This window comes from Notolabrus celidotus, chromosome 9 (genome assembly GCF_009762535.1).
Source record: "Notolabrus celidotus isolate fNotCel1 chromosome 9, fNotCel1.pri, whole genome shotgun sequence".
Lineage (NCBI taxonomy): Eukaryota > Metazoa > Chordata > Actinopteri > Labriformes > Labridae > Notolabrus > Notolabrus celidotus.
In genome coordinates this window covers 31,045,372-31,186,267 of record NC_048280.1, presented here as the reverse complement: position 1 = coordinate 31,186,267, position 140,896 = coordinate 31,045,372, and the positions used below count along the sequence as shown (strand labels likewise).

General features: G+C 40.8%; 11 protein-coding genes, 1 long non-coding RNA gene and 1 other non-coding gene across 20 annotated transcripts; 5 read left to right on the top strand and 8 right to left on the bottom strand.

Moving 5' to 3' along the window:
- Positions 1-250: 250 nt before the first annotated feature.
- On the bottom strand, positions 251-4,339 carry zbtb26 (zinc finger and BTB domain containing 26). Of its 3 annotated transcripts, none has more exons than XM_034691154.1 (2): positions 4,231-4,339; positions 251-2,348 (listed from the first exon to the last, which is right to left on the bottom strand). In XM_034691154.1, exon 2 carries the CDS (start codon positions 2,340-2,342, stop codon positions 1,035-1,037), a length of 1,308 nt encoding a protein of 435 aa, XP_034547045.1. In that variant the 5' UTR covers positions 2,343-2,348; positions 4,231-4,339; the 3' UTR covers positions 251-1,034. The 3 variants fall into 3 exon arrangements, with proteins under 3 accessions (XP_034547045.1, XP_034547046.1, XP_034547044.1); XM_034691155.1 differs by lacking the exon at positions 4,231-4,339 and adding an exon at positions 4,112-4,224; XM_034691153.1 differs by lacking the exon at positions 4,231-4,339 and adding an exon at positions 4,074-4,176.
- Positions 4,340-5,648: 1,309 nt separating this feature from the next.
- Positions 5,649-16,285, bottom strand: susd1 (sushi domain containing 1). Of its 3 annotated transcripts, none has more exons than XM_034693068.1 (19): positions 16,158-16,285; positions 15,904-16,041; positions 14,804-14,959; positions 14,396-14,548; positions 13,813-13,992; positions 11,830-12,009; positions 11,500-11,676; positions 10,013-10,192; positions 9,751-9,930; positions 9,367-9,546; positions 8,763-8,942; positions 8,188-8,352; positions 7,922-8,016; positions 7,528-7,714; positions 6,904-6,997; positions 6,548-6,803; positions 6,422-6,461; positions 6,171-6,264; positions 5,649-5,961 (listed from the first exon to the last, which is right to left on the bottom strand). In XM_034693068.1, the coding sequence occupies exons 1-19, from the start codon at positions 16,210-16,212 to the stop codon at positions 5,943-5,945; spliced, it is 2,709 nt and encodes a 902-aa protein (XP_034548959.1). In that variant the 5' UTR covers positions 16,213-16,285; the 3' UTR covers positions 5,649-5,942. The 3 variants fall into 3 exon arrangements, with proteins under 3 accessions (XP_034548959.1, XP_034548960.1, XP_034548961.1); XM_034693069.1 differs by having other exon boundaries at positions 11,500-11,581; positions 11,830-11,951; XM_034693070.1 differs by lacking the exon at positions 8,763-8,942.
- Positions 16,286-20,225: 3,940 nt separating this feature from the next.
- si:ch211-12e13.12 (paralemmin-2) lies at positions 20,226-25,817 on the bottom strand. Its single transcript, XM_034692408.1, has 2 exons — positions 25,721-25,817; positions 20,226-21,449 (listed from the first exon to the last, which is right to left on the bottom strand). Exons 1-2 carry the CDS (start codon positions 25,777-25,779, stop codon positions 20,753-20,755), a joined length of 756 nt encoding a protein of 251 aa, XP_034548299.1. The 5' UTR covers positions 25,780-25,817; the 3' UTR covers positions 20,226-20,752.
- Positions 25,818-27,897: 2,080 nt separating this feature from the next.
- Positions 27,898-31,020, bottom strand: si:ch211-12e13.1. The gene is made up of 5 exons (XM_034692993.1): positions 30,637-31,020; positions 30,388-30,551; positions 29,652-29,882; positions 29,251-29,457; positions 27,898-29,121 (listed from the first exon to the last, which is right to left on the bottom strand). The coding sequence occupies exons 1-5, from the start codon at positions 30,879-30,881 to the stop codon at positions 28,925-28,927; spliced, it is 1,044 nt and encodes a 347-aa protein (XP_034548884.1). The 5' UTR covers positions 30,882-31,020; the 3' UTR covers positions 27,898-28,924.
- Positions 31,021-32,088: 1,068 nt separating this feature from the next.
- Positions 32,089-33,577, bottom strand: ier3ip1 (immediate early response 3 interacting protein 1). Its single transcript, XM_034691963.1, has 3 exons — positions 33,402-33,577; positions 32,975-33,076; positions 32,089-32,463 (listed from the first exon to the last, which is right to left on the bottom strand). Exons 1-3 carry the CDS (start codon positions 33,490-33,492, stop codon positions 32,408-32,410), a joined length of 249 nt encoding a protein of 82 aa, XP_034547854.1. The 5' UTR covers positions 33,493-33,577; the 3' UTR covers positions 32,089-32,407.
- A 1,627-nt stretch (positions 33,578-35,204) lies between these two features.
- Positions 35,205-51,957, bottom strand: LOC117818595 (mothers against decapentaplegic homolog 2). Its single transcript, XM_034691545.1, has 11 exons — positions 51,758-51,957; positions 48,471-48,886; positions 46,994-47,083; positions 46,567-46,760; positions 43,887-44,021; positions 43,644-43,718; positions 42,022-42,075; positions 41,154-41,366; positions 40,890-41,027; positions 39,676-39,820; positions 35,205-37,425 (listed from the first exon to the last, which is right to left on the bottom strand). The coding sequence occupies exons 2-11, from the start codon at positions 48,704-48,706 to the stop codon at positions 37,302-37,304; spliced, it is 1,404 nt and encodes a 467-aa protein (XP_034547436.1). The 5' UTR covers positions 48,707-48,886; positions 51,758-51,957; the 3' UTR covers positions 35,205-37,301.
- A 1,309-nt stretch (positions 51,958-53,266) lies between these two features.
- Positions 53,267-63,560, top strand: LOC117818594 (low-density lipoprotein receptor-related protein 2-like). Of its 3 annotated transcripts, XR_004632377.1 has the most exons (22): positions 53,567-53,699; positions 53,928-54,074; positions 54,747-54,962; positions 55,059-55,280; positions 55,575-55,790; positions 55,904-56,133; positions 56,431-56,560; positions 57,270-57,460; positions 57,693-57,879; positions 58,248-58,460; positions 58,596-58,779; positions 58,861-59,062; positions 59,309-59,473; positions 60,047-60,247; positions 60,576-61,122; positions 61,263-61,382; positions 61,663-61,770; positions 61,886-62,119; positions 62,220-62,589; positions 62,673-62,728; positions 63,285-63,393; positions 63,486-63,560. XR_004632377.1 is itself a non-coding variant. In XM_034691543.1 (21 exons), exons 1-21 carry the CDS (start codon positions 53,594-53,596, stop codon positions 63,507-63,509), a joined length of 4,122 nt encoding a protein of 1,373 aa, XP_034547434.1. In that variant the 5' UTR covers positions 53,267-53,593; the 3' UTR covers positions 63,510-63,560. The 3 variants fall into 3 exon arrangements, 2 of the variants coding, with proteins under 2 accessions (XP_034547434.1, XP_034547433.1); XM_034691543.1 differs by lacking the exon at positions 62,673-62,728 and having other exon boundaries at positions 53,267-53,699; XM_034691542.1 differs by lacking the exon at positions 62,673-62,728 and having other exon boundaries at positions 53,568-53,699; positions 63,282-63,393.
- Positions 63,561-67,863: 4,303 nt separating this feature from the next.
- LOC117819169 (mucin-2-like) lies at positions 67,864-69,793 on the top strand. The gene is made up of 3 exons (XM_034692411.1): positions 67,864-67,976; positions 68,702-68,784; positions 68,870-69,793. The coding sequence occupies exons 2-3, from the start codon at positions 68,722-68,724 to the stop codon at positions 69,512-69,514; spliced, it is 708 nt and encodes a 235-aa protein (XP_034548302.1). The 5' UTR covers positions 67,864-67,976; positions 68,702-68,721; the 3' UTR covers positions 69,515-69,793.
- A 52-nt stretch (positions 69,794-69,845) lies between these two features.
- Positions 69,846-78,780, bottom strand: rchy1 (ring finger and CHY zinc finger domain containing 1). Its single transcript, XM_034692410.1, has 9 exons — positions 78,645-78,780; positions 78,161-78,280; positions 77,918-78,033; positions 77,245-77,323; positions 77,076-77,120; positions 76,918-76,976; positions 76,505-76,534; positions 71,020-71,140; positions 69,846-70,787 (listed from the first exon to the last, which is right to left on the bottom strand). The coding sequence occupies exons 1-9, from the start codon at positions 78,693-78,695 to the stop codon at positions 70,566-70,568; spliced, it is 843 nt and encodes a 280-aa protein (XP_034548301.1). The 5' UTR covers positions 78,696-78,780; the 3' UTR covers positions 69,846-70,565.
- A 364-nt stretch (positions 78,781-79,144) lies between these two features.
- On the top strand, positions 79,145-79,215 carry trnag-ccc. Its single transcript has one exon. It is a non-coding gene; the product is annotated as a tRNA-Gly (tRNA).
- A 1,172-nt stretch (positions 79,216-80,387) lies between these two features.
- Positions 80,388-90,868, top strand: LOC117819167 (nucleolysin TIA-1-like). The gene is given in 13 exon segments (XM_034692409.1): positions 80,388-80,670; positions 81,378-81,474; positions 83,503-83,601; positions 84,321-84,375; positions 84,634-84,721; positions 85,023-85,098; positions 85,298-85,406; positions 85,498-85,593; positions 86,340-86,371; positions 86,373-86,425; positions 87,311-87,449; positions 87,825-87,976; positions 89,505-90,868. Coding segments are annotated over 13 exon segments (1,164 nt in total). The 5' UTR covers positions 80,388-80,641; the 3' UTR covers positions 89,644-90,868.
- A 15,013-nt stretch (positions 90,869-105,881) lies between these two features.
- Positions 105,882-132,944, top strand: LOC117819308. The gene is made up of 2 exons (XR_004632530.1): positions 105,882-105,946; positions 132,621-132,944. It is a non-coding gene; the product is annotated as an uncharacterized LOC117819308 (long non-coding RNA).
- A 3,196-nt stretch (positions 132,945-136,140) lies between these two features.
- LOC117819244 (homeodomain-interacting protein kinase 1-like) lies at positions 136,141-138,539 on the bottom strand. Of its 2 annotated transcripts, XM_034692513.1 has the most exons (8): positions 138,267-138,539; positions 137,912-138,103; positions 137,582-137,763; positions 137,341-137,464; positions 137,107-137,226; positions 136,903-136,986; positions 136,641-136,813; positions 136,141-136,540 (listed from the first exon to the last, which is right to left on the bottom strand). In XM_034692513.1, the coding sequence occupies exons 1-8, from the start codon at positions 138,480-138,482 to the stop codon at positions 136,147-136,149; spliced, it is 1,485 nt and encodes a 494-aa protein (XP_034548404.1). In that variant the 5' UTR covers positions 138,483-138,539; the 3' UTR covers positions 136,141-136,146. The 2 variants fall into 2 exon arrangements, with proteins under 2 accessions (XP_034548404.1, XP_034548405.1); XM_034692514.1 differs by lacking the exons at positions 136,903-136,986; positions 137,107-137,226.
- Positions 138,540-140,896: the final 2,357 nt, after the last annotated feature.

The following is a 140,896-nucleotide window of genomic DNA, read 5'->3' as shown; positions in this document are numbered from 1 at the left end:
CATGGAATCCTGCATCATCTGCTACATTTGTGGATTTGTGACACAGAAGGAACATCAAAATAAAGTTGTTTTAGTTTTTACAACATACAACGGCTCACAAGTGGATGATTGCTCTGGATGTAACAGGGAGGCACATGTAAGCCAGGACTTCCAGCTAGCAACGCAGTTTCATCACCTACAGTAAATGCACATTTATTATTCCATGATGATTGAAGTCTGATGTGCATGAAAAAAGAGACGATAAGAAGAGTTAAAAAGCTCTTTGATTTAAGAGTCAAGTGTTTAATTAGTAACACACACTGAAATCCATGAACACATGACAGATAGTCACTTTGGTCCAGAAGTACCTCAGATATAAGGTGTGTTTAAAAAAAGAGAAACAGCTCAGTTTACATGGACACTTTGGCATCCCAGCTTTCACCGGTTTAGCTTGCCTTCAATAAAATATTCTCCACCCCACCCTCTTTCAAGTTTCTCTTATGAAGTTCATGACGTCATATTCACACATGGAGGAAAAAAGGCTACAGTTGATTGTATACATAACATACAAATGAATATCATATATGTATATATTTATATATATATCCAATACATTATGTTGCAATGGGTTTTTTTTTTACTCAGACAACGCAGACACAAAGACATGTCGATTCAATATAAAACTATTGATATACAGTCATTATGTTTCAGTGCTGAATATTCAAGTACAGTATGAAGGCTTCTAGAATGTATTGTAGCACAAGAATGAAGATAGTCCACAGTAATGAAGCTACAGTGAAATGTAGATCAGAAAAACTTTTTCATGTTCACCACATAGACCCAGCAGGATGAGGCAGCGACACCGGCCATTGTGTTCACTCACTCGCTCATCTTAGACGATGATCGGCTTATTATACAAAAGGTAACAGTCTCTATGCTCCAGCTTCACTTTCAAGAGGACTTATGGGAGTCATGTCTGATCTGAAAAGAAGTTTGCATCACAGCCGTTTAAATAACAAAAGGCCTCGAACATAGCTACAGAGAGGTCCACGTGTTTATATTCGGCCAAAATCAAAGTCAACCCCTCCGTCATGCAGGTTGCCTTCGTTGGCGTTGTCAAAGCTGTTCTTACCGTGGATCTGTTTGAGGTGTTTACGGAGAACTGGTTTGTGAGCGAAAACCATGTCACAGTAGTTGCAGCGGTGTGGTTTGTCCCCACTGTGCAGGTTTAGGTGATCCAGTAAGGAGCACTTTTGGGTGAAGGTTTTACCACAGATTTTACACTGGAAGGGCTTGATGCCAGCGTGGACGCGCATGTGTCTGTGCAGGTTCCCTTTCTGCGTGAAGGTCTTTCCACACAGGAGGCACATGAACAGCTTGTGCATCTTGAGGTGGTTGGCGTAGTTCTCCAGCTGGCGAAACACACGGGAACACTTTGGGCACTGGTGGTACCACTGGAGAGGTTTGTCATAGTTTCTCTGGTGCCCGATGTGTTTATCTGAAGGAGGGGAAGAAGGAGGGGGGCTGAGCGGGTATCCAGACACACCAGGTGGAACTGTCATCTCACTGCCTCGACTATCCACAGTGGAGTTGATGAGGGAGTGCTGGGGCTCAGGAGAGTGGAGGGCAGCAGGTGGGCTGGTGGGAAAGTGACCAGTGATGGAGTTCTCTGCTGTGTCAGACACAGACTCGACTTTTACGATAGTGATGTCGCTCTCTGTGACACTCTGCCTCGGACGACTGCTTAATATCTGAGGAGGTGAATCAGGCTGTATGATTACATCATCATCATCGTCATCATCATCATCGTCATCAATATTGTTGTCATCCTCCACCTGCTCTACCTCTTCATCCTCCTGATGGACAGTTCGCACCTCAGAGGGTTCTTGCTCTCTCTGGGTCTGTGAGGATAGACCTTCCTCACTTTTATCACTCCTCAGGTCCACATCCACCTCTAATGGGCGTGAAGGCAGAGGTTTGATAAACTTGCTGAGAGCTTGAGTGCATTGCTCCACGATGTGGCCCATTTGGAGGAAGCTGGCAACAGTCAGGTAATGCACCAGCTCCAGCTCAGGGAACTCCAGCTGGCCCGAGTAGCAGGACAGCAGCAGCTGCCGACCAACTTCTGCCTCCTGGATCATAGAGATCTGAACCTCCCTGGAGTCCTGCTGCAGGATGAACTGGTCCCTCAGGAAAGAGGAGCCGGCAGCAAACACCACCTTGTGACCAGGCACCTCCAGCTGGTTGATACGCACAGTGACATCGCAGAAGCGTCTCTGATGTCGCAAGAGGTTCATTTTCTGCAACATCGAGTCCCCAAATGTGGTGAAGCGGAACTGTAGGATCACCTGGTTCTGGGCCATGGTGGACTGAGGACACACAAAACAGAGTACCTAATGAGGATAATGTATCAAATGTCATGTTCATAAACAAACTTGAATAGTTTGTATCTACTCTCTAAGCAACACAGAGAGACTAATGGACCCTTTTATTACCAGCAGGCTAGACTACAGTAATGCTCTCCTTTCTGCTCTTCCAAAGAACACAATAAACAAACTGCATTTACTACAAAATGTAGCAGCACAAGTTTTAACGAAGACCAGAAGGAGAGCACACATTACGCTTGTTTTAAAATCTTTACATTGGCTGCCTGTTTCTTTTCATATTGATTTTAAAATATTTTACTAGTTTTTAAGGCACCGCTGCATGGCCTCGCACCAGACTACATATCAGAGATGCTCTTAGTGTACAAACGCTGAGTAACTGCATCAAACAAATCAATGACAAAATGTTCAAACCAAGCCAGAAACCTTGGTGTAATCATAGACTCAGACCTTAATTTCAGCAGCCGCATTAAGACCATCACAAAGTCTGCCTACTATCACCTTAAGAATATATCAAGGATTAAAGGAATTATGTCTCAGCAGGATGCAGAAAAACTGGTCCATGCATTTATCTTTAGCAGACTAGGCTACTGTAACGGTGTCTTTACAGGACTCCCTAAAAAGTCCATCAGATGTCTGCAGCTCATACAGAATGCTGCTGCTCAAGTCCTAACAAGGACCAAAAAAGTAGACCACATCACTCCAGTTCTTAGATCCCTACACTGGCTTCCTGTCTGTCGGAGAATATAATTTAAAATCCTGCACTGAGGTCATCAGGTACTGGTCTGCTTTCAGTCCCGGGAGTCAGAACGAAACATGGTGAAGCAGCGTTTAGTCATTATGCACCACATATCTGGAACACACTCCCTGAAAGCTGTAGGTTCACTCAAAACCAAGACTTTTTTATTTGCCACTGACTTCCTATTTTAGCTTATTTTAACTCATTTTAAATGCAAATTTTGATTTTATTATTAATATATTTCTAATTTTCCTTTTCTTTTCTGTGTTTTATTGTATTTGTCATTTTAATTGTGTTCTTTTATGATTGTCTGAATGTTTCCAATGCTTTTAATGTTTTAATGTAAAGCACATTGAGTTGCCCTCGTGTATGAAATGTGCTATACAAATAAAGCTGCCTTGATTGATTGATTGATTGATTAATTGATACTATGTAGTGTTGTAATAACACAGGCAGTGTTCTCCTGCATTAATACTTGATTATGTCTGCTGCTGCTTTTCCTCATTTTAATAATATAATCTAATAATTGAGGGCTAATTTATTTAAGCACCTGATAATGAGTCAATAGAGATCTTCATCATTATCTTCATTATGATGATTAAACTGCCACATGAACACGGGCGAGCCTTTAACCTGGACGGTGTTCACAGCTAGCATGCTAACTGGGAGTCACAGCTGCTGTAACCGAGAACAGATGAGCCTCTGCCGGGTAGGGAAAGCTGAAAGTCGAGTGACATTAAGTGGTAAAATGTGTGCAAAGACTCCACTAGTAATAATAATAAAGTTGGTGTATAAAAATGTAAAACTGATGTTCACTGTAGAGAAAGTAGCTTCGGTTCACAGCCTGTGTTATTGTTAGCTTAGCAGTCAGCACCCATGCATTAGCTTTCATTAGAGGACGATAGAAACCCTTTGTTGTAATCTTCGACTTACAGGAAGACAACAGAGTCAAACTATCCTGAAACACTCACTATGCTCAACATTAGAGGGAAATATGTAAACAACAAACCGCGTCACGTCTCCCACTGGCCTACTCTTCAACACTGAGCTGATAACTGTCTGTCTCATAGCATGTAGCTCTAGCTAGATAACTGTTTCATTCTTTGCACAGTAAAACGAGTTGTGCACCTTTTAACACTTGGAAAGAAATCCCTCAAAGGTGGGTTTTCATCGGTACTGGTCTGTAGTGTGTTTGTCCGGGTATTATGGTGGAGCTGCTCCGGATGTACAATCTTATTAAAGGGCCAGTCCAAAAAATATATATATACAGTATATACCTCCCCATCAAGCAGCAACTTCCGGTCCAATGCGGAAGTGCTAACAACTGCAGTTCACCGAGGATCCGCTTGAGGCTTGCTCATAGGGCTGGCTACAGAAACACCGGAAACCACATACACACCAATTCAAACAAGCCGATCTTTACAGCTGGAACAAACATGTTTACAGCAAGCGGCAACCTCCGGTCTCAAATGATGAAGCCCATGCGGACGTGTTATAAACATAGACTGTAAATAAAAATGGCCAGCGTTGCTCCGCCTCTTCCCGTTGTACGGTTCTGAAGCCAAAAAATCCCTCTCCTGGGCGCAGCCATTGTGCAGCCAGAGCCTGGGAAGCCGCTGTAACAAGCTCTGCCCTACATCATAACGTCACAAGACGCTGTGTGTCCTTTGAAGTTTCCCTCTACGGCGGCTGGGAATCAAAGGAAACCCGGAAGTAAAACCCCGTTTTTTAACTCTAAGAACTAACGAAAAAGAAACTTTTCAGAAAAAAGATGCCTTGAACACAAAACAGTCAGATACTAACTACATACAACCACAGCATACGGATGGGAGAAACATTTGTACCACGTGTATTTATTTTTTAAAGTTTGACTGCTCCCCCATTCAAATGAATGGGGGAGACGGATTTTTTGACCTATACTGCAGCCAGCCACCAGGGGGCAGTCACACTGCTGAAAGCCTCACCACCAGGGCCGTATCTGGCACGCTTCGTTATAAACTGCAATACATCGAGAATCCGCTTGAGGCTGGCTGCAGAAACAACAGAAACCACATAGACATGAATGGGAAAAAGACGATCTTTGTTGCATTAATAAACATGTTTACAGCCTGGTTCAAAAAATGGCTTGGCCCTACGTAGCTAATTTCTCTAATGGCACACACTGTACAAGGGGTTGAATTTTTTTCTAACGTGACGGTTCAGAAGATATTAAGATTTCAAGTTTTTGCCCAAATAAGGATATAACTGACGTGACTCCCGGTCAGGAACACATAGCTGTTGGCTAGGAGGCTCACACTACATCACACTCTGCCTGGTTGAGTTTCCGCATTTCCAATATGGCTGCCGCCGTCGATTGGCTTCAAAACAGCGCTCAGGAACAGATGGGTGACGTTACGGATACTACGTCCATATTTTATACAGTCTATGCTACCCATCTCTTCAAATTCTAACAAGAGAGAATCAGTGCAACTTTATAAAATGTAAAGAAAATTCTTGATTTTAACACGATCAGGCCTGTAGACATCAAAAATGTCCCCAAGTGAAAATAGGCCTCATTACTTTATTTTAAGTGTTTACAAATCATAAAGGTTTTTGAACTGTAACCTAATACACTACAGTCATTTCAGAAATGACTGCAGTTTTTACATCCAATTACAATTCAGTACACATTCGAACATTTCTAAGAAGTGTTTATTTTAAGTGTTTCTTACAAAATGTACAAATATGCAGTAAAGCAAATTTAATTTTCAATAAATTTGAATAATAATAACAAACAAAAGACAAACAAAAGACAAACAAACAAACAAAAGAAAAGGTCATCAGCAGTCGTCCAATGAGTGTTATTTCTTCTTTAAAAACCTGTAAAAGAAGTACAGTAATCAGCATTACCAAGTTCTTTGCAGTGTTCACCTGACCATCAAGCCTACTTCTTTGTCTATAAACAGTAGGATGAATGTAGTGAGTGAAAATGTAATTAAAGAAAATATAACAGTGATGGATCAATGTTGTTTCACACATTATCTAACAACACTCACAGGATAATACATGTTCTATTTAGTATTCCATACCAGATTAAACTGTATCCTCCCAAAATGATCAAGGCAATGGTGCCTACTGTTGCAGCAGCAGACAGAGCAGAAACCTGCACAGCATAGGATGTACCTGGAACATTAAAATGTTGTGTAAGTAAATGCAGACCTTTCTTTATCACATTTCGCATTTCATGGTTAATTGCTCTCCCCTTCTTGCATTATTTCAAAGTGTATAAAATACAATTGTCAATATTTTAGTAATCTGAGTATTTTTCTAAGTACATTACCTCCTACTTTAGCCCACATGACACAGGTACTTTTTAAAGCCTGAGAGAGAAAACATTCAAGTTCTTAAACACTTACATTAAGTCCAGTGCATTTTTTAATTACACACGTATAATAGCTCAACCCACCTTTTTCCACTGACTGACAGCGCGCAAGATGATATAATAATTTCTGCCGTTCTCCAGTGGTGCATTGAAGAAGCCGCCGTACTGGAGTCCATCCCCTACAGTAAAGGTCATCTCTGTCCCAACATGTCTGACATCAATCTGGGCAGTGATGTACTCTGTCGAGGGCTTGTTTTTCTTTAAGGAGTGTAAGCTCGCAGGAGAGGAGCAGTCAAACAGCATACTCCCCTCTACATGAAGCACAAACACCTGGTACAAACTGTTGAAACAGGACAAGAGAAATCATTCACTTGCATGGACATGTCTTTTTTTTTAAGATACATTATGATCACATTGTTTCTTGCTCTCTTGATTGCTACCTTATAGGGTCAAGTGTGTTGTGTGACCTTTGTAGCCTCAAAGTTGGCATAGGAGTCTGAAACTCTTGGAAGCAGACAATAGGTGCTGGAGGCTCTGTCAATTGTGATTATAGTGAGTATGCAATGAAGATAAAAAATGTGTATTATCATAACAGATTAACATATTTACAGACACTGGTACGCAGTAAAAATTAAAATCTTGGATAGTGTATTTCTCTCCTTTTGAAAAAATATCTTATTTCGCGGAATATCAGCCACATTTTTGTTACAAGTCCAGATAGAAAACTTATTTCAACATATGACAAACAAAAAATAAGAACTGAATTGCTTCTGCCAGTGCAGTAATACATTTATTTATTAAGTTTCTTTAAATTCTAAATTATTCTTAAAATCTTCTTACTGTGCTGGAAACATTTTTATACTTATTGAAAGTAATTCAGATAATTCAATTTAGCTTGTAGTATTCAACTCAAACATGGACTTTTCACGTAAATGTGTCCAATATCAAGTGTAATGGGATATTTTTCACTAGCAATGAGATAAAATACAGTTGCTAAGACGTGAATTTTTAAAGTGTATTGACAGTTGACAATGTATGTAGACAGACACTGGGTTGAGTGATACCTGGCAAACTGGTGCTAGTGGTGAGGGTGGCTGTGAATCCAGCAGAGACTGCACTGATTGAGATGCTGTAGTTAGTGAACGGGAGCAGGTTCAGACAGAGTTCCAGCTGGTCAGACTTGGATCTCATAAACTGCTTTCTTTGATCATGAAAGGACCTCTGGTAGTCTCTGGATCCAACATATGTCACCTGGGACGATAACATCAAATATGGGATTGATCAGGGTCTCAAAAGAGAAAGATTACATTTAGAAAAAGAGCATTATTGTATTTGCATGGACACACTTGCATTTCACCTGAGAATACAAATCTACTTTTATGCCAGCAAATAAAAAAGAATGGTAAAAGCTGCGATGTCTCACAGAATGATTAAACTTGGGATGAAATCATGTGTTACCTTGTAAACTTCTGTGTCCTCATCATACTTCTCTGCTTTCCAGTGCAGACACTTTTCATTGATGACGATTAGGTGATTGACAGGTGGCTTTATTTCTTTATGTGATATGGGAATAAAGAGACAGTCACGTCACTTAAATCACTACAAAACATGTCCATTACGCAAAACAAGCAACATACCTTTCAAAATACATTTGATTCTGTGGGGCATTGAATTATTGTACATGTTCCTAGGTGGGATAAGTTAACTCCTATGTTCTTACTCACCTATACATTTCAATGAAGCCATCTCCCAAACCCCAGAGCTTCCACACACTGAGACGTTGCTGCCCCTCCAGCTGTGATATCCATCCACACAGCGGTGGATCACAACACTCCTGTTATGCCACTCCACCTCTGAGTTCTCAAGGAGGGGCATCGGGCCACATTTAGCTACACAAGAAAAGAAAAGAAAACAGCACTCATTGTTATCCTACTAACTGAATGTTGAGCTTTATCAGCACTGATTATACACAGTTTATTTCATACATATCTATGACCGCAGTGCCTTCCATCTGTACAGTCTCAAAATTATAAATCACGTCAGTTTTTATCAAGATTCAACCCACAAAGGATGGACCCACATATATACACATACAGCATATTTAATGTTAAAGTAACAAAACCTGATTATTCTCTTCAATGTATTCAACCCTGCATAGGAACAAACAGTCCATGCACACACATATGTGAGGATCTATGCTCGAACAGAAAGTCAAACTACAAAATCACTCATTGTCACTTTAATAATGACTTCCACAGTTTAATAGTCAATCATGAATGTAGAGATGTTATAGTAATACCTTTGCACTCTACAGATACCTTCCCCCAATCTCCTGATAGTAAACATGTTGAAATATTATTTCCACTGTCCTGATAAAATCCATCCATGCACTCATACAGCACCACACTGCCCGGTCTACTGATGCCATTCCACAGGAGGTTAGTATGGGGGAGGTTTAGTGGGGGACCACAGCTTACATCTGCACACAGACATTAATTAGCACAGCAAAATAAGCACAGTACAATCCTCAATGAGAGCATGACAAAAAATGAACATGAGTAGCCCAGAGTTAAGTGATGAGATACAATCATTTTTGCTTTCTTGCCTGGAGAAGTAAATCGTAATGGCCAGCAGCTCAGAAGCTAAGCATCAAGACTTGAAATGTGAAACAGCAGAGGAAACTAATGTACTAATCCATGTCCAGTTACAGAACATGGAGTCCTACTGTACTTCAATAAGTCACCAGGCAATGTCCATGACCAACACAGTATTAGAAAAATAAATGAAAAAGTCTATCATCTATCTATCTGCAAAAAGTGTAAAAAAAAAAACGTGCATTTGTGTTTCCCAAATTGCCCCAAGTTCAGAGATTTGAACAGTATATCAGTAATTAATCAATGCACCTTCACACCACATATCAATATCCTCCCACAGTCCATCCACTCCACATACTGAGGAGTTCCTCTGGCCCCTGGTGTGATATCCTTCCTCACATTGGTAAAGAACCACACTGCTGAGATGTGATGTGCCATCCCAGAGCATTTTTGTGTGAGGTTTAAAAGCAGGCTTTTGACAACTGATTTCTATAACAGAAAGACAACATGTCATTGTCAGTCAAAATCATTGAACCAGTACCTACATATAATTCACCCAACTTGAAAACAATTATTAGGGGAGATCTACAAATTTCAATCACAGCATTCAAATGTCAACATTCAAGAGGACTTCATTGTTGATTTTATTTTAAGAAGGTAAGCACTCTTATTGAGACCAATGTAAAAACTCACCTTGACAGAGCAGAGAGGCTTCTTTCCATTCTCCATCAGCAGTGCAAACGGACACATTTCCTTCTCCCACATTGTGATATCCAGAGTTACACTGATAAACAGCCTGCGAGCCCACAGTGGAGGTATTATCCCACAGCATGACTGAATGAGGAATGAGTGTGGGTACACCACAGTCAATTTCTATAAAGATGGAGACTGCATTAATATATTGGGATGCAACAGTTGTGAAAAGTCTTGAGCAGTTGTTGTTTTGAGTCATTACCTGTGCATGAGATATCTGGCACTGTCCAGTGACCTTCAATAGTGCAGAACGATATATTGTTCCCTTGACTGTGATAAAATCCTGTTTTACAGAAGTAAGCCACTGTGCTGCCAGGGGTAGAGGTGCCATTCCACACATGCCCAGTGTGAGGCAGTGTAGGAGGAACCCCACACAATATCTCTGTTTCAGGAAATGATACACACAAGTGTTTACACAGAACAGAGAAAAAAACATAAAACATGTTGACAGCATGAATTACTCAGGATTTCTCAGCATTTAAACAAGACTGGCACTTCTGCACAGCCGACTACAGCTACACAGGGGATTTATTTTGTGTTGATCTCAGCTCAATATGGGAAAGCACAGGTTAAGGCTGTTTTCAAAACTGCTGGCTACTTACTACCTACAAGTGTAGTATGCAGTATGTACTACATACTGCGTCTGAAGGTAGTATGTAGTATGACTGTTCTGTTGGGTCTGTTTTCTAGGATGCTGGGTCAGGCGTTGCCGGATGTCCGGTTTCAGAAAGCAGAAGTAGACAACAGCCAAGCTAATAGTGAAATCTCTTTTTTAGCATCCACTTATAATTAAAAAAATTAAGAAGTGGTTTATATGGAAATTAGTCATTTTCACAACACCTAAAAGCTGAGTGCCCCCCTTCAAAAAAGAAGAAGCGAGACGTTAAAAAAGAAGGACAAATAAAAAGGCGCAACGTTAGCTCTGTGCATTGTGGGAAACAAACTGCACACTACAAACTGAATTTTGGCCAAATCAGTATGTACTATTATTATAGTTGGTGGTTTTGAAAACTAATCAGCCAGTAGCGTGAAAAGGCCTGTGTGGATGTAGAGTGGTGATGTTTTTGTGGACCATTTAAATTAGACCTAATAAATATATTTTATTTTTAAGAGGAAAACATGTTTCAATTGTCACAATGGGGAACAACGTAGTGCAGAATATTTATAAAATGAATGAACAAAACAACAAAAATACAAACGCTATAACAAAAACTTACTTAAATGTCCAAAATCCCAAACTGTTCACAAGAAAACATGATAACCACCGGTATAACAACACACAGGGAAACACTGGAAAAGATGTACAGAGAGACATTCACAACAAACTGACACAGAAGGGAAAAAACAGACTAAATACTGACAGGGCCAATCAGACGCAGGTGAGACAATGAGACACAGGTGGAACTTATCAAGGTGCAATCAAACTGGAGGGAAACACAAGTGCAGGACGTACAACTAAACCAGACACACAGGGAGTAAAAGCTACAAAATAAAACAGGAAACACGTTTAACTAGAATCACACACTCAAGGATCACAAAGAAACATAGAACCAATACAGAACATAAAAACAGGTAAATGCAGGGTAAATCTACAAATTAAAACTGGAAACCAAAGACAGAATACAACAAAGTAAATACAACACAAAACAAAAGCTCCTCATGACTTCAATCATTTGATGCTTCTGTTACCTTGGCATGACAAAGCTGGTTGTGTCCACTGACCATTGTCCATACAGATGGATATATATACTCCTTTGGTCTGAAAGCCCTCCTTACAAAAATATAGCACAATGTTGCCAGGGGTTGAATTACTGTTCCACACATAGTTAGTGGATTCAATTATAGGAGGGTTTCCACACATGGTCTCTATAAGGAATAATATGTTACAAACATGTAAAGCAGAAACCAGGAATACACTTAATTTACTTCAGAGTTAAACGTGCAATAAGACAAAGTTACTGAATATCTCAGTTTGTTCTTTCTACATGCTTCAAGTGTTTGTTAAAGCAGGGACTGTACCTCGACAGAGCAAAGACGGTCTCTCCCACACTCCATCAGCTGTACACATCGATACATTGCTCTCTCCAACATTGTGATATCCAGAGTAACATTCATAAAGCACCTCAGTGCCCATCCTTGTACTGTTATTCCAAAGCATGTGAGAGTTAGGCAGGGCAGGCGGAGGGCCACAGTCAACATCTGAGAGCCAAAGCAATGACATGTACGGTGCATGAAACAGTATTAACTGGAAAAGCTCAAAAAACTCTCTCCTGGCAGTAAGTTTCATCATCTCTGTGCTCCTAGACTTGGTTTTAAAATCACTCATTTCCAGCACTGTGGAGGATTTATGTTATCAAGGCTCAAAGAACAAGTCTGTTATTTTTTGCGTCTGTCCTAAAACAACAGCATAGCTTTGAATTGTAAGGCTGCCTTTCTACCTGAGATTAAATACATATGTCTTATTCTCCTATTATCCTCAAATATTACTAACACATTTTTACCATGCGGTCAATCTGACCCAAGGGATATTTGCCTCCAGAAAATGATTTACGTAAAATTGTTGACAAACTTTTTGTGTTAAACACTTTTCATTTGTTGCATAAATAAATAACCCCTTGATAATGATACCTATCAGTGAGCTGACATGTCCTCTAGTGCCACCGTCAGGCCAAACTTAAATTAGAATTAATGTATCTTAAAAAGTTTTCATACAAATCTTCCCCAATTTACTGACAACATTAATGACCACAAGAGTATGAACCCTTCTTGGTTTTGGTGATGATATGACCTTTCCTGTAGAGCCACCATAAGGTCAAACTTTCAGTTAGGTCACCCACACAGATTGAGAGGTTTTACACAGCTAACACAGCTTGGGATCAAATTGACCCCAGAGGAACACAAATGTGTGCAATGTGTTCAGCACATTGAAAAAATATAGTCATGATAATTTTATGCTTCATAAGTTGTCCCCACCAAGTTAGGAAAAGTCATGAAATATGAAGCTAAACAAAAGAAGTCAACTATTATTTTTTGAATGGGGTCAAATTGACCCCAGGGATAATAGGAGGGTTACTCAGCTAAAGTTACTAATTATATTAAGGTGTCATTTATAAGCAGTTAAATGTTTAGCAAGACTCCCTGAGGATTGATACTGAGGCACAGCAACACTTTAGTAAACTGCTAATGTCCGTATGCTAACATGCTAACAATGACAGTGCTGTAATCTTGTGAGATTTGAGTGTAAGCATGCCATCAGTCACTGACCAGCACTCATCACTGAATACAGCTAGGGCTAAATGTCATTTGTTTTTCAGGTATTAGGACATTAATCCAAGTCGACCGAGAAGACACATTTGAATCTGAGTAGCCAGATAAACCTGAGGCAAATTGAATGTCTGTATTAAAGTTACTTGGGGTCTTTATAGGGCTGCTTTGGCTCAGGAGGGACACTGGTTGTGTCACAATGGGAAGGTTGGGGGTTTGATCCCCAGCTCCACATGCCGGCAAGTCCTTGGGCGAGACACTGCTCCCCGGTAGCGTAGCTAGCAACGTGTGAGTGCTTGTTAATGGGATTAGTTAACACTGATCAGCACTTTACATAGCATCCCCAGACATCAGTGTATGAATGTGCTGTGAATGGGTGAGTGTGACATGTAGTAGATTTACCATTTACCACTCTGTCTGTCTTGTAGTCTTTGAGATTTTTGGACACTGACCGATGTTGACATCCATAATGCATGTTAGAATCATAGCTTAAAATAAATATTGTTAACATTTATTATCACGATCTAATGCAGATAGATTTAAAATATGACCTATGACCTCTGTGTACTTTCAATTCAGCACATAAAGCCTCATCTGGACTGTGAATAGCAAAGAAATTGTAGTCCAGAGTCATAAAGTTCAGACTGACAACCTAGGAAAGAGCTTAAAAAGACACTGAGAGCTGTGTAAGGAGGCTGGTATATGTTTGTTTGTTTGTTTGTTTGTTTGATTTGTTACCTTCACAGACTGCAGTTGGTCCTATCCACCGTCCATCAGCTCCACACACAGAGCTGTTGTCTCCACTCCTCCACACAAAGCCTTCAGCACATTCAAACATGGCCATACTGCCGTATGTGGTCTGTGTGAGTGGCAGCAGCACCATGTCCTTCACTGACCCAGGTCGGCCACAGTCTACCACTGAGCGGGACAAAAACAAACTAAGAAACTAAACCTTTTCATTCACTCACCATCTGCAGAGATGAAACACTCGTGATCTGTCAACATTGAACCAGCCAGGTCCAAACGTCCACTACAGATATAAAGAGTTAAAATGGGGAACTTTTGTTTGACAGTATAACTCCAGATGCATCTTGGGAGGTCATTACTGCTGAAATAACACACATGAAACATCCAGTAGGAGGGTTCTCTGCAGGGTTTAAAAAGCCTAAAGAGTCAAAACGACTGCTTGTTGGTGCTCTGGATCACAACTTGAAATCTACTACACACTGATCAGTATGTTTGTAATGTCTTTATATCAATGCTGACTTAGTGAACATAATATGCCAACAATTGGGTTTAAATCTTAAATATTTAATTTTACCTTTGCAGAAAGCTTTGTTAATGCGAGGGTTGAAGGTCTTGGGTCCATTGTGGACTTGGTATCCCAGCTGGCAGCTGCATTCAAAACTTCCCACTAGATTTCTGCATACACCTCCGTCTCCACACAGGCCTGTGATGCTGCACTCGTCAATGTCTACACATAAAAAGGGAAACAGCACAAAACCTTTCATGGGTTCATCTTTCGTTTTAGCCTGTCCAGACTCTCTCCTTCTGAACTGTTTTATTGAGTCCAATGAAGCTTAGGCCTATTAGGTCTTTGTAGCAAAGTATTAAGCTTGTGACATAAGATCTTTACGTGTGCACTTGTGATAACATGTTATTAAATGAACTGCACTTTAAAACAAATTAAATAGCAAGTACATTAACAGCCTCTCCAGCTTGAACTCACCCTGGCAGCTGGTTCCATCATTGGGGATAAAGACGTCCAGGTTGTTAGAGGGGCTGTAGCCTGACAGGCAGGTACAGTAGTAGCTGCCGTATGTGTTGTGGCAGGTGGTGTGCGGCCCACAGATCTTACTAGCTCCAATCTGACACTCATCTTTGTCTGGAAGACAAATATTTACTAACCTTCAATAAAAAAGAAAGGCAGTTTAAGTCCTCAATGTTACTTACCCCCTCTTTGCTTTGGCAGCTACAAGTCATAGTGACCTATGAATGAGACGGTCTCACTCTGACTTTAATGATGCTCTGACTTCTCACTTAGTAAACTGAGATTACAAATTTTGAGGAGGGATGATAACTGTTTAATCCCATGGCTTCCTCTTGACTTTTGGGTTTAGTGCTAAAGAAGTTCATATATGTTAGCGTGTCAGCATTTAAAGCCTGCTGACATTGTCACTTTGGATATGTTTAAATGCAGACATTAGCTTTAAGCTACATGGTCAAACTATTGTGCCTAAGAACAGCCTAATAGAGCTGCTAGTATTTGTTATGGTTAAATTATATTGATACATATTTATATGAAGAGTTCATTTGCAAAAACAGACTCCGTTTTTATATATTTTCAAAAAAATATTTATTTTTAATATTTACATTTTTTGAGAAAGCTTTAATTAGTAATGTCAGTTTTACTTACTCAAAGCCACCCAACTTCAGTTGATTAATAATACCTAAAGCTAGTAATACAAAAAATATGCTTTGTGAAACAATTTAAAATAAATTAAAACTCAGTTATCTGTTTTTGCAAATGAACGCTTCATATATTTTATATATTATAAATGTGTAGAGTTTCTGTTACCAGTGGGTTATTCACACATAGTGAATGCAGAAATAAGCAATGAGACCAAACCAGAGGAATAATGTGAAAACCAAACCACTGAGGTGAAAGACACCAAAGAGTCACCACAGAGAAACTTTCCACATCACACACAGTGATTTGATCAGCTGTTGATGTGAAAGTATGCAGTAAGCGGTTCAACTCGGTCTGCAGTTCCTCATGAACCAATTCCTGAATTGAAAAAGATTAAGGTTTAGATTTTAAAGTCCTACCTTGACAGAAAGTTCTTCCATTTCCAACAAACCCGTACTTGCAGTTGCAAACTTTACCAGAGCCGTCTGACTTGTCGTCACATGTTGCGTTAACATGGCAGCTTGCACATACATCAAGAGTCTGGCCCTCTGCTAGCACTGATAATGACATAAAGAGAAATACATTTGTTAATATCTGCCCACTGACTTCATCATACATAAAGGCTGGAAACCCTTCTATAAAAGGTGCATGCTGTGATAATCATTTCTCTCACCTGCAGCGGCACAGAGGAGAAAAACCACGACCATTGTTCTGTTGGTCTCAACCATCCTCTCTGCAGTCTTCCTGTTGTTTCTTTCACTTCACCAAAAACTTAACTTCCCCTTTATCCATCTTCTTTTTTTTCATTTCTGTCTTCTGTCTTATTGGTTGTGATGACTCTGAGCAGTTTGATAACCTTTGAGAGGATGCAGTGAGAGGGTGAGCTGAGGTCACTCCGAGACCCTTTTCTCAATGGTCTTTTTGAGGCTGGTGGTTTTGTGGCTTCATCTGTCATCATCTGACATATTTACAGTTACATTCACAACTGTTGAAGATACACTCTGTGCTTACTCTGAGGAACTGCATACTCATGCTGCGGTCTAGATAACAGCTATATTTGGCATAACGAACCTGCTGGATGTCCTCTTACATCACTGTAACAGTTTGTACCAGGTGTTTCTTCAAGAGGATATAAACTGCATCACCTCAGAGTGTAAAATAAAACAGACAGGTGAGGTTCTTCAACATGCTTTCCTGAGGTGTTCATCAGGAACAATATTAAGGAATACTCCTACTACATTGTGTGTAGTGGGTTCTGAGGGGGTGTCTGTTGGCCTGCTGTGGGAGTGAGAGATAAGTCTGCTGGGCTGCTATCTTTCTCCCCAGCACAGCCCATAATGGAGTATGTCTGTCATTTCTACCTCATACAAGGGTCTGCTGGTCTGGGCTGATTAACCCTGGTGTTTCCCTCAGGGCAGACAGTGTGTAAAAACTGACCAAACAATGTTTCTTAGATAAAAGATAGAATATGGTGCACTCAAAAATAGATTGTAGCAACATATTGGATCAAAAGTCAGCCAAGCTGTGTCACCTCCATCATCTGTGGGGCCCTTCACTAATTGCTGTGGTATTTTTGTGCAGCACATCCCAGTGATTCATGATCGAAAATGTAGTGTAATTAGTATTATTATTATTTTTTTATTTAACCTTTATTTAACCAGTTCGGTCCCATTGAGATCAAAAATCTCTTTTTCAAGGGAGAACTGGCCAAGACAGTCAGCAGCAAAAAAAAAACAAATTTACAGACACACAGAGAACCAAAGTACAATCCACAAGTACGGCATTTGTCACTAAAGAATAATTTTCTAGGATGCAGTTGTGTAGCAAGATACGCTAAAAACAACAGCCTAAAGAATCTGCTTCAAGGTCTTTCATTGTAGATTTAAAAACATGTAATGACACCAAATATTGATCCTGTCATTTGGAATTGTTGCCAATTACTCTGATGACCAGAGAGCCAGAGAGAGCCAGTGTTTCAGTCAAAAACACTCATGCCAAGGCATGAACCATTTAAAGAAACTGTGATATTGTGACACTTGAGCTCTCAAACACTTCAACATGGATTGCATTAGGATCAGTGATTCTTTGTGAGGGACAATTTCCAAATCTGAGAACAAACTCTACCAGGATGTAATGACCTAGTTGCACGCCTGCATGAATTTGATCAGATGTTGCTTTCACACATCTGTGATTAAGCCAATTATTGTCCATAATTTAAAGGCGAATGTAATTTAATTCATGCAGCATAGGACAGTCCAGAACTCCTCCTGAACCAGTGTGACACTTCAGTTACTTTACAGTCAGTCAGTGTGCCATCTAACAAACAGAATAATCTGGTGACAAAAGGTGCAGACCATCCTTAATTGGCTGCTGTGTGCTCTAAATGTGAAGTATGGTGAAGTATTTTGTTACTCACCCATTCAAACTGTGTGTATCCTTCAGGTCTCACATACACTACCAGTCAAAAGTTTGGACACACCTTCTGATACAACAGTAGTCAAATAGGACTATCCATTGTGTACTAACCCTACCTCTGAACAACACAACTGATGGTCTCAAACACATTAAGAAGGCAAGTCATTCTACAAATGAACTCTTGACAAGGCTCATGTTAATTAGAAACCATTCCAGGAGACCACTTCATGAAGCGGACTGAGAGAATACCAAGAGTGTGCAAAGCTGTCATGAAGGAAAAAGGGGGCTACTTTACAGAATCTAAAATATAAAACATATTCTGCTTTTTTTGACACGTTTTTGTTAATTAAATAATTCCTTATGTGTTCTTTCATAGTTTTGATGCTTTCAGTATTTATCTACAGTGTCTCAAATAATTAAAACAAACAAAAAACATTTGATGAGTATGTGTGTCCAAACTTTTGACTGGTGCTGTATGTTGTCCTTTGCATTTTCTTCTTAAAATACAAATCATTTATGTATTTTAAATAATTCTTCAGTTTTGTTTTGTTTCCACATTGCAACAATAATTTTCAGCTTACTGCATCTAGCTGTAAAACAATAGGATGGGTGGAAATCATTGACAGGATGTGGTATTATTTCACCACCATTCTCAAGTGTCCCCATATGTGTCCACATATATAATGCAAAACGGGCACTTATTTACCAACCTGCCAGTACAGCTGAATCACATCCGCCTCAAGAGCTACGCCCTATGATGAACAGAATGGAAAGTAAATGGAAAATAAATACAAAGTAACACGTGCAGGAAAGTGTTTATGTGTTTCAGTCAAGTTTCAGTAAAGTTGCAGGACTTCTTTAATGTGTGTGAGCTTACCGGAATGAATGAATAGATAAATAGAGAACAATAATCTGTCATTTTTTATTACTGTTCACTGATGTGTGCTGCTTATTGACCTGTTACAAAAACAATTTTACATGAGAGAGAGTGCTGTTATACTGAATATCAGCACTGCTGTGGTCTGCTTTCTATGACTGAATCACAGGTGTTCCTATATTCAGTACAGCAGCACTTCCTCTTTTTTGGTGCTTCTCACAGCAATAGCTATTTTATTTTATTTATAAAGCACATTTCATTACAGGTAAGCTCAATGTGTTTTACATTGAGGATAAAAACATAGACAAATATAGATACACCCAACATACACACAGCAAACAACAATCAACCAAAAAGCATATTTAAATCCACAAAGTGTAACTATTCTTACGCTCTGTAAAATAAGTAGGTTTTGAGTTTAGTTTTGAAAGTACAGATCTTTTTGATGGATCTTAGGTCAGCGGGCACTTTGTTCCAGAGAGAAGGACCACAGTAACTAAAGGCAACTTCACCAGATTTTGATCTGACTCTGGGAATGGTTAAAAGTCTTCCACCTGATGACCTAATGGACTGGGTCGGGTTATAGACTGTGAGCAAGTCAGAATTATACTGAGGAGCTGAACCATTGATTGCTTTATGGACTAATAATGTGATTTTGAAAGTGATTTTGTATTGAACGGGAAGCCAATGGAGTGTTTTGAGAACCAGGGTGATATGTTAGAACTATCTTGTGCATGTCAATGTCATGAGTCCATTTAGTTCAGTTTTTCCATGTTTTTCATGCCTTGGTTTATCCTGTGTTTATTCTGTATTAGTGATCCTTTGTGTCCCTTGTGTGTTTTGTGATCCATGTCTCTTTTTGTACGTTCATGTTTTTCTTAGTCTTGTCTTGTGTTCTCTGTTTTGTAGTTCTGATCTCTGTGTTTCCAGTTTAGTTATGTGTTTCCCTCCTTTTTGATTCCCCTCATTTGTTCCACCTGTGTTCCACACGTGTTGATTACTCTGAGTATTTAGTTCCTCTGTTACCCCTGTCCCTTGTTGGATCATTGTTCGTCTTCCTTGTGTTCCCTTATCTTAGTGTTTCTAGTGTTTCCTTTTGGATTTAGTTTTTGGACATTTAAGTGAGTTTTGTTTGTACCTTTTGTTGATTAAAACCTTTTTATTTTAAAATCTGCACTTGGGTCATCCTTAACTCTTCCCCCCAATTGTGATAGTCACGACTCTGGCTGCTGCGTTCTGGATGAGCTGGAGCCGTCCTACGGATTGTTTGGATAGTCCTGCATACATCATGTGCAGGACTCAGTGCAGCCTTAAACAAGATTGCTGGGTCTCCTTATCACAGTTGAAATTTCTATGGTAATGCAATAGTTGTGTGTTTTTTCATTGTTTGTAGTTAACCTCACTCAGCCAAACAAATACTGAACATTGAAAAATAACTACACATTTAAGTTGTTTATGACGATATCTTTATTTGTTGTTAGCACCTGATCTGTTGAGACCTTTTGTGGAATATCACAAACTCCATCATTCAGATCATTTGTTAGGCAACATGCATTTTATTAGTATCAAAATGTTATTACTCACTGCATACATGTTACAGTTGCACTTTAGAAGGATTATGAGCTTAAGATGTTAATCAATATTAAGCATTAACCTCTCATCATACATACATTTCACAATTCTGTTAATTAGATGTCTCCCACAAATGCATTGATGACTGTTAGTTCAGACAAACAGAAATAACATCGTGCTGGTTTTGTGTTTTATTGCTAGATAATGGTTCTTGAAAACAAAAGTTGAATCAGACAAAACCTGACATGACAGTTATAGGGCACCATACCTGTAAACGTGCAGCAGAAACACATACTGTATATATTGACACAGTATGAAGGAGTATTTTGTCTGGGTGATCAGAACATCTTAAACATCATTGACACACAATCTGCTGCAGGTACCATCCTTCACATCCTGCTTAGTCATGAAACAATGCAGGGACAGCAGCGTTTCTTTTCTGGTTCAGTCTCCACTTCCACGGGGGGTGGTGCTTCAGGAGCCAAGGATTCCTCCTTGTACTCAGACACTGAGCCACTGGAGGTAGACAACAACCTCCCACACACCAGTTCAGCTGCTTTCCCGCCCATGATTGACAAGTCTGTCACAGTTTTTTCTCTCAGTGACATGTCTCCATCATCATCATCATCTATCAGCACAAACTCCTTGAGGTAAATCATCCCCATCCCGTGGAGGCTGTGGTTCTCTGTTGATTCATCCATCGTGTGGGCGTCCACAAAGGTCAGAGTTGAAGTCTCTGTCAGGGTCTCATGTGGGTCTGTGGAGTTGTCCTCCTGCCCTGAATAGGCCTGGCTGCTTGAATCCATCCTCCACAGAGAGTTTCTGTGAAACACTTCGTCCTTCATGCCGTACCTCTGGTCCTGACTGTGAGAGATGATGTCTGGTACACACGACATCTTGCCTTGATCATCTCGGCTACTGACCTTGTCCTTCCTGGAGTGAGAACCGTTCCCTGTAGCATGACCATTCTCAGGATGTATCTTGAAAGCCACCTTCTGGTACTCATTGTAGACTTGAACACTGCTGCTCCCTGCTGGTGGGGAGAGGGGGATGCTGGCAGTGTCTCTTCTTCCTTGCTTCTTCATGTATTTTTCCTTTTTGCTGCAGGGAGATGAAAAAAAAAAAAAAAAGTTAAATTTTCACTTTTCCTCAGTTTTATTACCTGGAACTGTAACCTAAATCAGATGGATTCATTTATAATAGGGTTGAATGACATGATGATTCATATGTTAATAATGACAGACGACTGTAATATGTGTTCTAGACGTGATTTATCTCAAGTATTTTCTCACCATAAGTAGCTATATTAAATACCTCTAATTAATCTACATGATGTAAGATATATCTGATGAAGTACATTCAATCTTTTTTTTTTTATTACCCAATATGTTGATTTTGACCAGACACCATGATCACATTATTTTGATTTGCTAGTTGGAGAATTAGCACAAGGAACAGCCAATTTTACAACCCTATATCTGAAAAAGTTGGGACAGTTTTGATGGTTTGCACATAATTCAAACCCTATATTTAATAGAAAAAATGAGCAAAGACAACATATTGAAAGAAAAACTGAAAAATTACATCTTTGTATGAAAAATATATGCACATTTTAATTTGATGCCAGCCACATGTTTGTAAAATGTTGGGACAGAGACAACAAAACACTGAAAAAGTAGTGTATCAGTGTGTATCTTGCAATAGACACATAGCAATGACAATGTGTGTGTCTCTTGCATTCCAGAGAAGCTGAGTCTGTCAGACGTAAAGATGGGAAGAGGTTAATCAATCTGTGAGATAATACATGTGATGATAGTTCAGTTATGCCAGAATCATGTTTCTGAGTGTAGAATTTCAAAGAGTTTGGGGATTTCATTATCTACAGTAGATTCAAGGAAACTGTACAAAGGGAACATTGCCAGAAAAGCAACAGTGGTTTGCTTTGATCGTCGGGCCCTCGGACAGCGCTGCATTACTGCACTGTGTGAGTGTCTCCACCTGCATGCTCCTGCCAGAGCACTCAGGTCAACGCACCAGATGTTTTCAGATGTGCCAAGATCCAGGTTCAAAACCAGAGGTGACAGAGCTCTTGTGGTGGCTGCTCCCATGCTTTGGAACAGTCTACCTCAAAATATCAGGACTGCACAGACCATTGAGTTTTACATCTTTGCTTTAAACAAACCTCTTTGCGTTGGCTTTTAATACTTGTTGAGCGAGACATCCCAACATTTTATTTTGCTTTTATTTATTGTGGCTTTTTTGTTATCGATTGCATTTGAACATCTATTTTTCTTAACAAATATTTGTTTTATTGATATTGTGTTTTTAAGTTGTACAGCACTTTGGTCAGCGGCGGTAGTTTTAAAATGTGCTATATAAATAAAGTTTGACTTGACTTGACAAGACAAACACGACTCTGTAGTGGAAATCCCTTTATGGGTTCAAAATTGCCTCCAACAAATCGTCTGTGAACACTTTATTATTGCATCCACAAATGCAAGTTAAAACTGTGAAGCAGGTAAACATGCAAAGAAGAAACCAAATTCATAGATACCAGTTTGATCCTTTTATGGAAATCATGGACGCCACTTCCTCTGCTCCAAACAGAAGAGGGACCACCAAGATTGTTATGCATAACTGTGATGGAGATGCATAGGTGGCCATGGCACAGATAGCACCTCAGAAGGTGACATTAATGCTAAACATTATATGGAGGTTTTATTTTGTTACAATGTTACAATTTAATTCAGCAGACGCTTTTGTCCAAGCCAACGTACATCTGAGAGTAAGTCCAACACAAGCAAAGATCTAGACAGACGGGAAACAACAACACGAGTTAGTGCCACAAACTGCAAAGTCTGATACAGGTGAGCCATGCAGTTTTAGGGGTGATGCACAGGGTGTAGAGAAGCTTTTTTTCTATTGTTTGTATCATCATCACCACAGCAAATAAACAATATATCAGCATCACCATGAAACCTCAATATCATCATCATGAAGGCCATTGTCATCAACATTATCTCTAGTATCAAACTACCAAATGCCGAGTTGTTCCCAAAGAGCTGGGTCTAAAAGTCTCTCAGAAGAAGAGGGGGACTATGTGGATCAAAGGTGGTGTGACTCACACCACTTGGGACTACAGCGGAGATGAGTCCCGCTCAGGTGCGTAGGTGTTCCCGAAAGTGATGGATGTTCTCAAAGGTAGAAAGAGACTCTGCAAATCAATTATGGACCAACAAATGCTGCCATCAAGAGAAAACTTTTTTCAGGGAAGACCTTACATATTCCATCAAGACAATGCCAAACCACATTCTGAGTATATTACAACAGCAGGGCTATGTAGTTGAAGAGTCCAGGTGTTAAACTGGCCTGCCTGCAGTCCTGACTTGTCAGCCATTGAAAACATTCTAATCATCATGAAAAAAAACGTACAACTAAGGAAACCCCAAACTATCTAGTGGGTGAAAGCCTATATAATCTCCTCGGCTCCTTAACATTTACAGAATGTGTTAAAAGAAGATGCAACACAACGGTAAACATTTCCCTGTCCTAACTTTTTTTTAAATGTGTTGCTGGCATCAAATTACAATGGGCAAATTTTTTTCATTACATAATGCATTTTTCAGTTTCAACATTTGATATGTTGCCTTTGCATTATTTTCAATCTAATAGAGGTTATACATGATGTACTAATCATTAAGTTATGTAATGTTTCATCAATATCTTTCAGAATTGGAGTTAGATAGTCACAAACCAAAATCCGGAAAGAAAGAAAAATTTATTTATATTTGAACTTGTGATGCATCTGGATGGAAATATAAGGGATTATCAAGTCTTACATGCACGTGTCTGTGTCTGATTTCATGACAATCCCTTTAATAGTTGTTAAAATAACTGAGTCTGTCCAACAAGGTGATCACACCAACTCACAGCCAGCATCTCCATTTATAAGGATGAGATGTGCCATATCAGAGAAAGTGACAAACTGAGGCCTGTCATTCCCAGCACTTACTGTACTTCAGTAAAATGTCAGGCCTCCATTACAGCCCTTATTATTTCTCTAACGTATAGCACATAATTACATGCAAAACTCTCTTCATTGGATGAGTCGCCTCAATCATCCAGGGTACAATTGTGCAGCTGCAGTATTAATATTATTCACATCTTTCACAATATAGTAACTGGGGCAGGTAGTAGTACGTGCTGTGTAGTTGTTGTTTGAACAACAGTAAAGAAGAACAAGCTGTCATTTAGCGTTGGCCTCTTTGAATAAATAAATGAAGCTGGTACTTTTAAAAGAAGCAAAAAATAACTTAAACTCCCCGAGGAGCAGCTCTTTGAGGAAGGAGACGGATGAACTCCTCTAAAGTGCTCTAACCAGGGACAGAGCGTGTGTGTGTGTGTTTCATCTCTTTCAAAGACTCATACACACTCCCCCTCCCCACAGAGACAACATTTGAGATAAAGTGATGAATGCATGACTTCAAAACAGGATTAGTCAGAGTTTCCGGTGTTGTAAAGGTACACAGTGTGGAAATCTGCCCCTGTAGAAATACTCAGGCAGAGCTACGATGGAGAAAAGCTTTAAATTGTTACATAGAGACAAACTCCTTATTTACTATGATGTTAAATAGAGAAGAAAGACTTCCCCTTCACACCTATTCCCTGCTAAATTCAATTCTGTTCACACAGAAGCTTTCCTGACTGACCCTCTTACACTTGACTGGCTCATATGCATGACAGAATCGGGACTCTATAAATGAATGATAACAGCAATGTACATGTTAACACAAGCTTCAGTGTGCTGCACTCCAGCTTGTGAAGGTGACTGAGCAACAATGGATGAGAAATAGGTTGGAGTAAAATACACTCATCGCAATATGGCTGTAGTTTCACCTTGCTGGTGGCTGTTGTTGTCACAGTGGGAACTTTGGGAAGGTTGAAACAGCTTCAATTTGGCAGAAGAATTTTAAAATGGCATAACAAGGATGAATCACGCAATAATTCACATTTAGATTCTTATATATTTTTGATCTTTGTATCCCTAAAATGATATGTGTCATCATGCAGGTTATCTATTGTCTTGAATGATCACCAAGCCTTTGTCTTAATGTAAAAATTTGCATAGATCACAAGTCAAAGCATTGATCTAACCTTGACAGAATTATCTAGAGTCGACTTTAAGAAGCCTTGAAAAACATTAGTTCAGTGTGACTGCAGCACTCTACAGTAGTTACACAACATGCTCATCAAGGTCCTACACAATAAAGCCATCACACAAGTAAACAAAACAATGAAACTCACAGGAGCATGTAAACAGAGAATCATGTAAATCCACTAAGAATCAAACACTTCAGAAAAAAAGGATTTACCTTAAACCTTCCACGGCTGAACTCTTCCCAGAGTTGCTGTAATGAAAATCACATGGCATGGGTGGGATGACCCAGCGTGTGTCCCTCTGATCCGTAGTACAGCTGGTGAGACTGAGTTCTCCTCCCTCTGAACGTCTATAAACAGAGACTCTGCTCACACACCCTCCCCCCCTCTTAGAAACTACAACCACTCACAGTGTGCAGGGAGGCAGTCTCAGGATGCCTCACTGATTGCTGATTTTGTTATTTGGGTTTTTGCTGAATATGTTGTTTTTTTCCCCCAAGTAGACTGACCTTCACAGTCATACAGCTGCAGGCTCTCACACCTGGAAACAGTCAGGTAGTACTACGCAGAAACTATGGCATTCAGGGTTGGGAACTCTTTTCTGTTTGAAGGGGAGGGAAAAGCAGAATAACAAAAAGGTAACACAACATGAAATACATACTTTCAAACTGAATCGGTGAAAAGTATAAAACATTTGCTTCTCTAAACAAGAGTTTGACATTTTGGGTAATATGCTTACACTTTCTGCAGAGTTGGATGAAAATGATGATATCAGCCTCTTATTTGTGTTTGAATATGAAGCTTTAACAGACAATGGTTTAAGCTTAGCATGAAGATGAGAAACAGCTGACTTTGCTTCATTTAGAAAATGTGACAAAGCCTTTCAACCAGCATATTTAAGCTTCTATTTATTTCTGATACAATTACTCTGACTATTAAACTCAAAAACTGAATCAAAATGAGACACAGGCCTGCCTGTGAGGCTCTATTATTGTAGCAAACATGACATGTTCATTTATGAGGTTCAGAGGTGCTAGTAGGTTGGTTCTACACATTCATTTGACCAAAGTTGTGCAGCCCTCCCTCAGTTTTCATGCAGTCAAATTCATCTCCTGATCTAACTCTTGTTGAAAAGCAAATTAATGTTCCCCCAAGATTTCACATGATTTCCTGTGTCCGATTAAATATTGTTTTCTGTCATTTTAAAATAAAGAGAGTGAACTGGAGTTGTGATGTTGCCTAAATCTGACCTTCAATCCTTCTCTGATGGAAGTCTATTGTTCCTTTTCAGATCATCTTCGTAAACCAAATGTAACCTCCAGTCCTTCCTCCTCTTGTAAAGGAGAACTCATGCCAGGATTGTCTTCATGAAATGTTGCAGCGATGCATGAAAAGCCACTTCTCTCAGTCCCATGCACAGAATGTGTTTCTCTAAATAATGCAGGAGGACAGACCTCCACATACATGAAAGCTGCAAACAGGAGTATCAGAGGAATCAAATATTGAAAAGTCTTCATTCCCTGTGGGGGCGATGACTGCATTAGCCCAGTATTGTCAACCAGCAGACATGTCATCTTACAAACTGCTTGTGTTCTCTGGATCTATGAAACCTAAAGCAAAAAGCTCCACGACTGCTGATTTAACAATACTGAAATGTATTAAATTCCCCCCGGCACTTTAATGTTCCTTCAGAGGTTCAGATCAACATTAGACAAGAACAATGACGTCAGTAATGTCTGATGTGATATATTCAACTTGTACACCTGAATGTAATGCAGACACGATTTAAAGAACAGTGTCACTTTTGGGGAGAAGAGATGAATATAACTGTCCCCTTCACTTCACCTAGGACAGTCTATTTGGTAATAAGCTCAGTCAAGCACAGAGACTCAAAGACAAGGGGGGCAGCCCTATTGTTCAGAAACACATGGACCAGCACATCACAGCTCCCTTCATTCACAGAATATACTTGTTTCTTTTCAACACATATAAATATACAAAAGATAAGTTGTGATTGTGAGGATGATGTTTGGTGGTTAGGTTTTCTTCTTTACTTCACTCTGCGACTAGTGCTTGAGCTAAGCTCATTTCTTCCTGGCTATGCCTTACTCTTTAAGTGAAGACATGACTCAAGCTCGATCCAACTCTAACTAAGAAAGCGCAGCAGTGAGTTTTGCAAAATGTGAAAGACAAGTAGATAATATCCAAAAATTCACACAGTACAAGTTCAGTGACATGCAGAACCTTTGAGCTCTCACTTCTCACATCAAGGTTGCAAGTGTCTCTTCAAGCCTCTGTGAGAAGTTCTTAACTGATTGTGAAACAAACTGAAATTGATACTGATGCTTCTTTATGAGCTACAAAAGCGAACAACATCATCGGCAACAAGATCAACAATTTCTATACTTCAGTTTATTATGCCTGAAACTGCTGCATGACAGCACACTGCAGAAACAGTCTTTCTTCACATTATCAACAGCTTGTTGTTAAATGAAAGCAGGGTGACATTTATATCAGACATACTGCTGTGCATGTAAAGGACAAGATCAACAATGTTTCAAACAAGACTCCTCAAAGCCACTTTAACATTTAGTCATAATTTACAACGTACAAAGTAGCTCATCAGAAATGAATGCAAAATGGATACAGTGGCATTTAACTCGTCATACAAACCTGGAAGTGTCATATTTTCATTTCACAATGTAATTTTTTTTATTGTAGTCACAGACATTTGGTATTGTCAGAGGTCATTGCATTTTCAAAGTTATATTTTCAAATACGACATAATTATTATTACATTCAAATAATCTGAAGACACTTTTTACATCAACAAAAAAAGAAACAATGCATTTTTTAAATACAGGATTTAATTTAAATTTGCAGTGTATTCAACTATTTTGAAGAGTGTATGTAGATTTTTTTTAAGCTGGTTATGAAACAGATTGAAATTAATACTACCCCCTCTACAAAAACAACTAGATCCAAGACTGATCATTTCTATAGAGCTACAGTATTTTCAATGGCTGAACCTGCTGCTGGGGGAATACCAGAGGAGTGATTTTCAGCACGCTGCAGAAAGAGCCGTTTTTTTGATATTTTTCACAACATGGATGAACACTGAGTGGTGTGCTTGACTGTTCAAAGAAGCAGCTGGAGGTTTTTACTTCAATAGCACTTCTGAGACATGTGTTTGTACAAGACCAGCCAGGAGAGAAGAGGTATCGTTTTATCCCAGGGGGAGCTAAACTTCACTCAAAACAAAAGTATGAAAAAATAAATTAAGAAAAGAAATACCCTCATAGCCTGGAAAACATATGTTGTTATTATCATGTGTTTTTTTTGTTGCAAAAACAGTGTAAAACAGAAACAACACATCAGTAGCTTATTGTTTTGATATAAATTTCAACGCTCTTTGTTAATCATGACCGAGAAATCGATCCTATCATGTGAGATGTGCTTCTTCCACTCTGTTGCATGTGAAAGCTGAGGCCTCGGGCAGAAGACTGACTCCGGTCATCGGTCGTCTCCCAGAACCTGAGCGTCACTCTGCCTGGTACCGACAGAGGATCCTTAAACTGGGCCGTGATGCTGACAGGCGCTGTGATGATCTCCACCCCTGTTGACACCAAAGAATAACAAGAAGGTCAGTGTTGTTGAGAACAATTATGTAGTAAAAAAAATCTGTAGGTGACATTTAACAATGATTAACTACAAATCAGTTTGGTTTTCCCATGAAACATATTACCTTTGTGCTTTTCTATTTCAGCCAGACAAACCGACAGCATCCAGAGATGTGAGGAAGTCTGACTTCTACAGAAGAGCCGGGCTGGTGCAATGAGGAGCCGATAGGGGGAGAAGTCAGAGCAGAACCATATACACTGCAGGCCAGCAGACCTGGGAACTCGTAGCTCTACCTGCTTTACATTTTCTAGAACAGGCTCATCAGGTCGGCCTGTGTGAACAAGAAAAAAACAGAATATGTACCTATATATGGTTTAACAATTCATCAAGCCTACTTTCTAAGCTTAGAGTGCAGAAGCAATCAATCAAATGCTGCTGTAGCGGGAATAATAGATTCACTCGTGCTCCCTTTGGTAAAGAGGCTAAAGAAAATAAACAAGCACATATTATCATAACACCACTCACTTGTAAGTTCATTTCTGCTCTCTTTGTGGAGCTTCTTTTCCGACAGCAGCGTCAGGACACTCTCCCACACTGGACGCCCGGTACGAGAAGTTGCACACAGACAGATGTCCACCTCCACGCCTGCTTCAAGCTGCCGGTACTCCAGGACTCGAACCTGCAGCATGAACGGACCCTTCTTCAGTTCATCGACTGGCTCGAGGGTTTTCAGACTCTGGTGGACACGAACCAGTCCTGCACAAGAATCACAACCATGTCATATCCCATACATTCTATGGACTTATCACAGAGTTTAAAGTTTTTATGGCAACATTGAGTTGTTTGGACACAGATACTGAAATTGAAGGGAACAAATGTTGATAAGTGGTGGTGGCATAAACACATTTTTGAGATGTACTAAAAATAACACCTTTCATATGTGGATTATAAATTATTATTTACCCAAACTAATAAATATAACTACATATTGCTATTCTACACTCAACTTATCTTTAATGCAGGCACTGTCTGCTCACTTATGATCCTCTGGGTGATCTGCAGACAGTGCAAATGATCCTTATCAGTAGTGTCCTCTCTCTGCCACATGAGCTCTGTGCTGACACCTTTTCTGAATAACTGCAAACCTAGTTTTCTACATCATGTGGTCTGCATGACAAATTCACCTGCATAACTGTGCAAAAACAGCTGATTCTAATGCATTATGAGACAGACAGGTCCCTGAAGTTTCTTGAAGTCGTACCTGCAGGACTGAGTCTGAACTTCCCATCAGTGATCGCCATAAGCAGCAGCCTGCCACACAGGAACTCTGGGAAGCACAGGGGGACGTCTCTGAACTCTGTGTCTGGATAATCCCAACCATAACCTGCAGCACTGCAGAACCTTCTCAACAGAGGAGTCTCCCACCTTAGAGAGACAAACACTGATCATAGCTGTAACTCTGTGTGAAACTGAGTCCTGACTCCTTCTTTGGGAGTGGAGAGAAACTTACCTGCAGTTTATGATCGTGTACACAACCTCACAGCTGTCCGTGATGAGCGACTTCAGGTGTCCTGTCCTCCACAGGGTGAAAGTTTTGATCAGGTATTTTAGGTAGAGATAAACTGGACTTGGAAGCCTCCTGCTTTCGAGTACATTTCGTCTCAGCACGGCATGTGATGAGTAAATGTGAACATAAAATAAATACAAAGAGCATGCAGAAAGCGAAGCAACAATGCAACTGCATGCACTCCCCATTGTTGCTTCAAATAATAATTAAAACGGCACTTTTGATAAAGATACGAACACTTCTGAAGTGTGTGAAGTAATACAAACAACTCCTGGTTGTGACGTATGTTAAGTACGGAAAGCAAGCTGGGACAAACTTAACATGTTCGACTATCTCAGGAATGAAAACGCGAACACACTTCAAGTGTCATAGTACTGTACAGAAGAGGATTAGGGCCACTGGGAAAAAAATATGAAATCATTTGAGTGCAATATTTTTTATTACTCTGAGATTAAAGTCAGTAATCTCAAACTTCTGATTTTTTTGTCAAAATTATGAATTTAGTAATAATAATAATAATAATTCATAGGATTTATATAGCGATTTTCTTAGTACTCAAAGTCGCTTTACCTAAAATACAAGTAAAAAAATACCAGGTAAATAAAACAGAACAAGGACAGAGGTAGGCAGGGGTAGAGGTCAAGTGTTGTATGCTTTTTTGAACAGGTAGGTCTTGAATTGGTTTTTGAAAGATTGAAATGAGTCAGAGTTGCAGATGTGTGGAGGGAGAGAGTTCCAGAGAGCCAGGGCAGCGATGGCAAAGGCTCTGTCCCCCAAGGTGCGGTGCTTGGTCTTGGTGATAGGGGACAGGAGATTGGCATCTGATGATCTGAGGCGGCGAGATGGGGGGTATATCTGAGGGGGTCGGTCAGGTATGAGGGGGCAAGGTTATTAAGGGATGAGCAGGATATTGAAGTGGACTCAGTGCTGTGTGGTGAGCCAATGGAGGTGCTGAAGGATGGGTGTGATGTGATGTGGGCTCTGGTGCGGGAGTGGGTGAGTAACCAGGCAGATGAATTCTGGACATATTGGGAGTTTTTTGAGATCAGTGGAGAACGCCGTAAAGAATGCTGTTGCATTAGTCAAGTTGGGAGGTTATGAAGGCGAGGAGAAGAGGGAAGATCTGAGCCGTGCAATGTTGCAGAGGTGAAAAAGGGATGTTTTGGTGACGTATCTGATGTGTTGTTTGAAGGAAAGGGTGGGGTTGAGGATGATGCCAAGGTTACGGACTAAGGATCTCAGAATAACAAAAAAATATGTATAATATACTTTTTTTTTAGTGGCCCTAATCCTCTTCCGTAGTCCAAGTCAGTCTCAGTGTTCAGCCTATAAACATTATTTTACAGTCTGTTCACTTTTAACAATCATACATTTTATCAGAAAGATGTCCAAACATTAGTTTGCTTTGTGATATTTTATTAAACATGAATGGAGTTTCAAACAACAAACCCTTTAACATACTTTTAAAACAAGTGGTGAAGAAAACCGATCTAACTGGCTGCATTTCCTTAATTTGAATTATTGTCTTTATAAAACAAGCCGTGACAAAGATGTTATGGAGTGATGTGAATCATCAGTTGAAAGCATTCATAGTCCAGCAGGCAGTACACGTCTCTGTGTCAAAGAAATAAAATGTTCCTCCTGAGGGATTCCTGAGATGATGGTACTCTCTTCTGACAGCAGACCGGTTTGTCCCATCTTCAGGCTCGTCCCGTCATCCGAAGAGAAGCAGCAGCACAATGCAGACCGTATTCACTGCTATCAACGGCACTGCAGAGAGAAACACAGAGTGGATTATACATCAGACAAGGAGTCTCCTTTCTTTCTTTCTTTCTTTCTTTGTTAGAATAAAATAATATTGGATCAAATACAAAGAGAAACAATAAAAAGTTGGTTAAGAAGTTACAATTATTCATGTTTATAATTTAAACTTTAGAGTGTGCAAAGCTGTCATGAAGGAAAAAGGGGGCTACTTTACAGAATCTAAAATATAAAACATATTCTGGTTTGTTTAACACTTTTTTGTTCATTCAATAATTCCATATATGTTCTTTCATAGTTTTGATGTCTTTGGTATTAATCTACAGTGTTTCAATTAATTAAAATAAATACAAACCCTTGAATGAGAAGGTGTGTCCAAACTTTTGACTGGTGGTGTATGTCTTTTTTTAGATCACCATTTATGTTACCATCAGTTTCGTTGTCACTTACGTTTCCACAACAATAAGGGGACCTTGAACACACCTCATACTGACTGTGAGTCTGTGTGTACTTGACGTACCTCTCATCACTGTCCTCACAGACCGGATTAGGTTCATCATCTGGACTTTGATACCTGGTTCATCCCCGAAACCTCCCACGCTTTGGTCCACTCCCCAGCCGACTGAAACCCACAGAGACATGGATCACGTTAGAAAACAGCTCAGTGTGAATTCAATACTTTGACTACAGACTGATTTATAAAATACATGTCTTGCACAGTATTTTACAGACTTACCTGCATTTCCATTAACAGCTTTAAGATACATGTGATGTTTAATAGTTATACATTATGTGTCAATTATGTTAAAAGCTGCTGAAGGTCTTAAGGTGTGACAAATACTTCTGTAAGTGTAAACAGTGTTGTTGCTAGCTAGCTAGTTAGTTAGCATTAGCCAAACTGTTTCAGATTTACACGCACACACAATATCTGAACTATGAACACTTACTTTTGCTCAGAAACCTTTCTTCGTGTAGAACTGCGACCGCATTTACGCACAGAATAGCAGCTTGAATGAGGGAATACAAAGTAAAAGACATTTTGTCTCTGGAAGCTGGCTGTTTAGGAGCTGTCTACGTATCCTACGGTGGCCGGGGAAGGACAAAACTGTTTAAAGCGTGGAGAGATCATGAGACGTTGCGCCTTTCTGAGGACTATTTACAACTAATTTATTGGAACCTTATATTACTAGTATTATGGAAGAGGATTAGGGCCCCTGACAAAAAAATAAAATAAATAAGCTCTTATCCTTACCCTTTTAATAACTATTTTAACTATTTGTATTCTTAATTAATTTTGATGCTTTAACTTATTTTAATAACACATATTTTATTGTTGCTGTGCATTGGTCTCTATTTTAGTCTCTATTTTATTCTATTTTTATTTTTATTTTTATCAGTACTATTTTTATTATCATTATTATTATTTTCCCTTAATATGTCTTGCCATCGTTTTACTTCTGCTTCTTCTTGTTTTTCAATCGCTGTAAAGCACTTTGGGTTGCATTTGATTTGTATGAAATGTGCTATATAATAAAGTTTGATTGACTGATTAAATATTTTTTTTATTAGTATTGTTCTGAGAAAAAAATCAGAGTTTTAAGATTAAAGTCAGAATTCCGAGATCAAAGGCCCCTCCGCTTCGCATTGGTGTCTTGTCTAACCCTTTTGGGTTTCCTTTTCCCATTTCAACCTGCTTACCATACATTATCCCTTACATAATGGCAAATATTGATATTGTATTGATATTGAAAGTGTTCATTTCTAATATATAAAAAATATCCCACAATAAAGAAAGTACTGACAAAAAAAACAACTGTTCCATCACTGATATAAATTATATTTACATATCTGAAAAGGAGTGTGACGAAGTAACACTTATTAAATCCAAAGCCTTCTCTAAGAGGAATTAATTATTAAGGATCAAGTTAGCGTCCCTTTTACATACCATCATATATAATAATCATGTCTTTATGAATATTCTTAATTCATAAACATATATTTTTTAACTTGTCTTTATATAACAATACTACATAATTTAAATGTGTCAAAAATATATAAATGTATTCATTATATGACATTACTTAATGTAATGTATTGTATTAGGTATTCCAGGTTTTGCATGTGTAACCTGATAAAGCAAAATATACCTATCAGATATATATCTTGGATTCAAAAGGAAAATTGAATTTGTTGATTACAGTAAAGTAGAATTATGAAGTGTAATGCATGTATGCAGAGTGTCTTCTTTGTATTTGGGCACAGTTTGGTTAAATGTATTTTGGTCCTTTACCCCTCTGCTGTACTGATACTGACATTCCTACCTTCTACTAACACATGTACTTCTCAACAAACATATCGCTGCTGTCAGGCTGAAAACTCTTACCTCCAGAACAACAGCTTTTCAGGAAATAAAGAAAAAGTGATTTTTAAATAACAAAACACTGAGAGGGATTCAGTCACAAGCTTTTTTTTTTTGTGTTGCCCGATGAGAGGCACCAAGGGATACCAAAATATACATTTTTGAGAAGAAAATAAGTGGAGATACAAGGTTTCTGTCTGACAGCAGCGATATATACTTTACAATATCATGCAAAGTCTAATAAGATAAACCCAGTAAAAATGTGTAGAAGCATTTTGCACATGCTCAGCTGTTTAATACAACAAACAGTTTACTTTAGACCCTGTCATCAGTTACATTTGAAATCACACATAACCCAAATGTCAACAAAACACACGCACAACAGACTGCATCATGAGAATAAAAATCTTTATTAGTGTTTTATGAAGTCTGCATAATATGCCACACGCCTGAGAAGCTTATGGTCAGAAAAAAAGAACTGCTCTATCAATACCGCCCTCTACTGGTAAAACAACTGCGACATCTACTGTACTGACTGCTTTGCAAAAAGATTACTGTTAAATACACACATACTGTACTACTGTTATGTATATGTACGTCTGGTCCACGTCAGTTTTTGTAATGTATTTTTTCACATTCATATGTTGTAGGCCAAAGATAAAAACAATGTAACACTGGACCCTAACGCATGGTTCAGTTCCCCAGATCCAAACTCCACTAGGTGCACTTTAAGTACAATCGCTAGTGCCAGAAGGTAAACACATTTACATCAAGAGAAGAGGAGTGAGGGAAACATGTTCAACTCGCAACAGCCACATAATGACAAAAATGGCAGAGTTTCAGCTAATATGTCTTTGTACATACTGTATTTTATAGACAGAACAAGTACAATACACACATTAACACAGAATGTCCTCGTGTGCAGGCACATTCACTCTTATTTTCTCACGGAAGGAAATGGTTCTGTCTCCCATGTTTCTGTAACATTTTCAAATCCAAATATATCTGGTAGACTTTAACCCGCTTGACTAAGCACCAAAAGGCTACAAGAGGTCACGTGTGTTGTTTGAGAAGTGAGATGAATAAATGGCCATCACAAAGTTTTACATGCTTCTGGAATCATTTCAACCATTACAAGGTGGATTCTGAGTCTCGGGGCAAACCTGTTGAGAACTTGAAATGCAGCAGATTTCTTTGGGAAAACAAGGATAGAAACAGGCTACACATCATGTGGGGCAGTGATTTTTTTTTTAACCAAGACTAAGAGCTGCAATTAGAAATGTATTTGAACAGAATATTTTGGGTAAAACGAAGGAATGATCCACGCCCTCCAATGTCATTTTTAGAAACAGCTGTGGTCTTGAAAATATTACTGTAATAAAAAGTGAACGACAGAAAATCTTAAGTATATTTATATATAAAAATACATGAGAATACAAAAAAGTAGCAAAACAATGGGGATATAGGCTAAAAACAGAATGATTTCATTGATACCTTCAATTTCTCCTGGTGAGCCGTTCAATGCTCCACCTCGGAGAGCCTCGGGGCTCCCAGTGTCGTGTCACAAAGAGAAAAAAGCTTTCGAAAACAGCTGATATTCTCTGGTCCCTGCCCAGCGCTCCTACAAAGCCTGCTCAACAACTCATCAGTTTCCTAACCAGGCTGTTCTGTGGGGATGTGGATCAACTTAACCATGGACACAGAGAGAGCCATATAATGACAAAGAAATAAACTACAGCCACAATCAGGCTTATAGTTGTTTGGGGATTTTGAGTTATAATTTTTACCAACATTCCTATTTGTCCGTTAATAGGTGTGTCTTATAAAGACATACCAAGTGTAACAAAAGTCAATTCCATTAAATTTCATAAACACTGGCGTTTCCTTCAGAGGAGAACAGCCAACAAGGCCATCAATTCTTCACCAAGCCACTCTGACAAAAGATGGGTCAAAGTTTCCCAGACTAAAGTAAACTTGGGTTCAGAACAATGGTTGGGGAAGGCTGGAACAAAATCAATTTAGCTCATGTTACTCATACCAGTAATCTTCAGTACTGAGAAATTATTCACAGACATTTTTGGTATTTCCCCTACTTCCTGGACTAAAAACCAATATACATTTTATTTGTACCACAAATAGATCTAATATTAAGGATTTTGGGGAAAGCAATTTAACAAGGTGCAAGACATAGATGGGTATAAAAGTGCCAAATTCTTTACTGAAGTCTGTGTGTGTGTCTGTGTGTGTTTGTCTGTGTGTGTGTGTAAGTGTGTGTGTGTGTGTGTGTGTGACAGTGAGGGTGCATTTGTTTGTGTGTCTGTGTGTGAAAAGTTAAAACAGGGATGTGGAACTGGGCCACAAATACTATGAAGAACGTTACAGAAAAGTCATTCTGTGGGGTTTCCGTTTTTTTCATGAAAGGACTCACAAGTTTAGAATTTAATGACATGTAATGGGGCTGCGTTTTTGGGGGCATGTCCTCAGCTGTTTAGGACATACTGGAGCAGCGAGCAGACGGGGAACCCATCTGAGTCAGAACCTTGTCCAGCCACTGCAGGGGTCCGTTCAAATGCAGCTCGATCCAGCAAGGAGTGCTTGTGACAGTCTGCCGCCTGGGAGAGAGAGACACGTTTAAATGTCTGATCTGTGCTGAAATTTCCTTCTCACTTCTAACATCATGTGACTTGTGACGCTTCAGGCTGTGATCCCAAACTCCAAAACCAAAACAGAAGACATTCCTGGGTTGGGCTTAACCATTTCAGTCCCATGTGAATTAGTGTGGTGTAATATCTCCTTAAGTTGTTTGGTATTATCCTGGCAATGGCAAATTTACTTTTAAAGTGACCAAAACAAACTGGACTCATGTGACTTTAAGTTTTGTTTGAAATATCTTTGAAGCATCTAATATAAGACACACCCTTTCTTTATGAGGAAAACAATCATTATACTTAAACAGTATATCCCATTTCCCTGCATAAATAATTGTTAAATAAATAAACCAGCTCAGGAATGACGGTTACTGAGTGACATAGCTGAGAGGAAGCAGCAGTTGAATCCATGATATTAAATGTTATTTTCATTTGTTTCACATAGTTGTGCTCTAAAGCATAAACCACACTGCAAGCTGTAGAAGCCGCAGCCATGCTTTATCCTGCCTCTCTGCTCTGTGTGCGCGTGTGTTTGCTAAGCTCTGTCCTCAGTGACAGAGAGAGCACAGAAGAGACAGTGAGAGACTCACATGGGACTTTGTTGCCAAGCTTTTTGAGCCCAGGCTCGAGCTGTATTTAAATTATGGCGCAATTCTGAAAGTAGTCTGTGCTCTCATGCTTGCTGAATGGCGTGCACGTGTAAAGGAGAGGTCTGTATGGATCAGGGATCAGCTTGGTTCTGTTGAACGTCTTTAAGGTTAATTTAACTCTCCATTTCCATTATTGAAACATAGTCAGTAAGGATATTATTTTAAACATTGAACATTTTCAAATTTAGACTGACATCTGTCTTGTTTTTAAAGTTTTAAATGGGCTCGTCCCTCCATCATTGATTGAACTTATCAAAAAAACAAACACAATATTTTAAATACTAGAGCACAAATAAGAGGAGACTGTGATGTACTGAGATGTAAAGCTTTGTCCTCACCTTCCATCCTGTTTTTATAATGTCACAAAAGTCTACATTTTGTATGTAAAATTTGTCAGTTTGTGTAGTGTCCTGTTAACTGTCTTGTGACATCCTGTAATTTTAAATCTTGTTATGTCTTCTGTAAGTACCTGCCTTAGGACTATGAATTAAATTGAGCTATTCTGCTAATTCCAGCATATTTACATTGAGGCATACTGTTGAAATGTTGATTAATGTGCATTGTCATAATCAAATAAACTCAAATCAAATAAACTCCAATTAAATTAAACTATAGATGCTGCTTCTGCTGAGTAAGCAGAAACTGACTTCAGTCCAACCTTCATTAGGGGTGTGACGATTTGTCAATGAAGTCAACATTAATCAATGGCAAAATGATCTGTCCACGTATTTAATAGTGATGAGTCATTGGCGATGTCACTGTGCTTGGACATAAGCTCTTATCCCAGAGTTCAATTGATAAGGAGTGAGACTCGCATCCTTACACTCTCTGCTGAGTGTAGCACATGCAACACGGTGACCTGGAAGTGACAGGAATACAACACATGTCCACATGGCGGCAGCTGATGCCACACTGCGCGTCCTAAACTTGAAAAAGTCAGAGAGCAATTGACTCATCACTGGGAAGAAAAGAGCTGTCTGCAAGATCAAGATGCTTTTAAGGGAAGCACGTCACTAATGTGTGAGCGTTTGAGAAGAGAAGAGAGGGTGACATCCATCTTAAGGGTTGAAAAGTTACAGCACCACTACTACTACTTTCTACCACTTCATCTTTTTGTCTACTTCTCATCCCTTCTTGTTCCTCCTCTCCTACCAACAGAGGAGTAAACATTTACCACACTATACATTTCTACTGAATCATTTGTCTTACATGAGTTCAGTTTTTTAATGGTGTGTTTAGAGTTTAAAAGAGCTTTGTTAAATTAAAAACTGATCGCTAATTAATTAAGAACCATTAGGTTATTTTGCAAGTTGATCTCAGATTAGATGAAGACACCTTTCATTAATTGATGACTAGCTGTTTATGGAAACAGTCATTAGTTGCAGACCTAATCTTAAGTCTGACTTCACTTTGTGACAAAGTGGTAAAGTTGAGTTTTTCCAGGCGTCTTCAAAAAATAATTTGGAAAATCTTCCCGTATGGTCTGACAGATTAATGCGGTTTCCTTGTTGAACAATGCGTTGCATTCAAACTTATCAGAGTGTAGAATCAGAGCAAAGTTTACCTGTACTCGGCCCCCCAGCCTTTGACAAAGCTCATGCGGATGGTGCACATCCTGGTGAGCTGGTAGACAGCTTCAAAGCCCTGGTTGACGGACTGAGCCAGCAGGGCTGCAAATTCCTGGTTGTTGAAGATTTTTAAATTACATCCTAGAGGAGAAGAAGACAAGAGAGGAAACAAAGCGGAGAGTGAGAGCTGGTTTATATGTCGCCTTAGAGGCCTGTCATTGGATGTCTTTGATGATTATTGGCCTGTTTTGTGTGTTCAGTATAATTGGAAGTAGATGAACTTCAGTGTTGGTCACAGAGTAAGCATGGTATCTAAGGACGAACAGCTTAACCTCTTATGGCTAAATTCCACCAGATCCGTCTCCGGTCCATCTCCGGTCCGTCACGACACCAGATCTGATAGGTTTCTATTCTAGTCAATGTGTTAACTTCCACTGGATCCGCTCTGTTGCTTTCCGGCTGCGGCTCTGATCGGGCAGGTCGGAACGCAACGGATCAGAGACGCAAGACTTCTATTTTTGCCGGTTCACAATGCATCAATCAGCACAGCGCAGATGGAGCGAGACAGGAAGTTGGACACCAAAACAAAATTAAAACATCCGGTTAATTTTGAGAATAAAACAATCTGTGTTATCGTTAGATCGTTTTTAACTTCACTATGACAGCAAAATGTCATTTTGAGAAGAGCCAGGCCTGGAGTAAAGAGGTCAGAGGTTTTCAGAGGACCGTAAAGACAACATGGATGGGGAGAGGAGGAGGAGAATCCTTGATTCAATGACTCCAGCTGTCTGGCGGTTCTGCTCCGTGCTGCGTTCTGATAACGTAACCAGTGTGTGTTGACGGAGGAGAGAGCACGGAGCTGGACCACAGCAGATCAGAGACGGACCGGACACGGATCTGGTGGAAGTCCCTTGTTACTGTTCACTACAGCCGATCAGTAATTCAACACAACATGTTACTTTAAAAAAAAAAAATCATTCATAATGATCAGAATGTGAAGATTTGTGCAATTGATTTAGTAATTCATATGAACTTATATGAATCCAAGCTGACTACAGCAGCCACCCAACATGAATTAACAAACTTCAGACCATTCAGACACACAGGGTGTTGTGTGTTGAGTGTGTAAGTTCTTCTTCACTATCCTCAGTGGATTTTTGACAGCAAGTTCAGCACACTTCCACTGATTGAAACACAAGTGGGTTCTCACCTGGAGGAATTTTACACACTGTTGCGGGATGCCAGCCATACCGCTGGTTGCAGTTTGGACTTTGGACAAAGATGGCGCTATCACTCAGGCACTCTGCAAATACTTCCCCTCCAATGTAATAGAGTCTAACTCCTCTTCCTGTAAACACAGAACCAAGAATGAAGTCAAATAGGCACATAGTTAAAGAAGACATATTTATTTAAGACTGGGGCAGTAACAGCTTTTCGAAAGAGAATAAACTGTGGGGGGAAATAAGTTTCTTACCTATGTGCCTCCGGGTCATCTCCACAGTGGCATTCCTGTTGACATTAGACAGCAGACCGAGGCAGAAACGCTCAGAGTTTGATGGATCCGTAAACCCATCCACAGTCAGCGAGGGCTGGGAGGCGTGGAACGTCTCACCAACACGCTGGTTCAGCTCGTAGTAGGCTATAGAGCACCAGAAGGCTGGCTCCGAATAAGTCACTGGCTGCAGGTCTAAAGCAGAGGTCAAGTCATTAAAACACGTACCAATAGTCCCCTCTTTGATGAACGCTGCTGATACGCTGGTATCCACAAGATTTATTCAAATCTCAACAAACGTTGAAAAGCGAGAAACACAGGTCAAGAAGTACAAAGGATGTATTTAGCTAAGTGAATGGCGTGACCATAGGCTGTACATGGTACAGAGTAAAGACCGTCACAAACATTGAATAGATGTCAGTCAGGATGTCTGTTAATCCCTGTAAAGTCGTAACATTAGCTTTGGTTGCAAACCAAGAGAGTTGAACTCAAACTACTGTGGTAACTATCTACAGAGAGCATGCTTGGCTGGGTATATCCTCAAGGTGCCCCGTATGCAGCAACATATCAGACTAAATAATGAAAACGCTTCAGATTTAAAATTTGAAATCTGTGTGGCCACAATGTTTTCAAGCAGATTGAGGAAATGAGAGTCACTCTTAACAATCTGGAAAGATCAAAAAATGAGACTTTACTTGTTTTAATCAGAAGGGCCCAAAATCAGCTTGATTATCTTGTATTGTGTGACCTGCTTTAGTGTATTATTACAGAGGGCCAATATGTGGTCTTATTCATAAACACTGTGCTTGTTTGTGCTACATTGTCTTGAAGGGAAAGATTCCCATCTTACCCATGCTGTGGTTGACAGGAGACAGAGTGCTGGGGGAAAGCTCTGCTGGAGAACCTGCCAAAGAAAACATCAAGTCATCGATATGGATGGTCTGTCAGAGGAACAACATGGGGAACAGGTGGATCAGATCAAAGACCTGGGATCTAACTAGACCAAACTAACTACTGTCTGGGCATCCCAAATCTGCTATGTCTGTGGATGGTTCAGATTAATAAGTGTGAAATGTGATTTACTTGATATCAAAGGAAGTGAACAGGATGATGTGTAAAACTTTAAGTAGTTTGTTGGACTTGATGAAGATGAACACAGAGCTTAAGGGCTCCAGTGTTACTAGAGGAAAGTAGAGTAAAGTATGCACTAGGGCTGCAGTGTGGTGGTCTAATCATGATTATTTTCATCAATATTAAGGTTGCTACTATAAATCACTACTTTTTTTTTCAACAATATGGACATCTATCTTACAGTTTATTGTGTACTTAACAAAATATTTATATCCAGGTCCTCATCCAATGTCAGGCTGGACTGGAACAGAAACTCTGTTCTTGTATTTTTGGTCCACGCCGACCTCTAACCTTACTAAAGAACAGTCTCTTTGGTTTCATGTTTAAAACAGGGAGAGTTAGGTCTGTAACTTTATATTTCTATATAATAATGACACTGAACTGTAGGTACAGTTTATCCATACATTCGCTAGCTCACATATTAATGCTGTAGCTTCATTCTCTGTGCTCACTGTGTTCCCTGCTTTATCAACACTCATCTGATCTCTCAGCTTACTTTGATGAAGATGTTATTCTGTACTTTCAGTTTCTGATCTCCAAGATATACTACATCCTCAACGATAACAAGATGCATCAACACGCGGCTCATATATTGCCAAAATGGACTCACTAGTAAATGAGAGTTGTGTTGTTCATCATAAAACAAAATGCTATGGTATACTGCCCACAAAAGTGACACAGTCCGGTGAAGAGGAAAGAGTAATTTAAATATGATTATGTAATTCTAGAGATATTTTCAATATATGACTGCATTGAGTTTTCTATATGTATGCATTTAAATGTCAACAATCACTGTCATGTGTCTTTTTAGGAAGGCTAAAACATGATTGAGATGAAAATGTATTAATTGTGCAGCCCGAGTGCGTACGATCGGATCATAACCTCTTATACTTCTTAGAGAAGTTTCAAGAGAAGCTCAAAACAACTCTACATGCATGTGCAAACAAATGCATGTTAACATCAGATAAGCTTCAACCTACATTTAAAAGAACTCTGTTTTTTAGTCAATGTTAGATCCAAGATTGGCTTCCCATGTAGGGTGGATCAGGTCAGGACTGATTCATGGGCAAGATAAAATCTCTATGAACACCAGGGAAAAACGGGAGTCTTCAAAAATGATCAATTCAAAACTCTGCTCATTGAAACGTACACATCAGATGTTTGAATTCAAACTTGGGAGATTTTATAATCTGTAAATATTTCCTACAATGTCGTAGCTGACTGCTATCGCATACTCATCTTAAACAGATGTGTTCCAGAGAAACACTTTTGGCCCTGACTTGGCTGGGAAGGTGAGGATGAATCACAAGGAAAGGAGGAAGGATTACTAGTCTAGGGTACCTGTTTCCATACTTTGATTCATCTGTTGATCGCTGGCCTCCCCATCCTCGCTGATGTAGCCAGGTGGAGGCGTTTCTAATAAAATGAAGCAAGGAGGAAAAACGTGAGATGTGACAAACTTCAAATCAAACAAAAATAAAGTTTCTCAGCCTTTAATTCTTTCAAATGTAAAGAAAAAGGAGAAGAATACTGTTTAACCCTTATCTAAAATAGTCCAATCACACAATGCAGTGATAAACTTACCTGGTATATAGTTATTAGGGGGTTCAATTCCTGCTGGAAAGTTTGTGTTCTCAGGTATGGAATGAGTGTAGTCATCCAGAGGTGGCAGCTCTGGCAAGATGTCTGAGTGTCTTGGCACGAGAACAGGAGGCAGCACTACAGGGCCGGGTAAAAGTGTCCACAAAGATGACTTAGAGATGAACCAGGTATATACGTTCCAGTTAAACACAATTCATTGCTTTCAGATAGTGCTTCAAAGATGAACGAATGAGAAGAGGAGAGTTTCTTTGTGTGACAAAATCTTTGTAACAAAACAAAGATGAAGCATCAGAATGTACAGATAAACTCATACTGAAACCTTGAACTGATTCTAGCTTGTGAGGGAAGAGTGAAGACACTTTAACTGCAGATTAACATTTAACTTAAGGTCATAATGCTAAGATAACCTGTCAGTGTTCAGGTTAAATGTCACAAGTAACACTTACTGGCAAGATAAGAGAAATAATCAAATAAAAGTGACATAATAGCTGATTCTTATCTTTTGGTTGAGCTTTACTCATTTGAACAGATTTAAACAATCATGCAGCAAGAGCAGAAATCAGGATTTAAACACCTGAGCTCTCTGTTCACTACTCCATACTGACTACTCCAATCAGACAGACTCCTTCAATAATCTGTCAGAGACAAGTTTGAACCTTCATTGTGATCTTGTATGTATCAGGGATGTGATTGGCACCAGAAAAAAAGCAGGGGAATAAATATGTAGAGTTAATTCATGTCAAATAGGACTTAAATTTTGTTTTGTGAACTTGAATTAAGAATGTAAAGACTGGAGTAAGATGATAGAGATAGAGAGGGGGAAAGAGAGGGGGGGAAGAAAAGTGGAAAGAGAAGGGAAAGGGTGGGAGAGAGAGAGAGAGGGAGAGGGGGGGGGGGTGAGGGAGCGGGAGAGAAGTAGAGGATGGGAGAGAAAGAAAAAAAAAAGAGGAAAAGAAGGAGGGAGAGAGAAAGGGAGGTAGACATACAAAGAAGGAGAGGTAGAGAGAGGAAGGGGGAGAGAAAAAATAAGGAGTGAGGCAGAGGGAGAAAGCGAGAGGTTGGGAGAGAGAGAAAAGAGAATGAGAAGAAGGGTGGAGGGAGAGAGAGGGTGAGACATAAAGAAAGAGGGAGAGGTAGAAAGAGAGGAAGGGGAGAGAAAAATGAGAAGAGGGAAAAATAAGAAAAGAGTGGGAGAGAGAGAGAGAGAGAGAGAGGGAGAGAGAGAGAGAGAGAGAGAGAGAGAGAGAGAGAGAGAGAGAGAGAGAGAGAGAGAGAGAGAGAGAGAGAGAGAGAGAGAGAGTGGTGGGGGGTGAGGGAGCGGGAGAGAGGAAGAGAGATAGAGAGGGTGGGAGAGAAGTAGAGGATGGGAGAGAAAGACAAAAAAGAGAAAAAGAAGGAGGGAGAGAGAAAGGGAGGTAGACATACAAAGAAGGAGAGGTAGAGAGAGGAAGGGGGAGAGAAAAAAATAAGGAGTGAGGGAGAGAGAGAAAGCGAGAGGTTGGGAGAGAGAGAGAATGAAGGAGGCAGAGGTAGAGAGAGAGAGGGAATGGGGTAGAGAAAGAATAGGACGGAGAGGTAGAGAGAGTATACTGCAGCTGTCGGCTCAGAGTTGCTCAGAGTAAAGTGACTGTTTTGCAGATTTTCTGAATGTTGATTTAAACGAGAGTTCTGGATCTCTGTGACGCCAAAGCTCGTTACCAAACCAGAGACACGTGAAAACAAGGAGTCAATCAAAACTATCAAATATTATCAGAGCCGAGTCCAAGTCTGAGTTGAGTCTTCATTATCAATATCATTAAGGAGGGTTGCTGTTTCACTCCAAACTATGACTGTGCGGGAACTATTAAATGTGCAGAACACACATCTCTTATATTTAATACAGATGCTGACGTTTCCTGTCAGGGATTCTCGAGAGTTAAATGATCAATGCGGTTACAGCGCTGTGTGTCCTTACATTACTGTTAGCTTGCTAACACAGAAACATAATAAACAATCCCAAGTAACTTTAGCATCTGACTTACTTTCCTGGGTCTCTCCTGGACCCAGAAAGTTAGAGTTTGTCTTGATATTAAACTCAATGGTTCTTTCACATATCCATGCATAGCATATTGCTCTGCTCTTGCTGCAATTACTGTAAAACCTTTATAAGTGATATGCACCATTCATAGAATCTCTTTATCCTGACAGGTTCTGTTGCTGAGGACTGGCACGTGAATGTCCTCCTCTCTATCTTCAAAGTTAATGCTGTCAATGCTCGAGTCTGAGGACACACGTGAGTCATCCGTGCTCTAGTCCAAGTCGAGTCTGAGTCCTGGTTTACATGACACGGGCCAGCGCACAGCAACAGCTACCATGGCTCATCTCTTAATTTAAAAACGACAGGCAGAGCTCGTCACAAAACTGATCAACTTATACCCCCTTCTTATAAATTTGTTTTTTAGGATTCACCTCTACAGGACCAAAAAATCAGGAAAAAAATCACATCCCTGAAAATACATTATCACATTTATACAAATCTTTACTATTAAGTTTTCTTTTAGGCTAATAAGTCTGTGTGACACTAGAGCTCTGAATTCCCCCACAGGCAGCACAAGTATCTCTCCATCCATCTACTTAAATATAAAGACATGTATGGTTGAGATGAAAAAGAAAGTCCTCTCACCTGGGGTCTCCACCCGCTGGTAGTGGTAGGGGTTGATGCAGACCTCATCCTTCTTGAGGTGGAAGGCATACTCACAGGCCTCGATGGCACGCAGCTCGTGGTGGCTGTGAAGGTCCGGCCATCGCCACAAGCGGCAGTAGATAACGTGTGGAAGCCCCTTCCTGTGGGATACCTGCAGGCGGCCATCCAGTGATCTGATTGAACAGCAGACAGGAGACGGCGGTGAGATGGATAAAAGATACACGGGGGGGAAAGGGGGTGACACACAATATGGCCAGGCGGGGTGGGGTTGGAGGAATGGAGATGAAAGGATTGACAAGAACCAGACACAAAGATGTTCTCAAAGTCTGTCACCTCAAACACTGCAATGACAACTCTCCCACATCAAAGCTGTATGCAACACCAGACAATAGTTGAGGATAGTCACCTGGTTTGGTCAGGGTAGTTGTATAGGCCTGATGTATCCCACTGTTCTATCGTATTTGGTGTACTCAGTCCCCATATTTCAGAGCAATTGCTGTGCACAGAGAAAACAACAAAACAAAAACAAAAAACAAATGATAAACATGGGACATGGCTCATTCAGAAATATCAGTATGAGTAATGTGAACATTCAAAGGCCTCTTTTATTGGAATCTTATGAGAAAAATAAAGACATTCAAGTTTCTTTGGAGAGGTGGGGATGAAAGATGGGAATTTCAAATAAGAGAAGCCTTTTTTGACAGAAGTAAGGAAAACAATACAATGTGGAGTCAGCTAAACACAATGAGTGAGACAAAGAGCATTCTTCAACAGTGTGGCATTGTATCAAACACCCAAAATAACTCAGAACTTATCTGGAGACATTCAAACAAACACTGAATACACACAATGGCACAAGAGAGGGGGAGATGGAGGAGGCAACCGAGGGTGGGGGGGTAATTTTGAAACATTCTCAAAACATTCACAAGAAAATGGCCTGAAAGTTAGACATTAAAGTCTTGGAATGAGGACAAATGAGAGAAGTTGCTTCTGAATAACAGGACAATACATTTCTACATTTGAAATGCTACATCAACAAAAGCCTTGTAATCTAAATGTGGGATCACAGCTAACATCGAATTTGTCTGGTGCAACTTTTTGGGTTCTTGTGAGGGCGGGAAACCGACTTTCATCCACCAGCCTTGGCAGCTTGTAGATTCTAAAAACTCAGCAGCAGTTTGTTCTCCTGAGAGGTACATGTTTAGAGAAGAAACAAGCCAAACAATTGGAATGCAGGAAATTAAAGGTCCCTAATTACAATCAAAACACACGTATGGCTGGTGGGCAATGTCCCACTTAGGCATTATTTAAGTTCTTAACCCTCTCGTGTTGATATCCTCCACTAGTCCAGTCACCTTTAAGACTTTATTTCATTCACAAAGAGCCGGCCACATGATCTCTATAAACTTAACAGTGCAGCTTTGAACAATTCTCAGGCGATAACAACCACTCTGCTATCTATAGACATACAAACATCTGACATGGTACTTGGCGGCACATGATGTTCCCACTGAACGTGAGTCTGGGCCATCAAGGCTGGCTGGCTGATAATGAGAACATGTTTTCTCACCCTTTTTGTGACTCTCATCAGTAGACAAATACAATCTGTTTGACTGTAAATACTGTTGTAAACAAACAGAGTTGATTCCCATCAGCTTAGCTTCAATCAGCTTTCTTTCTATTTAGCAACTCTAATAAAATTCCTACGCAAACCCCTTTATGTTGTCACGTTTTCACACTTACTAAAATATCATTGTAAAGTTTAAAATCAGCATCTGAAGTTATATTACCCTGGTGGGTCAACAAAGCACACCTGTGTAAACCTATGCAGCAGCTTTCTCCTCACCCTACTTTGAACAGTGGTCTAGTGCCGGGCAGCATACCTGGGGATGGTGACACACTTGGTGTTGCAGTTCTGCGTGGTGATAGCTTTCTCCAGCTCATCTAGCTGGCCTGTCTTCTTCAGCTTCTTTACTAAGCTCTTCACAGCCTTCTCGTACCATTTCTCCTCCTGCCCGTTCTGCTCTCCACCTCCTGCTCCTCCGGGGCCGCTGGTTGACTTCTTCCAGCCCAACAACCTCTTCACCACTGGAGGGGTGAACGGCAAGATGGAGGACATCTTGGGATGGACAAGCCGGTAGTCTCCAGCAGACTCAATACAAGTTCTCTCTCACACACACAGAAAAGAGGGGACCTAGAGCTACAGTGTGGGCCCTTGCTCTGCTGGGGCCCCTCTGGTGACCAAAAAGTCACAGGTGGAAGCCAGTGTTAGCAGGATATACTCAAACGAGGTGGATACCTTGAGGAAAAGTCACACACAAAGTACAGCATTACAAACAAAATACACAGCAGAAAACAATAACAACCCTAAACAAACAACAAAGGGTAGATCTCATGTCACTGAATGGAAACTCGTATTGAGCACTAAATGATAAGGTTGTTGTTTTTAAAGAAGAGTTGCAAACATTACATAACAGCTTGTTTTGTTTAGTTCAACAGTTGGGGAGAAAGAGCAGTGATGATGTATAGAGCCATCACACTGTGGAATAATTTACCAGTTACTATAATTGAAGCCCACAGTGAAGCCAGTTTAAGACTTTTAAAAGGAAAACATTAATAACATCCATGAATTTTAATGAATTTTAGTGAACATCCTGTTTTTTATTTTATTTTCTAGCTGCTGTATTCCCTGTTTGTAGCATTTTCAGTTCTTCTAGTTTGATTTTGTGGATTACACTGTAATGTTCTTCTCATTTGTATTTGTGTTTAATTTATTTTTACTGTATACGGGTGCTAATTTCATTTAGCCTACTGTGAACAATAAACATTATTTCTACAGCTTCAAGTCCTGCGCATTGTGTTTTTAGTTTTGTGTAGTGTGTAATGACTGCTCAGTATTGGGTTTATTTTTGATTGACTTGGGGTATGATCTGACAACATTGTTTGGTTTTGCAGGAAGAGTCAGAGGTTTGGTGAATGTAGTTTGAAAATTGGGTTTTGTGCTTAAAGTGTTGAGATAAGCGTGGTGGATGTCAAGAAATTTGTTTTAGCAATTGAGAAATACTGCAATAGGGAGCCTAATTTCCTACAAATTAAGTGGTAACAGACAAGATACAACAACATACCAACAGACAAACACACAACAGAAGATCCCAATATTGTGGTTACATACATAGATTAGTGGGTGCATTGATATGATCACTACATTTTTATTTTATGTTTGTAGCATTTCTAGCTGCTGTATTTCCTGTTTGTAGTATATTCAGTTGTTCTATCTTATGTTTGTAGTATATTCAGTTGTTCTATCTTATGTTTGTAGTATATTCAGTTGTTCTATCTTATGTTTGTAGTATATTCAGTTGTTGTATCTTACATTTGAAGTATATTCAGTTGTTGTACTCTCTGTTTGCAGCATTTTTCTGTTCTTGTGTTTCATGTATAATTTGTATGTTATGTTTGTTTTATGTGGACCCCAGGAAGAGTATCTGCAGCGTTATTGGCAGCTAATTGGGATCTAAATAAAAGAATAAAGGAATAAAGCATTGATGATGTCCACTTGGGGAAAAGTCCCACACAAAGTACATCATTGCAAACAAAATACACAGCAGAAACAATAACAACAAAAGGGTAGATCTCATGTCACTGAATGGAAACTGGTATATAGCATTAAATGATAAGGTTGTTGTTGTTAAAGAAGAGTTGCAAACATTACATAACAGCTTGTTTTGTTTAGTTCAACATTTGGGGAGAAAGAGCAGTGATGATGTATAGAGCCATCACACTGTGGAATAATTTCGCAGTTACTATAATTAAAGCCCCCAGTGAACAGTTTTAAAAGACTTTTAAAGGAAAACCTTAATAATAACCCTAACATTAATGAATGTTAATGAACATTCTGGTTTTTTTCTTATGCTTGTAGCATTTCTAGCTGCTGTTTTTCTTGTTTGTAGCATTTTTAGTTTTTCTATCTAATGTTTGTAGCAGTTTTAGTTTTCATTTGTTGTATCTTACATGTATAGTATATTCAGTTGTTGAATTCTCTGTTTGTAGCATTTTTCTGTTCTTGTGTTCCTTGATTGTTGCATTTTCAGTTTTGTATTTCATGCATATTTTGTATGTTATGTTTGTTTTAAGTGGACCCCAGGAGGACTAGCTGTTGCGTTAGTGGCAGCTTATGGGGATCTGAATAAAAGGAATACAGCAGTGATGATGTCCCCTTGGGGGAAAGTCACACACAAAGTACACCATTACAAACGAAATGTACAACAGAAAACAATAACAAACAACAACGGGTAGATCTCATGTCACTGAATGGAAACTCGTATTGGGCATTAAATGATATGGTTGTTGTTGTTTTTAAAGAAGAGTTGCAAACATTTCACAACAGCTTGTTTTGTAAAGTTCAACATTTTAAGAGAACAAGCAGTGATGATGAACACTTGACGTTAGCATGTCACAAACTCGACATCACAGATAGCTAGCTGGAAAAAACCCACCTAATTACTTCCCATAAAGTATCCTATGGTCTTACTTACACACTAAATCCACTACGACCTCTTCAGAAACAGAGGAAACATTAGAAACAAACTGGTCGCTTGTGACATGGCCCCCGGTGCTAATACACACTGGCTTGTGAAGGCCGGCTGCTAGCTACCTGGTCGGGGGGCCTGCTTGGTTTAGATCACAACAATAAGCACACTAGATTCATCTTACTGGGAGTCAAACAGCTAAATGCATAGAATTGCTTAAAACGAATGGTAAACGTGTATATGAAGGGGAACTGTGCAGGTTTGAGGTGGTTGTTGGAGGTCTGCATCACGCTCAGTAAGCTAACATTAGCGCACTAAGCTAGCTGCCAGCTTGTTATCAGAAATCCTTTTGTTGTGATCCATGAAAATACCCCCGATGCGCAACAGTCCAGCCACGTTATTCTGCTCCCTACAGTCGGCCTGTCAAGTAAACTCAGGGTATAAGTAATCCTATAAAACACGAAACTACAACACTACGTTTTAAAGCTTCATGGTGTGGAGAGTTTGTGACTTTAACTCAAATGTAGACACCGAGTTAGCATCTTCTCGAACTCTTCTGGACTGCTCCCGCTGGCTAACGGACCCACAGCTCCCACACAAAACAACACGCTGCAAAGTCGACAAAACAGACCAATAGTTACCCCAGTTTTAAATCCCAGAGCTCTGCTTGTGAAGGAAATGAGTGCACAACCCTCCAAACACCTTGTTGGCATTAAAATGCCTGAGCTGTTTGCACCGGAGCTGATTTTGACAAGGCTCGGAGGCTGGTCCCAAGTTGCTACCAGAGCTGCTGGAGCTAGTCAGGTTCGGTAGACCGGAACAACAAAACAAACTTGATGGCTATGTCAGAGCTCTTAATCCCTCCTACTCAAGAGATGATTGGAGGATTGTAAGAAGGCATATTCTGAAGACTGGTTCATGCATTTGACTGGATTTATTATTAAAGTAATTGCATGAATTTATATCTGTCATTCAGAGATTAGGCGTCGGAGTAGTTCTTACGCAACATTTTAAAAACACTTAAACTCACTTGTTACCTTTTATAAACAAATAGTGGAAAAGTGGAGAACAAGAGAGAGAAAGAGAAGGGAGAGGGTGGGAGAGGGAAAGGGAGAGAGAAAAAGAAGGAAGGAGAGATTTTTGAGATTTTATAAAAAATACTTTATTCACATTTTTATATAGGCCAATTTACATCAGTAAAATCTCAATGAGATGACTCAAAGTCAAGGGTTTAAAAACACGTGAAAAGTGCAAATCCCTGTCTGTGCAAATAACATTGTTGTAGCACCAGCGCTGTTCAAATGTGTCCAGATCACCCATCATTTTATAACATTTGAACTCCAGCCCAGTGGCGGAGCCACAGAGTTTTGACTTGGGTGGCCAAACTGGGACACTGACTGTTGAAGGGTTGGCCAGGCGTGGAAAACATTAGGGGCTTACCCCAAACCTAGGAGGGTTACTTCCAATAATCACATCTACTTTAACTTATTTTATAAAATAATTTAACAAATGTTACATTTTTGTAGATTTCTATCGTTAACATTAAAAATGTAACTTGACAGAGTGTCAACATTTAAATCTGCTGAACTCTTTAAGGACTCAAAATGAAGATGATTGTCCAAAGTCAAAGCATCAACAAAAACAAAATTCAAATCCACAGGAACTACTGTCTCTGCAGCTTGCTGAAATGCAATAGCTGATTTGAATATAAGTAATGCCTCTGACATGGCAAATAGCCAATCATATTTAAATATTTCAGGGTGGCCAATTTGTTTTCAGAGGCCACCCCTGGCCACCCCCTGACTCCGACACTGCTCCAGCCACAGTCTGGCCCTGATGTTGCAGAGCCACACTGCTGTGGCCTCCTGACCTGCCCTGCCTTCCACTCTGTTTCTCACATCAATGGCCAGTTTGGCTTCACCTAAGATACAGTTTAACAGTAAGATGATAGACAGAGAAAGAGAGAAAAATGGGGGGGAGAAAAGGAAGGAGAGGTAGCGAGAGAGAAGGGGAGAGGGTGTGAGTGAGAGAGAGAGAGAGAGAGAGAGAGAGAGAGAGAGAGAGAGAGAAAGAGAGAGAGACAGAAGAAGGAGGGAGAGAGAGAGAGAAAGAAGGAGGGAGAAAGAGAAGAAACAAAGGGGTAGACAGATAAAAGGAAGGAGAGGTAGAGAGAGACAAAAAGAAGGTGAGAGAGGGAGAGAGAGAGAGATGGAAAGGGAGAGGGTGGTAGAGAGAGGGCGAGAAGGGGAGAGGATGGGAGAGAAAGAGAAAGAAAAGAGAGAGAGCAAAAGAAGGAGGGAGAGAGAAAGGGAGATAGACATACAAAGAATGAGAGGTAGAGAGAGGAACCCCACTTGTTACCTTTAATAAATAAATACCGAGTTTTTAGTTTTTATTGTGGTTCTATGGGGGCTGAAGCTCCTCCCTGCTTCAGGTGCTCAATCAGGTTGTATCGCTCTCACCTGGTATCATTATAAATGCACGCGCACGTGGCGTCATTTCGTCCCTTTTATTTTTCTCTGACGATGGGTGGACTCTTGTTTCTTTGTGCTGTCCTATTGCACACCTTTATATCATCGCAAGGTGAGCCAGGTGTACGGAGATGTATGTTACAGCTTTGATCATGCAATGCCTTAGAATTAAAGTTGTATTATATTTGTCATTTTAATTGTGTTCTTTTATGATTGTCTGAATGTTTCTAATGCTTTTAATGTTTTAATGTAAAGCACATTGAGTTGCCCTCGTGTTTGAAATGCGCTATACAAATAAAGTTGCCTTGCCTTGCCTAATGTTTCTCAACTAATGTTTTAGCTGGAAGTGGACCTTTGAAGTGTAGCCGGGGGTCTAAACTGTGTAAGGATGGCTCAGCCTGTGTCATCTTCAACCATGTGTGTGATGGAGAGCCTGACTGCACGGATGGCTCTGATGAAGAGGACTGTGATTTAGGATGCAATGAAGGTAATGCATTGTTATCAAATGTCATATGCTATTACTTTCAAAGAGGTTTAGGACAGACCACTGAGTTATCCCACAGCAAATCCATCTGACTTGAAGTGCAAAACAGAAGGGTTGGATACAGAGGAATTAGATTAAACAAGACTGGAACTGACTTAAAGTTTCAATTTTAAATGGCATGATAAATAAAGTGGGTTTTACGTAATGACTGAAATAATCTGAAGACATTTTGTTGAATTAATCTGACTGAATCTAAATCTGTTTGTGTACTGTGGGATAAAATAACACCCCAAACCATCATGGTACTTTCAAAACTGGAAATGAAATGACTGATTTGAAATCATTTTAAAGCTTAAATTATAGAAACTGAACATTTTATCAACACATTTTTCACGGGACATCTAAACACCCAATTTTCATTAAGGAAACACTCAAGTTGGAAACTATTTACAAACATTAATGAAGGTAGCATATATTGCAGACCTGCAGTATTGGACTGCTTAGTTAAAACCACATAGACCTAATAATAAATAGCAACTAAGTGAATACAATATTCCATAAAGTCAGTTTCACATTTTCAATATTGTATTTGGTGTCCTGTTAACTTTCCAATCACTGAAATGACATGAGAAAGGACTTTTATAGAATGAAAAACACTACCCTGCTTCTGTTCAGACCAGTTCCAGTGTGCCCATGGGAAGAAGTGCATAGACAAGGATCAGGTGTGTGATGGTATATCTCAGTGTCAGGACCGTTCAGATGAACTCCAGTGTACGAAGCAAACTGAGGGCTGTGTTCACCACTGTGACAACGACAACCGCTGCTTACCTGCAAACTTCCTCTGTGACGGAGAGAGGGATTGCTTAGACGGCACAGATGAAGCAAACTGTGGTAGGTTGACATCAATGAGAATAAAGGTCTCTTACTGGAGTTGATGAGTTTAATATTTTGATCTTGAATCCTAATGTTTTCTGGTGTCTGCATTAGAGGACCAAGATGAAGATGGTCGTGATGAAGAGGAGAAAGCGACCAGTTCAACCTTGGGGCCTTCTACAACTGATGGCTCATTGACCCTGATCAAGTGTTCTCTGGGTTCTAAACCCTGCAATGACAACTTCGAGTGTGTTCTCTACAAGCATGTTTGTGATGGTGAGGCAGACTGTAAAGATGGCTCTGATGAGGGAGAATGCTCGTCTACATGTGAAACAGGTAATCTGGTGGTTGGTTTGTGCTCTTTTGATCTCTCTCAGATTCATGGGTTAAGAATCTGACTTTTCTGCCCTCTAGTGGATAGCATTCACACTAATATAGATGTTAATTAATTTTCTTCCATGTGAATGAAAAGTACACTGTTGCTTCAGTGAGTTTGGAAAAAAGTCTGCAATGTGAAGATCTATTCAGGCTATGTCCACTGGATTATCAGTGGTGGACTGTGTAATCCACTAATGCTGGAAAACACTCAAATCAAGGTAACTCCATGTGTGCCATGTGTGCTCTCTGCAGACCAGTTCCTGTGTGCCCATGGAAAGAAGTGCATAGAGCTGAGCCAGGTGTGTGATGGTATTCCTCAGTGTCAGGACCGCTCTGATGAGCTGGAATGTGCCAAGCACATGGACGGCTGTGCCCACCAGTGTGATAACAAGAGCCGCTGCATTCCTAACAGCTTCCTCTGTGACGGAGAGAGAGACTGCTGGGATGGCAGTGACGAGGCAAACTGTGGTATGTTTTTGTTTTTGTGGAGCCAGGAAATGAGCATCAGCTCACAGTCATTATTCAGCTCTGCATGTACATGATGCCTGATGCCTTTGTGATATTTGCCCCCCCCTTCCAAGCTGATGAGGGCTGCAGTGCCACGGAGTACAAGTGTACAAGTGGCCAGTGTGTGTCCGCCACAATGCTTTGTGATGGTCATCCTGACTGCCGGGACCGTTCCGATGAGGAGAGCTGCCCCAACGCCCCAAGCTGCACAACCAAACACCGCTGCCCCCAGAGCAAGGAGTGTCTGGTGCATGAGTGGATCTGTGACGGAGATCCTGACTGCAAAGATGGCACAGATGAGAAGGTGGATTTTGAAAAGGGACCATTCAGTTATACAATTTTTGTAACGTGCTCAAGGCCTTTTATGAGATGGGTAAATTATAAGAGTGGTGTCTGGAAAATGAAGTTTAAAACAACTCCTGCCAATCCACATTTTGTCGTGTAAAACTGTAGTTTGGGCTAATCTTGAAGAACCTTTCTTCTACCTCTCTGAAAAATTAGCAAAATCTTTTAATGAAGCAGAAGATTTGCTGTTGCCTTAATTCAAGAGTGTAACCTGTTAACTGATTTTATATTCAGAGTAATCCTTTTCCTCCTTTAGGATTGTCCTGTGGTTCCCCTGAGCTGTGAAGAGTTCCAGTGGTCTTGCAAATCCAAAACCAAGTGTGTCCCTACATCCTGGAGGTGTGATGGCACGAAGGACTGTGAGGATGGCAGCGATGAGGCCGACTGTGAGTAGTCATAACAAATGGAGGGAAAGTGAGCTGTTTGTTTGAATATGACAAGGAATTTAAATATATGATTTGAAGTCAGGTCAGGGTTTCATCATAGCAAAGCTTATTATTGCATCAGCCAGATATGTTCATACATCTCTTGCTGAAGTCTCCATCATACAGATATTTTTAGCACCTCCTACATCTCTTGTTGACCTCCATGCATAAAACCTCACTTCATTCTGAAGTATTAAGTATATGGAATTGCACCATTTGATTACTGAAAACAAGTTTATTCGTTACATTTCCAAAATCAATTAACTTTATCTATATAGTGCCAAATCACAGCAAATGCAATTTCAAAAACTGTATTATTCTAAAAGAACTGACATGAAGATAAGATCCAATCCCAACCTGTTAAGATCAAGCCTTGATCTTAGAACGTCCTCTCTTTGGTTCTGCTCAAGGTTTCTGCCCAGACTGTTCATCAGCCATCACTTCGTGATCTCTCAAAATGCCTTGACTCTCAAACATTTTTTTTTTTCATGGGGACAGGAGTAGTTTTTTTATCTCAACGATTTCAGGGTAAAACCAAACTGTAACCATTACTGCTGATTGTGTAAACATGTAAGCATTTAGTGAAAGGATGTTCCTCATTACAGTGTAAGGTTCAATGCCTATAAGGTCTGTTTTGAGACTAACTGTTTGTGTATGTTTTGGATACCAGGTGGGGTTTTGACATGCCCCCATCACCAGTTCCAGTGTGGCAGCCAGGAGTGCCTGGATCCGGTCCTGGTGTGCAACGGTATCACCAACTGTGCCGACGGCTCTGATGAGGGAGGCACCTGTCAGACAAACTGTGCAGAGGCGGATATCAGCCGCTGCTCCCAGAGCTGTTACAGTACACCACAGGGACCGGTAAGAACCCTCCAGCTTTGACTTGATTAGTTAACTTACCACAACCAAAGTCTGTTCAGGATAAAGCTGTTAAAAATAAAGAGTAACACACAGTAAAACATGGACTGTGAATGTAGCAGTTTAATGTAAAGATTTTAAAAGACAAAATTTGTCTGATCCTGTATACGTGTCCATCGAGCATATGTCGTCATGAAACCGCTCTGCTTACAAACACTTGGCTCTTGCTGTTTAGCGTTGTCGCTGTTCTGAAGGATTCAGGCTCCTTGGAGACGAGCAGACCTGTGCTGATATTGATGAGTGTGAAGGCCGGAGCCCCAGGGTGTGCAGTCACATGTGCATCAATACTCAAGGCTCCTATCAATGCAGCTGTCACCCAGGATACATAATGGAGGCAGGTGGACAGCACTGCAAGATTGCTGGTAAAGTCATTTTATGGAGGCATTTCAACATGTTGGGATATCCAATTTTTATCTGACTCTTTTTGCCAAGTGTTGGATGAAAAAATCTACTCCACTTACATATCTGTCTGTTTAAATATGAAGCCCAAATGGTCTGGTTCCTTTAAATGATACTGCATGGTTGAACAAATGTCCTCTATCTGCCTTTTAACACATATGACATTTCACCACTACTAAGAACATTGGTAAATTTGATGTAAAATTGAGTGACAGTTTTGTGCTCTGGATTAAACAACTTTGCCTTGTAAAAACACATCATAAGACCATCTTGATTTGAGTTATGAGTGTTGCAGGACACACTGTAATCATACAGTTTCTGTCCTCTTCAGGTGAACCCTTTCTATTGGCGTCTGTCCAAACAGACATTTTCTTGTTTGGTCTGCGTAGCGGCAGCTTAGATGTGCTGTCGTCCTCTGCAAAAAAAGCAATCCTCTCCCTGGACTACGACTGGAGGGAGCAGAGAGTCTTCTGGGTCGGTCTGGACTCTGAGAACATTAGGTGGTCCTCGTTGGACCAGAAGACCACAGGAACTCTGATTAAAGGTTTGTGAAGCATAAATGCAGTTGAAGTGTTAATGGTAAATGCCATCTAACTTGTCATCAAAAAGGCAGAGAACAGGTATCCACTTCATCCAGAAAGACACGGCACAATACACAAGATGCTGTTTCTCTTGACAGGGGTACGAGCTGACTCTGTAGCTGTAGACTGGCTTGGAAGGAATTTGTACTGGATCGATGGCGTGAACAGTCAGATTGTTGCCATCAAACTGGCCAAAACTACTGTGAGTGCACTGGACCACAGCATCCTCCTAGACGAGGACCTGGAGCAGCCTCGCTCTCTGGCTCTGCTGCCGCAAAAAGGGTGGGCATGTCCTTTGTTTAATTGCCAGACTATCCAAGAATTTTCACGAGAACCTGTTCTCACAGTTAATTTTCTTACTAGGCTGATGTTCTGGACAGAGATCGGTAATGTAGTGAAGATAGAGCGTGCAGGGATGGATGGGTCGGACAGGAAGGCAGTGGTGAACTCCAGTCTGGGCTGGCCTGGTGGAGTGGCTGTGGACACTATCTCTGAAAGAGTCTACTGGACGGATGAAAGGTTGCGGTTGATTGGATCTGCAACTCTGGACGGAGACGATGTTCAGGTACAAAGATTTGGAGGGGGTATATTGGCATGCTTATTTGACCCTTTTAAAGTGCAGACTTTCTTTCCTGCACACCTTTTCAGCGCAACACCATCTCTAACCAAAACTCATCCTGCCTAACTATTAATATACCAAAAGTGCTACCTCATGGGTTGTTTAATGCAAAAAAAAAAAAGACTGATACTACAAAAGTACAAAACAAAGTTGCATGCCTACATGACCATCGTGCTTTGTCTAAACTTTCAGATTCTACAGATGAAGGAGACCACCAACCCATTCTCCCTGGCAGTGTTCAATGACATGCTCTACTGGACTGATGCCAAGAAGCGAGTAGTGCAGGCTGCTCACAAAATCTCTGGCAAAAAATATCAAATTCTCCTGAAGAGGCCGAGACAACCTTTCGCTGTGAAGGTGAATACAATGCTCAGAATGAGGTTACGTTAGAGCACAGTTGGAATGGGGCTTTTTAATTTTATTAAAAGACACTAACTAAATTTGGTTCACTACAGTTGGGTTAAGTGGTCATAGCATGAGGTAAAGGCCCACGCACAGCAATGACATGAAACGTTGAAAGCTTTCCACTTAAAGTTATCAACCTATTTTGGGAAATGGTGAAAATCCTGGAGTCACTGATTGGAGAAAATATGAAGGACTGGTATTGGATATATTACATCTTGCATTTGGTGCATTTATAATCGCAATTCCAATAAAGTTGGGATGCTGTGTAAAACGCTGATCAAACAGGGGCTGTGATTATCGAATAATTTGAATCCCAAATTCGATTAAAAACAATGCAAAGACTACATGTCAGCTGTTGAAACTTAAAATGAGCATGCATTTTCAATATTTTGTCTGTCTGAACTTTTAAAACTGTCACAATGTGCCCAAACTTTTGGGGAATTTGGGTTGTATTTATTTTTTTATTGTGATAAAAGCATTAAAACAGAAGCCTTAATAAACATTTGTTTCCTGTTTGGATTCCAGGTAGTCCACCCATTGCTTCAGATGTACACTGAGAGCCCCTGTGAGAAGGTTCGGTGTTCCCACATGTGTGTGTTGAGCCCGGGACCCAAGGCTGTGTGCAAGTGTCCCTCTGGCCTTGTTCTGGCGAAGGATGGTTTGAACTGTGCCAAGCAGGTTGACTCATCATTCCTGCTGCTGCTGTCTCAATCCACTGTCACCCAGGTGTTGTATAGTCCCCCCCTGTTTTTTATGAAGTGTTTTGAAGAAATGGCATTTTTTCTTGCAACATCACACACACATGCATGGAGGATAAGCCAGTTGCTCATTTTACTCTAAAGATGGCAAACTAGAGGAAACTGCTAGCTTCCTCCATTGGGAAAGAAAAGACTGCTTAGTAACATAATACTATTAAAGCCCATTATCTAAAACCTGACTATTTATGCATTTATATCATCTGTACATAAACCAAAGTGTAACATGCACACACACCTTTCTTATTGCATAACTTTTTAATCATAAATGATCGTTAAATCCTTGTTTATCTTTGTAGATCTACTTGCAGTCCCGACACACGGCAGCAGAGCTGAAGGGCTGGCCTGAGCATGTTGCGCTGCAGGTTCCCAGCATCAATGAGGCAGTGATCATGGACTACAGCCTACGTGATCACACCCTGTTCTTGACAGATGATGGTACAACTTCCCTGAGCTCCTTCAAGCTGAAGGAAACAGAATTGTCCCCTAAGGGTCAGCTTCTAAAACTCATGAGCGACACCATCACTGCCATGGCTCTTGACTGGGTCACGCTCAACGTCTTCTGGAGCAGCAACAAACAGCCCCGCCTGCAGGTCACCTCCACCACAGCAGCACACACTGCTGTTCTCATAAAGGACGGTGTAGGCAGAGTGGAGGCCATTGCCCTCCATCCTCTCAGTGGAAGAGTGTGTTTCATCAACCTGGGTCTGCAGGAAACAGGAACTCTGGCAACTATAGAGTGTGCCAGCATGGACGGTGCTAAGCGTGCTGTGAAGAAGGATGCTGTCCAGTCCACATCTCTGGCCTTCTCCAGTAATGGGGACACAATTTATTGGGCTGACACAGGCAAGAGTTATCATTAATTTAAAGTGTAGTTATTGCAAGTTTTGTTTCATCATGTATTGCTCAAAATGGAATAAGCTGTTGAATGAAGCTGCAGTAGTTGGTGGTGTAGTAAAAAGGTAACAGCTTGGATTCTTTCCCAGGTTCAGGGACCATCTGCTCTGTCCAGCTTGATGGATCTGGATACAAAGAGTTCAAGACTGGTGCAGGCCTGGCTGCTGTGGCCCTGAGTGATGAAACTGTGCTTTGGATGACAGTCAGTGGTAATGATTCATTATGTTCCAAATACAATGAAACCTTATGCCATATTGTGTCCATCAATTCCTTGAGATGGTATAGATAAACATCACTACTTACCATGATATTGTATCTGTTCTGGATATTTTTTCTGAACCTGACTTTTTGGGACCATTTTCATGCCTAAATCAATCTGTCTCTACCGATGGTAACACAACCACCTCCAACTGTATATGTTGCTGAAAACAGAGCAGTGTCCTTTGCTGATATAATAACATTAGTCTGTGTGTTCGCCCCTTCTTTCAGATAAGACCAGGCTGTGGTACCAAGACGAGCAGCAGCAAAACAAATTGTGGTTTGAGGTCGGCACAGAGGTGGTCGGTTTAAAGGCGTTTAGCAAGTCTAGTCAGACTGGTATGTGAGAAAACCACACATCATAACAGATTTTAAAGGGTTCTGATGTGAGTGAACAGAGGTGTTCTGTCAAGTATTACCAGCTAACTGACACTTTACCTAACTGTTTTCACAGGTTCAAACCAATGCACAGAAAACAATGGCGACTGCCAGCACTTATGCCTCGCCACCCCAGGAGGTCGGACGTGCAGATGTGCCCATGACCACGTCCTTGTGAATGTCACTCACTGCATCCCAGAGCAGCACTGCCCGGCAGGCAGCAAGCCCTGTCTGGATCAACTCGCATGCAAGCCTGTTGAGAAATTCTGTAACGGGCATGTTGATTGCGATGACCACTCAGACGAGAACTGTGAGTCTTGACATCGTCTTAAAAATCAACTAACATCCAAATCTGAAACAAAAAAAAGAACGGCATTGGTTTTAAGCTTGAATCATCATCTTTCTTTTAGGTGTGGGTTCAAAGCAGAGATCAGGAGCCAAAGCTCTGGCTCCCACCTTGCTCCACAACTCCTCGCCTCCTCCTAATCTTGCTGAAGACTCAGGCCTGGGCACCACCCTGAATGGAAGCGGCCAGCTGAGGAAACTGGATGCCCAGCAGTGCAGCCAGAGACGCTGCAGTGGCAACGGTCGCTGCGTTGAGAACTCAGGAAACACAGACTGTGTGTGTTCACTGGGCTACAGTGGTGATTCCTGTCAGGACCACCTCCTCAACATCATGCAGGGTCCCATTGTGTACGGGGCTGCAGGGCTCTGTGCAGGACTAGTGGTCATTGTTGTGATGGCTGTGGTCGTCAAAAGGAGGAAGAGTGCCAACACAAGGTTTGTTTGGATAACCGAGGTTCTGTAACAAAGGTTTTTATTTGTAACCTAGATGAAGTTCACACTTAACATTTCCTTTTTAGTCTTGACGTTTTTTTCAGATTACTTGAGACGCTTCATGAGAACAGTGGCAATACAAGCAAGTACAGAGTATTTGGTGTAATGTTTACCAGGTTTGATGTTTGACCAAATGTAGATGTTGCTGAAGCTGAAGTACTAGTTTAAAATTTCTCAAAACTTACCCACTCATTCCAACGGGACCAGGCATGTCTGAATCAAATATCATGGCAATGCATCCAGCAGGTGATGCAGCACATATGCTGAAACGGTAATTTCAACCATATGGTGCCATTTAAGGAAAAGATGACTGCTTGAGTCAGTCAGTGTAATCTTTTGGGGACTATGACTATCTGTGTCATAGCAATCCAACTTATAGTTTGGATGCGTTAGCAGCGGCTGACACGTTACCATTGCACGAGCTAACTACCTAAAAAAACTGAGGCAAAGATTTGTTGATGGCATCGAATGCACTTCATCAAAGCTACATAATAAACTACCAAAACCATGTTAGTTTTAGGAAGGTAGTTGTAAACATGGAGTTTGTCATAGCATTTGATGTAAGTGCAGAGTCAAATATATTAGTTGACGATGCAAAGAGTAGTTGTATTATCGTTGATTATTTTTTTGTCCAGCAGGAGAGCTAGCCCGGCTGCAGGGAAGGAGACGGGTATGACTGATCTGGAGAACAAAACGGAGTCCACTCCCACAACACAAAGTGCTGCATCAGACAAAGAAAAAACAGAGGTGGACCTCCCAAAACCTTCACAAACAGGTTCCCAGTTTATCTGTCTGTGCTTGTGGTAGAGACGGTCTAACATTTCTGTCTTTCTCTGTAGGAAGCTGTGTCTACTGTGGACTGAGGCTGATTCATGGGCAAGACATGTTTTAAATAAAGTACATTTTCCACAGTTTCCTGTGAAGTTATTTTGGCATTGTTTGCTGTCAGTTAAACCACCAGTGATTTAATTGTTGGTACAAACTGTGACAGCCTTCTCTGTTATGTAAATGACAAACAGTTATCAGAAAAGTAGCTTCATACTGAGAGATGGTGAGTAGTGCCAGGTTGGATACCATAAGGTGGCGCTCTCTTTGTGTACATCCTGAAGTAACAAAAGGATACTCTGAGCAAGCTTAGAGAGGAACTGATTGCGACAGGTGCTTAGTTTCCTAATCCAAAACAAATTTAAGTCTCTCCATGTCAAGGAGTCGCGCTTCTTAACATCTACTGCTTCGTTTGCCAACAGTGAGGACCTCTTGTATTTACTGTATGGTGACACACAGCACTGAAAAGCCTTAAATCGTTGTTTTGGAAAGGTGGAATGAAAAGTAAGATGTTTGTTTAAGAACAAGTAATCAATGTATCAAAATAGTCAAAGATTCATTTCTTCAAATTGAAATTGATGAACTTGATGTAAAAGCCAAAATATTTAATATTATACTGTCATCACACATAGCTATGCCTGTGTTCTTTTAGTTGGCAACCACTTTACACAAAAATAAAACCTCTGAATCATGCGGTTCATTTCCATGAAATTATGCTCCAACACTCGTGTCCAAGACAAATGTACTTTTTGTTGTACTGTCCGTCATATCATGATCTTAGACGTCAACTTTTTAACACAATTTTAGAAAATTGTCCTGATTTGTTTTCCATGTCTGATGAAGATAGAGTTCAGTACCTGTTTACACACTGTTTCAGTTTGCTCTGTTTGTGTGAAATGCTGTTCAGCAGCATAGGGCCACACTTAGTTTGATTTAGTTGTGGTCACTGTCAAATGTCTGAAGTGTAACTCTGCTTTTTAATTACTTTAGGTCATTGGTTGACGTGCAGTATTGTAACTGCTCTCCTTTTTCCCCTTATGTTGTTGCTCCTATTTTGTTTTGTTTTGTGTTTGTGGTGTCTTGTAAGTCCATACAGGCTGACACGATTAATGTAAAACTAAAAAAAACTAAACATGTCAGTGAATAGATATGAGCTGATGATTTATGTCAGCCCAACTGTTTAGCTTTAAATATACCCTCTATCAGACCAATCTCTTAAAACTAAATGTCCCCATGAGTGGCACAAAGCTCAGTACAATGACAAACTAAACCAAGTCGATGAGCATTGTGTACATACAACTTATTGTAAACATAACCTCACAGTGCTGTTTTTAAACCTTAGACTCCAGTTGCGGAATTCTTTTTACAGCATGTGCTAATGTGCTACGGTCTTGGTTATAATGGTGGAATGCAGCCAAGTTTAGCTAAATGAAAATAACCTTTTAACTCTGCTTTATGTCATCTTCTCTGAATTTCAGGAAAAATACTCTGCACATCAATATATTTATTTTACAGCTGATTTCTTTTTGGATGAACATTTTTCATTCATAATTCATTTGATTTATTACGCATTTAACATTCTGAAACAAATCTGACATGGTAGTCCACCCATTGCTTCAGATGTACACTGAGAGCCCCTGTGAGAAGGTTCGGTGTTCCCACGTGTGTGTTGAGCCCGGGACCCAAGGCTGTGTGCAAGTGTCCCTCTGGCCTTGTTCTGGCGAAGGATGGTTTGAACTGTGCCAAGCAGGTTGACTCATCATTCCTGCTGATGCTGTCTCAATCCACTGTCACCCAGGTGTTGTAGTGCTACATGACGTATTAGTATGACAACAAGAGTAATGATCCCAAGAGTAACATTCACAGTGGATCAAACAAACAAAAGGAAGTAAGGGATAATGTATGGTTAGCAGGTAGCTATGGGAAATAGAATTCCGGCAGGGTAAAACAAAACCTCTTCGCGTCAGGGATTTATCCTGCTTATTACCCAGCTACTAACTTAAGATACAAACACGTTGTTACAAACATTGATTAAAAGATAACTTTATTGCTTTAAAATGATTTATGTATACAGTTTTTAAAAAATAGTCCCAATGATTCCACGTCAGTTAGCGTTCCATGGAGCTCTGTGGTTCACACACCTTTGATAATAAACGAGGCAGGTCTAATCGCCCCACATACAGAGGCTTTAGTCCTCATGGCAGAGATTGCTTGTTTGACTCCCGGCCACGACCATTCCCTGCATGTCTTCACCCTTGTTCTCTACTCCCCACGTTTCCTGTCTCTCTTCAGCTGTCCTATCTAATAAAAGTAAAAAAAAAAGTAAATAAAAAGTAAAAAAATAAATAAATAAACAAGGCAACTTTGAGCCCTGCTGCTACCATCATCACCGCTCATGGTTTAAGTTTCTTCTTAGAGATCAGTAACTTAATGTTTCTCTCACCGGCTCTGCTCGTTGCTAATATTGTTGGACACGATTCAATAGAAAAGTAATTACGTTGTTTAGCTTGCCGAATTAGCATTCTAACCGAAACTAACCTTGTAGCCACATTGTTCACCAATTGAGCAGCAACCTCCAGTCTAAAAAAATGAGTCCACTGCAGAAGTGCTAAAAACTGCAGTTCATTGAGGATCTGCTTGAGGCTTACTTCAGAAGTACCAGAAACCACATACACACCAATTCAAAGAAGCCGATCTTTACAGCAGAAATAAACATGTTTACAGCCTGGTACAAAAGACGAGTGTAGTCTGGATAGCTCATTCCTCGATCGGCACACATTATACGGGGGGGTGAATTTTTTTCTAATGCGGCAATTTCGAAGATATTGAGATTACGAGTCTTCCAATGAGAGGCACAGCTGACTTGATTGTCAGGTGGGAACACTGTAGCTGTTGGCTAGGAGGCTCAAAGCCCGCCACTTTACGTCACAATCCCTCGACAGCAGCAATATGGCTCCCGCCGACGATTGGCCTCAAAACAGTGCTTCAGAAACAGATGGGTGAATTCACAGATACTACGTCCATATTTTATACAGTCTATGGGCCCTAATCCTCTTCTGTAGTCCAAGTCAGTCTCCATGTGTTCAGCGTATAAACATTGTTGTACAGTCTGTTCACTTTTAACAATCTATATTTTATCAGAAAGATGTCCAAACATTAGTTTGCTTTGTGATATTTTATTAAACATAAATGGAGTTTCAAACAACAAACCCTTTAACATACTTTTAAAACAAGTGGTGAAGAAAAACGTTCTTACTGGCTGCATTTCCTTAATTTGAATTATTGTGACAAAGATGTTATGGAGTGATGTGAATCATCAGTTGAAAGCATTCATAGTCCAGCTGGCAGTACACGTTTATGTGCCAGATAAATAAAATGTTCCTACAGAAGGGTTCCTGAGGTGATGGTACTCTCTTCTGACAGTCCCCTGATGTCACCAATATGATACTAATGGAAACTTACGGTTTTACCTCAACTTACGGTCTATAGTGTCAATAAGCAGAAGAAAAATGTGCTGGAACTCTTTTCCGCAGATTGATTTGATATGACGTGTGATGAGTTTGTCTCTGGTGTTGGTCATGTTAGTGAAAGTTAATAACCGTTGTCAATGGGGTTTTGACCAATCACAATCAAGCATCTTACACAACTGGAAGATCAGTAAAAAAGTTATGTAATAAGTTATGGTAAAAGCTGCTGCCTTAATGTCTGGTTAAAACAAATCATGCATGTTGTGAAGTCCTTAGTTGGAGAGGGTTGTAATGACAACACATTTGAAGTTGAATTTTCAAAAACTTTAAACTTTTTCAGAGTTTGCTATCCTGCTAATTGTAAAAATGAAAGATACAGGAGTCAAGTAGTTGGTGTGAATTCTGGGAGGGTTAATATGTTTTCATTGAAGTCAAAATCTGTCTCTCCAACAGATCATCTGACAGACGACATGGCTTATTGATAGCTGGATAGAAAAGCTTTTGAAATGCAATCATGTCACGTTCAAAATATTAGAAATCAACAAACAAAAGAAACATTTTCTCGGGGTTCTGTATCTTTTGTTACATGTCAGTGAAAAAAGTTTGATGAATCATTACTAAGAATTCAAAAGAGTGTACTCAAAGTGTAAACCAGAGCGTTCCTATTGTTTGCACCCAAACCACAAAACACATGTTTACTCTACTTATGAATAGGCACTTTGGGTGAACATATTCTATCATTATCTCTTAAGTTATTTCAGCACTCTCTAATTTCAGTGTGTCTGGGGTGCTCAGTGATTTAGTTTGGATTGTTCAAGAGTCATGGCTTAAGTGAAAAATGACATGAGATCATGAACCAGATGATGAATTGCTGTTCATTGTACTCACACCTATCGACTGCTGTATAAAAAGATGTCCTGAGCAAGACTACGAGGAACAGGAGGATTCATTGTGTTGCTTTTGTCACAGTTGAGGCATCTGAGAGTGTTGGTTGGCAGCTTCTCCTTCTGTGTCGGGATAAAATCAAGATCAGTCAAAGTAAGTCATTCTACAGTATCCCAAAACTACAGCTTAAATACTCTGCTTTTTTAACTTGGATACTTTGTGCAGGTCATTTTCATGGAAGTCATTGTAAGTGATGTCCTCACTTTTTTAATAGATACTATTAGATTTTGGAGTATGAGAAAAAGTAGATTGGACTTGCTTATTATCAGATCTTAAATAGCTACACCAGATTTTTCATTAAATGTTGAAGTCCTGGATTTGAAATGTTCCAAAGAAAACTAAAAGGTAGTAAGCCTTCAGCAATAACGTACTTTGTGTATGAAATAAGAAATAGTCTTATGTGTGAATTTTAAAACTAGTTTACTGATGTGTAAGTAACTTAATTGTGACAGCTGCTTGAGTCAGAGCTGATTTTAACTATCTTAAAAAAAATGTCTGGATTAAAATTGTAATACCAGATTAGTTGGAATAACTTAATCTGATGATAAAATGTCAACTAATTAGTCTCTATGTCTTGAAAATGGAATGAAACCATCGCAAAATGTGATGCAGATTAGACGTTCGTTTGAATTTTCATATGGCAAATGTACAATGTTTACTGTTTCAGATAAAAATTGTTTATAAAAAAGGAAACATTGTTCTTTCACAGGTTGCTTTTTAAATAATCAGCTGAGTTCATATGTATTTTTGTGTCTCTAATACTTCCAAAAGTCAATTTATCAACAGCAAGATGTTCATTGCAGTTTATTTGTTTCCAGAAATCAAAAGAAACAAAGCAATGGCTTTCCTGAGGATCACACTTTGTGCTGCCTTCATGTTGACTGTCGTGTTGTCTAAACCTGTGAGTAGCCCTACTCTGCTTTTACCAACACGTCTATGAATGTGTGGGTATAAAATGTTAACAATATTCCTTCTCATGAGAACAGGTCAGTGAAGCAGAGGATTCATCCAATGAGTCATCTGAGACAAATTCATCAGAGGAGGCAACCATCCATGTGCAGCAGCGAGGGGGGGCCCTCCAGTCAGCATCTGAAGAGCAAACTGCAGCCATTTCCATAGAGGAGACCGAGTCTCCGGGTACTGTAGACATGCTCCCCGCTATAGACGCAAGCCCTTCTCCAGCCGAGCTCAATGCTTCAGCCCTGCCAGACCTCATGGACCCACAAACCTCCACTGACACAGGCACTCCACAGCCCATGCAGGATGAGGTCTCACAGACCACTGCAGGCACACTCATATTCCAGAACATGCCCAGCACTGACCCTGTACTGGACTCTACCATCGTTGACACGCATGTTCAAAAAGATTCAGAGGTCTCCCTCAACACAGGGCTTACAGAAACTCATGGTACAAACCAGCCGCAAGTCACCACCACCACCACATATCAAGGACTCACCCCGGATGCCACAGCCTTCTTTTCTCCACACATCAACCCGTCTCCTCAACCGTTCTCCACGTCCCCACCAGTGTCAGTCCCCATCAAGGGGACCGGTGTGACTGCTGTGCCTGTTTGCTTCACCGTGCAGTTTGCCACTTCTGAGCCCGAGCCAGTGAGAGGAGACAACATGTGAGACCGACGACTAAACAGTTTGGTCTGTATTGTTGGTGTAAATCATACTCTCATGTTGTTTTGTTACATCACCATATCAAAGTGAAATATCCTGACTACACTTGTGTTTTATTTTCACTTCTCCTTTATAATGTTTATTTTGTTGGTCAAATTGTGCATGTGTGATGACTGCTATATGACACAGTGGAAACATTTGTACTCTTGTAAAACTGTAACTGTCTTGCTCTGTGATGACTCAAACGTGAACAATGAGCAGCTGGAAATAAAAATGTGATTTGAACAGTGGTTTTATTTCTTACTCAATCATGGCTTAAAAAGACAGAGGATTCACGTTTTTTTGACAAATTATTGTTTTTATTGGGAGATGTATTACTGTCATTGAAAAGGAACCCAGACTTTAAACCTGCGAGTAACAAAAACACGAAAATGCAGATGGTGATGGGAGCCAGGGTCTTGTGTCCCAGCTGTACTAGAACAACCATACCAAAAGAAAAGTATACAGAGTGAAGTTTCTATTTGTATCAAACACATTTTCAAACCTAGTTGAGGAGAGTGCAGGTACAGTACCGTATATTTGACTCTTGTTTAAAGAATGTCTTCCAGAGAGAACTTTGACGGTTATGAGATGTATGGTGCCAGCCCGCAAACTGATCCTGAACGACCTCCTTCACTAGAGCGGAGAACCCTGTCATTTCTTGTCATGGTGCCATACAGTTGTTAGACTGCCACCCCCCCAGCCAGACTCTCTTGAGTAGCTAGGTGGACTAAGACTTTGAGTACTCTTGTTGTTGTAAATGTGTAAACATGTGTTAGTCCTGTAGAACACTAGGAACAGTTCTGAATTGTTCTTCATCTCCCCGGCTGAACACTGAAATAAGTTCCAGCTCTGAAGAGGATGAGCAGCTACCGAAAATAAATGACATTTTTTGTAATATGTACAACTGAGGAAATCAAGCACAGTCTATTCTCAAACTCAATGCAACCTATTATGTGTAAGCTCCCCAGACGAATGCTTCACGTAAAAATATCATGCATTGTGATTGGCTGTAAATCTAATGTGGCGTGGTCGGCTGCGGTTGATCTTGCTGATCTGGCTCTGTGTCTGTTTCTGCTTCTGCCTCGTTCTCAGCATCTTGCTGTTCTGGCTGCTCTTGTTGAGGCTGCTGGATAAGTCCTCCATCCTGGGCTGTGTTATACGAGCCGCAGCCACCACACTTCATCCCCAGCACGTGGAAAGGCACCGTGCAGTGGGCTTGGCAGTCATTACATATTATCTATAGCGAGGGAAAACAGAATTCATGGATTACATTTAAAGATTTCACATCGTTGTCTCACAATAGTCACCAATATGCTTATGTATTATATTATAAAAGAACTGTTTACACTGGATTGAAATACAAAAATCTTGCATGCTTTGTCAAAGAAGCAAGGTTGTGATGAAACAGAAATTCAATCCACTCTTTATCTGAACTAATACATTTGTGTTTTGTTTTATTGACTTCTTACTTTGACAGTAGCACCCTGGTATTCAGTGGGCATCGGGGACTGGGAAATCTCTTTATCTATCTGATCCCAGTGATCCTCCATGTTCCATGCAGAGTGCATACACAGCGGGCAGCGATATGCGCTAAAACAAATGAGGAACAATTACATTCAGTGAAAAGCCACATTCAGAACAATTGCATAAGTACCACTTTGGACTGAATCACTCTGATGTCTCATTTTACACATGCTCAGTCATTACCATTGATATGAATATGTTCATGTTCAGTCATATATTTGTAAAAACTGTATTAAACCCCTCCATGGATGAACCTCTGACAAGTTTCAGACTATTTCAGAACAAACAGGTCCTGACATTTTCCAGTCCTGCCTTTCACGTGTCATAGACTGTATAAAATATGGACATAGTATCCATGACGTCACCCATCTGTTCCTGAGCGCTGTTTTGAAGCTAGTTGGCGGCGGCAGCCATATTGGAAATGCGGAACTCAACCAGGCATAGTGTGGCTTAAAGAGGCGGAGTTTGAGCCTCCTAGCCAAAAGCTATGTGTTCCCGTCAGTGAGTCAAGTCAGTCATGTCCTTATTTGGGCAGAAACTCGTAATCTTAATATCTTCTGAACCGTCGTGTTAGAAAAAAATTCACCCCCCGTACAGTGTGTGACGATAGAGGGATTAGCTTAGTAGGGCCAAGCCGTTTTTTGAACCAGGCTGTAAACATGTTTATTGATGCTGCAAAGATCGCCTTTTTCCAATTCATGTCTATGTGGTTTCCGGTGTTTCTGCAGCCAGCCTCAAGCGGATTCTCCATGTATTGCAGTTTATAACACTTCTGAATTGGCTTCATAGTTTAAACCCGAGGTTGCTGCTTGGTCCCACACAGCAGGTAATGTCAGATCTATTCTCGAAACTAATAATAAATACCAACAGGAGGGGAATACAAAGTCAGAAGAAGAGAACATGATGCTCACAACTGAAGTGAGCATTGCATAATAGGTCAGCGGTGTCTCAGTGGTAAAGTCGGTCGTTTCTCAATCAGAAGCTGGGCGGCTCTGAAGTCACATGCCGAAGTGTCCATGAGCAAGATACTGAACCCTAAATTGTTCCCAGTGAGCGGTGGTCAGAGGTATGTGAGTGTGTATGAATGCGATTATCTAACCAGGGTTCCCACTCTTTTCCAGAGATCATTTTTCAGGACATTTCCAGGACATTTTCAGTGATGATCAAGCTGGTATGACAGTCTAAATTTAGTTCCTAAATAGTCTAATATGTTCCTCTCAGTGGAAGTCTACATTGAAAGTCTATGGCTATCGATGAAATCATCTCTTACATACTTAAAAATGATGGCAAATTGATAATAGAATAATGCAACCACAGATGTACAGCACTTCACTTTATTAGTGCAACCAAGTAACAATGATGGGCAACTCTCATCTCAGCTTTCTCTTTTCTCAAAAAATATAAAATGAGCTAAGAAAAAAACAAAAGAGCCATCAAAGGAATCAGGAAGCTGCCTTTCTGAAATAATTAAATAATAATAATGATCAGAGGATCAGTGCTTTAATGACCTAAATAGAACTGAATGACAAAAATGGCCACAAATGTTTCTCAACTCAGCTCAGACTCAAAATATACCTGCTTAGTCATGATATTCATCCTGCTAAGTGTTCGATATAAAACAAAGCAAATGTCACGATTTTTTATTTGAGTTACCGTAAACTCTGAAAAAATCGCACCGGTGTAAAGACGCACTCTGTATTTGAAAATCTCTCAGATATTTAAAAAAATGTAAACTTTCTTCCTGCATGGCGATATCTGTTATGATCAGCGATGTCTACAACGTGGAGTTTCTGTTCAGCTGTGTCGCTCTTTTTGTTCCGTTTGTTTTCACTATCGGGAGTTCGTACTCCTACTAGCTAAAGCAGGGGTTCTCAAAGTTCTCAAAGTTCCCTTACAGGTGAGAAAAATGTCCAAGGACCCCCTCATAATTGTAACACAGATGCTCAGCCCCAGCTCTGCTCACAGCAGAACTTTGTTTTGATTGGTCAGCATGGCGGCCATGCGGCCGATCACGTGAGGATATAGGGTACAGGTGATGGAGGGGAGGCTGTGTATCGTGGATACATCTGTTCCTTCAGAGAGAGTCTTCTTGAAGGCCACGGCAAATTCTCTGGTCCGGTTCTGGTACGGTTCTGGTATGGTTCTGGTTCGGTTCTGGTTCAGTCCTGGTACGGATTTGGTTCGGTTCTGCTACGGTTCTGGTATGGATCTGGTTCGGGTCTGGTTCGGGTCTGGTTGGGTTTGGTTCTGGTTCTGTTTGCATGATTTTGGTGCTGGTTCTGTTTGCATTAGTTTGGATCCGGTTCTGTTTGCTTGAGTTCGGTTCTGGTTCGGTTCTGGTCCGGTTCTGGTTCGGTTCTGGTAAGGTTCTGGTTCTGGTATGGTTCTGGTATGGTTCTGGTTCGGTTCTGGTATGGTTCTGTTTCGGTTCTGGTTCAGTTCTGGTACGGTTCTGGTTCGGTTCTGCTACGGGTCTGGTGTGGTTCTGGTTCGGGTCTGGTTGGGTTTGGTTCTGGTTCTGTTTGCTTGAGTTTGGTTCTGGTTCTGTTTGCATGAGTTTGGATCCAGTTCTGTTTGCTTGAGTTCGTTTCCAGTTTGATTCTGGTCCGGCTCTGGTTCGGTTCTAGTATGGTTCTGGTACGGTTCTGGTATGGTTCTGGTATGGTTCTGGTTCGGTTTTGGTTCGGTTCTGGTTGAGTTCTGGTACGGTTCTGGTTCGGTTCTGCTACGGGTCTGGTTGGGTTTGCTTGGGTTTGGTTCTGGTTCTGTTTGCATGAGTTTGGTTCTGGTTCTGTTTGTTTAAGTTTAGTTCTGGTTCTAACCCTAACCCTAATCCTAACCCTAATCCTAACCATAACCCTAATCCTAACCTTAATCCTAATCACAACCGTTACCCTAACCCTAACCTATACCCTAATCATAACCCTAATCCTGTCCCTAAACCTAATCCTAACCCTAACCGTAATCACAACCATAGACCTAACCCTAACCCTAATCTTAACCCTAACCCTAATCCTAATCCTAACCTTAATCACAACCCCAACCCTAATCACAACCCTAACCCTAATCACAACCCTAACCCTAATCACAACCCTAACCCTAATCACAACCCTAACCCTAACCACAACCCTAACCCTAATCACAACCCTAACCCTAATCACAACCCTAACCCTAACCCTAATCACAACCCTAACCCTAACCACAACCCTAACCCTAATCACAACCCTAACCCTAACCCTAACCCTAACCACAACCCTAACCCTAATCACAACCCTAACCCTAATCACAACCCTAACCCTAACCCCAACCCTAACCCTAACCCTAATCACAACCCTAACCTTAACCCTAATCACAACCCTAACCCTAATCACAACCCTAACCCTAATCACAACCCTAACCCTAACCCTAATCACAACCCTAACCTTAACCCTAACCACAACCCTAACCCTAATCACAACCCTAACCCTAACCCTAACCACAACCCTAACCCTAATCACAACCCTAACCCTAACCCCAACCCTAACCCTAACCCTAATCACAACCCTAACCCTAACCCTAATCACAACCCTAACCTTAACCCTAATCACAACCCTAACCCTAATCACAACCCTAACCTTAACCCTAATCACAACCCTAACCTTAACCCTAATCACAACCCTAACCTCAACCCTAATCACAACCCTAACCTTAACCCTAATCACAACCCTAACCTCAACCCTAATCACAACCCTAACCTTAACCCTAATCACAACCCTAACCTTAACCCTAATCACAACCCTAACCTTAACCCTAATCACAACCCTAACCCTAACCCTAATCTTAACCCTAACCCTAGGATCAGGGTAAGAATTGTTTTGTAACAGAATAAATGCACAAAATTGGTCAATTATAAGGCTTCTCATAAGAACACAGTATGTAAAAGGGTTTTCAACACAAACCATTATTTTTGCAAAGTTAAGGTAAAATATACGGCTACAAAAGATCCTAAATTAAGAGCTGTTCGTGAGTCGAAAGAGCCGGCTCTCTGAAAAGAACTTCCCATCACTAAAGCACATGCTTACTACCATTTGCACTCTTAGTTGCCCTTGGAACTATTTGTATTGTAAAACGTATAACTGTAAATACTTCAGACCTGTACCATAGTGATAAACTGATAACACTTCAATTTGAATCAAGTAAATACCACTTGTATACTTTAAAACAGAGGGTCATTTCATTCCTTGTGGACTCAACATGACAGCATTTATACTTTTTAAGTAATTGATCTTAAACGCTTTCAGAAAATTTAAAGTGGCAAGACTCACATATCCCTTCAAGTCACCAAATGGTATCATAACAATGGTGTATATGCTGTTTTTAATGACACAGCACAATTTTATAATTTATTAGAAATGTATTCAAATTATTTCACGGACCCCCACGCTATGGTTCACGGACCCCAAGGGGTCCCAGGACCCCACTTTGAGAACAACTGAGCTAGAGTACGGTAACTGAGCTCTCAGCCTGCAGAGAAAGTTGTGAGGCACAGACCCCCAAGCTCTCTGCCCGACTCCACTGGTCACACTATAACTTAAATATAAGACTCTTTGAATCAAAAGAGCACTCTACAAGGTTAATGTACCATAAAACATAAACAATATACCCCCGTTTTCTGTGAATGCATGATTATGAAGTGAAGGAGAAAAGATGTGATAAAAGTTACGCAGTGTCGCTGTCTTTTCCAGCGCAGCGTGCACTCAACTTTCAATGAATGGGGATGTGTTTTTTTAATAGGGTCAGGTCGCACGCAGCCATGTTGGAATCATTTTCCAGGACTACATGTGATTTTCCAGGACATTTGACTTTTTCTCCCATTTTCCAGGTGTTTTCCAGTACTGGAAAACTGGTCAACTGTTTTCCCGGTTTTCCAGGTTTTCCAGGACGCGTGGGAACCCTGCTAACACCGATGGTCCCTTACTATAGCTGCCCCTGCTGTCAGTGAGTGAATGTGGTGTAAATGGGTGAATGTGACGAGTAGCCTAAAAGTGCTTTGAGTGGTCAGAAAGACAAGAAAATAGATATATAAGTACAAGTCCATTTACCATAATATAAAGTAGCAAGACTCAACTCAAAATGTCGCCATCTCTCCCACTTACATTTATGAATCGACTCCCCTGACTTTACTCTGGGTGTGTATGCGACACAGATGGTTCAGTCAGCTTAAACCAGGGTTAACAGATACAGCCATTTGTGGTCACACATGCAACCCACATGGACCATGTCAGGGAACATTCTGTGATAGGGGTTTGAGAAAACTTGGTTTCTCTTGTACATGGCAAGATATCTATCTCAAGGAGAATAACATATCAGAGGAACCTCAGTTTGTGCAATGCCCTACCGCTTTTTACAAAAATCTCAATATTTAACAATAAAATAATTTATCAGACATACCCTGTTCTGACCATGTCATCGAAGCAGGTCCTGTAGGGAACATAGACATTTACATTGTTAGTCTAATGTCATAATGAAGCTTGCATTATGATTACTTAAAATGCTATGGTGGCAAACCATAAAAAACATTCAAATATATTTCAATTTGATCTGAAGTCTTCATCATAATAGAAACACTGCTTTAATTATCTTTCTCTTTTAAAAAGAGATATAGGTATTTCTATACTACATGCATAACAACTTTGATTACATCACAACAATAATATGTGCTGAAAATCAATACATGAAACCATCTGGTCAATAGCCTAGATTCGTGTTTTGTTTTCCTGTTGTGCAAATCAAATGTAGGATACATTCAAACAGTAAAATGTGCATTAATCAATCTGGAGTATTTTGAGAATAATGAGTCCTACTTGTGTAAAAGATGGCCACATGGAAGAACATGAGCCATAATTCTGGATGTATGAATATCCTGCAAGCAGAAAAAAAAGTCATACATAAAGTCATATAGGGAAGGAACGAGTAATAAATGACAGGTAATCTTGTGATAATGTAATAAATATGTTATTACCTCCATACACACGGGACAATTCTGCCTTGAAACATTTTCAACACACTGAAACATTTAAGAAGAGATGTCAGCAGTGAGGATGCGGTTTACTAATGAACCATATAACATATACCATATAACATGTATATGTATATATATATATATATATATATATATAGGCGATAATCACCTTGTGATTTCCCCGCAGATTCTGAGCTAAACAAAGATTGCACTTCTCACAGTGGAAATACTTCTCTCTGGGCCCAATCCTGCGGGACGAGAAAACAACACAGTGTCACTGATAGACCAATAGAAACAGTCATCATGCTGGCACTTAATGTAACTTCAAAACTACTGAAGCAAAATCCATAGTTTCATCAGCGGATTTTCAGTGTGTGTATGCTGTGCATTAACAGGATATGTATTTTACTTATCCTTATATTGCAACATTAATAACTATAAGATGAATACGGTGGCCCTGAAGTGCTAATCACAATGGCAAATCAGAAAAGACAACAGCAAATCAGAAAAGACAACAGCAAATCAGAAAAGACAACGGCAAATCAGAGACACTACAGACAATCAGAAAACACTACGACATTAACCAGACCGGAAGAAGTAGGTACCCTCGGGGGGCATGACTCGTCAGTGATTGGACTGAGGGAACCTACTTCTTCCAGTTTGGTTAATGCTGTAGTGTTTTCTGAATTGCCGTTGTGATTTGCACTTCTGGGCCACCGTAGATGAAGCACCAAGAAATGCATCTAACTTTTCTGTTATCCCTTATGAAGGCTATGATAAGAAAGCATTTTTAAATAATGGTGTAATAAATGATGGAAGGGATCAATAATACTGTTGCTCACCGACATATCCCACAAGGCTGGCAGTGGTACTGTTTCTTATCCTTGTCGAATAAGTGGCAAATGTCGCAGTAATACTCCCCAAACTGCACATTACACTGTTGACAGGTTTGCTGTGCCTAAACGAGAGATAATCACAACAGATACAGAATAAACACGGAAGTGAACAGAGTGACATTTAGGATATTTGGCGACAGCTCACAGTGTAGCTGAGCTTCATCAGCTGCAGGGGTTTCCTTCTCTTACCTGCTGTAATGTGTGACACTCAGAACACTGCACCTCTTTGACTTTGAACCGATCCATCTGGTGCGTCTCCTCTGCGTCATGGCACAGCCGACACACATACAGTTTACCACAACAAGGCGCCTGCAGAGCACAGAGCCAAGAGACAGAGACATGAGACAGGGACATGATCAGTCAATCATTATCACAAGTTAATCTTAAACCTCAACCAATAAGTAAGTGTGGCTGCTTCAAATCCTTAAAGTTTAGGAAGAGTCAAAGTAAGGTGTGCTCATGACATACAGCTAACACAACAAGGCATAAAAGGTGGAATATTATCTCAAAGAATATGATGTTTAAACGCTGAGCTGGCTGGGAGTCATTCTAGTGAAGCTAATATTGAACTACTCGCTACAGCAAGGTGGAGGTAAATCACATTAAAGGGGACATGGCTCATTTTTACTTGCACTGTGAATACATATCATACATTTAAACAAAGTTAACTCACTTTCAATAAGCAGCTGCGTACATAATGTTCACAGCCAGAAGGGGAAGCCATGATTCCTCCGAGTTTCGGTTCTTCTTCGGTGGCAACGGCGAGGCCTGACTTTTTTTTCTTCTTCGTCGTTTTTCATCATGAACAAGCAGCAACACTGCCACCCTCCGGCCATAAGGAGTACTGCTGCGGCCTGCTGGAGGATGTGGGAGGTGATTACCGTGGAAGGTAATTGCTGTTACAAGGGAGAGCAATGTGACATTGCAGAATACAAGTGGCCCAATGTTAGACTATTCTACTCATCTCTCTTTATTGATCTGAAGCAGTTTTCACGAAACCTACATAACAAATAATTTAAAAACACATCTGTCACTGTTTAATGTAAGACAGTTATGGCTTTTACTACATTATTCTGCGCTTAGAACTGTATGAAATTATCAAAGAACAATCACTAGCCCTCGAGCCCTGGTGAATTTTATCTTTTAATGTTACTTATCCATCGGTGGGAACAGGCGCCGCTGGTGTAGTGGTATCATGCAAGATTCCCATTCTTGCGACCCGGGTTCGATTCCCGGGCGGCGCACGTGTTTTTGCACTGCTTGCATCAATTTTAACATAGGACACTGGGTCGGGCTCTTGCAAATGAAGAAAATGCATTGACTACAAAGATTAATTGCGTTGCAAGCAAAATATAATATATCTCTGGTAGGTTAAATACTCTGAACAGTTTTATTTATTTATTATCTAGTTCAAATTTTAGTCACTTCTACTATACTTTATTTACTGATGTACTTATTTATTTATCTATTTTAAGTATAGCATCTGATTATCTTTTAATGGTTTAATATTTCAGTGTTTTATTATCTTAGAAATGTATTTTATTTTGGTGATTTTAATTTCCTGTGTTGAGTTTTAACATCTTATTTTACCTCCAGTGTTTCCTCAGTTCGTTCAGCAACTTCTTTTTCTTTTTTTTTCTTTCTTTTTATTGTTTTTATTACTATTGTTGAATATATTGTGTTCTTAACTTTAGGATCGTGGGTTGGGTTTGGGGTCGGGGCTGGGGGTGGGATCTTTTTCTTATTTTTTGCTTTCCATTTTAGGTTGTTTTTATGTACAGAACTTGTGTTACAATGTATGGATTAGGATTAGGGCCATTGAAAAAAAAAAATAAGGTCAATTTAATATATATATATATATTATTCTGAGGAAAAAGTCCTAATTCTGAGATTAAAAACAGAATTCTGAGAAAAAGTCTAAATTCTGGACTTTAGCCTCAGAATAAGGAGATGAAAAGAAATGCACTAAAAAAGAAATATGTTTTAATTCTTGTAACTGTGATACATCTTGATGCTTCTTGTTTGACAGAAATAAATCGGTGTGCTCCTTGGGCCATCAAAGGTACTAGCTGTCTCAATCTTTAATTATTTCTGAAAAATATTGCACTACAGAAGCATAGAATGTGTGTCATCTTTCATTTCAATGTTATTATGACACTGTAAAACCACATGCATTCATGTATTCGTGTTATTTTCCCATGTAATTTCTTGATTTTTTTTCCTCGGTCGTACAAGGGGGTACTTTGCTGAAATTGTTTTTTTTAAGGGTGTACGCAAGCCAAAAAAGTTTGAGAACCCCTGGACTAGTAAATGGCAAGTAATCTACAAAATAAAAATAAATATTAACAGTCCTGAAAAATACTGTAAATTTGCCGCATATTTCCCAGAGATGTCTGTGCACATGTGAGTGTGTGGGAGGGAGAGCAGCGCCTGATTTTGGCTTCATTTCAGCGCGCAGGTTGACGCTGCTGACGCCGCTCCTCCGCCATCTTCAACTTCCTATTGTTTGCATCAGACTGAGGCTGTCTGCTGTGTGTGTGTGAGAGAGAAGGGAGAGCAGGATCGGCCAGAGATTTATCACTCAATAGTAGATAGAACCATCACGTTTGCACCAACTATTTGTATGTCATTGGATTAAAGGGCCTCTCAGGACACGACCACTAAACCTTGATGATGGAGGAAGATCAACCCAGAACCTTGTGAGTAACAGCGGGGCCCGTCTATGTCCTGGAATGGGCAGGCTCCGTGTAACTACTGCTCGTCCTAAATGTTTCCACGTTGTTATTCCATTCAAAGACGATAAAACCTTACACTTTACAACACATAGACATTTCATTTACATTATTACTCCTTTCACAAGAGCAATGTTTGTTAATATCGCAATATATGATTGAATTTCGACCATTGATTCAGTCCTATAAATGGAAGGAGCCTTAAAATGAAACTGAGGCGCTAGCTATCATTAGCTGAACATGCAAACATAGATACCCAGTCAATTCTTCTAAGTTAACCACCCTGAATCATGATTTAATCGATAGAAAGAGTCTTGTTTTGTCCGAATGTCTTCGCTAACTTAAGCAGAACAGTAATTTTCTTTATAAAGTACGGATAGTTAGCACTAGGCCCCAATGGAACCGGCTAGCGTTATCTTAAGCTAGCTGGCAGACAAGCCACGTCAACGCTGGAAGAACCGGCCTGGGACAGTCTCATGAGGGGGAAACCAGTGTTTGGGGTGTTCTTTGTAAAATTGAGAAAGTTTCTTTTAACATTTTTGTCTTATAGGTGTTATTTTTGTAAATATAAGGATTTGTTGTGGGTTGTAGCTAGCCCCTTTACCTAGCCTTTGTTTGCATGCTACTTCCTGTTTGACAAAGGCTCATGTCTTCATCTCTTATGTTGTCTGCAGGTATGTGGGGAATCTCTCCAGGGATGTTACCGAGCCCCTTATACTACAGGTCTTTACACAGATAGGACCATGCAAGAGCTGTAAAATGATAGTAGATGTAAGTATTTTCAATCTTGTGTATTTTATTTGCATTCTACGAAATGGCATTCAACACTGCTGCCCTGCCTGTGGAAGTCCCTGTCCCACACCATGCCATGTGTATTGAGTTGTACGGTGGCCCTGAAGGACAAAACAAATGTACAAAAGGTGAAACACTTTAACAAAGTTGGAGACAAATTTATATTTTGGAAAACATTTGTATATTTTATAAAACAAAATGACATCAGCAAAACACTTTTACCAAGGCCAAAACAAATTTATATTTAAGGAAACAGATTTACAAAAGATTAAACACTTTTACAAAGCTGGAGACAATTTTACAAATGCTGGGATAGCTTTAATGTTAAGCATGACTCCGTTTAGCCTGAGGCTATGTGGTCTGAGGCCGTTTCGTCTGAATTCTGACATATGATGAAGGTTTAGCGGAAATATGACGGAGCTTTTCCGGAGACATGATGCTTTTTCAGCTGAGGACTGACTACTCTCTCTGAGACCTGAGGATATCCTAATATGTACACAATGTTCATCTCTGTTTGGTTCCCCTCCATCAAAACAAACTAAATGACCCCTCACTCGATCACTTCCGGATCACTTCCGGTATTTGGTACATTCCCTTTCTGTAAAAATGAAATGTTAAATTATTTCAAAATTGCTTAAAGTGTCCCTTCATTTGTAAATTTGCCTCCAACTTTGTAAAAGTGTTCGATCTTTTGTACATTTATTTTGTCCTTCAGGGCCACCATAGAATTCCCTCTTCCTCCAAACAGCACCTGGTGACTCGGGTCTAGAGATGGGATTTATGGCTCTTTGAAGGGAACCGGATCTTGAGTAGCCGTTCCTTTCAAAGAGACGTTCAAAAGACTGGCTCTTTGGCTCATTGTTATATTTATAAATTTTTTTAGAAGTCAACCAGGGGTAACTCGTTTTTATCAAGCGGCAACCTCCAGTCTGAAAATATGAGTCCAATGCCGAAGTGCTAAAAACTGCAGTTCGAGGATCCGCTTGGGGCTGGCTCCCGAAGTACTGTAAACCACATAGACACCAATTCAAAAAAGCTAATCTTTACAGCAGAAATAAACATGTTTACAGCCGGGTACAAAAGACGAGTGTAGTCTGGATATCTCATTTCTCGTTCGCCACACACTGTACGGGGGGTGAACGCCAATGAGAGGCACAGCTGACTTGATTGACAGGCAGGAACACTGTAGCTGTTGGCTAGGAGGTTAAAATCCTGCCTATTTACGTCACAATCGCTCGACAGCAGCAATATGGCTGCCGCCTCAGAAACAGATGGGTGATGTCACAGATACTACGTCCATATTTTATACAGTTTATGGTTTTTATCAAGGAAACAATCACTGGTAGCAGTTATAAGAGGAGATTTGGATCAGAATTATTCAAACTTACACATCCCACCAATATACATACTCTATTGGTGGGAATCATTCTGAAATATTGATTAGAATTTTATTTGGCATTGTAAACATTCCATAAGATGGTGCCATATCCCCATGCTTTGACAGTGAGATCACTATTTTGAATTTTCCCTCATCTAATAAACTTTGTGGCACTATAAAAACTACGCAGGCTACAGATAACTTCCATGCAAAACAACTTTACTGTAACATTTTAAATAAATTAAATAAATGTCTTCCCTCCAGTCGGCGGCGCTGACTAAGCTCCTCCCCTTAGTTAGCTGCGAATATATAGGCACGTTCAGGTGCATGGAGCGTGCTGTGGACAACTGGTACTCAGAGGTGGCATTAGTTGTTGACGTGAAGGCAGCGTGACAACTCAGACGACGTCTTCCAAATGAATGGCTCGCAACTGCGAATCGCTCTCATCATTCACGTAAAAGAGCCGCTCAAAAGACCGACTCGTTCGCGAACGTCGCATCTCTACTCTCATGCCATTTGTATTGAATTCCCTCTTCCTTCATACAACACCTGGTAACTCGGTCATCTGCAGATATTAAATTGTTACCTGTACTGTGGACTGACTATCAGTGTTATGTACTTTCTGACAGACGGCTGGAAATGATCCATACTGCTTTGTGGAGTTCTATGACCACAGGCATGCTGCTGCCTCTTTGGCAGCCATGAATGGAAGGAAAATAATGGGTAAGGTAAGCTATCGTGTCTACTGGGTGAGTTGGTATGGGCGGGCTGAGGGGGGACTGGGGTTGTGGGTCCTGTTAAGACATAAAGGAAGCAGACTTTAAGCATCGATATGAACCACTTAGTGATTTCTAACTTACCAAAGAAAGCTGTTTCTGCTAGAGTCCTGGTCAGATCTTGGGTTAACCATGTCACTGCTGCACGGAACTCATCTCTGTTTCCAGTAAGACATATGTAACCCAATGGCCTTTAGAATAAATGAAATAGAATGAGAATGAGAGGGGGAAATCAACCAATTAGTGTATGTTGAATATTTCTTTAATATCCCTGAATCATGTAACTCTGAGTTCTGATAAAGAGTCTTCCTAGAGTCTTAGGAGAACTGTTTAAAGTCAGGTTTCCCCAAAGATTTTAGCAAACCATTACCCTTTAATCCCAACATTCAAATGACCAATGGGCCCGAAAGTAGTTTGATGTAAAATGAGCAAAATCTCCCACCTCATGACTTTGGCATCAAATGAAAATTCATAGAGCTTTGAGGATTTAATAAGCTACCTAAGATTTGAGGATAACCAGTGGCAGTAGAATTTAAATTGAATTCACATACTTTAAAAGTACTCTAGGTCAGCCTTTAGATTATGCTCTGGTATAAAGGAGATTACCAAGGTCCATGTGAATTATATAAACATACCCCACCTGGCTTCTTCTTTCTCTTCCCTCTCTGCAGGAGGTGAAAGTCAACTGGGCCACAACGCCAACCAGCCAGAAAAAAGACACAAGTAGTAAGTAAAAGTGCTTGTCGACACAAAGTACTTGGAAGGATTCTCGTTGCTTGTTTGTTGCATGTTTTTGAGTCTAATCCACGTGTCTGGAGTGATTTTTGCTCAACAAGACTGCACCTCTAGTCTTTTTCACCTGTTGGAAACATACATTCTTTAAAAAGAGTCACAATCTTTTCAAGTGTTAAAGCTTGACATACAATGTTTATTGGATCACATAAACATTCGTAAACAATGCCTCTCTCCCTCCCTCTCCCATAGATCACTTTCATGTCTTTGTTGGAGACCTTAGCCCAGAAATTACAACGGAAGACGTCAAAGCTGCCTTCGGTCCATTTGGGAGGATATCGTGAGTATTCTATATCTCTGACGTATCAGATACATCTTTTTAAATAACCTTCACACACTCACAATGAGGTGAAGGATCGGCAGACACTAAATGTGAAGCATTGTATTCCCCGTCCTCCCTCATGCTCACTTAAAAAAAGTAGAAATCTCAGTAGTTGCATTCACAGAGGGAGCAGAGGGAGAATGTATGTTTGGAGTCTCTGAAGAAGACTCAGTCATTGTTCTTGAACTCAATGTAGTAGTCCCAGGCCTCACGTTGTGGTCCATGTTTTAACCTCTGTCGCTGGTGTGTTTGTTCACAGAGATGCACGTGTTGTGAAAGATATGGCTACAGGGAAATCTAAAGGCTATGGCTTTGTGTCTTTCTTCAACAAATGGGTAAGATAACACCTTAACCACACAGCACATTCAAAAACACCTACTCCTTGTTACAAAACATATGCTTTGAGATTGGATGAGAGTTTTCTAGCCCTCTTAATACAAACTGCTGTGTGCTGTGCTTCATAAGTGCCAAGTTTTAGATATAAAATGAATTGGTCTCCAACTAGTGGAATAACCAGTTTTCCTTTCTTTCCAGGATGCAGAGAATGCCATCCAGCAGATGGGAGGGCAGTGGTTAGGAGGGAGACAGATCCGAACCAACTGGGCCACAAGAAAGCCCCCTGCCCCAAAGACCACCTATGAAAGTGTGTTGTCTCGTATGTATGTTTAGCTTGTTTACTCAGGATACAGTATTCGTGTATCGACAGTAACGGTTTCTCCATCTTTTCCTGGCAGGTAACTCCAAGCACCTCTCCTTTGATGAAGTAGTCAGTCAGTCCAGTCCAAGTAACTGCACTGTGTACTGTGGCGGAGTCAGCACAGGACTTACAGGTAATGAATACTAGCGTTAATACTATTGAGGCCATCAGTCGTATGAAGACACTGTCAGTGTTAGTATCAGCAGAGTTTAGAGAGATGCAGTAAATACAGACAAGCTGACGGCAACATCCTGTTGAGGTTTATTTCTGCTCATATTAACACATTCACTTTACATGATCTTTAACCCCTGTGTATTACTCTTTGCTTGCTCATGTTTCCAGCTCAGAGCAGCCACACAGGCTGTGTGAGCAGCTCAGTTCAGGCACAGCTCTGTGCTCAGGCAGCACAGCACATCAAAAGAAATGGAAGAATTTGTTTATTACGGCCATTATCAAAGCTGGCCTCGGTGTTGCAAGTCAGGACTGGTACGGGCAGTTGACACAAGATCTTTGTAGACACTGCAATGTGAGTGTGAGTCATAGCAGTTCAGCAAGGACGCCATCACACTCTGCTCAAGTGTATAGTGTATCCCAGGCGTCAGTGACGATATACATGCTGCTTGTAGACCTAAACAATACCAAGCTGTGGCAACTCAAACAACACATGACAATTCATTTTTATGTGGAGTTAGGTTCAGGGGGAATAATTGATTTTGATGAAAACATAAAAGAATGATTATAAAGTTGAATCTTGAATCTAAAGCACTCTGGTGTTAGAAACAGCATTTTGTGGATGTGTCAGTATGTAATGTCATGCAGTTTTTTTCCCATGAATCAGTAATAACATTATGTGATCTTTCTTTTCTGTTTTGCTTTCAGAGCAACTGATGAGACAGACCTTCTCTCCATTCGGGACAGATCATGGAGATCAGAGTTTTCCCTGACAAAGGCTATTCATTTGTAAGGTGTGTGGAAGTTCTTTAAGAGTTTTGTTCCTGAGATTGATCAGTAAAAGACTGGTGGGAGAACTTGCAATTCAATGAACTCTGAGGACCTCAAATGAGAGAAATATTCATTCTAAATGCTATCATGAGTTATTTTTTAGATGTGCAGGATGGACTTCATCCACATTGGTTCTTGGTCTCTTGTTTCTGTTGACAGGAACAGTTCAATGACTTGTAAGACCACGTTTTAATTCCAGAACTAAGTTGGATAAAACTTGTCAGATGATTTCACTGTAGAATTTATTTTAAAAGTCTTTCTGAATTATTTTTGAGAGGTAGTGTGTGGTCACTCTGCATATCTCCTTGTCCTTGTATAAGCTGTGGGTTGGAATTGATTTATTGACAAAGCATGGCCTCCTCCGCGACAGTAGGTGGCGATATGCCCCGTTTCAGAAAGTTCCTTTTGGACATACTACGTCACATACCAAAAAAATCAACCGACAGGTTAGCAGATGGCAAACAGATTATAATGTATAACGAAAAGTGGAAACATGGACAGCTTTACAGCTCTTTACCTTTCGTACGTACTCGGTGTCTTCTTTTGATACAGATGAGATGCTTAGCTTGGTGAAATCCAAAAGGCATATGCTGTTCAACATCTGCGTCCAAGCCTGGCGTTTGAACTGTGGAGCTTGTACAAAATACCTAGACCTATTTGGGACTGATTGAGGTGTATGTTAGTCTGATTTTGAGAAATTTGACATACTGCAATATCAAATGGACTAACATGTATTACAAAGTCCAGTTATATATTTGAACATCATATAAACATTCTGACTGTTGCTGAGCATGACCCCTCTCTCTATCTATCTCTCTCTCTCTTTCTCTGCCTCTCGTTTTGTCCAGGTTTAACTCCCATGAGTCAGCAGCCCATGCAATTGTGTCGGTGAATGGCACCTCAATAGAGGGCCACATAGTCAAATGCTACTGGGGTAAAGAGACCCCGGACATGATGAACCCAATGCAGCAGGTTCCTATTCCCCAGGTAATGACACCATCTACTTAACAAAGCAAACAGCCTCTCCTAGCTTTTGACAGAGCTCTCCTTTACAGCACAAATCTGAATAACTTAAACATCAGACTGTTTGAACCGTGACCCAGGAAGTGGACCGCACATTGCTGAGAAATATGACATTTTCCCCTATTTGAGGGAAATAACATGCCTCATAAAACACACATTTATACTGTATATAAATAAACAAACAGTCAGGCTGCTTGTATTCAGGCTGTTTTTCAGGTTTATGACTTTGAGTGTTTTAGTAAATTTGTATTTATTGTGAAATCACATTCTCTTTGATTAAAAAAGCTCCACACACCATAACTTCTGTATCTAACTGTAGTTATGATTTTGCTCTTACAGCAGAACAAGATGAGCTTCCCTGCAGCCCAGCCCTACGGCCAGTGGGGCCAGTGGTACGGCAATGGGCCCCAGATCAGCCAGTATGTCCCGAATGGGTGGCAGGTCCCCACCTACGGTGTTTACGGCCAGGCCTGGAACCAGCAGGGCTTCAAGTAAGTAGCACGGTGCGCACAGGGCTCCACCTCACCGCCTCCTTCTACTCCAGCACCACCCGAGACCCGGGGCAGCGAGAGCCAGCTCTGGCCACAGGAGGGTGCCATGATCTCCTTCCCCCAACCCCCCACATCCTCCCTCCTCCCCTCGCCAGCCCCCCTCACCTTGTTCATCTCAAGAAGATTGAGACATAAGCAGACACACCCACACATACCCAGAACAATCTGAACTTTAATTTTGATGTTAATCATGTTTAAAAGTGTCAACGTCTCGCGCTGTGCCCAGCACATCCTGCTATCTTACAGAAGGTTAAGTGACTAGTGCGTCATGAACCAACAGCACAGAGTGTTTCTTTTCCAAACATGAATGATGGAGAACATACTCAAATAAATGCTAAGATAATTGACTTAATTGATCAAAGAAGACAAACGCAGCAGCTCAGAACAAAGGTTCACTTACTGTCCACCTGCTGGGAGAGTTACCTGATACAGGATTCAGTTCCCTCTTTGTTGTAAGATTGCTAACTGCTTGTAAGGACTGTGTTCTTAAAGATTGTTCAGTTGTTTATGCATCTCTGCATTCATGTCATAGCGTTTTACATTATTTGCTTTGTAATTAGGTTGACTTATTTTTTTCATATCCTGAACATTTGATCTGTGTAAGAAAGTCAATAGATGTAAAAACAAAAAGGAGATGTGAAATATGATTTGTAGGTTTTTATTCAATGTTAGACAGACTATTTGCAGTGACATTTTGTGCACCCAAGAAAAATAAAAGAGGCCATATGTTGTTGACCGTCTTAAGTTCTTTGGTGAACAGCTTTATGAATAGGCTCTTTATGAAGGCGCCAGCTAACGAAAGCAGTAACAGTGTTTGATTTCTGATTGCACAATTCCTAAGGACTACAGGCAAGGCCTCTTTCACTTGAAATTTAAAGATAAAACTTTATCCTGTAAAGGCCGCCTTGTCTCTACACTGACCTTTAGAAGCTAGTTTCATTACATTACTGACACGCGACTGAATCAGAGAAGAATGAACTTTTTCCTGTCAGACTTAGTGGCTACATTTAAAAGAGAAATGGATGTGGTCTTCTCGTGTGTGGCTTCTCTATCTGTAGGCTGGTTCCAACTGTTGTGCGTCAGTAGTTCTCAGCAGCTGGAAGAGGAGTATAGAGGAATATTTAGCTTGCTGCTCTTAGCCTGTATGCTCTTTGTCTGCTTGTCCACCCATGTTTAATCAAATGATACTTAACTTCGGCCCCTCTGAAGAGCCCTCCTCTCTGTTTCCCCCCCTAATTTTTGCTAGCTTGATTTTGCCCAGCCTGCCTCACCCTAAACACTTCTGATAACTCTGTTTGCTTTCTTGTTTTCATTCTAGCCTGTCCAGATTCTAGTAGCTCTAATATAAACCGTCCCACTTTTGCTCCCTTTCGCCTTGTCTCTTCTAACCTGCTGGCATTTTGTCTTTCTGTCTCTCCCCCTCTCTCTCTCTCTCTCTCTCTCTCTCTCTGTACCTCGTTTTTTGCAGTCACTTACCGGCCAGTGCTGGGTGGACTGGCATGAGCGCCATCAGTAACGGTGGGGTTATGGAGCCTACACAGGGATTGAATGGGAGTATGCTAGCCAACCAGCCCGGTATGGGAGCCGCAGGATACCCCACACACTGATAAGTGGGCAGGGTGGGAGATTTGTCAACCATCAGCCTCTTATTGGCTGTACTGTGCCCTGCAGGGCTGTGTAACACCGCCTCCATTTGTGGCAGGACTAAGACTTTTACTGGGATGTTAAACCTAATGGGAAGGTTGACGTCTATAGGAGTTGTAAATGGGAATTCATGGGGGGGTTGAGGTAATGGGAGCCAGGGAGGAGCAATTTGACCCACACAGGTATCTACACCTTCTGTGGTAGGCAAGACTGGCCATGAACCAGGGCTCTTACCATTTTTAAGTTAACTGTAAATGAGTATAAACTGTAAAGGAGAAACTTTTTGGACTTTTTTTTTTCTGATTTTACACATTGCTTCCATTTTCACATCTCTCCTCTCACACAGCCACAGAGAGGTCTGTCATTTTTTTTAAGAAACTGATCAAGTTCGAGACATGCTAAGTTATGAACCTTAGTTATTATTTGAGGAATGGAATTCTGATTTATTATCATTTTCTCTTGGATTAAGATACAATTGCAGGGATTATTGCCACTGCTGTTTCTCTGTAAGGGCAGATAAATATTGCACAGTTTTTTCCTCTCTTGTACTTGGAAAAATTTGACTACCAAGAGCTTTTTCCTTTTTGCATTCCATTTCTCCTTCATATCTTTCAGACAGCCTCAAAACCTTTCGCCACGTGTAAATAACCATTCATTCATTTGAAACAATGTAAGTAAAATGCTACTGTTAACTGTGGGTGCTCGCTTTCTTTTTTGTTTTGATAACTCGACAGTTAACTCCGACATTGTACGTAGCAGAGTGGCACTATACATGTGACACTGGTACAGTGCAACACACAATTCTTCCATGCAGGGATAAGATGGCAATGCCATACAGTACATAAATAAAATTTAACACAGTTCAAATGTTAAAGGGTGAAATGTTTGACACTTCGGATGGTTTTTAAATATGTATTGAAACGCCAGTATTTTATATAAAAAAATCTGAGTGGATTCAACCTTTACACTTGCTCTTTTTGCCAGAGAAATGGGGAGGCCTACAATGTAACTGTTGCCTTATAGAGCTGGTTTCTTTTACCTGACAAGATACTCTTTTTAATTAGGCAGTGCCTACAGACATTTTCAGACCTTTTTGTTTTGAAAGGTGTTAGCCCTGAGAACAGACGACTCTGCTACTGTAATCAATGTTTTCTTGCTTTGTCCAATTAAAATGCTAATGCACATAAACCACGCCGTGTGTTGTTCTTCTTTTCTCACAGACGGGTCATTACAGGAAGCACTTCTTTAAAACCTCCCTTTAGAAAAACCTCAATTTTTACCTGGTAAAATAAAGGTCTAAAAAAGAAAGTGACATTACAGTTTTCACAATTCAGAAGCATATTCTAACCAGGATGTTCTACTTTAAAAAGTTTGAAATGACTCACTAAGTTTAATATTCCAGCATTGACATATCTTTTCTGCAGTTACCTCCCATCTCAATCCAATGTGAGCCTGAATATTTGTTTTATAATTGAGCTAACCTAATTTTCATATCGAAACAAAAAGTGCTCACCATGCACTGTCAGTGTTTATCTAACATTGACACAGAGGGAGGTTTTGCATGAGCTAATTGAACTGTGTTGAACATCATAATGTTTGCAGCCCACATGATGTACTGCCAAATGTTGTTTTTTAACAGAGGTATTGCCTCTGTCTCCTGCCCAGGGACTACAGATGTAAATGAGCTCATAGCTAACTCTGGTACAGCTCAATGGCTGTACACTGTCCACGTTGAAATAAACAAATAGATAAAATAAATGATGCTAACTACCAAATCAGTAGCATCAAGTAATTCATAATGAACCTAATCCTATAACTCCCTGCTTTAAGGTGAACCCTGAATCTTCTCAACTGTGAATCCAACGAGGTGAACAAACCAGAGCCCCCTGATGAAGGTACAAACTTGTTATTCCTGGGTTGGGTCGTTAAATTGAGGTGTTCTGATAGTGGATTGGATGGACGGTGGGAGTTGCTCTGGGGCGCAGGAGCCAACTATAATGCCAATCCGAGGTGTCTCGGGCCTAACTTGACTAAACATCAGTGAAGGGAGGAGCCCACTTTACAACCCCAGATATATGCGGGTTATTACTGTCCATCCGTCCTGTCTATCTAGGGCTTTGAGGAGTCATGTGGTAGATGGCTAAACTTATCTTCTACCGGATACAGCACTCAGTCCCCCGCATTCAGTGCAAGACTCATCCCCCCTAAATGCCCCACAGAACGCCGCAGGAAGTCATTCCTGCCTGTGGCCATCAGACTCTACAACTCCTCCCTCTGATCACTAACAATAACTGTGCAATATCCCTGCCACTTTAACACCCTTGGAGATATCTCCTTCATTAGATAATTCTAACTATTCTGAGCTTTTGTTTATACTTTAGTATTATTTGATTTGATTCTATTTATTTTATCTTTATTTTATTTCATCTTATTCGCATTTATATCTTATTTTACTCCTATTAATATTTTGACTTTTTTCCATTGTGTTTATAGGAGCTCTGTAATGACTGAATATTCCCTCCCCCGGATACATAATGTATTTCTGATTCTGACACAGTCTGCTGCTTCACTACTTACCAGGTAATTGCAAACACCTAAGCAGGGGTCAATTGCACTCTTGGGTGTAAATACAAGAGTATGGTCATCAAACAATGGCTTTGCAGCACACCAAAGGAAGCATATTTTATAAATGTGCACATAATGGTACACAAAAACACTTGCACAATAAGATCAGTTCTGCCTTTAAACACCATCTCATTTATGCTATTCATTCATAAAAAGGTGCTCCGCGTCTCTTATAGTCTTACCCTGAGAGATAGCAATGTAAACATATGACAGCTGGTTGTTTCCTGGTATTGCGGAGATGTTTTGGAAACTTCCTCGTGTCATGAATAAGATCCTGGTCTCCTGTGAGGAGGAGTGATTGAAGTGTTTTTGCACTAGATGGCGCTCTCAGTCCATGTTCTGCACATGGCGGCTTGCTGTGCTGTTGTTCAGCTCACTGTCACTCAGACCTTACATCGCCACACATCATGATGTCTGTCACTGTGAGGTGTATTTCATCACAGACAGAGCTGTCTGTATGTTGAGTGAGTAATTCAAGCACAAACTATTTTAACTTTGCTGTGTCCTCTGCTCCATGTTGGATGTTACATTTCACATTTTCTTAACTTCCCTCTCTTTACATAAAGTTTATATCACGTCAAACACTGTAAATGTAGACTGCAGGCGGTGTGTGTTTGTGTCATGTGAAGCAGCAGTGCCAGCTTCCCCTCAGTCAGAGTTATTGGGTCTCAGACAGCCACGCAGTCAGTCTGGCTGGAATAACAGGCAGCAAGAGCTGACAGGCTGATAAATGGTTTGTCTCTTCACAGCTGCTCAGCCAGGACCCGACTGAGCCTTTGTGGACAGAGAGTCTGTTAGAGAGAGAGAGAGAGAGAGAGAGATGTCAGGAGATGAGTTTGAGAGCAGATTAAAGCTGAAATCAATCAAAGCAGCATCACTTGCTCTCTCTCTCTCCCTCCATGTTTGTTCTGTTGCCTCTCTCTCATCTTCTGTGTTTTGAGGTAGTTTAAAAAACATCTACACTTTCCTCTGAGTTATCTCAAAGATACAATTCTCATTCATGTGTGGCAAAAGAATATGATGTAAGTTTTAATATGACATATATATTATAATCGTTAAACTACTCTCTGCTGCAGTCATCTGTTAATTTTGCATGCCTGTCATTTTGTTAGTATATTATTGTTCAAATTCTCTTTTTTTTATTTGAGGTTAAGTCCTCTTAACACTTTGGCATCTGTATAACATCTGTTTTTAATGTTGGTTGTGAAATTGTGAACAAATTTTAATACAAAAGGAAGGGTTACACTGCAGTATCTGTGCAGCAGTTCAGACAGTCATTCATACGATTCAGGTTTTTTGAACTATGATGTAGTTTTCCCTTCCTTGCAGCCACCACTCATCCAGAACTTTTATTGAGTTCTGGCACTTTTCTCTAAATCTGAGTGGACAGGAATATATTAAAATGTAACCCAATATGATGCAACATACAACTTGTTTTTATTTTGCCAGGCTTTATGTATTTTTCATGCACAAGGACAAACTTGTCTCAGTAAGTCTGACGCTGTGAGACATGAGCTTCTTGAAGTAACGCTGAGTGACCTTGATGAACACAAATAACCCATTTTGTTCTCTCTCTCCAAACAGCTTAACTCAAAAGCACATTTGTTCAGTTCAGGACCCTTAGACAGTTTGTTACTACATCTGGTCATCCAGTCAACCCACATTAAAACACAGTTCTTTGCTCTGACCAGTAGCTTTGTTTTACTCTTGGGTATAAGAATGTTGTATGATAGACAATACAGAGTCAGGTTTCTGACTTTCTGACTCTTCCTCTTCTGTTTCTGTAACATTGATTCAGCTTTTTAAAGACTCAACTTTATTTCATACCTGTGACCTTTACCAGAAGTAGCTGCTTGTTTAGTAAAGATTAAGGCATATTGAAAAGATTACTTGGCTACATGATTTGGAGCTACACTGCAAATAATTCGTCACTTGCCAAGAATTTAATTCTTAGATTGAGACATGTTAGATAAATGACCTTGTTTTTAGAGTTATTTACTTGTTTTTAATCTTTGTATGTATGGTTGAATCTTACATTGATTATGAACATGTCTTTTTGGTCTCAGTTAGTTGGGGAATCTTAAATTTAGTGAATGACTGTTAAAATAAGCTACATTGGTTGTCTTACCTAAAGATTCATCAAAATAAAACTTGTTTCAAGATTCAGTAACAACTTCAAGTTGCTTGATTTAAGAATATCACACAAGGCATCTATTCAAGACACAGTTCAGCTTGTATCTTATGGATTGCTCATTTTTCTGCTGTACAAAATGGTGATATATTTGTTTTGGTTTGGTTCTACAGACTGTTTTAAATGTCTTGAAGTATGCATCAACCCTGAGCCAATGTTAATAGTGTTCCTGATGTTATATGTTGTTAATCCTGACATTTATTAAGTGTTGTCAGTCATCCAGCTTGCTGTTGTGGTTTCTGTAGAAACCTTTCAGAGGTATATTCTAAGAATAAGACCTGGTTTAAAGATTTTAGTTTTAGTTTAAGATGGATTAGGGTTTATTTTAGGATGAGCCAGCTTATATCAAGAAACAGCTTAATCATAGTTTTCTAATAGTGAGTCATTTTTTACTTAAATTGGAGTTGTTTTTCTTGTCCCCAGGCCTTATTTGCTCAAATTAAGTCTACAAAATAAATAAATGAGATTGTATTAGCTTAAATTCAGTATATTTCACTTTTAAGTGTGCTGTAGGAAGTTTGTTTTCAAGTAGTTTGAGCTAAAAATCAGCATATTCTACTTATTTCAACCCTTTTTAATAATTTCAGAGCCTGCTTATTTCTAGATTTAATAATGTCATTTAAAGATTTCTTGTTGAATAAAATTAACTTGCAGCATTGACAGATAATTTCACCAGTTTTAAGAAATGTTCTGCTTTTTTTTTAACCCTATATTTAAGCTACCTTTTTTTGCAGTGTACAGAGCTGTGGTCAAGATACGGGGAATGGATGTTTCTGTCTCACTTGTATTGATTGTTTCACCAAAATGTGCTTAATTCAGGGACAGGGTCAGTCCTGTGAGTTTCTGAGGCACACACAACAATAATAGAACCAGCCTCAACTAGCCAAACAGGTTGACAATGTGGAAACACCCACAGACTCCCATCTCCTACAGACATATCCACCAGCACTGAATGAAAATAAAGAGCGCAATGATAGACATTTGTTATTCCAAGTGGCTTTATGTTATTGTGAATGGTTTTAGTCCAACTATGCTTCAATGAGACTCTGCTAATTAAAACACAGTCTTGTTTTTCGCTCACTGGTGACTTTTGTTTCTGTTGGACGAAAGCAGACTGCAGGATTACGGCTGTGTTTGCCTTTCAGGTGGCTGACAGGGAACAGTACAAAGTGTGCTGAAGCAGAAACAAAGGAGCTGAGGAAATGTGGAGAACTTGAGGGACACAAGGTGCCCTGTGAATTGTTTGAGTGAGCAGCGTCTGTGTGTGTTTGTCTGTGTTTCCATGCAAGTGACAGCTTGCGGCAGTGGCTGACAGCAAATAAACATGTTCCAGTAATTAACCTTGACAGGCCCAATGTGGTGGCAACAGCAGAAACCTGCTAATGACACAATTAATCCATAATTAAGGCATTCTGTCACAGCACACTCATACACATCTGCAGTCACTGAATGCTGTGTGTGTGTGTTGGAGGGATTTGTACATGGTTCAAGTTTGCGCCTGGGAATACACACTTCCTTAAAAAGCTCATTGACAATTATTTAACCTCCTTTTCAGAGCAGGAACAACGTGATGATTCTTCTTTTCCTCATCTTGAATCTACACGGATCTCCCCATACTCTCTCTGTTTCCTTCCACAAGCCTGTTTTCTACAGCTGAACTTGTAGACCTCTAAAAACCAGTTAATAATATGCTATCATTTTTAGAGCATGCTCAGTAATTATATACAACATGATCTTCAGCAAACATTACTCATGGGCAAGTTAAATTAACATGTTGGGACTATTTTTAGCTGCAGACTAATACACATCTGGTGCTTTAGTGAGTATCTGGTGCACATGTGCTCCCTTTAAACAAACAAATGGATAAATAGATAAATAAAGTTGTAATGAAAGGACATGATTGGTGATGTTGGTGATGCCACACTCCTTGGACTATACCAAGCGGCAACCTCTGTCCGCGAGAATTCAAGCCAATGTGGAAGTGTTAAAAACTGCAGTTCATCGAGCATCCACTTGAGGATGGCTCTGGAAGTACCGGAAATCAGGTTTTCCATTATGAGAGGCACAGCTGACTTGATTGACAGGTGGCCACACTGTAGCTGTTGGCTAGGAGGCTCAAAGCCTGCCTCTTTACCTCGACAGAAGTTAGGTTGAGTTCAGCATATCCAATATGGCTCCCGCCGTCAAAAAAGCGCTTCAGAAACAGATGGGTGACGTCACAGATACTACCATTACTTATACAGTCTATGGACTGTACCTGCTTTTCACCTCACTACACCTGTACAAGTGTCAGAGCTCACATAGCTGGGTATTTTCTCAATATTAAGAAAACAAAAACATGAACATGCAGCGATAACAAAACAATGAGAGATTTACAGTGTTTCTGGATCTGGTGCTGCACAGTTGAAGCAAAGCAGCAGACATATAAAGTCGACTCTCAGTGTATTTTATTACTCATGTCTCTTTGGCCTTGTTTTCTGCTGCTTGAGTCCAATGACTGCATTTTTTTAACATGCGGCACTGATACCTCTGTCCTGCCCCTGGTGCTGAGTGTGATCTACTTCATTCCCTTCAGTATTTGTCTGCTAAATAAAGACTAAAGCTTTACTTCAACTTGATTTTATATTCTACTTCATTTTGAGATAAAAGAAAAATACAATTTAGATATTGAATATTAAAGGAGATTATCTCAGCATGCACAAACCTGGTTTGTTACTCTCAGCCTGACTATTAATTGCTTTGCTCCATAGTTGTAATGTGGGTATTGGCTGGTGTAAAGGTTTTAATGATAGATGATATAAAATACACAGATGCTGCCCTGGTCTAGTTTTTACTGAATCTATAGTCCTGTTTAACCTTCCAGCTAAATCCTCTCAGAACGCCCCAAGGACAGAGCTGAGTGTTATACAACACACCCAGCAGAAATATTCAACGTATCACTAAGTGCTGCTGGCTTTAGACGAATAAGGGTCCAAGATTCAATGATGAGGGGGGTAAAAATATATATCATGCACATTAACAAGGAGTCAGCAAATAAATGGGTCCGTAGAAGATCATTATGAGTGTGGGAGAAGCTCCTTGTGTGTGTGTGTGTGTGTGTGTGTTAGTGGAGCTAAGGAGAGCTTGTGTGACATCAGATACTGCTTTTTGGTTATGCCATTTTGTAATTAGGGATATGTTATATAGTTATGCTTGTATTTACAGTTGTACACATTGTTTGACAAAGTTTGATGAGGGAGGATGATGGTGCTAAAGAAAACACTATCCTAAAACAACCTGCCTCATGCAGATTTCTGGGTTAAACTATAATCATTTTAGGCTTTGAACTTTAAAGACAGATACCAACAACTGATTTTTGACCATTATGATGATGATGATGATGATGATGATATTTTTATATATTATTTTTATGTTTAACTATTTCTGTGAAAAAAAGGAAAAAACTGTATTTAATCACAAGACCTCAGTCAGGCTTCAGCAATATCCTGTTAATCTTAATAAAGTTAAGGGATTCACAATAGACACATTTTCATGATAGACTCCTGCGGGTCTAGGCTGATTTCAGCCCACCTAAGCGTGGATCTTATAGGGGTACTCCATTTGAAAGTTTAGAAGTCTTAAGCCCAAGTCTTGATCTGGACATTATAACCTTATCAAAGCAATTTTCTGAAATTGCAACACAAATTCTTACTTGCTAAGTTTTGCCTGTTGTAATTGTTGCTCATAATTTTACATTTGAGAGTTTGGCTAACCATGGAAACAGCTCAGTGTTTTTTCCAGCTTGTTTGATGTACAGTATATGTCTGGATTTCTAGTTCTACCCCAAAACAGTAGAGACCATTTAAAGTGTTAATGCATGTTCTGTAGTTTTTCTTGAATTCACTTAATTTGTTATTAACTGTTAATAAAAAGAAGATAAAATTGATGCATCAGAGTGGCTGGTATCCTGCTTCCATTAAATACGGTAAACAAAAAGGGCAACTGTTCTGCAACAGCCTGAATGATCCCCTTCAGGAGAAACGAGCTGCAAATGCAGAAACGATGCATCTTTAAAAAAAACACAATATGCAGAAGTCAGATGCAAACGCAAAGCGGAAACACGTCATGTCTATGTCACCTAGCGCCCCCCCGAAGGCCTGGAGCACTTCGATTTTCAAGCCTCAATTTGAAACGCTTTTCTCTTTTGCTAACGTTTTATGATTTTGTGTGTTTTTGGCTTTGCATCATTTGTGTATTTCGAGCACGCTTGATGGTGCATTTGTACATCTGCTCTTTGCAGCAAGTTTTCTCATAGGCAGTGTGTTTCCGTTGTTGTGTTTTGATTTGGACTTTTTGCATGTTTTTAGAGATGCATTGTTTCTGCATTTGAAGCTCGTTCCTCCTGATGAAGATCAATTTGGCCGTTGCAGATCGTCTACTCTTTTCAGCCACTTTAAAGCCAACACTGGACAACATTTAAGCTAACCCCTGTATCAGTCTAACTGTGACTCTATGTGCGCTCTACAGTGCAAGTCTTGTTCAGAGCTTTGCTACACTGTTTATAACTTTGACAGCTTTATTATGTACTTTGTATACAGCCTCAGCAGCCAGGCAAATTGCTGGCATGTGTAAATAGACTCACAGGTGATTTTGTGTCTGTCAGGGCGTTTGCTAGACAGTCGTGACTGATTTATGGGCAACATGTCAAACACAACCTGAATAATCCAGTAGGCAAATAAAGATAAAACTGTGCTCTCAGGTGCACTCCAGTTGCAACTGTATCCAATGTCAATACACACATGCATTCATTAACACACACCGTTGTCTAGAGACGCACATAAAAACCACACCATGAACAGGTCTGGTCACAATGGGTTTGTTTAGATAGAGTTATATTTACATTCATGTCTCGACAAGCATTCATGTTTGTACATGTGTTTTCATCCATTCGCTTGTGTTTGTGTGTCTGTGTCTGTGTGTCTGTCTGTCTGTCCGTCAGGGTGTGTCAGGCTCAGCACTGACAGGTATGTGTCACCTCATTCAAGCTGCCAGCACTGCAGATGAGGAGGAGGAGGAGGGATTGGGATGAAGGACGTGGGTTGTCTGTCACTCAGCCTGAACCACTTCCTGTGTGCACACAGTTTACAGAGTCTTGGAGAAGTCCTATGTAGGACAAAAGCAGCCTGCGGCTAACTCCCCCCACCATCACCACTGTCTGTGACGCTCCAATGAAAAAAAAAAATCCTCCATCTGACTTGACTCATCTCTCATCAGCAGCACAGACAGAGTGAGGATCAAAGACTACATGTCATATCCCCTCCTCTTCCTTAAATTCATCCAAAAACTAAAGCCAGAGCTTAATGTATGTATGGGTGCTTCAGTGTATGTGTGTGTGAGAGAGTGTGTGTGTGTGTCTGTGAATGTGTGGTTTGTGGTGTGTGTGTTGGAGGCGAGAAGCTTGCCAAGCTCCTCGACTTGAAGCGTGTGTTTATGTACTTTGTCACTCAAGAAAATGAGATGTGTAAATCCAAATGTCAGCGAAGAAGAGGAGATTTCTGACAGCACTGAGCTTCATGTTCCAGATTTTTTCCCCTCTGCCTTTTCCCCTTCTTCTTCTTCTTCTTCTTCTTCTTCTCCTTCTTCTTCCTCACTTTTGGCCTGCTGGACGCTTTGCTGACAGCCTCATGGCTGAAAGAGCGGAATGAAGATCTGAGAGGTAAAAGAAAGGAAATGGAAAAGGGGGGAGGGGGGGGGGGTGTAATGGTAGATAATATTTCTTATAGTCTCTCTCTCTCTCTCTCTACCTCTCTCTCTCTCTCTCTCTCTCTCTCTCACACACACACACACACACACATATACACACACACAGAAACCTACATACGAGATGTGGCCATTTACCAGCCAAGGTCAAGGCTGCACACCTGAACTTCCATGTTTGACAGTAAATACATAATTCTTGTCGATGGTGTGTGTGTGTCTGTGTCTGAAGCTTTCACTGTAGAAATTTAAGTGAGACCTCCACAACATTTGGATAACACAGTAATGGAGGGTAGGGTATGCATGTAGTTTATGTGTGTGTGTGTGTGTGTGTGTGTGTGTGTGTGTGTGTGTGTGCGTGTGTGTGTGTCTGTGTGTGTCTGTGTGTGTGTGTGTGTGTGTGTGTGTGTGAGCCTGTCACCAGCGTTCACTGGCTCTGCCATTCACTGCTACATACCCGGAGTTGACAGCTCCCGCTTAAATGTGTCACTCGACATTACCCATAAAGCTCCACCACAGAGGGAGAGAGGGGAAGGCTGGTAGGTGTGTGCGTGCGTGTGTAGGTGTGTGTGTGTGTGTGTGTGTAGGTGTATGTACGCAACAATACAAGGGGATTCATTTTCTTACTTTTACCTTTATATCCTCAGTCATTAATCAAATTCTGTGTCTCAATTTAGATTGTGCTCACCTCTGCTTTTCAAATTTAGGCCTAGAGGCACCCAAGGTCCCCTGAGGTTCCTCAAGGTCCTGCTCCCCCTCATTGAAATGAAAAACAGTCACTTTTGTGTTTCCCCCCTCAGAGAAAAGCAGTATTAGCAGTCACTTGAGAGTTTTCTGAAAGCCACCTGTTAAGAGTTTGGATGTCAGAAATGATTTATAGAGAATAACGATTTGAGCTTTATTGACATAACTTCTAGAAAAAAATCCTCAAACAACAAACCACAGCTGCAGTTTCACTACGTCACATGGCGGTCTGGGGCTGCATGACAGTCCAGTATAATATGAATGTAATTTGAGAACAAGTTGTATTTATGATAACTATGCTGGAATAACCTCTGTACTTCCTGGTTGGGATCAGGGTGTAGTTGACATGTTCACTGCCAAGACAAGCAGGAGAACAGGCTGTTTGAGTGCTTCCAGCCCCTCAATGGACACAAACCTGTCCTGATACAAAAGATCAGACTGTCATGAACCTTGAGGATAAATACACGAGTCAGCTGTAACAATATTGACAAGTGAAGTGAAAAACATTGATCACCTCTATTCAATGGCATCTGTCAGTTGCATGCATATCTTTTGCATTGAACATGTCATCAAAGTTGATGTGTTGGAAGCAGGAAAACGTGAGGGACTCTGAAAAGGGCGAAACTGTGATGGCTAGATGACCGGGTCAGAGCATCGCCAAAACTGCAGCTTTCTTGAAAAAAAAAACTGTTGACCTGCTCTTAACATCTGGATCATCTTCTCCAAAGATTTCTTTTTTGACACCTTTGATTTGTAGCTCTGACTGGTTTTCTTTGCCCTTCTCCAGTGGCTGAGGCTCATGGGTATTGTAGTTTTCAGTTGTCAGGAATCCTGATGGCTAATCCATGCAGAAATATATACATTTACATTAGTGATGTAGTTCTGGAGTCCAGGACTCTGACTCCAGTCCAACTCCTATCCAGATTTTTTGTATTCTTGACTCAACTTAGACTTAAGCACTGTTGACTCAGACTTTACTCTGACTCAACCATTGATTGCTTTAGGACTTATTTATTGATAAAGACTGTTATATTATTTTCCTTTTTTTTTCTACAAGGCCTTAATGATTTATTTTGAGCGACGGCTGTCATTTCTATTCACCTGCGTGTGGGTTCACATGCTCTGTGTTCAGCGACAGTTCCTGCCAGGATACCAGAAGAGTTGCCATCAGCTGGGTGTTTTGCTTTCAAAGATTTTAAAATAATTGTAAGCGAGAGCAGAGCAACATGTGGAATATGCAAAAGAGTCATCGAGGGGAAAATGGAGACATGCTCAAAATTTAACAGACATCTGTGACACATATAGCTCTATCAAAAGTTCAGACAGGAAGACTATAAAAGCAATCACACCAGTTGTTTAACTCTCCTATCCCTGTTCAATAGCTCACCCGCTTCCAGCTGCATGCTCTGGCTGTTATTGGTTAATCAGCGGCAGTTGTCATCTAATAGCTAAGTGGCACGCCCTTATTGTCAGCCTATCAACTTTCTGCTGTCTTTTTAAATGTGTCTCTCTCTCCTGCTAGTTACTTCTTGCATTGATGGTGCGCACCCCTCCACCTCCCATCTCCACCTGGTCTCTGCAAGTCTTCAATTCCTAGAATTCATCAACCACCACCACCAGTGTCTGGACTCTAGGGGGATTTCTTATGCTGCCAAATTCCCATATCCTACGCTCACAAAATTATCCCCATTGAGTCCTTACACCAAAGATTTCTGTAATGTTTCATTATTCAATAAATCGTAATAAATAACATTTAATCTTCAAACTGCGTCTCTCCTGATTGAAATGACATCATGCACCCAGAAAAGTAAGTGAGATGCCAAAGTTGGCCAATTTGGACTGTTGATTATGTTACTGTTAGAAATGTAATGGTAGTTTTAGCAGCTGAAGTAGGTCCAAGATGTCTGGTTGGTTAAAATTCTGAGCAATAGCCAGTGGGTTGCAGCAGGTATTTTTTAGTTTATTTGATACCTGTAGTGATCCCACTGCAGCTGAATCGATGATTGTGTCTCCATTAAGAGAAGGATGGTGCCCATTGCTGTAACTTTATCGATAATTTGAACCTCTATGCACACTGACAGAATCAGTCAGAATCTGATGTCAATAAATGTGTTTTCTACACAGCCAAAAGGTCCAATACAGTCAGTCCATGCTCATCAAGTCAGTAGTTCTGAGTGAAACAGCGCTCCTCTTTTTAATGATAAGCAATATTAATAAGGAGGACACAATTTATCCTGCGACTTGGACTCAATGACTCATCTTGTACTCGAACACATGACTCGGACTCGAGGTCTGGTCAGTGGACTACAACACTGACATGGATATACACACTGTAAAAATAAATTTTCCTTGAGATTAATGCACTGATGATTTCTAATAGCACATCTGCACCTCAGATAAAGGCAAACAAGTATAACATTTAAGGTAATTCCAATACCAACGAGACTTCAGGTAAAAATATTTTTTTTCTAGATTAGTTTACAGAGCTAAAGTGACACATACAGCAGATGTTTGGCTGTTTAAAGCGGTCAGATCAAGCTGGATTATAGGAGTAGAGGGCCACATGTCAAAACACGTCCTTCAGTCTGCCCCGGGGCGCCATAACAACAACCCCCATCCCTCAAAAATCCAACCAGCACCTTTCTCCTCATGTCACTCAGTTCCTATCCACGGGCACAATCAAACCTCTCAGCTCTGTTTCCTGCCTCTGTGCTCTCTTACACAGCTCACATAATTACACTCACACATACGCACACTCACAGACAGGTAAAGCACTTACCGGCAGTGCCTCCATTCATCCACAGACCAGCATGTTACAGTGTCATGTCTGTGTGCCTCAGTCAACAAGAAGACAGATGCAGAGATCTAGCACACTAAATCAATAACAGGGATAGTTTGTTTTTTTAAAGTAGGGTTGTATGAGGTACTTGTCAATAGTAAGTGTATTACCCACAGGAGATCCCAGCCAGCGTGAACCATTTGACGAGTAACTAGCAGGAGTAACAGAGCGGTAGCTCGGCTATTAACTGCTGCAGACGGATCAGCTCTACCATGTAATTTAACTAATTTAAAAAAACTCCCGCCCAAACACTTACGTCAGTGTAAGTGTACGCTATGTTTAGTAATGTTTTTAGCCATTAGCCATCAGAAAGCCCATTTGTTTTTGCACTGTATGCGAATGAGACACATGTTATCCTCTGCCTGCAGTGCACTGACCACCACAAATACAACCAAAGTATAAAAACGATTGATGATTGCAATGATGACATTAACTGTGGACACATGAGGACACCAGTACAGAGGAAGACCTAGACTCAACAGACCGAAGGAGAGAAACATCTGTTCTAACTGGAGAGCAGTTGAGATCTCACGTTATCCGGTGGTGCAGGTGTGTATGTGGTGAGCCCACACCCACAAGCCCACCAACTGAGGTCACAAGTGGGACTTGACAACAACAGTATTTCAGAGGATACGAGCGGCTCACATACTCACATACAGCTGCAGTCTGCATGGCCCACTAGCCAGAGTTATGCCTCACCGACTTTCTTCAACTTTCATAAGTTCAATCAGAAAACTAGCCAAAGGGAAGTGTGATTGCAAAGTACATTTTTAGCTCTCATTGTTTTTTTATTGCAAACCTTGTTGAAAGACACTGTTTTACACACACACATTGATTTAATTGGAATCAGGACTTTGGCTTGATGCAAACTGTTTCAAGGCATTCTTTCAACTAGAATTTGGGCTGATCACAAATGATCAAGTGGTCTCTTGTGGGTAGCTCTGTTGCTTCACAGCGAGATGGTTCCTGGTTTGAGTCCCTGGTCAGGCAGGTGCCTTTCTGTGTGGAGTTTGCATGTTCTCCCCGTTCATCTGTGGGTTCTCTCCGGGTACTCTGGCTTCCTCCCATAGTCCAAGAACATGCTCATCAGGTTAATTGGTCACTCTAAAATTGCCCGTAGGTGTGAGTGTGTGCGTGAATGATTGTCTGCTTTTCCATGTTTGCCCTGTGATAGGTTGGCAACCTGTCCACGGTGTACCCTTACTTCAGCCTCAAGTCGGCTAGGATTGGCTCCACCCCCCTGTAACCTCGAAAAGGATGAGCGGTCAACATAATGGATGGATGGATGGATGGAATCGTGATTCTGAATTTGAAGATGAACTTCTTTCTGTTACGGGGATCCGCCGTAACTCCCAGGCACGACGAACACCCCATAAGATTCCTGTGTATAGAAGGAAAGAAATGAATAGGAAGAAAAGGGGAAGGAGAACAAACTGGGAGGAGAGGGATAGGTTTGAATTTATAAGAGAGCCGAAAGAGGTGTGGTTGAGGTGTGGACCTGCTTCTGAAACTTTGCTGTATGCCAATTGTCGTGGGGTTCTCTTTCCGGACTCAAATAATGTGGGAAAAACCCAGGCGTAGTCGGAAGACTACATTTTGATAGTTTTATTGACTGCTGGCCTCCCCAGTGCAATAGAAGAAAAATATTTACAAAAGTGAAAAGAAAACCAAGATAATGTACAATTGTTCTTGTCAATACGTAAGTGTTGTCTGAGTACTACAGTTACTCACTTGACACAAAAGAAAACAGAGGTTTTTCATCCAAAAAACACACAGTGACGTTACCTGCTCAGTCACTTGGCTCAATTACCAAGAGAGCCAAAACTTGCGCTCCTATAAAGTGTGTAGCCCCTCCCACTGGGCGTTGGAAATTACTTAATTTTACCCAAACAATTATATTCCATTATTAAGGTCATTTCAAGGCGATTAACCTTAAATACAATCAAAAGAGTAATGCAAACATTTCCACAGGCATTTTCTTTACCTGATTCAAACACATAATTTAAAACAAACAAAAAGATTAATTAAACATGGTCACGTGGCCACTTTTGGCCGCCATACTCCATATATGATGCGCCCCAGATGCGCTCGGTTTGTGCATTCCGGACACGACCTGGTTGAGCTCGATCCGGTAAGTGCAGCAACCCACAGACAAAGACAAAGACGATGTACTGTATGTTTAAACAATGTTAGAGCTCCAAAGTGTTCACCCTGAGAAACTCTGAATGGAGAGGGAAAGAAGGATGTTGGCGTGTGAAGTGCTGTTAGGAACTGGAAAAGTTTGGTGTGCGGGTGCGTGCGTGCGTGTGCATGTGCGCGCTGCCCACGGTTAGTGACGGTGCCACTCCGTCACACAATGCTAAATGATAAAAGGTCTACAGTACACTTATCTAGTCTTCAGACCACTCAAAGCACTTTTACACAGCATGTCACATTCCCACAGATATTCATACTGTGATTGCAAAGGATGCTATATGCTTTAAAGGGCCCCAATAAATCATTATACTAGTGTTGAGTTACATGCCCAACTTCTCTGTGTTCTGCCTTGCCTCCCGTACAACAAACTTTCATAAGTAGCTACTTTGCAGTGTTCAATCCTGAAAAGGAGGTTTTCCTAGTTTCTTCATCACCTTCACCAAAACCTTGAGAGTTTTGTTTAACTCATGTGCAGACATTGAGGCCTGCAAACCTGGCCCAGAGTTTTTTTGCATCACACTATGTTTTGTTATTCAACCTTTTGTCAGCTCATACTCACCTTTGTTCCTCTGCCTGCAGGACACACTGTGTTTTATGTAGGCTACTGGTATCTAGAGCAGATATATGCTAGCAGACACTTAGAGGACAGGAGTTAAAAACTGATACATGATGCTCCTTTGTTTTTCAGATTCTCTCACTTTGTCTCTGTTGTTCTCTCTCAAGTTTAGCTTGGCAAATCATTTTAGCCCCCCAGGCAAAAACACTGCAGATGCCACAAGACATCAGGTTTCCTTCACTCCCGCGGACGGATGAGGCTGTTTTCTTTTTACTGAGCTGATCTTCTGTTTTGGGTTTGCAGTAGTTTTGATAAAAATCAGTATTCTATCTAAGGCTTTCAATTCTCAAAAGAGAGCTGCAGTGACGTTGTTATCCTTGATCATATGAATCACAATGACAGGATGAAGTAGAATGTGTTTGGTATTGTTTTTACCTGTGTGTGGCTGAAAACGTCTAAAGGGTCAAAGGACAAGCATGCCGCGAATAGTCAGTGGTCAGCAGTCATCTCTCATTTGGGCCAGCTGAATGTACAGGTTAAAAAATACAGAGTGACTCTTTGGATATAAACAGCAGACCCCATGCTTATATTCCACAGCCTGCCCTTGATTTTTGAGAGAAAGTGAAACTCTAAGAGGAACGGCTTCAGCTTCCATCTTGACAGACTCAGACAGACAGAGAGGAAGGCGAGGACTAGCTGAAGGAGATAAAAGTGATGGACGGCATGTTAAGTGGATATTTTACTTGAGTGTTACTGCGTTGTGACAGGGAGGATTATGATGTGACACACAGCTGCTTGGCGGGCCTAAACCCACTGACTGACACATGTCTGTGATATTTGTAATGACTCTACCAATGGAAGTCAGATAAGTCAGTCAGGCTGAGAGGAACAACACATGTCTGACAGTGTCGCTTCTGTATTTTACATGAACCCGCTGCTGCGTTACTGTGTTTATTGAGAGGCTGGATGGATGCTTTGATGGTTACTTTTGGGCACTGATTGGCCCCGCCCCTTTCACTCTGCTCTCTAAACATGATTGGTAATTTGGCCTGTTATCAATAATGACCAAATATTAGCACGTCCCTAATTTTCAGCATTTAGTTAATTTTTTTCCATAAATATGCTTTTCATGATTTTATTTCATTCATATATTTTGAGTGAGTGTATGTTTGCCTGAAGCAAATCATTAAGACCCCTCATCTGTCAGAGTCCCTATCATCAGCCCATTATCATCCCACCCTATCATACAGTGTTTGTGTACAGGTAGGTATACGTGTGTGTGTTATCTGTGAATGCAGAAACAACAGATCTCGCAGCTCGTTTGAATGTTATGGTTTTGGTTTGATCTCTGGCATGTTATGTTTGGGTGTAAAGTGCAGTCGAGTGTTTGGTCTCATCTGACCCAGACACAACACAACAACACCACCCTCACACTTACAGTATGTATGCTCAGAGCCACGTGAAGTACGATCAGATGAGACACACGGCTGCAAAGACAACAGTGCTGATAGTCCTGGGTGGCTCATGAAGTCCACAGTGTACGTGTGGTCTCCCACATATGCACACAGTCTTTGCCAGCACAGGTTCAAACTACATGAGTGCACACTTTCCATATCCTCCTCTTCTGTTTTCTTCTTTTCCGTCCCCTCCCTGTCTCCCCTTCCCAATCCTTATTTCTTCTCCCTCCTCCTCCTCATCTGTGCCTGGCGTTAATGTGGGAGTGATTGAGGAGGGCTGTATGAGCAGGCTGACAGAGCTCATCTCTGGCCCATGATGCATGGCTTCCCTGGGCCTCCCTGCTGCCCCATTACTCCCTGATTAATTGGCCCTGCTTAAGTCAATAACTCATCCGTTAAAAAACAAAAAGCTCCAGTGGAGAGGAGGAGGAGGAGGAGGAGGAGAAGGAGGATGAGGAGAGGCAATGAAGGACGTAAAAGGAGCAAGCAAGCAAGTAGTAAGAGAGAGGGAGAGTGGAGGAAGACGATGGAGTAAAATGAATGGAGTGTGAATGCCTGAAATGCTTTAACTGCAGATAAACACAAAATCTTAAAAGCAAATGCTGGAGATCTTTCTAAAGCCCAATATATATTTACTAACAATGAAACACTACTGCATGTAAGTCCACTGGAAATGATACGCTTTAGCTTCGACAGAAAGGAGTCATTTTTATACTTGATTCTTCATTCAACAGACGCTTATTGCCACTGTAAAATGTTTTAAATGTCCTCCACATACTCAAACTGTAAACCTCACCTGTTGTATTCCATTTGTCTGCATGCAAGCATTGTTACATTTACAGCAACAGAAGTACAGCATCAAACAAACCTATCAGTCGTCAGTGTGGGTGACCAATTCAGTCCTCTTGTTGATTTGATGGAGACAACTATTTCTCAGATTTCCCCTCATTTTATTATCATGAAAATGTTTCTGGTGATTGAAACAGCTTCACACCTGCAGATTTTAGATCCTGCAAAGAAAAGGATTATGATGAACATTTGAGAGAAATATAGTTCAAATCTCAAGATCTGCATTGTTGCTTACTTTTTGCACCAAAATATGACTTAAAATAAGCTCTTTATGAAATCAGTAGCAGCCAGAGCTGCAACCAGGGATTAGAATAGAGTATTTCCAGATCTGTTTTCTCTTATTGTGTATTCAAGGCATCTCAGAGCATGATACCTTCAAATCCAACCAAAGCAATACACTGACACAAACTCACTATAGAGGCATACAGGAGGAGCTGATGGCAAGAACACTTTTATTTAATCACTTTTGACTCTTAATCATATGATGCTCTAATTATTGCTGTTCAAGCCACTAAAACGTGGCTTTAAGACAGTAAAATGTTTGACTTGTTGACTAAGCAGCCACCAACAGCTCTGTAGTAAATATATAAACATTAAGAAGTACAAAACCCAGGTCAAGATCTTCCCATCTGTCAGATGCTCTGACCATGAGTGCATTTTGGTCTGTGGATCTTGTGGTCATTACATTTCACGTTGAGAAACAGGTATTTGAAATAAGAAAAATTAGTTATTTGATTTTCTGTCTTAAAATACAATTTTTTTTTTAAAAAAGATTCATTTTTCTTTTTCAACAAGGGTTTTTAAATTTTAAAAATTAATTTGATTTTAATTTGTTATGAAATATATAAAATCAGATAGCGAGAACATCATTACTCGCCTTATGACCTGCCATAATCAATCATCATTCCTCATGAGTCATATGTCGGCCTGACCCCCAATTAGCCTAACCCAATCCGAGGCAGTAAAGAGGGGTCCATGACTTTGTTTCATTTGTTTGAGTAAAAGCCATCTGAAGCTTTATACCTTGATTTGTTACCAACTGTTGCTGTCTTTTAAAAAAGTAATTACTGAGGTCCAGACCTCTGTGATCTCAAAGCTGTTTACGACAAAGGTTGCAGCAGTCAGGAGGCCTTTTCTAGACACCCAGAGTCAAACTCAAGAGGAATACACTATCAGTACAGATCACTTTACAAATCCTAGTTCATGTAGTGGAGTCACACAGCTCATGTTTTGATAAAGAGATTTTTATTTTGATGGTTTACACCACAAACATAGTGCTGAGCAGTGGTTTGGACTGAAACTAAGATTTTTGCTGGATGGTGCAACTGGTTTAGTTGCAAAATACAAGATTCCCATCCTTGTGGTCTGGATCTGATTCACAGGCAGAGCACACATACTGGGGACAATGTTGTTTTTATGTGTAAGGACTTAAATTAGCAAGCAGAAGTTAGAGCAGATTGTGACCAGAAACAACAGAAGAAAGGTGCTAGTGCATCTCCTGAGCACAGCTGAGGTGCTTGTGTGCAGGACAATTTGTTTCTTCTTGGTATTAACCTACTTCTCCATCTTTACCTTCTTCTCCATCTTTACCTTCTTCTCGTTCTCCTTCCTGTTCTTCACCTCTTCCTTGTTCTTCTTCTTCATCACCTTGTTCTTGTAGTTCTTGCAATAACATAACTTCCGGTCAAAGTCTGAGCACCCATTCTAAATGTTTGCATGATAAAGTGCGGTAAAAATGATCACATCTGCATTAAAAGAGACGACAACACTAACAGTTAACAAAAGCATAAAGACTTCATCTTACTCTCTTAGCTACAGGCTGATTGTAACTAAAGTTTTGCACAGGATCGTACATGCATGAGATTATATCCTAATCATATCAAAGGGAGTATTGATGCAGAGTCGCCTAGTGTAGAACAACAAAGTGTTAATTTGGAAGATCAACATTGCCGCCATAGAAGGAAAGCATTCAATGGTGCATGTGATTTCTGCCTGCTTTAACACTGTGTGCCACACAGACCGGCACCACCCCCTCCTCATCCAGCTGTAGAACATAGATCACAGCCCTGGAAAACAGATTACACCTAATCACCACAGACACTTAGATCACTGTTCTGATCAAATAACAGCTCAGCTGTAATGTCAACACACACGCGCAGATATCCTCTTGCTGAGCGATGGATCTGAAAGCACAGCCTCTGTTATCTTTGTTATGGTTTGGAGAGCTGACATGTTTGACAGCAGTGAATGTAAGTAGCGCTGTTATGACATGTCTGAGCGACCGTGAAAAAGTCCACATACTGTAGGCCCGGGCCCGGGCCGCTCTTCACGCCAGCCCTGACATGACGGAGATAAGAGAGAATAAACACAATGAACTGCGCTGATCTCCTCCGTTGTGTGTGTGCTGAAGAGGCTTTTGTTTGGCAACATCTCTGGATTTATTAGCTTGTTAGATGTGTTTTTAAGCTGTATGTGTGTATGTCTGCGTGTTTCACTTTAGAGAGACAAAGACACAGAAAGAGCAAAAAAGAGGAGGGTATAATAAGTTAGTCGGCCATCGTTCTATCTCTCTGTGTACAATCATCAACATCTTTTAATCTTCGCCCTCCAGCAGATAACACAGACAGCCTGGCTCCTTCCTGCTCTGCACACGGATATGGCTTATATCATTCTCTCTCTCTCTCTCTCTCTCTCTCTCTCTCTCTCTCTCTCTCTCTCTCTCTTACACACACACTCACACACACGCAGAGCTGTCACAGCACACATATGAGCCTCGCCTTGCCTCTGAGGAAACACGGCCCAGCTCCAGTCATAAATAATAATGGGATTGGCTACATGACATGTTGAGTGATGGGGCCCCTCTCAGAACTCATTTACATGGCTTTGTGTAGCAATCATCGGCCCCCTAATGTAGCGCTAAGCAAATGAGCCTTTCGGAATATTGTGCAATTTATCGCGAGTCAACTGGCACCAGGCGGTCGCTCTATAAATCAAGCGCGAACACATGCCCCCAATGACAGCTAAATCAACATGGAGTAATTGCTTTGAAATGTGGAGGAAGTGAGCAGGCAGGCTGGACAAAGCGGTGCGGGCACTGCGGGGCTGTGTTGCTAACCTTGCTGTGACTCTGAAAATGTAACACACAGATGTTATGGAGAATTGTGGAGACCTCACGGGACAGGTAAAAGGTAAAGGCCCGACTAGTGGTTTGACCAATTAGAATAGAAACATGTTTGAGTGCCCCCTCTGACCGGCAGAGGAAGAGACAGCTGATTAACACTTTCCATACCAGGCACACACACACACACACACATGCACACACCTTCACCCACAAGAAGTTTTAGGATTATTCACTGAATGGCTGTCAGCTGCTGTGAATGAGTAACTGAGTTGTGTGTGTGTGTGTGTGTGTGTGTGTGCGTGTGTGCGTGTGTGCAGAGGAGGGCTTTTCGAAGCTGTCAGCACCGAGAGGTACTGGTGTGTATGTGTGTGTTTGTGTGAGAGTGTGAGTGAGCAAACACAATCCTGTCCATCAGTGTCCATTACCCTGACAGCAAGTGAGATTAATGACTGCAGGGTCAGAGAGCCAAACAACCCCGCCCCATGTGAACACACACACGCACGCGCACGTACACACACACGTGCGCACACGCACTGCAAGAGAAATACTTTTTTCTGTCATTCTGTCTTTTTTTTTGTAAAGCTTTTTTGTTTTTATCATTTTTGTTTGATTCACTCTCCTTTGGCAGTGGTATCCAAAAAAAGTACAGTAACAGCCCCTTTCTATTTGGCTGCTATATATGTATTTAACACCTAACCTCATCTGTCGACTGTATGGTGCTTGCTGAAAATGTAAAGTTTTTTAAATGTTTGAAATGTGGCAGAAAACTGCTAATAAGAGCACCAAACAATGAGCTTCAAAGTGCTAAAAGGCTTCACAAAACCTGAGTGGAAACAATGTGTGCATCAATACAAGCAACCCTCTGGACACATCACAAAGTTTAATTGATATTTAGTATATAAAATATTAATAAATATTGGATTAGACTCCTCAACTTTGCGTCAGGGTCTTGTCTCACCCTGTCAGGGTTCTATTTGGCATAACTACCAGCTAACTATACATTATCCCTTCCTTTAATAACTGTAGTCAATGGTTTTTGACCAATCAGAAACAACTTGGAAAGAAAGAAAACTGCTCACCACCAGGCTGTGATAAATACTTGATTTGATTGGTCAAACCCTCTAACGATGTTGAATACGTCTCAACAGAAATAACCAAAACTAGGGGAAACATGATAATACAAGTCATATCAAATCAATCTGCAGAAAGAAGTTTGATATACTTCACCTTGGCTTTTTGACACTGGCAAAAAAAAAAAAATCAGCATTCTCAATCAGTAGGCTAAAAAACATGGGGGATGAATTTAATATGAGGTATCCTTAAGTCCAGAGCTGGGGGTATATTTTAAAGTTGCAGACCACCACAAAGTAACTTAAACTTTTAAAGTTGTATCATTTGCATCATTTATGTTTAAAGGTGTATCACCTGCAAAGCTCAGAGACAAAAAAAAAGAAGACGACACATATGTCAACGTAAATATTCCTGCAGAAGTCTTGTTCACCTTGTCTTCAGTGGAAATGTTCAGGTTCAATGTTTTAATGTCAGGTATGACAGATAAGCATGATAATTTCTTAACTTGTTCATTAATTCAAATGTTCAGTATCATGTTAAGTTGTCCCCACAGAAGGCTGATAAGAATCTGTTGACATTAAAGTGCTTCCAACTTTAAAATCAGTAGGATTATTTCATTTGACTGGTTAAATAAATCATTGTTAAATCTCTGAAATCATTCTTAAATCATAGTTTTAATCAATTTGTTCATAGTTAAAGTTGGTAGTGGATAATACGCAGTGTGTTGTATAATGAGCAGGTGGTTATGCACCTCAATATGGTCACAATTAAAGGAGTCAAATTTCAATTACACCTATACTAACAATGTTTATCATTTATACAATCTATGAATATAAATATCATACAGCCAAATACTGTGTAATGTTAGAACAGCCTCTTGGCCAGCTTTGGTCAAAGGAAGTCACTTTGAGCAAACGCCTTAACATCTCTGTTAATAACAGCGCGGGACACTCAGCGATCTTAATTCCATTTGCATAATGAACCGGAGCTGATAAGCCACTCATCAGAGCTAATGGAGTAGCTTTCATTAATTAAAACATCCCATTCCCACTGCTGCCTTCATTACTACGCCAGATGGTTGTCATTACACCACTGTTTGTCAGTCAGAGACTTGACACCACGCCATAAAGGGTTAGTTAATATTACTAACAGCGTATAAGGGAAGCAGAACATGTGTGAATTAGTTTGGGGACAGATTTGTCCCTGCAGCAAAGTCACATTAGATCAGAGGGGAAGTTTGCAGGGTGTTCTGGGGGCTCAGACAACAACAGAGCACTTTCTACAGAGACACACATAAAACCCTTCGTAACACGTTAGACCTCACCTTTATCAGTGTCATCAACATATGTATCTTTATATATTATAGAGGATTATTATAGGACCTCAGATACCAATCATGGACATCATATTATTTTGGTTTTAGCTACCCTTGAAAGAGCTTTGTAATATATATAATATATATTTTACTTAAGGACTTAATTGTCTCTTAAGCCTCCTTCAAAATAGCTCTGCACCTGAGATTTCCCAAGTTGGTTGTTCATACATATCCCTTAAAGAGTCTTTCTCATCGCACAAGGAGGTTGGTTGGGGGGATGAATCTCAGGAGGCAGGACATGCCATCAAAAACATGCAATGAAAGCCACACTGTAATGCAGACATGTTGACAGTTTTTTCATTCATATCAATGCGATGTGTAAAGCAATGGATGTGCAGATCTTCGCTGTTCTCGTCTTCTAATCTTTCTCCTTCTTCGACCTTGCATGTTTTGATTCATCCTGTTATGTGTCACTCTTCTGGTTGCATCATATCAAGATCATCAACTCCTCACAATTAATTTTCCTGACTATTTCCTGCAGGGTCCTCACATGGGCTCACCAGGATTTTAAAAGGAAACTTTACTTGAGGGTTGGCAGGACAAAAGTTGGGTAATGCTGGGTTGAAAATTTGGCTGCATGTGTTCACACCTGCAGCCTACTCTGATCATTTCAGGGAGTTTGCTTTGGTTTTGTGCACATGTGAGTACCAAATGAGAGACACCAGATAAATACACAAATGTTGACCTTTCTTGTAGATGTATTTGTTTAGCTGGTGCATTCAATTCCACAATATTCCACTTTTAGATTTTAAAGCTACAACATTTTGATTCACAGTTGTCACAGCAGTGATAATTTCAGATGTGCCAAAAAAAACACTGAACTTTCACACCAAGCAGTGATTTGTCTGTCCTTGTCATGAGCCCTGAACATCAACCAGATCAGCATGACCCGATTTAGATCACTAAGTCCCATCTAATTCTTGGTTCACTGGTTACAAAAATAACAACAGCATCATGTTTAGTAAGAGTACATATAAAGAGTGTATGTTCATATCAAATCGAGCTGTAAACTGAAGCAGAAAGCTTTTCTTAGGCAGTGCATCAAACCCAGCGTTGCTCCTTGTGTAGCAGTTAGTGGCATCCTGATCCAGTGTGTGGTTTCACTTAAGTTTAATATTAGAAACATTTGAGGCTGAAAGTACATGTGTGGATTGCAGAGTGTTGTTTTCTTCCCATAGAGTTAGATTAGACATGAAGGTTGTGGTTGTGGTGTCCAGGTTCAGTTGAGGTTTAGCGTGCATGTGTCATATGATTATGACATTGTGGGTTTGAGTCCAGGTTGCACCTCATTTCCTCTTGGTCTGTCATCCACTTAGCTGTCACTCTTCAGTGTATAATGTTTCAGGAAAGAGGAAAGAATGCAATAAATTCAGTTGAATTTGACGTGTGTTTGGACTGTGGGTCTGAGGAAGCCAAGCCGGCTTTCCAACACCATCTTGTCACACCGAGGAAGTTGATGCATTTCAGTAAACTGTGATGTGAGGGTGATGATTCTCGTTGGGAAAATGGGTCCAAGTTGCCTCGTAATTTCATCAGTGGTGGAGAGAACACTGAGAGTATTTGACTCACAGATGAGATTGGTTACTGCGAGTGAATTCAAATTTCTGGATGATTAAATGGGAAAGCCACCAGGCTACTGACAGTGGGGCAGGAGAACAGCATGTTTATTCATTGTGAAAAAGTCAAAAGTTAATCCCCAACCTGACACACAATGAAAACTCACTTCTTTTTCTTGAATGCTGCACAGAGGAAATGAGGAGCTCATTTAATTGGTTAAATGTTTGTTGTTTTTATTTCTGTCAAACACTCTCATTCAAACTGAAATATCAAATCAGTCCTGGGTGGCTTACCATGTGATTTTGTTGTTTTTTATTTCCTGTGGTGGTGACCTGGACAGAAATGTCAGTGTATCATAATGTATTACTTTACAGGATTTCTGCAGTGTATAAATTATGATCCCCTGACTTTTCTCTTTGCTGAATTTGGTGGTGGAGCAGTGGTTAGCACAGTCACTTGAAAACAGGAAGTTCTCTTGATTTAAATCTTCCTGTCCACAGAGACATTACTGTGTGGAGGGTGCATGATTTTTATTTTGAAGATCCTTTTTTCTTTTATTGTCATTATTTATTTTGAATTTTATTTGTCAACTATGTAAATTACTGACTAAATGCTTGCAGAACTGTGTGCTTACTGTAAAGTGCTTATTAGAAGCTGTAATAATGCTAATATACATGAGTAAACATGGCAAATATCACATCAACAAATCATCAGCCTTATTAAAATGTCTCTGTTGTTGAATCAGCATGCTGATTTAACATAACTGTGATGGCATTGGCGCAAATGCTTTTTGGACCCTCTTTCTTGACCAAATCAGATGCACATGTTCTCACTCATGTATGTTCACAGACGCATACAACATTTGCAAACTATTTTAAATCAATCTGACAATCCATGTCACTCTGAAGAGACTCAGGACACAACTCTCGTCCAAACCAGCCAATGAACAGAACCACAGACAGCAGCTGAAGCAACACATCTATCCAAACTAATCGAGCAGTCTGTGTCAAATCACCTCGTCTTGATTTCTGATAGCTTTGGGAACAATGTAGCTTACATTATATGTCAAAATAAAAGCACAGAAGCTTTGACCAACACATTATGGATGACAGCCCTTGATACAGTCACTTGAACTTTTATCGTTAATGGCATCGTGGCCAAATTTGATCAGGCACATTAGCAAGGATTATAGAAATGTAAATTACGTCACTCTCCATAACAAAGATAAACATGTACCCACTAATTAAAAGTTCATCCTGCAGGCCTTGTGCTCAGCTCTGTGACATTACCGTTAATGTCCAAATTTCTGTCTCTGCTGTTCTCAAATTCTTAAATCAGTTTGAGCGTAATATTTATCCTGTTGTCTCTTCCTCTAACTTTTCTGGATGCTGATTTTATACTTTGGCTCGCTAAAATGTGCTCATACTCATTCGTCTGATTACTTTTCCTCCTGAGTCTTCATACAAGGTAGGCTAACTAGGTTCACACAATATCACGCAATGTGGAGCCATAAGGTCACTTGATGTAGAAATTGGCATCACCCAGCAGGCCTTTCCTTCTTCACTATCAGCAACCAGGGTGTAAATACTTTCTATGTGTTCTTTGAAAGTTTCAGAGAGTTTACACTGACAGTCTACCAATCACAACATGGGAACGGACTGTCTCTCACTGGATTTAATATTACGAAGACAGATATTGACACTTGTCATGGCCCTCCTAAGTGCTTCAGACCTGGATGCATTGCACCAACTGCACCACCAATACTTAGGCCAATGATAGTGACATCATAATTCATTTAAAAGCTGCTCTTTATCGTACAGAATGATACGTCTTTCTACAAAAATGTAGAACCTATCTCAATTTTTGCTTGATCAGAGTTTGACGAGATTCAGGAAAGCACTTTCTTGTGCAGTTACTCCCCTAAGTTCTCACATCCTGTTTTTCAGTGTCCTCTGGTATGATAAAACAATCTGCATTGTCTGTGTTGCATTACCTGTTTTGCTGTGTGCTTAACATTTTTATCCATTACTGCACAGACTTAATGGATCATATTTCTTTGTCTCAATAGTTCTGTGATATCATGGTCCAGCTCATAGATGCTTTCAAACTGCTAACCATGATGGAGATCTTTTGTCTTGTTGTTCAGTGAGGTCTCATGGACAGGATAAATAGAGGATAAAAATAAGCTGTAGCAGGAATCAAACTATTTGACTCTTTCCCACAACCCTCTGTTACAAGCTAGCCAGAGCTCACTTCTCCCAGCATGCAGCAAGAGCGAGACAGCTGATAAAAGGCAAGGTGGTCTCTGCCTGCAGGCTCTGTGTAACTCGACAGTCACCTTTCAAGTGAGAGAGAGAGGGAGAGAGAGAGACAGAGACAGAGATGGGGGGCCAAGGGGTGAGTTAGATTGGGACAACATTATCTTCCTGGCCTCACCTCGTAATTGTGCCTCGTTCTGTTCAATCTAACTGTCCATTCCACTTTGTCTGTCTCTGGCTACATGGAACTCCCCCCAACCACAGACGCACGCACGCACGCACGCACGCACGCACGCACGCACGCACGCACGCACGCACGCACGCACGCACGCACGCACGCACACACACACACACACACACACACACACACACACACACACACACACACAGCTTGCTAAATACACTGTAGCTGAAACTTACATGAGTAATGGATACATGACAAACCTGTACGTGCAGGACAGCGCTGACCAAAAATACACAAAATGCACACACACACTGAGTGGTTGTCACTTCTCCCATAGCCTTCCCTCTTCACACACACACACACGCACACACACACACACACACACACGCTTGTCACCCTGACCACTGTGCCTGCTCTCTCGCTCACTTCTCCGAGGATGAGGGGCTCCAATTAGCCGGCACTGGCTCTCTCCCCCCTCTCTCCCTTCTCTCTCACTCCCTCTCTATCCCTCTGATCGCCCAACTCTGCTGTCACAGCTAATCGAGGCGCTACCACCTCCCACCGCCACAGACAGGCCTTGTCACTGCCGCTCGGCAAAGGTCAGGGCCTGGCAATTAAAGCTACCCACTGGGGGTGTGTGTGTGTGTGTGTGTGTGTGTGTGTGTGTGTGTGTGTGTGTGTGTGTGTGTGTGTGTGTGTGTGTGTGTGTGTGTGTGTGTGTGTGTGTGTGTGTGTGTGTGTGTGTGTGTGTGGCACAGTAGCAACATCACGGCAGCAGCACTGCACCAACCTCTAATCATGATAACCAACAGCACTTGCTGTGGGGTGCTGAGTGCTTTACTCTTTCTAACACACAGACACAACCACAGACACACACACACACAGACACAGACACACACACACATGCAAACACTTGCACAACATTAATCAACTCTTGGATGCTTAAAACAATACACACAAAAATAACTCTCTACAGTGAAAGCACACACCTTAGATCAGAGGTCGGCACATATAAACACACGAGTGGTGATCAGAGTAAAACACTCACGTCTCTTTTGTTCTCGTTGTTAGAGTGCTACAAACTTCCTCACAGACATGAGCGTGACAGAGCAGAGCTCATCTCTCTCCTCTGTTTAACAGTCTGCCTGCCTCTGTCCTTGTGCTCCTCACCTCCTCCCCCCTCTTCCCCCCTCCTGCGTGCTTCTCTCTACCCCCATCCCCCCCCCTTCCTCCCTTCAGTGCTGCTTCACTTCCAGCTAGACTAATCTGTGCCATCGGCCCCTCCTCTGCCATCCGTCAGAGCCCTCACATTGTTTTGACGTCTAGTTAATTCTGGCCCCGATGATTTATCAAACTCTTATTACGGCCTGCTGAAAGCCTCATTTATTGTCCTGATGTATGGTAATGATAGCCCCGCGCCACCGCCTGCCCTGAATCTTAACCAACGCACTTTTGTCCTCTCTTCTCATCTCTTCCCCTCTTCTGGAGCCCTCTTTTTCCCTCTGTGTATCCCTGTTGTCTCATCCTCAGTAGCCTTGCTTCATTTTCTCTTCAGCTCCACGCTCTTTTTGTACTCCTGTCTGTCTCTAACTCTCCTTTGCGTGCCCTCTTTCTCATTTTTTTCTATCTTCAGCCATTGTTTCCACCTCTTAGCTAGTCCATCAATGCCTCTTTTAATCCCCGTGATATTGAGAAGTCGGTCATCTCCTGTTCTGTCTCATTCCACCTGTCCGTCTCATTTTGAAAGAAAAAGCTTTGATGCTTCCTGGGACAGTATTGGAATGCATCCAGACGCTAAATATCACTGTCACAAGCCTTTCTCAACCTGATATGGACACCCTGCCTCAGCAGACACACACTTCAGAGTCACGGCCATTGAAAAAAATCCCTCTGCTACACTGAGAACAGACGTTTTACTGCTGCGGCAGATCATCAAATATCCCTGATCTAGAATTACCCCGCGGCCCTGACACAAAAACAAAACACTCCTGCTGAATAATTCAGACTGCGGCAGGATCTTAGGGGCATTAGCCGTCGATGGAGTGCAATAAAAGCTGGTGAGAAATCAATGGAGTGGGACTATACCCATTGTCCACAAAGCAAGATCCATCCCTAATGTGTCTGCAGTCGTTTAAGTTGAATGCTCAGTATTTGTATGCTGATGGTTGATGTCTTCTTTTCTGTCGCTCCAGCTTCAAATTTCTACGCAGAGAGAAAAGTATGAGGAAACTTTCTGGACAGACTGCAACTTTGAAAAATTATAAGTTTACCCTTATTCAAGCCGAAGTATTTACAAAGACCTGCTTCATACAACATTTATCATTTACACTAAATGAACTTCCATCCACAGGTTAATGTGCAGTAATGACGAAAGTCTGGAGAAAAAACATTACAAATAACAGAAAAGTGTATTCTTGGATGAGCTGGAAAAGTTGGTGTATCTCTTCGAAATGCAAAATGTAGAAAGAGCAGGGGAGAAAGCTTAGTTGCCTGGGTTCTTATTTTTTTGTGTCGGGTTCTTGTGATGACAGGTTAAATTGATGTTTGGATTCTCTTTGTGATTGTGTTCTTGATTCTAATTGTTGTTTCAAGCTCTTTTTGCTGTAGGGTTCTTATGCTTTGTTTTTATGTATGCCCTGCTGTCTGTCAAGCACTTTCTAAACCATTGTTTTTAAAAGATGCAACATAAATAAAGTTATTATTATTATAAGGTGACTGATTGGTAACAAGGACAATATAATCATAACACATTCAAACTGCATCCTTTGTTGCATTTCTTGCTTTAAAGGGATGTTTTTTTTATGAAGTGTATTGCCCACAGAGGATCCCAGCCTGTTAAGAAATCGGCCCGAGAACAAGCACAGAAGTTAAACCATCAATTGCTTCAGACGGGTTAACTCTACCATCTACAATCTATGATGTTGGTGTACGTTTACACTCTATTAGAAGTTTGTTATCGTCTTACTTTAACATCAGTAACCACATTTGTTTTTGGGACTATTCTTGGGAGTGACACATGTTCCTCTGCCAACAGAACACAGATCAGCCCATCGATGATGCCCTATGATGTTAATGTCTCTTATATCATGGGAATTATGAGATATTGATGGCTGCAGAACAAAACCTCCCATCTAAAAAAATCCCTTTCTGAGAAAAGAACCCCAAAACTTCTAGTTTTCATGCAGAATTCTATTTGTGAAAGCTACCCAAAACATAATACAGTGTTTTTGGACATTATAGCTACACTATGTGTTAACAATACAAACTAGTGTCTTGCAAATTGTAGATAGAAGGTCCCCCCCCCCCCCCCCCCCCCCCCCCCCCTTTTCCTGGATCATTGTAGATAAGACCTTTAGCGCTTTGGCAATGGAAATGTATCTCACTTTGACGTAATTTAAATAATCAAATGCTGAACATTATGGTGCAGACACAGTGACGTCTGTAGAGTTTGCTATCTCAGCTCAGTCCTCCCCTTCAACAGCTAACACAGAGTATCTCAATCAGGTGAACATTTAGTGAGGACCACAGGATGTGTCATTATGCAATGAAACAAGGACAACCAATGCTTACTGTGAAAACACACTTCCATTCAACTTTACTAGTTTTCTGATTTGAAGTCTGAAAACTGAAGAAAGTGGTTAAAACAGCGGCGTTATGTAAGGAAGGGAACTCTGGGTGCAGACTGCAGCGGCTGGTATCCTCTGAATCAGAAGGGTCCTGAAGTACTGTTCTCTCCAAGTAAAACTCCTGACAGCAGGAGTTCTCTGGGTTCACGAGTAACACACCTGCACCATCAGGTAACTGTGGATCTCTCCTGCTCTCCAATTAACACACAAGTTTCTCTCCTCTCTCCTTCAATACATTGAGTCTCCTTAGTATCTCCATTGAGTATCTCTGTAAACCCTGGTTCACAAATGTATCTTCATATCTCAACAGTATGTCCTAAGTCTTTTGTTGATTTCACTTTCAGCAAAATACAACCTGAACTCATTCAGCACACTCAGGGGTTTCACTGCAGAAGCCTAAATACCTGCAGCTTATGGTGGCTAAAGTTAGATAACGCTGCCAAACTTTGGACTGCTGCAATGGACAGAAGTGAGACAGTTTTCTGACATGATGACTCCTTTCTACTTCTGCGTCGTTCATTGCTCGTGGTCTCATTCCCTCGGCTCAGTTGAAGTACCTCATAAAGATTTTATTTGATCTGCTGAATAAAAAGAATCTTGTTAGAAAAGAATTACAAATTAACTTTTATCTTATAATGTATACAACAGATTATCTGTAAACTGTCAAAACCAAAGAAGAACGGATGTTTAAAGGGAAGTTTTAGTTAAAGTATGTTGTCTTTTTAAGCTTTTCTACTACATTCTTTTCTGGGTCATGGTTGTTGTTGTTTCATTAGGGAGGTAACAGGGTGGAAGATGCCCACAATAAATGAGAATGAATAACAGAATATATAAAGCAGATAGAGCAGGAAGTGTTTTGGGCACTCATATATCAGTATAGAGAGGAGAGTTGTCTGTTCAACATACAGTGTTTCAGGACACTGTATTGAAATAGTTAAAACAGTGTGAAATATGACCCAAACACTAAAGAAACTTGTGTTATCATGAGTTATAGTGCATACCTCAGCAAAACCAGGGGGAGCAGACTCAGTGTTTATATTCATGATGTTTGGTGGCACATAGTGACAAAGTTGATGGACACTTACCGGATATTGTGTTTACAATGTTGAGATCCAGGACATATTGTCAAATCTGACTTTTTGCTGTGTGAAACAGAAAGCAGTGGCGGTTAATTCATTGGAGTGCTTTCATTTTCAGTGCTCAGCTGGAGTTCAAAAGATATACACTTGGGCTAAAAGTGACATGGTAACTTTCTAATATGACAAAAGTCTAACAAAGCATCACTGGCTTCATCTGTTTGAGTATACTTCCCCCAAACTTTGTGATTTTGGGTGGACAAGATTAAAGATGAAGATCAAATAAATTAACAGCTTAGTAATGTGAACTAAACTTCCATACAGGACATATTGAAGACTTGAGATTACAAACCATGTAAAGTTATTCGGCTAAATTCTTATATGAAAGTAAAATTACTGGCTCAGGAAACTAGCAAGACATCCAAGTGCAATATTTCATGCATTTAAGTATCTTTATCCTTTTGTTTCAAGAACAGAAACACTTCAACCATGATGAAATATTGAACAACAATGTCCCTGATTTTTAAATGTACCCTGAAGAATATCTGACATGAGGAGGATATATCTGTCTCCTTTCAACCTATCCTTCACCCTCTCTCTATCTTGAGGCCTCAAGTGTCCTCACCCTACCCTGCCGCCCCCTGCACGGGCACCCGGGGGCTTTAAATACTTTATTGGCTTGTAACATTACCTTAATGTCACTGAGCATCTCATTCAGATGGAGCCTAATGAAAAGTGAAGGCCGGTCGTATACCACAGCCTGCATCAACACAAAACACATGTGGCTTCAGCGACCGCTGCAGGTGTGTGTCTGTGTGTGTATATGTGTATGTCACTCTTGATCATACTTGTGCACGAGACCAGACATTAGTGCAATTGAGTACATGATCCTATGTATCCTATATATGTGTGTGTGTGTGTGTGTGTGTGTGTGTGTGTGTGTGTGTGTGTGTGTGTGTGTGTGAGAGAGAGAGAGAGAGAGAGAGAGAGAGAGACTGTTTGTCCAGGAAGTTAGGATCTATGATGATGAAAACGACTTCTGACAAACTGGGGAGTGGGACTAACAGGGAAATTGAGATCATATCTGCACACATGTAGACATGCCAGTGACTCACAGCTAGTAACACACTGCATGCATGCACATAACCCCCCTTTACGCACGCACGCACGCACGCACGCACGCACGCACTCACGCACTCAAACACACACACACTGCACTGTCTTTTATGCTTCTCCTCCTCCTCTGTTGCTCCTGAAGGACGAGTATTGAGTGAGGTCAGGCATTAGTACTGTTATCTGATGACTGTGTGTGTAAGTGTGTTTGTGTGTCTGTGTGTCTATGTGTGTGTGTCATGACAGGGCCATCTATCAGCCAGCTGTCTGCCAGGACTCTCCATTAGGCCTTGGACCTGAGCGATGGCTGTGCTGGTCCTCGACTCACCACACCACAATTCCATATATCACCCATACACACACAAACACACACACATCCATGCACACACATATCTACACACTCTTGGGTCCTGCCGATGAATGGTGCTCTGGCTTTGCTTCACATGTCTCACTGTCTGAACACACACTCTGGTGCACCTCTCTCTCACACACACACACACACACACACACACACACACACACACACACACACACACACACACACACACACACACACACACACACACACATACACACTTGCTGACATCTTCACTCAGCTGTGGGAGCAGCAGGTGGAGCTGTAGTTGGATGTGACTGCACTATGACTTCATTAAAGGATATGTACTGTGCCATTAGGCGGCGGGGGGTCACCTTTAGTGTCTCGGTTAGCTGAACACACACACTGTCCTTCTTACACGTGAAATCCAATCATCTTTCCTTCTTTTTTTTCTGTCCCCATCGCTTTCCCCGCTCTCCTCTAATTCATCCATCACCTGGCCGCTCGCTCTCCTTGACCTAATTAAGGCAGAGACACCTGATCTCTCACCTTTCAAATGATGTCACTCCCTGGCTACTTCATCAACACTACCTCCCCCATTCTCTTCTTCTTTTTCATCCTCTGTCACTCTCTTTCTCGGCCCCTTCTCATCTACTTCTATCCTTCCCCCCTCTCTCAGTCTCTCTCCCACCTTCGTCCTGCCATCCATTCATCTCACACCCTGCAATCCTCCCTCTCACCTTCCTGTCCTCCTCCTCCTCCTCTACTCCACTTCTCATCTCTCCTCTCCTCAGCTCCTTATTGCTCTATCAATCTCTCTGGCAGAAGATCAATATCAGCGCCGCGGTTGCTTTTCTTCCCTTCCTTCTGCGCCCTTCGCCCCTCGCTCTCTCGCCCGTCTCCTTGTCTGCAGGAGGAACCTTTTTAGTAGGAAATGTGGCTCTCCATTAGCTCTCTCTCTCTCTCTCTCTCTCTCTCTCTCTCTCCCTCTCTCTCTCTCTCCCCCTCTCTCTCTCTCTCCTGCTCCATTGTTAACCACTTCCATCACCGTTTTACTGCCTGCTCCCTCTCAGCTGTTTTCAAAAGCTTGAACACTCTCTTACGCTTTGTTTCCTGCAGGCTCTGTTTTCAGATTCCTTGAGTTAAATTCCACCAGGGACTCTGAATTCATGAATAAATTGTCTCATATTCGTTTGGGTTTGAAAATACTTGATATGAATAAAGGATTGACAAAGAAGACTAAATTTGAGAATTTTAAAGAGCAGTTTTTGCCATCAATTTTGAAACTGAACAGTATAAAGGGTAAACTCAAATGGACTTGGAGTTATGTGGCACTTCTTTTGTTTTTCAAATCACAGAAAGTGTGTTTACACTGCTCCAATTCCCACCAAATTCATACACTGATGACAGAGGATGCTATGCAGGAGACCATCAGTATAGGTTTATTCCATTCATAGACATCCACATTCCACTGACAATATCACTGGGAGCAATTTGGGTTCAGTGTATTTCCCAAGGTCGTGACTTCAGAACTGACTGTAGGAGCTGTGATCAACCGCCAACCTTCCCATCAGGAGATAACTGACTCTACTAATAAATCTCCAAACGATAGTAATTCATGCATTTGCCAAAAACACTGAAGCCTGGTTTATACTTCTGTGTCAAATCGAGACTGTAACCTACGCCGTAGGTCTGTGTAGCCTTTTTCCAATGCAGAAACTTACCCACAAAGCCTGACGTCCATCTCCTCCCAAATGTAACCAAGCCCTGTGATTGGTTCCCTGGGCAGCATTATTTCAGCCATACATGGCATCTCCCCTAACGTCTCCTCTCTATTCTTACTTGTAAATATTGCTGTATGATCAACGGCAACATGTATCAGCTCCAAGTGGCAACCTCCAGTCTAAAAATATGAGTCCCATGCGGAAGTGCTAAAAACTGCAGTTCATCAAGGATCTGCTTGAGGCTGGCTCTGGAAGTACAGGAAACCACATACACACCAATTCAGAAAAGACGATCTTTACAGCAGAAATAAACATGGTACAAAAGACGAGTGTAGCTCATTTCTTGTTCGGCACACACTGAATGGGCAATTTCAAAGATATTTAGATTACCAGTCTTCCAATGAGAGGCATTGCAATGCGCGATCACTGTAGCTGTTGGCTAGGAGGCTCAAAGCACGCCTCTCTATGTCACAATCACGTGACACGTCGAGGATTGGCCTCAAAACAGCTCTTCAGAAACAGATGGTTGACGTCACGGATCCTATGTCCAGATTTTGTACAGTCTAGGATCAGCTCCAAATGAACATAAATGCAGAAAACGTAGTGGGACTGTAAACAGAAAACCCGACTATCATAGAGACCACACTGCCCACAGGCGTTTCTGTGGAGTATTGCTGAGCGACAGGGACACACTGACACACTGGCTAACAACTTCTCGTTCAAAGACAATGACTGTCACCATGGCTGTCTTAGACGTAGACTGCTAAGATTATTTCACATTTTTCCATTTGTTAGGGCGTATGAAAGACCTCTTTATGAAAGGTGTATTTATTTTGTATTGTTCTACTTCTGAAAGAACTTCAAGCACATAGATTGTCATTGCGCTGAACTGTTTGTGTTTATCTTCAGCATCCTTAATTCTGTGAGCCAGGTGTACGTAAGGTTTATTGTGTAGCATTGTTCCTTTGCATCGTCTTATCACATCGTATCTCATCGAAATCAAACTTTGTTGAATATGTTTTTTGTTTAATCTCACTGCATGGCATGCCTGTGAATCATATCCCATCAGTACTTGCTGCTTATACATCTTTCATGTACTAGATTGTGACAATGAATCTAGATGTGTATAGTCTCAGCCTCACATTAGAGATGCCCAACCCTTGTAGACATGAGTGTCATTTTTATAATTTCAACATGCACCCTATAGGCTGACCTCAGAGTATCCCAGCCCTGTAAGACGGGCAGCAACACGTGATGTCCATGCCAAGGTAGCAGTCAGACAGGCTGCGCTGCCAGCCTTTCCAATTACAGAGACATTAGCAGGCAGCGAGCAGCAGCTAATTTGACAAGCAGAGATGATGCCCATTCATATCCACCCTGCTCCACTGGCCCAGGGTAAATATTTCCCCAAGCTCAATATAAATAGAAAGACAATATTTGAACAGCTGAGAGGGGAGAGAGTGCAGGGAAGAAGGAGGAGGAGAGGAACTGAGGGAGAGATCTTAATCCTTTATGTATACATGATATACATATTCATAAAGTAGCAGGTCCTTAAGGTGGAACTGGAGACAGGCTGCACAGGGCATACATGTTATCTGATACAAAAGAAATCTGGACTAAAGGACAGCCACTATTAAAAGTGGATTACTGGTGTTTTAACTGTGAGACGTTTTGGGATATTAGATTTAGAAAATGGTCACAGACAGCTTTACTTTTATTATTGGACTGAAATAAAAAACAGTGGCAGCTTCCAAAACCACAGCAGAGAAAATAAAAACCTCTCCCTGAGAACAGTAAAGGTTCAGCAATAAATTAAGAACAAATTTGGTGACTCTATTTTGACTTCCAACCCTGTCTCCTGAACACATTCAGAGTTGGTTATTAATGCCACTTACACTTTGGATGAATCAAAAACTCTTCCTTGATTGAATTCACAGAGTAGGCTATATATTTTTCAAATACAGGAAATGTGACATTCCTTTACCCGAGGTCTAGATGGTTAGGTGGTTTACAGACAGTGTGGCTAAAGCAGACCAAGACGTCCTACTCTTACTGTGAAATTAGGTTTTGGCTAAGACTTTCTTAATGTTAAGCAACGTTGGGTTCCCTTTTTATAACTTAGACCAAGATCTTTGAGTGATATGAATATTACCATAGAAAAATGAAAGTCCTGCTTTATTTTGTAATAACACATACTGCTGATTGGGAAAACACAGTGAACATTCTTAAGGTGCTTCAGTGTCAGAATTTGTAGTTCAACGTTAATATTTTAGGTTTTCAATACCCAATATAGAAGTCGCCTCAATTCTGTATGTTGATTGAGCTGATTATGTAGGTATGTTTTTGAGTCATGTAAGAAGTTAATGACTGTAGTTTTAGGAGACAGGAGTGCCTCAGAGGAACCAAATGAACTGTTGCAAGGGCAGAAATGATGCAACTTCATAAACAAATGCAGAAATCTAAAGCAAACATAACAGCTGAAGCACATAGTGAATGAAAAAACACGCTGCAAAAAGCAGAAACAACTGCATCAATAGCAAACAAGTTCCAATACACAAACTATGCAAAAAAATTAAACACACAAGATCATATTTAAAATTCAAAATTAGAAATCCTGCATGTCCAAAGGTTGAAGCTGAAGTGCTCCAGACCTTTATGGGTGCTACGTGACACAGCTTTATTATTTACGAGGCAGAGAAGAAGAATAAGTCACTACATTTATGAGTTATTGAACCCTAGCAAGACACTAGTGGAGTGAAACACAGTTAAACATGTTACTGGTGAATGGATTCTGTTTTTATAGCACTTTTCTACTCTTCTGACCACTAAAAGCACTTTTTAAACACCATGTCACACAATCACACCACACTCATTCACATATGTAGGGAATGCGCCCATCAGTATTAACTAATCCCATTCACACACTCTTGGCTATGCCACCATGAGCAGTTTGGGGTTCAGTCTTACCCATGGAAACTTCAGCTTGTCGTCCACCAACCACTGCCTCGGACAGAGAGGTGAGCGTCACCCTATAGAGTTAGCAAGTAATTTGCAACAGAGACTTGAGTTTACTGCTGCGAACATCAAATCAAATGTCAGGTTTGTTTCATTCCTTTGCCACGTCACATGATGTGCAGTGATAACATCTAAACTGTTGTCACTACTCATCTTGCAATGTAACGTCATCTTGCTGCAACTAAAGCATGAAAAATGTTTATTATGGTAACATGACGTAATTACACATCTTCCATGGAAATAAACAACAGAGAGAAAAAACAGAACCCAATGCCGAAAGTAAACAGTGAAGAAGGTTGACTGTGAAAATCAAAGTAGATGTGAGGTGGTGAATGATCAACTCCAGGTCATGGATGGTGTTCCAGTCCTTTGACGGGTCTCACAATGGGCGCCAGTGCACAGTTCTGTTCCATGCTGTTCCATTGTCCTGTCATGTAGATGGATGAGGCAGGGAGCAGATACAGAGGCTGTGGCCAGCTCTATTATGTTTTACATTCAGCTTGTTGCTCTCTCTGTCACTGCTGTACACTCTGTCTCTGCGTCCCTTTAAACACAACGCTTCTACTTCCACAAACAGACAGACATGCCCATCATTCCCTTGAGGTCTCCAATGATCCTGCCAATCACTTCATTTAGTGCCCTGTCAGTACAGACTCCCTCCTTTCCCCCCGTCAGAGCAGACCCTAATCGCTCTGTGTCCGGCTGAGTGCATGTTCCACTGGAAGTGTCTGAACCCGGGGAAGCACACACAGATAAACACAAAGACACACAAGCTGTGAGACAGCAGATATTCCCACCCCCCCCACACACACAGATAGACAGCCGTTAATCTCAGTGAAAGACAGGTGTCAGTGGAAGAAAGACAGGAGTGAAGGAGGGCAGAAAGGAGACGGCACCAGGAGAGAGAGAGATGTCAGAGAGCTGGCAGGTGACTGATGACTGCACATCAACCCCTTCACACATCAGTCAGTGACCCAAAAACACACAAATACCATCAACCCACACAGGCATTACTGAGGCTTTTCTTGACAATGCTTATTGGACACCAGTGAGACTCTGAGAGAGGGTCAAGAGAGGGAGGATGATCAGAGATGATGGACAAAGTTGTGTGTTTTTTTTATTAAATCCAGATTATTACTCATCTTTCGTTTTACATGTGTGCACTTAAGATTGAGGTCACACGTATCTTCTGTTTCTCCTGCTCTCGGCTATTTAACACATCTAAAAAAAGGAACAAGTGCAAAGGGAGGTGAAAAGCCCCCCTCCTGCTAAAGAAAGAAGAAGAGGGCAGGGGAGGACAAGGTTGGTTAGACAAATATCAGAAACAAAGGGGAAAGGGAGAGAGGACAGGATGTGAGTAGGAGTGGAGGATACAGAGAGTGGGATGGGTTAACAGAGGCACTCTGAGTTTAGGATTGATGGAGCAAAGATTCACCTGGGAGTGTTTTTTTATCAAAGACACTGTCAAACCATGGCAAACCATGGCAAGTGATGACTCAACAAAAACCTGTATGGCCTTCTGAGCCCCTGATTGGTTCATCTTTACAAACTGTGTGTGCTTCACCAGGGCTTAGTGAGGCCACTGTAAAATACAAATATGTTTTGTATTTCAAGTGACTCTGTTGTTACATTAATATTATGTATCTATCAGGGTTGTCAGTCTTAACACAATAATGCAATTTTGTTAATTGTTAATCACATGCTATTTTGTTCCTTTTGGCTCCCAAGAGTTAAGCTACCACATGTTTTTCCTGCTTCCTGTTGCTGATGGTAAACAACAACACCACTGTTCTTTTGAACGGCATGTTTCACTTTAAAAACCTCAGCTGGCTCAGTTGATAAGTTAAAATAATATGAGCTTTGTGCCAAACAGTTGAAATATCAAGAAACAAGAAACAAGAAAGCTTTATTGCCAAGTGAGCATGCACACACAAGGAATTTGACGTGGTGATTGGAACACTGGTACTTAACAACAAGACAGTCAGGACACAACAAGACAGTAAGGACACAACAAGACATAAAGGACACAACAATACAGTAAGGACACAACAAGACATAAAGGACACAACAAGACAGTAAGGACACAACAAGACAGTAAGGACACAACAAGACAGTAAGGACACAACAAGACAGTCAGGACACAACAAGACAGTCAGGACACAACAAGACATAAAGGACACAACAAGACAGTAAGGACACAACAAGACAGACAGGACACAACAAGTAAGTCAGGACACAACAAGACAGTAAGGACACAACAAGACAGTAAGGACACAACAAGACAGACAGGACACAACAAGTAAGTCAGGACACAACAAGACAGTAAGGACACAACAAGACAGTCAGGACACAAGACAGTAAGGACACAACAAGACAGTTAGGACACAAGACAGTAAGGACACAACAAGACAGTCAGGACACAAGACAGTCGGGACACAACAAGACAGTCAGGACACAAGACAGTAAGGACACAACAAGACAGTCAGGACACAAGACAGTCAGGACACAACAAGACAGTCAGGACACAAGACAGTCAGGACACAACAAGACAGTCAGGACACAAGACAGTCAGGACACAACAAGACAGTCAGGACACAACATTCAGTTAGGACACAAGATAGTAAGGACACAAGACAGTTAGGACACAAGACAGTAAGGACACAACAAGACAGTCAGGACACAAGACAGTCAGGACACAACAAGACAGTCAGGACACAAGACAGTAAGGACACAACAAGACAGTCAGGACACAAGACAGTCAGGACACAAGACTCTCTCTCTCTCTCTCTCTCTCTCTCTCTCTCTCTCTCTCTCTCTCTCTCTCTCTCTCTTTCTCTCTCTCTCTCTCTCTCTCTCTCTCCATCTTTTGTTTCCATACTTTAATTTACTTATTAATTTTGTGTAATAAGTTGGCACGAGCAGGATGGCCAAACCATGGCTACCATAAAATATGATGTAATGGTTAACAGCTGTTCAAATTGCCTGACTTTATGATGCAGTGGATTTATTGCACAGTGATTATCAGCCGGCTCTGTAGCTCTGTAGTGTTTCATTAAAAGAGAAGTTTGGCAGGAAAGTCCAGATATTAAATCCTGGAGCGCAGAGCTCCGTGATTATTTTCTTCTTTGTCCATCTCTCTCTGTTTCCATGCCGTCTTCTGATCCCTCTCCTCTGTGCTGCCAGTGATCTTCCTCATCTCCTGCCGAGTTAATACCTCCAAGCTTAATAAATCAGAAGAGACAAACAAGCAGTGGTTTGGCTTGACACAACCTGGACTGACTCTGATTAAAACTGTTTGTTTAAATTTGTAGTTTCCAGGCCTGCCGGCGACTCCATGACATTCCCCAGCATGGCAGAGCTGTGAGGTTGATGTAAGGTTGGATGAAACTATTCCTCTCCCTGGGTCGGAGCTGGCTTTTTGGGACATGAACCATCTTAGACCTGGGATCGTAAAAGACCAACCATTACAACATAACATTGTGAAAGATCAGCTTTTATTAGACAAAGATACTAATCAATATGTGTCCATCCAGTCGGTTGTATAGCAAAATGTTTTTAAGTGTTTTATTGTCTTATAAGCATCAAAATCCATGAATCTATTGTCATATCTCAATAAAGAAGCATCGACAACCAAACACAGAGCCAAACACAGAAAGTCTTTATGGATTGTATGAAGGGTGAAGAAGGAGAGACAGCATAGAGTGCTGATGAACAGGATTTATCTTTGTGTGTTTTGTAAACGTTGTCAGTGTGTCTCTATATAGGACTGTCTTGAAGTTTGTGTTTTTGCTTTGATTTGTTCTTCTTTTGGAGGAAGTTCTCTCCCCGTTACTTTTGCTTTATGTTTACTGATCGGGAGCTCTTTATTATGTTTGTATTTGGCTGTAGCTCGGTGGTGGAGGTAATCCAGTCCCTCCAGGAAGTTCACGTTTTTTTTGTGTGATTGTTGCGGCCCAAAGAGCCTGATTTTGCAACAACTTTTTGAAAAAATTGCAGTGAAAGTTGAGATTGATTTTTTTTATTTTTTTTCCCCCAATAACATCTCAGGGGCAAGTAAATATGCTAAATTACAGTTGTTTTTAGAAAAAATTCTTGATGTGGCCACTGTGACTGTATTTTGATTCTCTTGATTCACAGAAAAATGCCATGAAAGGACTGTATTGCACATTTACGACAGTCCTTGAATGTACCTGCAGTGACAGGCGCACTGGACAGACAGTCAGTTCACGGCACTCTGAAATGCATCTGCATCTTTCAACTAGGAGTTGATCATAACTTACTAAATGTGTCTGATGTATCACAAAACTGGATTAAATCAAGCTCTAGACAAGCTTTTTATGGTAATGGCGGCAACAATGTCAAACCTCAAATAGTAAACAGACAAACGTCCCCCGTTTGTGTCTTTGTCACTAACGCACACCGGGGAAGATGAGACAGATGCATGGAGGCGGGGAAAGCTTGTTTATAAAGCACACCTGCTGCAGGTAGGTGACCAAGCAAACACTGTGACCCTCAAATAATAACTCTGGTATCTATCAATAACAACGTTGTCATCGCCACTTGTCTTGCCTGAGGACTTACGTTTATGTTCCAAGGAAGTGAAATTGATGACGAAACCGTTGACGTACAGGGGCTGAGATTAAGGCGATTGGTCAAATTTGCGTTGATAGTTGTGATCGCGAAATCGCAACTTCCTGGAGGGACTGATAATTGTCTCTCAATCAGAGGATCAGGGGTTGGATCCCAGGTCCTGCTGTCTGCATGCCAAAGTGTCCTTGGGCAAAGCACTCAACTTCAAACTACCCTTGGTTGTTGTTCCAGCAGTATGTGAATGGGATCAGATAATACAGATGGATTCTTTATAAGCATCCTCTGCTATCAGTGTGTGAATGTTCAAGGTTCAAGGTTTCTTAATATCCCCGGGGGGCAATTTGTTTTTCAGTCAGTGGTGACAGATAAACAAAACAGTATAACAATGACATTAAAACGTTTAAAACAGTGGGTCAAACAACATAAAAACAATAGTGTTATGTGGCATCATTAAGCAGGCCAGTTGCTACCGGGACAGAAGAGTTTCTCTTCCTATTTGTCCTGCTTTTTGGCAGTGCGTATCTGCGGCCTGAGGGAAGCCGGTGAAACTCGGGACCAGGCTTTGCTGAGGGTCCTGCCTCTATAAAGGCTTGACATGTCAGGCAGGGATGCGCTCGCAACCCTGCTGCATATCAAACCAAACCATCGAAAAAGTTAAAAGAGATACAATAAAGCAGGTATAAAACATCTGAGTAAAAGTCTTGTCGACATTAAAGGTGGTGTGAATGTGGGTGAAAAGCACTTTATAAACATAGTTCATTCATATTGTTTTGTATTTCATATTGTAAAATGAACTGAAATTACAAATGTATATATTTATATAGTAGCATAGCCTGACCAATACAGCCCTTTGCATTTTTCATTGTAGGACTGTTTCTCTATCTGAACGCTAGGCTGACAGCCAATACAGTCAGTCATGAAAACACTGCAAACTTCTATTCTCAGTATTTTTACTCAGAATAGTTATCTTCATCATCATCACCTGAGTTTTAAATGTAAAGAAGACAAATCTTTCTCACTATTTATCTTTTTCATATGGCCAGTTCAAGACACAATATTTATGCCCCTGTGTGTAAGTAAAGCTCCAACTGTGTGTTTACCTCTCATGCTTCAGCAACACCGTAACACAATATAAAATCACACACTGCAACATCAATATTGTGCAAGATCAATATAAAAGTATAGAGGCGTGATGACAGTGGAGCTTTTTTACGATGCTGCTGTAAACACAAAGTAAAATGGGAATGAGAGACTGCACCAAGTTTTAGAAGAGACTGAGACTAAGTGTGGCACTCAGAGGTCAAGTTTCATTTAATCCACCATTACAATATTGCATTATTGTTGTATCAATCCATGTAGTTGTTTTTGCCTTAACTAACCAACTATTAGTCAGAAAGAAAGCAGACACTACCTTTTGCATATGTATAACATGCAACAGAGTGACATTCTTGGCCCTATCGTATATTCAGTGCAAAGTGTCTTGAGCTTTGGTAAGACGACCTGTTGCCGTCTTGAGGATGCAGAAAGTGAATGTGCAACAAACCAATCAAAACCTGGACCAAAGTCTCAGATCCATGTCCAGTATCTCCACAAAGTTCTTGCTATTTAGAGGGTGAATACAAAAGACGTTCATACACAGGCGAGTTCAAAACCCACTCACATTTGGCTTTTTAGACACAGGAGCACAGAGCAGCAGACTCACTCCTCAGTGTTTTTAATGTACATTAGACTGAGCCTTTAAAGACACAGAGGGCTGAACAAACTGTTGTTTCCCTGGCATCATTTTACTGCCTCAGCATGAGGCCGATCTAGTGACGCCAGGTGATGAGGGCGCTCTCACTGTTACCTCTTACCCACCTCAGGAAACTGAGACCAACACCGACTTCTCAGACCTACATGATGATCTCATAAACGTGAAAACACAAGTGCCCACATGATCGTGCTAGCTTGCACCCTAACAGTGCCACCAACATTATACAGCCTTCAGCTTACTTTACTGTATACTGAAACTGTAGCCTGTAAGAGAAAACTCCCATGCTAAACATATGAGCACAAATATCACTTCATGTCTCTTCATCACGTGACACTTAACTTTAAACATCTGTTTTTTAATTCATCAGTTAGTCAAATGTCACACAAACAATTCAAGTCATTCTTTTTATTTATTGACTTCAGCTTAACATGTGAACGCTGTATTTCAATCATTTTCAATAGTAGAAGAAGCAGAGGCTGTCAGAGGCATTGTGTTTAAGATTTCTTTTTTATTCTAAACACAGTCCTTATGGCCCGGCTGAAGAACTTTCTGATTCTCCTCAGAGAGCTTCTCTTCACCTCAGCAGTCTCTTCTTTGACTGCTGACCCATCAGTGGCCGACCTCAGCTCCTCCTTATCCTCCTCACTGTCCTCCTGTGCTGCACAGCAGCTGACAGCTGATCGGTCCTCAGGAGAGGCATCTTTAGCTGTTGCACCATCAGAGGTGTCCTCACAGGAGCCAGGGGAGGCTGATCCTGCGACATCTGCAGGAAGACAGGCTGGAGTTTCTCCAGCTTTCAGCTCTTCCTCAGGTTCTGTATTAAATATCAGCTCCTCATCGGAGTCATTACTCTGGCTGAGATCCATTTTATCGTATGAATCGTCAACACTGAGAAAAACATGAAAATCAGGCAATGATTAGTATTCAGAGTGTCAATGTTCATCAAGACAAGTGTCTATGCAACCTGATTGGCACTATAGTCACTTACTACATGCTGGTGTCCAGCTCCTCCTGTAGGTGCACCATCAAGATGAACGGGTGCTTCAGGGCCTTGTCAGGACTGATCCTCTGTTCATGGTCAGTCTGAAGGAGACACTTTAAGAGGCTCAGGAAAGCTCTCTTATCCTCTAGCTCTATGCACTCCTTTATTTCTGGAACGATCTACATTTGAAACCAAATCAGAAGTTTAGTTTATGCAGAGTAAATGATTAGTAACTCTTTCTTCACTCATTAAAAAATGTCTCACTTACCGTGACAATCTCATCCAGATGATTGAGAGCCCTCTCACATTCTTTGGGCTCAAGCCCAGTGGTCAGCTTGTACTCCATCGGAGTCTACAGGAACAAAACATACAGTACATGTCAGATACTTTGTCCTTCAAGCTCATTCTGAAGAAAAAGATCTTGTTCAGTTACAGCTGAAATAATGCAACAGTGTAGGGACAAGCAGAATACCTTAAGCCACCACTTTGGGTAGTCGTAATGCCGGTTCAGCTTGAAGAACTTATCAGTGAAGCTGCCGGCATCAAGGAGGTGGTCAGCTGGTTGACCGAGGACATCAACGATGTTCCTCATCTAAAACAGAACATAAATAACCATGATACATCACGTCTGTGGTTGGGTTTCTACTTATCTGGGACAATTTTTCACCATCTGTGCAATCAAATGACAATGTAATGAGTCACTTACCTGCTGGTACTCACAGAGTACCCCAAACAGGTGACATGAGAGGTACAGGACTGCAAGGACACAACCCAGACTCCACATGTCAATGGCCTCTGTGAAGGGGAGGCCCAGGATGACTTCAGGTGCTCTGTTTGAAAGTACATCATCACAGACATGTGTCAGAAAGCTTGAAATAACCTCTGTGTGATCATCCACAGCTGGAACAAACATCTGCACAAACATGAAGTTTGCAGAATGCCCCTACCTGTACCCGATACCCTGTGCCTTCAGACCCGGCCTCACTTCACTGGTGTGAAGTGACAGACCAAAATCAATGAGCTTGACTCTGAAGGGCTGGTTCTGATGGTTCACCAGCATGATGTTATCCAACTTCAGGTCAGCATGAATGACACCAATTCCTTTAAGTGCATCAAAAGCTGTCAGCAGCTGCAGGACGAAAGAGGACATGAAGAGGCTTACAGACACGACTGACAAGTGTGCAGAGGTTTACAGGTGCAAAGTACATGTTCTCTTTATGAAGTACAAATCTGTTTCACTTTATTATTTTATTCATCTTTAGACACAAATTCTTTACCTGATGTGCAATTGGTCTTATCTCATTGAGCGACAGAGGATTCTCATGTCTGTCCATCAAAAGCTGGAACAGGTTTCTGTCCAGCTTCTCAAAAGCCAGACAGGTCAGACCTCTGTGCTCAAACGTCTCAAGGAAATGAACCACATTTGTCTTGATTGGGTCAAGACAACGGATAGCCTCCAGCATTTTGAGCTGTTACAGAAAAAGAAAATGACTCTGTGTTAACTACACTGTTTAAAATATATCACAAAGTACAAAACATCATTCTGTAAAATGGACTTATATAGCACTCTTCTAGTCTGTCTGACCACTCAAAGTGCTTAAAAAAGACTTAAAAGACTTGAAGGATCTATACCTCTCTTTTTGAGGCTCTGCTGTCCTCAGATGTTATAATCTTAAGAGCTACGTCCTTTCCTGTGAATAAATTCACGGACTTGGCAACTTTGCCGAAGCATCCTTTTCCGATGAAGTCCTGGACGAGATAAGAACTGGTGCTGTTGATGATGATGTCGTTCACCACACAGTCTTTATCTGCCGACAGACGGCGCGATGAGGCTGAACTCTGAGACATTTTACTAAAAAGGTTTTCCAAACAAATTTACCACAAGGAGATCTTCAACTAACTGGGTCAGTGAATAGTATTGCAGTGAAGGTTTAACTGACCGGTGGTCTTATTTATACCCCTCGGAATTCTACAGTTGTTTTGTCATAATGAGACATCATAACATCAGCTCCATTCCATACAGCTACTTTCTACAGCTAACATGATGATCACTAATGCTATACCACTTTATGCTAGCGACCACCTTATATCAAACAAAAGGGCTACTTATATAACTTTAGAGGTTATTATCAGACTACCAAACCACAAACATAACTCAGAATTGGAAGTCACAAAGACGATTAAGCACAGGTTCAGAAATATAGGTCAACAAATCGTCCGGTACAGGTAATAAACCGGCTTGCTAGGTCAGAGAAAAATTCAGCAGCAGGCTCCTTTTTGTTAACATAACATATCCAAAGATTTTACCCCATGTATGGAAATGTAGTATTACAAAACAGCATTGCCAATAGCTGATCTCATGTTCTTTCTTATTCTTTTGTCATTTATTTTGAATACACTAACTTAAAGCATCTGGGAGCTTGACCTAGAATATTTGAAATTCATATCCATCCATCCATCCATCCATCCATCCATCCATCCATCCATCCGCTTTTCGGGGTTGGGTAACGGAGGTAGCAGTCCAAGCAAATTGTGTGGGCGTGGCAGCTATCTTTTGATTAGCACGTCAAGTGTGTTCACAGCCTGCATGTTTAAGCCGTCTGACTCTGAATCTATCTTTATTCCATTCACATAATTGTACTTTAATGTGATACCAATAAATCTACATATATCCACAGATAACCAGGCTCACCTGAATAAAAAACAAGAGAATATAATACAAGACAATAATATGACACCTTGACTCCCGTCCTAAATCCATGCATGTCCTTTATCAGGACAAGATTTGGTCACACTGCTATCCCTCAAAGCATTAGCACAGGTTGTAGACAGAGGTGGTCTGAGGGGGTCACTTTCTTTTGGACATGCACTTTGTTCCTCTCAGCTGTTTTCTGAGCATTTCTGGAAGCTATTTGATAGCTCTCCTCCAAGCGGGACCTGAGATCTTGCATGTATTGAGAATGAGATTAATGCTGACCCTCCTTAACATGTGAGTCAAAAGCAAGATCCACAGACAGTCAGGTTGAACTACAAGACGTTCATAGGGAGTGAATACAGGGACTTGGTTATGGGTAAAGTTGTAGGCATGAACCAAGGCTTTTACATAATGTTTCCACTTTGACTTTTGTTTGTTCTCCAGAGTTCCCAACATGCTGAGTAGAGTACGGTTGAACCGTTCTATAGGGTTACCTTGTAAATCATAAGAAGTTGCTCATACCTTTTAGATGCAAGAAACTCACATCAATTTTGGATCAGTCAAGACTCAAAATCAGGGCCTTGATCAGTATGTAACTGTTCAGGGATTCCATAACACACAGGACAAGTATCCCATTAACATTTCACCACTGTTTAGGCTTTTTGGCTCTGACTCAGAAATGCAACTGCAGACTTGGTGAAATGATCAGTTAACACTAGAACCTCTTCGGTATTGCTGGCATCAGATTCAAGGCTGAGGAAATCCTTGCACACCAACTCAAGAGGACGGGTTGTTTTTATGTTTACTAAAGGGTCGGATTTTTCAGGGTTAGTCTTTCTGTGTACACAACAATCACAGGTCTTTACTTTGGTGTCCACATCAGCTGCCTTTTTAGGTCAGTAGAACCTGGTACAAATGAGATCAAGCGTCCTCTGTATACCCATGTGACCCATGTCATTGAGCCAGCTCTTCAATACAAGTGGCCGTGGGTCCTGAAGGAGAACAAGTTGGTAGGAGATCTTCTCACCATCCTGTTGCCTTTGGAAAAGGATATCACTCTGATAACATCTGTTCAGTTTTCGCAACAGGAGAGGAAGCTCAGGGGTTTTTTTTCTCAGTTGCAAGAGTTGGTTCTCTAGATTGCATTTTGAAAATGATCTCACGGAGGCTTGAATCAGCTTGCTGATTTTCAATGAGATCCAGATCAGACAGTGCTGGAATGACAGGTAAGTCATGTCCACCAGTGTTATGGGGTGTTGACATCAATCGCGAATGAAATCATTAGTACAAGTGAATTACATGTAAAGTCAATGTAAAGATTCAAATTGAGGTGAGTAGTGGTTAGAGGTGTGAAAAAATATCGATACGGCAATATATTGGGATACTTTGACCTCCAATAAAATAAAGATATTTCAACTCTTAATATCGATTTTTTTGTAAAAATAAAAATTCATATTTTAGCCAAGTTGGTACTAAAATACAACTTCAGTATTTCAAAAACAAAGTGGAAAGTTTTTTTCAATCAAATAGTTTTGACTTAATTTGTCCTTTCAATTGTGAGTATTGT

What these genes read in the sequence shown, in the direction of transcription:
- susd1 (XM_034693068.1), bottom strand. Translation starts at nt 16,212, where the DNA reads ATGGTTGAGACCAACAGAACAATGGTCGTGGTTTTTCTCCTCTGTGCC. An exon ending in TAACAAAGCTTTCTGCAAAG is followed by an intron (nt 13,993 to 14,395) that starts GTAAAATTAAAT and finishes TGTCCCGCTCAG; the next exon opens with TGGTAGACTGTGGCCGACCT. An exon ending in AACACACTTGACCCTATAAG is followed by an intron (nt 6,804 to 6,903) that starts GTAGCAATCAAG and finishes CTGTTTCAACAG; the next exon opens with TTTGTACCAGGTGTTTGTGC.
- si:ch211-12e13.12 (XM_034692408.1), bottom strand. Translation starts at nt 25,779, where the DNA reads ATGCCATGTGATTTTCATTACAGCAACTCTGGGAAGAGTTCAGCCGTG. An exon ending in TCAGCCGTGGAAGGTTTAAG is followed by an intron (nt 21,450 to 25,720) that starts GTAAATCCTTTT and finishes ATCTCCCTGCAG; the next exon opens with CAAAAAGGAAAAATACATGA.
- si:ch211-12e13.1 (XM_034692993.1), bottom strand. Translation starts at nt 30,881, where the DNA reads ATGGGGAGTGCATGCAGTTGCATTGTTGCTTCGCTTTCTGCATGCTCT. An exon ending in GTTCAGACTCAGTCCTGCAG is followed by an intron (nt 29,883 to 30,387) that starts GTACGACTTCAA and finishes ATTCTTGTGCAG; the next exon opens with GACTGGTTCGTGTCCACCAG. An exon ending in TGAAATAGAAAAGCACAAAG is followed by an intron (nt 29,122 to 29,250) that starts GTAATATGTTTC and finishes TGGTGTCAACAG; the next exon opens with GGGTGGAGATCATCACAGCG.
- ier3ip1 (XM_034691963.1), bottom strand. Translation starts at nt 33,492, where the DNA reads ATGTCTTTTACTTTGTATTCCCTCATTCAAGCTGCTATTCTGTGCGTA. An exon ending in AGAAAGGTTTCTGAGCAAAA is followed by an intron (nt 33,077 to 33,401) that starts GTAAGTGTTCAT and finishes TGTGGGTTTCAG; the next exon opens with TCGGCTGGGGAGTGGACCAA. An exon ending in TGTGAGGACAGTGATGAGAG is followed by an intron (nt 32,464 to 32,974) that starts GTACGTCAAGTA and finishes TTCTCTCTGCAG; the next exon opens with TGCCGTTGATAGCAGTGAAT.
- LOC117818595 (XM_034691545.1), bottom strand. Translation starts at nt 48,706, where the DNA reads ATGTCCTCCATCTTGCCGTTCACCCCTCCAGTGGTGAAGAGGTTGTTG. An exon ending in CCAGCGGGTGGAGACCCCAG is followed by an intron (nt 44,022 to 46,566) that starts GTGAGAGGACTT and finishes CCGGCCCTGTAG; the next exon opens with TGCTGCCTCCTGTTCTCGTG. An exon ending in CCCTAATAACTATATACCAG is followed by an intron (nt 43,719 to 43,886) that starts GTAAGTTTATCA and finishes TCATTTTATTAG; the next exon opens with AAACGCCTCCACCTGGCTAC.
- LOC117818594 (XM_034691542.1), top strand. Translation starts at nt 53,594, where the DNA reads ATGCACGCGCACGTGGCGTCATTTCGTCCCTTTTATTTTTCTCTGACG. An exon ending in CACAGATGAAGCAAACTGTG is followed by an intron (nt 54,963 to 55,058) that starts GTAGGTTGACAT and finishes TGTCTGCATTAG; the next exon opens with AGGACCAAGATGAAGATGGT. An exon ending in GCTCTGCTGCCGCAAAAAGG is followed by an intron (nt 58,780 to 58,860) that starts GTGGGCATGTCC and finishes TTTTCTTACTAG; the next exon opens with GCTGATGTTCTGGACAGAGA.
- LOC117819169 (XM_034692411.1), top strand. Translation starts at nt 68,722, where the DNA reads ATGGCTTTCCTGAGGATCACACTTTGTGCTGCCTTCATGTTGACTGTC. An exon ending in CTGTCGTGTTGTCTAAACCT is followed by an intron (nt 68,785 to 68,869) that starts GTGAGTAGCCCT and finishes TCATGAGAACAG; the next exon opens with GTCAGTGAAGCAGAGGATTC.
- rchy1 (XM_034692410.1), bottom strand. Translation starts at nt 78,695, where the DNA reads ATGGCTTCCCCTTCTGGCTGTGAACATTATGTACGCAGCTGCTTATTG. An exon ending in AGTGTCACACATTACAGCAG is followed by an intron (nt 78,034 to 78,160) that starts GTAAGAGAAGGA and finishes TCTCTCGTTTAG; the next exon opens with GCACAGCAAACCTGTCAACA. An exon ending in ACCAGGGTGCTACTGTCAAA is followed by an intron (nt 70,788 to 71,019) that starts GTAAGAAGTCAA and finishes CCCTCGCTATAG; the next exon opens with ATAATATGTAATGACTGCCA.
- LOC117819244 (XM_034692513.1), bottom strand. Translation starts at nt 138,482, where the DNA reads ATGTCTCAGAGTTCAGCCTCATCGCGCCGTCTGTCGGCAGATAAAGAC. An exon ending in GCAGAGCCTCAAAAAGAGAG is followed by an intron (nt 138,104 to 138,266) that starts GTATAGATCCTT and finishes TTTCTGTAACAG; the next exon opens with CTCAAAATGCTGGAGGCTAT. An exon ending in GAGCTGGACACCAGCATGTA is followed by an intron (nt 136,541 to 136,640) that starts GTAAGTGACTAT and finishes TGTTTTTCTCAG; the next exon opens with TGTTGACGATTCATACGATA.